General features: G+C 43.6%; 3 protein-coding genes across 3 annotated transcripts in view; 2 read left to right on the top strand and 1 right to left on the bottom strand.

Annotated features, from left to right (window-relative positions):
* Window positions 1–23,783: 23,783 nt before the first annotated feature.
* On the bottom strand, window positions 23,784–25,280 carry LOC138584983 (5-hydroxytryptamine receptor 1B-like). Its single transcript, XM_069657192.1, has one exon. It carries the CDS (start codon window positions 25,155–25,157, stop codon window positions 24,006–24,008), a length of 1,152 nt encoding a protein of 383 aa, XP_069513293.1. The 5' UTR covers window positions 25,158–25,280; the 3' UTR covers window positions 23,784–24,005.
* Window positions 25,281–36,489: 11,209 nt separating this feature from the next.
* On the top strand, window positions 36,490–101,013 carry mei4 (meiosis-specific, MEI4 homolog (S. cerevisiae)). The gene is made up of 8 exons (XM_069685349.1): window positions 36,490–36,526; window positions 36,651–36,896; window positions 41,456–41,967; window positions 60,212–60,337; window positions 77,992–78,005; window positions 95,065–95,323; window positions 100,868–100,880; window positions 100,955–101,013. The coding sequence occupies exons 1-8, from the start codon at window positions 36,490–36,492 to the stop codon at window positions 101,011–101,013; spliced, it is 1,266 nt and encodes a 421-aa protein (XP_069541450.1).
* Window positions 101,014–139,131: 38,118 nt separating this feature from the next.
* nt5e (5'-nucleotidase, ecto (CD73)) overlaps window positions 139,132–144,179 on the top strand; it is an 11,865-nt gene continuing 6,817 nt past the window's right edge. The window contains exons 1-2 of the mRNA XM_069656000.1: window positions 139,132–139,556; window positions 142,601–142,823. Of these exons, the coding sequence (XP_069512101.1) occupies window positions 139,206–139,556; window positions 142,601–142,823 (574 nt within the window). The 5' untranslated portion in view covers window positions 139,132–139,205. The remainder of the gene's footprint in view (window positions 139,557–142,600; window positions 142,824–144,179) is intronic.

A 144,179-nucleotide genomic window follows, 5' to 3' on the forward strand; every position in this document is an offset into this window, starting at 1 on the left:
AGCTTATTAACAAAATGCAAAAATTGTAAACTGGGGCTTTGACTTGTTGTCATGGTTACTTATTTAAGATTCAGGCTGGTTCAAATCCAGTGCATTAAATACGAATAATTATTAATTGACACCCTGCAGCCAATCAGGATCAAGTATTCACCCTGGTATAAATATAAATACACTCTGAGTAGCTTGGATTCTCTGACATTTAAAAGCATCAAATTGAGTTGACAAAAACACCTTTACTTTTCTGACAAGTGGAAAAAGAAATGATGGATGAATAAAATATGGACAGTGGACAACAAACATTCCTTCACACACGGACTGATTCAGTTTAATCCTGCGGTGCATGAAGACAAAGTGAAAGCCGACACCACGTCTAATAACAGCAAAGAAAAATTACATTTTGTGTCTGCGTCCCTCGGCGGCTGTCAGCTCCTCTTCAGTATTCTGTCAGTAACCGCTTCGTCTCGTCCTCTGGCTCTGGTTTCCTTCTTGTTTATGAAAAATTAAAGCATGACTACGGAAATGTGTCCACCTTAAAGCTCTCATAATATTCAGCTCTCATGATGCACAGAGAAAAAAGGTGTTTTTCAAAGTTACGCATTGATTCCAAATCCTCAATTTACTTTCTGCTCTTAGGTTTCCCATTTCCTTTCAATTACAGGAAATTGGATGTTTTCCTGTGTTGCAGCCTCTTGTGATATAAGCCAGCTTTCTGCAGGAAAGACCCGGCTCAGACAGACCTTCAGGATTTGTGCACAGGAAGTGTTAATAAGCGTTTTTATCCCTCCATCGACAAAGACATGAACCTCATGAGCTCCAGATCCCTCCTCCTGTAGAGACACATTCTTCTTCTTGGGATTAACTTTAAACCAGCTCATCTTTTGCTCTTGACGTCGTTCTTCTTCAGGTCTCATTTTGTGAAAAGCCTCCTCCTGTGCACAGGATGTCACACTTCCACACCTGGAGGAGGTCCTTCAAGCTGTCACTCACAGATTCCATCTCAAATACTCTTCCATACGGTTCATTTCCCAGGATTTTAAACAGGATGAAAGTCCAGGTTTGAGATTTAAACCCCACACTTAGACTCCTCACACACTTTGTTTCAGCTTATCAGGTTGATCCCATCCAGTCTTTGAAAAACCAGGACAAAAGGAAGATGGGTTAGCCAAGATGCTAATGGTCTGATTGGATGCTAGCTCCTCAACCAGGCTAGAAACACACAATAACTGTGAGTATGTTGTCGCTGTGTTTGGCTCTGTTAGAGAATCTCGTGTTTTCCCTGCTAGCATGTTTTCCCTCCTTCATTGCTTCTTTTCGTTATCTTTTCCCGCTCAGCCACAACTCCCAGTGAGCACCCATTTAGCACATCAAATACGGCCGCTTTCAGATAAAAGTTACTCGATCAAGGCGTGTTCTCAGACAGAGGCTCCCTGCAATATCATGACATTTACTGTCCACAATCCTGAGTGCAGCCGGACAGATAAGCCGGCAGAGACGCGTCGGCTGAGCGGCTCTTTATCCGCGGCCGAGAGCTGTGAAGGACTGAGCTGCTGCTGCATTGTGGAGCCGTGCTGAATCACCCGGGAGATATCTGAACCTCAAACAGCCGGGGAAATTGCTCTCTGAAGCTGCAAGAAAAATGCTCGATTTCAAGAGTGATGGTTGGAAAAAGCCAATATGCAATTGATTTTTTTTCCTTCCTCGATGAGATGACAGAAATGGAGTTTCAGGCTGGATGTGTGGGGCTGAGACGCTCACACACAATCAGGGAAATGTGGCACCGCTGCGGGCTCATCTGACACGTAATGTTCTGTGCTGAGTAAACACTGTCGCTGAGGATTACCGCGAGGTGCACGCAGCATGTTGGCAAAACTCCAATCAGATGTTTGGATCAGAGGTGGAGTTCTGTTTTACTCCAGGCGGTTTGAACCGACTGTGGGCCGCCGGATGAAGCTGTTTCATCACGATTTATGTGTGGGTCATTTTTACATCCAGATAGCAACAAGTGCTTCAAATCCAGACAATCACATAGTATTAGTGGGGATTATGAACAGCACATGCACAGAGACTTGCAACGTTTTTAGACAATGTTAGCTAGTTGGTATCGAATCTCTGTTTACAGAGTCTACATAAAAAAGTAGAATCTGTTGAGAATCTGAAGTGTTCTGGTTTAGTTTGTGTCTGAGTAATATTGACCAATCACGTATCAGCAGGCTGCGGCGTATGCAGGAAAAAGCAGGCAGAACGTAATCCACTGTAATGACATCCATCAGCGTGATCTTTAGCTTCTTATTAATCTCTATAAACAGACATCTGCATGCTAACAGCTAACAGCTAACAATCTGCCCTCGTCCCCAGAGTATATATCAGCGTTAGATGATTGCTGTTGGGTTCTGAGATGGGCTAGTTAGCAGCTCGCTAAAGCCAACTGAATCAGCCTCAAGGATCCAGAGATGTCCCAACGACGTTCAGAGGACCAAAGCTTACAAGTGAACAGTGAGCCAAGTGTCAGTGATGGTTTAATCTCTATGGACAGTTTTCACAAGCTGTAGAGGAAGGACAAGATTCTGCTACCGGATATATTTTATTACCTATTGAATTAAACGGTGACTTATTTTATTAACACAGCACCAAAACATAACCAAAGTTATCCCAGGACTGTTTACAACCAGAGCAGGTCCAGACCGTCCTCTCTGAGACCCAACATGAGTCCAGCTTCCTTTAACGTCCTTTAACAGGCAGACACCTCGAGCAGAACCAGATTCATGGTTACTTGCATATTCAAATCAACATCATAAACGTAGAACGATCGGCGACAAGCTTAAACAAACCGTCCACACTGCAGTGTGGACGATGATGCAGAATATATGAGCAGTGTGTTGTTTTCCTGCTCACTGCGTCTCCCTTAACTGGACAAACAAGGCTTCAAAGATCAGCCCGAACACTGTGCTGATTTATATTCTGCTGCGATAAACTCTGCAGAGGCTGACAATGAAACACGCTGTGGGACTGACCCTTTGTTTTCTCTGCGTGAGCTTAGCGCGAGCTCGCCGGACTGAAATGTCCCAAACAATTCTGTGATTCTTCTTCTTAAACATGATCGTAATTTCCCTGCTGAAGCTGCAGCGTCTCTCCGGCCCACAGCTCGCTTTGTGTCTTCAGACACAAAACAGTTTCATATTGTGGAACCTGAAACGGATTAAAGGACAGAAAGGGACGCAAATGAGAGTTTATTGTTACTAAAGTTTTGATTTGTTGAAGTTTACAGCGTGCAACGCTCTGATTCACTGAGCTGGATCTTCATGTTCAGGCCTGCAGAAGAAGTTGTTCCCAGAATGCATTGAGCTAAAGGCACGTCTGCATATCGTCCATGTAGAAAAGTACATACTGTAATATGATCAATAACCAGGACATTCAGTACACAGATGATATGAGCAGACAGGAGGTCAATAACTCGACAGAGAGAGAAGTTTTTCATCAGGTCAAAATCCTCCAAAAATCCTGAGCAGGCATGTTTCACTCCAAGAGGAAATCACATCAAGCTGTGGCTTTAATTTTGTGCCTCCAAATGTCTTTATAGAAATCTGTTGTAAACAATTGAAACGTTTTCGGTGCAGATCTGCAGCCGCTCGTGTCACCAAGCAGCTCTCTATAAAGATCTGTACGTTGGTCGGCAGAGACTTATTAATGGACCTTCATGTTTCCCTCTGGAGCAAACTCCTGGAGAAAATACCCTGGAACTTCATTCACACGTTCATGTTCCTCTCAGGATTATTTTATATAACATTTGTAAATAATAATCCCCAAATGTATCATGTATCATATGTACAATAATGCATCACTTAATATAATCTAGATAATTAGTATGATTCTAAAAAGGTCCGTTCTGTATTTGAAGTACTTTTACTTTTGGACTGATCGTCAGGTTGAATTCAGTTTAACTGTAAAACATTCTGTGATGATTCACAGTACTGCTGCTGTTACTAAACTAAAAGATCAGAGTACTTTCTCAGATGGGTCATGAATTTCAAATATCCGAATAGTCGTTAGTTTATAAAAAATATCATCTTCAAAATATATTTCTTCCATCGTTTTACCGGCGCCTGGTTGTAATGCAGTACCAGCCTAAGACAGTGGCTGTAGCGTCTCTGAAAGCTGTTTGCTAACCGCCATTTGTTAACAAGAGAAGAAGAAAGCGTGGGTTCCAGGTGGCGGTAAAGCGAGTGTGGCGCCGTGAGATTCAGAACCGGAGAAGCGCAGAGGCTTCTGCAGCTGTCAGAAAGTTCTGAGTGGAACTGTTGGTGAGAACCAGGTGAGAACTATAGCTGGTGTCGTAGGAACACTTAAACAGTTTGTTTTGCTCCCCTGTTGGCTTTGAATGCACCCTGGTAGAAGTAGGTCAACTCCTCCCCTGGTCCAGCCCCTTAATTGGCCTGAGCTTATTTAAAGCACCTGTGGCATCATGGCTGCCTCTGTCTTTCGTCTCTGCCTGGTGGTTGCCACATGGTCCCCTCTCTGACTCTGAGGTCGGTAATGCGGCCTAAAGATTGTTTGTTGGTCATTGGTCAAAGTGATTTTGCAGTTTCTTAATGACTAAGCTGAATTTGTTTGGAATAATCTCCTGTCTGCCGGTCTAGTTCTACCTGGTCGTATTGGTGTCTCTTTGGTTGAGTTCCTATGGAGTGTGTATGATCCCCTCAAGTCATCCTAGTAAATGCACCTTTATGTCCAGGTATGAGTCATTTTAGTTATTGGTAAGTAGGGCATGGTTAATGCCTGAGGTATGTAGACATTACATAGTTGTACATCTATGTTTGGAACATCTTATAACATGTGATGTATATATGTATGTATAGCATGTTCTTGTATTTCAGGCCTTCATTGGCTGCTGTTGCCACTAGTGTGTTTCCTTGTGTTGCTGCTAGTATCAGTCTGTTTTAGTGTTTGTGTTATCATTACCTGACTGATACCAAGCTGTCATTGTCGCCCTCCGGTCTTCCTCCTCCATCCACCTCACCGTACCCCCTGCCCGCCTCAGCACCATGGGGGCCAGAGCTTTCAGCCGCTCTGCTCCCCAGCTCTGGAATTCCCTGCCACCCGACCTCCGAAACTGCACCACCCTCCCGATCTTTAAATCAAATCTAAAAACCCATCTGTTCCCCCTCACCCACTCTCCCCAACTCTAAGCACTGTCCCTCACCCACTCCTAATGTATTTTATCTGGTTTGTTTTACCCTTGTTGGTGTTTTTACTCTTGTTTGTGTTTTTTTGTACAGCGACCTTGAGTGTCCTGAAAGGCGCTTGTAAATAAAATGTATTATTATTGTTAGATTGAACCGACTGGTTTCTTTGTTTTCTTGTTTGATACGTGTTATTTTCCTCTGTTAGTGAAGGTGGCGGCCGGCTTGTGGTGGAGGCCAGGCACTCGGTGGTTCCCTGCACTGGTTGTAGTTTCAAGAGCACGGGGACACGACATGTTCACCTGTCTGCTGTGGTTGTGGATTGCAGTGACTTCACCAGTGGTGGGTAAGTCGCACTCCTGGAACACACGCTTAAGTGATAGATTGCCTCCCCGTTGCTGGCCTCCACTCACTTTCCCCTTTCATAATTAATTTTGATTTAGTGCTCAATCGTAATAAACTTGATACTTTTTCATAAAATATTGGATTGAACAAACATTGTACAAACCAAACAGATTCCCTCCCCTTTGCAGACACGTCCAGTCATTATTAATTGCTAACAATGAAATCTGCTTTTTTTTAATTTGGAACCACGTCTGTCTCGCTTCAGTGTTTGAACCTGTGTTGCCTTTGATTAAGGTGTCAATATATTTCCTGGGGTGAAATCCCCCAGGTGGCGTTGTCTGGTCAGTGAGATCCTTGTTGGTTAAACACCAGCTCACCCTGCCACACTGGGTTAGGATGGTGAGTGTTGTTCAGGTGATGTAGGTAAGAACACCTGTGAAACTGTTTTGATTCTTTGGTTAGCCTCCTTTATTTCCAATGTACATGTGAAACAGTTGAGTGGGTTTATGGGATATCTCTGTGTGTCTGCAACAAACAATAAAGCAGAAATCAAACAGTCTCTGTATTAATATAACTATTACTGCTAAGCAAAAAAAGTACACTCAAGAGTAAAGTCTTAAAGCGCCACACCGTTAGCATTAGTTAGCAGTTTACAACAAGAATATAACTCAAATCACACCCACAGGAAAGCTAAAGGAACATTACACTGTCATCACAACAGATTAATGAAGGTGCATACATGACTGTTGTACATGAACATGCAGTTTCATATAATTTTGCATTTGTTAGCTAGCGGGCTAATCGCGAATGCTAACCGCTAACATGCTAACCACTAGCATGTTAATCACACTTTACAACTTCTTAGCACAACGCAACAACTCAAAGTGTTTACTTACTTAGTTTGTAAAGATGCACACGGGCCGACGCCAACACACTCCTGGTCATTCAGGGAACTTAGCAACAACTAACAGAGCATAACTTTAAAAAAATAAAAGGGTGAAGTGCAAACGTTAAAGCTAGCAGCTACAAAAGCTGTGCAGTCATTAGAGAACGGAATAAAACTGACAGAGGTGTGAAAAAGTGAACCTGTCTTTGTCCTTATTTCTGTGCGCAGAGTTCCCACTGAATATCGAATCGTGTTTTTGCTTGTAATGCCCATCACTACTTTTTCACATCTGCCTCTCTGACTCCCTTTAAACCGTTTCTACTTCACTGAGCATTTTTATTCAGTTAAATCGAACACTTGGAACGACAACATTTCACTGTCAGGGCTGTGTGTTTGCTTCTGTTTCAGCCCTGCGATCATTCGTTGCAGCTTGTTTTCCGGATTCAAGTAAAGATGCAGTTTTTCCTGCAAGAAGGAGGTTTCCTCACTTCAGTCTTCCAGACTCGGTCTCCACCCAGCTTAAAACAAGTGCTCCCAGTCCCACATCTGTCCTCAGCTTACCGTTAGCCTTTGAATTATGAATTAAAGCAACGATATTTCACAGAATATGTGAAGATATTGCTGACTTTGTCTCTTCTGTCTTTTCCTGGATACATTTGGAACCACAACTAATTCCACCCCTTCAGAGTCCTGCAGCCCGCACACTCAGGTCCACGCTCCCCTCATTCCTCACAATTACACGGCTGGTTTAAAGCATCGATGTGAGATCTGCTGCGGAGGCATCGAAGACACTTCTCCCAGTGTAAAGGCTTAATCAGGTCTGTTGTGTGTGCAGCATCGACAAACCACATCAAAGGAGGCGTCCTGGTCTGTAAGTGTTCATTTAACAGACGGACTGTTTGTTTTCACTCATTTTTACCTTATTGGTTATTTAAAGATGCAGTTTAATCATTTTGACCACCATGAATGAGGAATTTAATGCAACCTTTCAGAGACAGAAATGTCTCTTCTGCATCCATTATTTATTCACAAGTTGTTAAACATTGTAGACTCTCTTAAAAGCATCAGGACACTTTGCCCTTCTTCCTCTTCTCATTTTTCTGTTTTAACCACCAGACGATTCAAAACGAGAGGTGGAGGAACCAAATTACATTTACCCAAACTCGTTAGCTACAAACACACAGATTTAAAACTGTAAGAAATAAATGTGTGAGCTGCAAACTTTGCTGCAAGAAAATAAAAAGTGTAGTTTAAGAAGGAGGTCAGACGAGCCCGTTTGTGCTGCCAGAAGTGAACTCCTGTAACATGAAATGATCTTTTATCGTCAGCTGTGTGTGTCTGTTTTAAGGCGGGTTTTTTTGGACCGCAGCCTTGTTTTGCCCCTCGAGCTTCGATCGATACGCAGACTGAGGAGTCGCGGTGTTGAAAGCCTGCGAGGTGATGGTGTGATGAGGAAGTGAACCAGAGTAACTCCTCTGAGGTGAGCACTTTCTGCTTCAGAGGAGGTGAAATCAAAATGAAAACTAGAAATCACTCAGAGGAGAAACACCTCCACCGGGGCTGCAGAGTCAGGCGGTGTATTCTGCTGGATGTTCAGGAGTGTTTAAAGTGAATCAGCATCAAAACACTCCTAAATACTGTCTGGGAAAACCAGGGCTTTGTGGACGGGAGATACAGGTAAATAGTCTCGCAAAAATATCGGAAAGGTTCTTTGAGCGATTTGAGGAGTCAGCTGACGTCGTATAAATAACAAGAAGGTTCATATAGGGAGCAAAAGGTGCAGAAAAATGAACCCAAGTACCAAAAACTGCAGTTCCTCGAGTGTCCACTTGAGGCTGACTCCGAAAGTGAGTCAATCCTCTTAGAGGGAACCAGATGTAAAACCCCCAACCCTACAGCAGAGTTAAACACCTCTGCAGCCTCATTTCTCTCTTCATGACAACTGTACGGGGAGAATCTTTATACAACTCACCTGTTTACATTATATTAAGGCTTAAAGTGATGCATCATTAGGGGCGTGGCCTCTTTGAGTGACAGCTGGGAGCTGCTAGCTGTCTGCTAGGTGTCCCCTCAGCTAACTCAGTCACTGAACGTAACCTCTGGGCCGTGTTTGTGCTGTTGGAGCCTTTTGGAGATTTGTTCATGTGAATATCAGACAGATAATCTGTGTGTGCGCTTTATTGGACGAACAGACCGTCCAACACGTCTCACACACTGTTTTTAAGTTGTGTTATAGCGCTGAGTTCGTTCCGTTTTACAAGCTCTCTCAGCCTCTTCAGTCTAACATATAAACTGCTGTCAGTCCTGATGCATTGATTACTTTAGTTATTTTTCTAATAGAGAGCCCAGTTTGTTGAATTCTATCATGTAAATAGTTTGCATTTTAATCCAAGTCTTTGTAATGTTATCGTGCACGTCCTTCTCTTTGTCTATAGGTTTTTTTATGTGTCATCTTTTATGAGTCGACGTTTGCAAGGGACACCCTGTGAATGCTTCTTCATCCACCTCTGCAGATGTTGTTTCTGCTGGTTGGAGAACAAATGACTCAAAAACAACCATAAGAAAGCTGAGCCTTTTTACACAACGCAACACAGAGCCTGAGTCATTACACGTGCACTAATGTTAATGAAAAAGGGACTCTTTTAGGGGCGATAACCGCTGGACTCGCATCACAACAGGAGGAAGAGTTCAGGGGAACACAGCCGTGAGTAATTGGACTCTTCTCTCTCTGATGAGGACGATCTGAAGCAGCAGGGTTTCTCTTCCCCAGCTGCTCCTAAATTTGTTCTGGCAACTTCTCAGAGAGTCTCGGCCTCTCTCCCCTCAGAGCGCCGGGCTGCTGCCGAAAACAACTCGGGCTCAGTTTGCCAGGAGGACTGACATGTTTTTCCTGAGGAGAGGGTATCATTACACCCACTCTCCCAGTCGCCGCCCCGCCAAGCCAGCGGTCTGTCTCGCACATCGCCTCCTCTCACTCATCAGCGTCGCGCTCCTCTTCTCCCATCCAGCCCCGCTCTCGCTGCCACGAAGCAATGCAGCAGAGACTGTTATGCAAACAGGTTCGCTGCTTGTTTGCCTGTGAATCATCTCCGGCTGAAGGCCTGATGGGCCCTATTTTCCAAAATAAACACGACATTACACATCGCTGCTGCAACTCCGAACCAGAAAAACAACAGTGAAGTTTGGGGGGCTATATCCACAGGTAATTTTGCAATTCTCTGTGGAACAAGAGCTGTTAATTTTATGCATTTACATGTATCATGACGATTAAAAGAAGACGTCTGTTTCGTCTTTATTCTAGCACAAATAATTCATCCCTAGTTGTTCTTTTAGACGAGAACAGGAAAACTGAATATTTCATATTACATTAAATTAATAGTAACTTTGGCTGTTCGTTTGCCTTGTAAATCTGCTTTAGAGCAGCAGTCTAAGTTAAAGGAACTTATAAGTTTATAGAAGAGGCCACTGATAAACAACCTGACAATCCACTTACATTTGTTTGTTTCTTTTGAGACATTTTAAGATTTTAAACAGTTTGAGGGAAACGCATCTCTTGGCTGTTTGTATTTCATCCAATAAGAATTTGCCTGTGAGAAGTTGAGCCCCGTCTTTTAAATCCGAGCAAACAGAAAACACCACACACAACGTGAAGACTTACAGCAGGATGCACGGACAGAAGATTAAAGGTCGCCTCGTTGAACATCTTTGCAGAAAATCACCCGTTTCAGCATGCAGGTTGCGGGTTCAGAGGTCGTTTCATAAAGCGAGAAGAATTTAAAAACACAAACAGGAACATGCAGATCGCTGAGGAGAACTCGGCAGGCTTATAGGAATGGTCTTCATGAGTCTTCTGGGAGCGACGGCCAACTTCTGGTGTCGCCAGAAGTTTAGCAATCAAGGTCAAGACTTCCTTTTTCGTGCGCTGCTTTGTTTGATGTACTTGAGAAGCGAGAATGGAGTTGAGATGCGACGTCTAAGAACAGATTGTTGCTGCAGCAACATGCAGATGTCTGTTTATAGAGATCAATAAAAAGACAAATCGTCAGTGGACTGCATTCGGCTCCTTTTGCTCTCTCCAAAGCCTGCTGATACATGATTGGTCAATACTACTCAGACTATTGGGCCGCTGGTTTAGCTCAGTTGGTAGAGCAGGCGCCATGTACAGAGTCCTCTGTAGAGACATCTACAGTCCTTGATGCTCTAATCGAAGGATCAACTCTCAGTCTGCCGATCATTTGGTGAGTGTCATCCCTCACTCTCTCCTCCCCACGCTTCCTGTTTCTCAGACTACAATCGCGCTAAAAACGGAAACCAGAGAACTTCTGATACCAAAATCCCGTCCCGCGCCTACAGATTCTTTTTATGCAGAATCTGTGAATAGAAATGACTTGTCTTTATACTTAGCTAAGCTAAGCTAGGCTAAACACGTGCTGGTTGTAATTCTAAGCTTAGTTCTTGAAGACGTTTCAGCCAAGAAGAAGAACTTCAAGTCCAGCTGCCTTTTGGATTGAGAAGAACTACCACGACCTGGATGACTGAGAACCTTCACAGACGTGTTGGTTGTAGGTTCATGTTTAAAGGATCCATATGAGTGTTGTCAGCAACAGCATAATGCCTGAAAAATGTAATATTGCTTTGATGTCGCTGTAGTTCTGTGAGATACATGTTGACACACACGCTAACACGACTGGAAAAAAAGATCTGAAGTGAGGTGTTCCGGGTCAGAGAAACGATGGAAATATCACGTATGTAACGTTTGACCTGATGAGCTCCGTCCTGTTCGGTCAGCCTGCACTTCAGTCCGGTTCTGTTCCCTGTAAAGAATTTATCACTGTAATGCATTTATCATGTTCTCTCAGTGCTGTCAGGGCCGAAAGACAAAACTCACATTAAATATGTATGTACAGTAAATCTTCAGACTCAACACTGGCCTCTTTTTCTCCATCCCAAGGTTTAAGATACTTTATACACTCTTAATTTCTGAGCAGAGCAGCAGGTTACTCTTCTCCTTTGGCACAGATCTGATTATTATGTGACTTCCTGTAACGTGAAAACACACAGCAACAAGTTCATCCATCTATTTGTCTCAATAAAGTCGTAGTTTAACCTCCTTCCTGGGCCTCACGGGCAGATCAGGCTTCCTGCCTCGTCCGCAATCTGAATTATTATTTTAATCATTGTTGTGCTCGCCTTTGTAATGTGTCTGCTGTCACCTTAAGTAATGGCTTACAATGAAAGGTGCTATTAAAGCCATTTATTATGCTCCGGCTGCTTCTTTTTTTAGCCGGTAATTTTCCTCTCTTTGCACCTGTGACTTCTCTAAAACTGTGGGATAAATATTCACAGCCGGAGCAGGAGTGGCACTTCAGGGGCACTGCGACCTTGAGGTCTTAACAAAGGGGAACAGGAAGGGAAAGTTCGTCGTAGTTTTAAGCTTTTTTGAGAGGCTGTCAGGCAGTTCCAGTCTAAAGCTGGGTTTGTGAAATTAGCATTTAAGCTAACGAGGTGATAACAAACACAGACACCTGCAGTTTGGCTGCTAAAGAGAACCAGCGTGTGAGGACTGTTAGGGTCTTGTGCCGTCGGCAGTGCGCATATAAAATCATAAAGATCAAATCACAGGGAAGTTCTTCTAACAGCTCACAACTAGAGAAGGTAACATAAATATCTGACATTGTCAAAGTAGTTTATTTCTTTTGTCATTTTCAGCTGTAACATTTAAAGGCGGAGTTAATCAGCCGGGTCCGACCTGTTGGAAATGTCTGCTCTAACTTTAAACACAATCTTCAAACCTTTAGCATTACCAAACTTTAACAAGGCTAACTTACTAACCTGTTTTTTTTACTTTAAAACCACACATACTGATCATAAATATATTTAGTGTGAGTTTCAACAAGCTAACAACACTGGGTCCAGAGTATGTTTGCTGTTCACAGACTTACTGAAAACTTTCAGACTTCATCTTCTTTCTCTGCCCCCGATTTTCTCCAACAGATGACCATGTATGCAGACGATGTCGTGGTTTCCTTCCCTGTGATTGTAAACAAACATTGTGTTTCATTCTATACATGTAGTTGGTTTAGTCCAGATGTTCCCAATCTAGGGGTTGAACATCTCGAAATGTTCAATGTGAGGTAAATGTGAGGTGAAGTATTTGACCCTCGCCGTCATCCCTTCAGCCCCCATCCCGTGACACTCACCCTCATCCCTTCATCCCCCATTACTTGATCCTTACCCTCATCCCTTCAGCCCCCATTAGTCAACCCTTTATCCATTCATCCCCCATCCCTCAACCTTTACCCTCATCCCCTCATCTCTCACCCTTACCCTCATCCCCATTCCTTGATCTTTACCCTCATTCCTTGTTTCCATCATCCCTACATCCATCAACCTTTACCCTCATCCCTTCTTATCCTCATCCCTTGGCCATTACCCTCATCCATTCATCCCCTCATTCCTCGAACCTTACCCTCATCCCTTCATCCCCTCATCCTTCAACCCTTACCCTCATCCCTTCGTTTCCCCATTCCTTGACCCTTACCCTCATCCCTTCATCCCCTCATCCTTCGACCCTTACCCTCATCCCTTCGTTTCCCCATTCCTTGACCCTTACCCTCATCCCTTTATCCCTCATTCCTCGACCTTGACCTTCATCCATACATCCGCCATTGCTCGACCCTTACCCTCATTCCCACATCCCTTGACCCTTACCCTCATCCCTTCAGCCCCGATTCCTCGAGCCTTACCTTCATCCTTTCATCCCTTATTCCTCAACCCTTACCCTCATCCCTTCATCCCCTATTCCTTGACCCTAACCCTCATCTCTTTATCCCCCATTCCTTGACCCTTACCCTCATCCCTCCATCCCCCATTCCTTGACCCTATCCCTCATCCCTACAACCCCATTCCTCGACCCTTACCCTCATCCCTTCATCCCCCATTCCTCGACCTTGAACCTCATCCCTACATCCGCCATTGCGCGACCCTTACCCTCATCCCCACATCCCGTGACCCTTACCCTCATCCCTTCATCCCCCATTCCTTGACCCTTACCCTCATCCCTTCATCCCCCATTCCCTGACACTTACCCTCATCCCTTCAGCCCCAACCCTCGACCCTTACCCTCATCCCTTCATCCCCTATTCCTTGACCCTAACCCTCATCTCTTTATCCCCCATTCCTTGACCCATACCCTCATCCCTTCATCCTCCATTCCTTGACCCTTACCCTCATCCCTCCATCCCCCATTCCTTGACCCTATCCCTCATCCCTACAACCCCATTCCTCGACCCTTACCCTCATCCCTTCATCCCCCATTCCTTGACCTTGAACCTCATCCCTACATCCGCCATTGCGCGACCCTTACCCTCATCCCTTCATCCCCCATTCCTTGACACTTACCCTCATCCCTTCAGCCCCAACCCTCGACCCTTACCCTCATCCCTTCATCCCCCATTCCTTGACCCTAACCCTCATCCCTACATCCCACATTCTTCAACCCTACCCATCATCCCTTTGTTCCAGTCATCCCTTGACCTTTACTCCCATCCCTTCATCTCTGCATCTAAATTCTTAGTCTGTAAAGTAACTAAAGCTGTTGGACAGATATCTTGGAGGAGTCTACAAAGCAGTGTACATTTTTATTTCCTGTGAGATGTATTGTTATGGAAGTATAAAATAAGATGAAAGCCAAAGTCTCCAGTAGAGTACAAGAACCAGAAATGTTTGACACCATCACTAGTGTTATAATTTAATGTTTTAATGTTCGGACTTTTACTCAATTTAAAACTTTATATCCATGTTTTCATTGGAGGATATTTCTGTCTTATAAATGATTCAAAGTCTTCCTCCTGGTTCATCACTGACAGGTTTACATCTTACGCCTCTCAGCCGTGCAGAAATGATTTCACACTCGGAGCAGCTTGTCGGCTTCTTCTGTAAATAAGACGGATGTTCAGCGCACGTTCCCGTCAATTATTTATCACGATTGAGTTTTCACCACGACATCATCGAGGAGCAAAACTCAAGACGCACAACACAGACAGGAGGGCATATGTGAGTGGTGATGAGCTTACAGATGCACAAGAGAATCTGAAGTGTGTTCCTGCCTTAAACGCACACACAGACACACACACCCTCCCACTCACCGACACACACTCCTCTCTGTGTGCGAATTAATTTTCATGTTTTCATGTGGTCGTGTTTTTGTTGTTCTTCGTGCAGCGACGTCGTGTTGGACAGATTCTGCTCTGATATTGTGTGTGTGTGCGTGTGTGTGTGTGCGTGTGTGTGTGTGTGTGTGTGTTTGTTTGGGAGTGGGCTGTTTCACTCTGCTTTACTCGCCCACACACACACACACCATCACATGTTTCTTTCTCCTCTTCCTCCTGTGTGTCTGTCATTTAGCTTTTATCCGTCCAACATCCACAGCGCTCTGATCCTACCTGCTGAGAAACATCCAGAAACTGAGCATCAAAAACAAAACAAATGTTTGGTTCTCAGTGGTGGAAAGAAAATTCACTGGAGAACTTTAGAACATTTTTAATGTACTGATACTTAATTAAATATTTTGTGCTACTTTATACTTGTACTCTGCTGCTTTCCAGAAGTACATACTGCTGTCTTTACTCAGCTACATTTATCCCACAGCATTAGTTACTTTTATAAATAAGATTATCCTGCGAACATCATCAACATAATCACTAGGCCACTGAAGCTTCAGAAGCGTCCAGTGTCTGTTTTGCACACTGAGGCCTCTGTGGTTTTGTTTGTGATAATGAAAAAGAAACATCCGCTTAGACTTTCAAATTAAAGCGTTTTAAAAGTGCAACAATAATGGCCTCATGTTAACCGTTGTGTAACAGAGTTTGGTTCTGTTAAGATGACTTGGTTAGGTTGAAGAAAGAATCATGATTTGTGTTTACACAAGTACTAACTCAACATTAAGTCAACATTACTTATTTGGCGACTGGATGAAGTCTTGTGTTTGAGCTGTCCATCATCACTGGCCACTGACCCAGGAAGACTTTCTCAATGTTTAGAATAAAGTCTACTTTTAAGTAATAATCTGGAAGATGTTGATGTAAATAAATGTCAGTTAGGTCTCTATCTATCGCCGAGTGAGGTAACACAATGGTGACTGAGCCTGTGACCCACTGATGAAAGCCTTTGCATTTGCAGTATATAGTATTATTACAGACTGGCTGTCTGTGGCGGCGCCCAGTTAGTGACGCGTTTTCCATCAGCCAGCAGTGGTCGGTCTGCCAGAGAGGGTAGGCGGAGCTCATCCCGCACCCTCCGGTCTTCCTCCTCCATCCACCTCACCGTACCCCCTGCCCGCCTCAGCACCATGGGGGCTAGAGCTTTCAGCCGCTCTGCTCCCCAGCTCTGGAATTCCCTCCCACCCGACCTCCGAAACTGCACCACCCTCCCGATCTTTAAATCAAATCTCAAAACCCATCTGTTCCGCCTCACCTACTCTCCCCAACTCTAAGCACTGTCCCTCACCCACTCCTAATGTATTTTATCTGGTCTGTTTTACCCTTGTTGGTGTTTTTAGTCTTGTTTGTGTTTTTCTTTTTGTACAGCGACCTTGAGTGTCCTGAAAGGCGCTTATAAATAAAATGTATTATTATTATTATTATTATTACAAAAAACATGAAGCCAGAGGCCAGTGTCCAGAAATGAGGCAGTGATTCTCAATGTCTTTGGCTTGTGAGATCATGTGTCGGACGTCTATGAGCCGTTCAAAGGTCCAACAAAGACACATTTCACAACTAGACTTTGCATAAAAATGTATTTAACTATATAATTATTCAACATTTATCAAAGAAATAAAAGATTAGAGAAATGTATTTCATCTCACAATCTCTCAGATTCATCTGGTGACCATTGGGAGGGGCCTGACCCTCAGGTTGGGAACTCTTGGACTAAACTAGTAAACCAGTAAATCACTCTTCTTAGATGCATCAGTGTTAACGAATTCTTACTTTTGACATTCAGCTGATGAAACTTTTTCTTTTCTTATTTTGAAGGCAGTACTTTTATAAGTATTTTTACACTGTTGTAGTACTGTTACGTGCACAAAGCATCAGACTGCATCTTTCACTACTGCTGCCTTCTTCTCTCTCCTGTGTAGTAAAGACGAAAATGCCCCCAGAACATTTATTCTCCATCTTTAAACCAAAAAATGCTCCGATATGGAAAGCAAGAACAACAATAGCTCCCTGACAGACGGAGCTGCTCCATCTGCTGAAGAAAAGTGTGAGATTTGGTCAAAAGCTGCAGAAAATCTGCTTAATAGACCTTCAGCTGAGATTGTTTTGTTGAAAACATTTTTGGACTTCAATAAGAGACAAAAATTACTTGATAAGATTGAATTTTTTTGCAGCGTGTGCTTTGGAACAATAGAAGAAAAATGTGAAAGGAGCCGTTTTAACAATCGCCACATTCGGCTTCATTCAGAGCGGGACTGTGTGTTCACAGCCGCCTTCAAGGCCAACACACCAGGGAGCAAAAAAAATCAAACGTGTGATTCCATAGAGAGAGAAAAAATCTGTTGTCGCGCTGCAGACAACGAGGTGCTGAGAGAGGGAAGCTGAGGACATGTTCATGCTCCGGATCGACGTTTCTGCTGTGAAATGAACTTCATTTGCACGTGTTTGTCCTTGAAAGCAGTTTCTCATTCCTGCAGAGGAGAGCGGAAAATTAGATGCTACAATATCACAAATGTGGCTTTTAGATTTGTGTTTTCCTAGACAGCAGGAGAAACATTCGCGGATCCCTCGCAGTCACAGCCGGCCTCCATTTCCCCTAAAAATCATCTATTTTCTAATGAAAAAACAACATGCAGCTCCTTGTTTTTAATCTGAGTCCGCTGATGATTTGAGAAGCAGGTACAGCGATGTGGCATCACCTCTCGGGCTTCATCTATATTCCAGTCGATGTGTTTATTTGGCTCCTGCAGCATGACACATTTCCAGCAGAGCCTGTGTTGCCATGGTTTAGCCGAGCATCAAACCATGGAAACAGTAATCAGGGGGGCCACGGCGGTCTGATCGATTTCAAAGGGAGCCAACAATATTAATTTCTGACAAAAGGAAAGAATGACGCTGGCTCTCGGTTTGCTGTGTGTCTCTGAGAGGAAAGAAGGCGTGATGGATCTGTCTTTGAGGCCGGTCTGAGCCGAACCGTTTCATTCCAACGCTGGCAGAGTTGGTTTCCAAATTAGGAAATGCACCATTTTTTAAAAAGTGACATTTTTACTGCAGCCCAGCGGCTCAATGTTTTGGTCAATAGCATCTAATGTAGCTGAACGAGGCTTTGCAACCCTTTGAATTTGTTATTTTTAAGGACAAGTCTGCTGATAAAACCTGCAAAACGTGAAATTGTGCCTCACTGAGGGATGAAAAGTACACGCTTGCATTAAACGACAGGACCAACAGGGGGCGATAATGACAGTAGCAAAGGACAAACGCGGGATAAAGAGCATGTAGGGAGGTGGTTTACGGTTAGACTGTCACACTGGAGTTTGTTTCCAGAGTGAAACTAAGAATCAACGCTAATTGTTTTAGAAAAGTCCGAACCAAATATACGACCATATTTGTTATAAATAGGATGCGCCCACTAGTGGCTAGAGTAATTATGTCGGCAGAAAAGGCGGATGGATGGGTCAAACATTCCCAAAACTTTCCCCCTGGAGACCCAGAAGTTTAAGTCCCATCAACATCCAACGTTCAGTTCTTTTCAGTCACATACTTAATGTCACTTATCTGACTAATACGTCTTCTAACTTACATAACAGGTAATTATTTTAACTCAAACCATGATCTTTTGTCCAAATTTAAGGCAGCTGTGGTGCCTGGACCTAAACTGCATCTGTCAGTTTGAAAGCTAATCCTCAAAACGTTTGTGTAGGTAGTTGAAGAGGGTAGGAATCAGTGAAAGTTTCAGAAGGGACCTTGGAGCTACCCTTCGGTCCTGATCCAAGTCCTACCTCACAGCTAGAGAATGGGGTGTCTCAATTAGAAGTCTCCCAAAAAAAACTATTTCCAGTGGTGTCCCGCAGGGCTGTTATCGTGGACCATAACTTATTGACATTCTTACTCTTGAGCAGATAATGGTTGACAGAATTCCAATATTCTGCGCTATGCTGATGACACCCAACTCTACATACACACCCTCAGACACTCTGAGAGACTGCTTACATGGCTGTCCTTATTGCCTCCCCAGACACACTGCACAAAGTTTTCATTCTAAATTTGTCCATCTCTGCTTTTATTACATCCTCTGTTGCTGAGGAAAAACAATTTTGGTGTAATGTAACACCCCGGCCTTCATTTTGACAAATATCAGAAATAACGTCTCATTTCCCCCTAAAGGACATCCTCAGACTACACCCCCTCTTTTCCACTGAGTTTTAGAGGCCCTGTGACTCTTTTTAGTTTTTAACCAACACAGCCATCTCTCCCTCACCTTTACTAAACCGTTTAAACCCTGAACTTGACCCGGGTATCCAGAGTCAAAGTACTGCACTTTTTGCACCCATAATGAGCCACCACCACCTCTGTGTGTGTACCTTTGTGTCTGTTTTCTTTCATCAACACAAACAAAGCAAAGAGACAAACACACAGGCCTTTAAACACAAACTTCCATTTCATTTTGTAGACCGCTTATAAGTCACAGGAGCTGGAGCGTCTCCCAGCATGCACTTGGCACAAGATTGGGAACACCCTGGACAGGTGCCTGGTCTGTAGCTGGAAGACTGGAACCCATAAAGCTAGCCTAATGCTGCATCCCCAGTCTGTTATTTTAATGTGCACTGTGAATATTAGAGTATTACTTTTAATTAAACATTAATAAACATTAATATTTGGTTTCTTTCTAAACATTTACACCATCATTGATTCCTTTTTATTCGCCTGGCTGTGAGTAACCTCGTGTTCTGTAGCGTTCTCACTTTCACAGTATGAACAGCACTAAGCTTCCTTTAAAAGCTTCACATTGGGAATATAGTCAAATTTAAATGTACATAATTTTTTACTTTTAAAACAGTAGCATACGGTCCCAGTGCAAAGTGTCCGTTGCTCATTATACTGTATACTAAGCTGTGCACGTTAATTTATAACCCCCCTCATGGATGCAAAAGGAAACAGGCGTGCACTTCATCAGGCAATCACACTGACATTTTCCAAGATAGATTTTTTTTCCCCTTATGGAGAATTATGTACATCCAGCATATCCATCAGCCCACATCTGAGAAATGTTTCATCAGCAGCAGGAAAACTAAATACCACAGCAGATTCTCACAGTGATAAAAGAAATGTCAACGCTTTCTTTTTCATGTTTTTTACAGTGCTTCAGAATCACATCGAAACACATGTTCAATTAGAAAAACGAGCAGGTGGGAACAGTTATCATAACCCCATGATGCCATAGACCTTTTTATTGATATTTTTTCACAACAGCAGCAGTGCTTTTTTGTGCTCCAAGTGGGTTGGATTTCATCCTTTCAGAGCAGAGCAGTTACAGTGCATCGCCAATGTGTGCAGAAGCGTTGTACAGCAGAAGCTTACCTGGATGAAATGCAACTTCCATTGGATTGACAGAGCCACCAGATGAGATTCACACTGAGCTGATCAATACTGTACACAAAGAGGCTATTCACCACAGAGCTGCAATCAGGCAGGATGGCTACAGTACAACCAAGCTGTAATCTGGCTCACACATCCAACATGGCTGCCATGAAAAAGTCCCTCAGAAACATGACAAGTGAGGAGCCAGCGTGGACGCCATTCTCTGGCAGCCATCGTTGACGATGTGTCGTACAGCAGGACTTTCTGTCATGTACGATTCTTTTCTTTTTTTTACAGAGACTCCGTCTGCTTCTCCCGGTGCGACAAACTCCCTGCAGCTGTTTGAGGCAGGTTAGGTTTTTTTTTCTCTTTAATTTAGCAAACAAATGCATTTTTTATATTTGTGCAGGAGAGGCTTGTTAACGGAGTCTTTTCAGTAATCTGTCTCGCTTTCTTGCTGAGAATTAGATGAACAAATCCATACCACTCTCACATCCGTCCTCGTGGTTAGCTTAGCATAGCATAAAGATGCAAACAATGGGAAAAATCCACCTACCAGCTCTTCTTTAGCTTGCTTTTTAACATTAACAAATAATATCTTGTGGGAGTTAGGTGTTTAGACATGCTAAGCTAACATTAATACTGATGGTATTAGCTTCTTATAAAATGGAAACAAATGGAGCCAGACAGCCTGGCTCTGTCTAAACTTCGTTCTGTCTGTTTCACCAACACCTGGAAGCACATGCTGTTGTGTAAAATCGGTGTCCTTCCCCTAAATGTTCTGATCTTGAGCCTGAGACCTTTAGCCTAGCTTAGCATGACAAAGGAAAGCAGGGGGAAACTGCTAGCCTGGCTCTTTTCTAAGTAAAACAATACAACTGCCAACACCTCCAGTCTCTTAATAACCTCATATTTGTTTAATGCGTGCACTTACTGACATGTAAGAACAGTTTATGGTCTCACACAGAGACCTGTGGTTTCAATTATTAGCTTGTTTCCGTTAAACATAAATTGGTTCCAGCGTGTTCACATCAAACTATAATTATCCTTCTGATCATTTCTGTTTGTGGATTCAACAAATAGAGATGTTGCTACAGCCAGGCTAGCTGTTTTCCTCTGCGTCCAGTCATTATGCTAAGCTAGGATAATCATCTCCAGACTCCAGCTCTGTACTTGAAGGGGAAGTCCAACGTACATAAAACAAGTTTGGGAAACAAGTGGCGTCTCCAGAAGGAGCTTCATAATGTCTGACAAATTTCCTTACGTGATGTCACTTGAGTCAGAGTTAGCTGGCGGCTAAGGACGACAAGTTAGACCTCATTGGCCTGCAGCTCCATTCCACTGGAGTCCAGAGGCTCCAGGCCACATCACTTTTAGCATCGCACACCTGGACATGACTAAAGTGTCAAAAGTCAAGATGCATTGTTGTTAATCTGCCAGGTTTTGACTTTTTGTATGAAAGTGGGAAATATAAAAGACGATACAGCTGGTTCTGCTGTATTAACTTCTAATCTTTCCCAACAGTGATGTAGAAGAGCAATGACCGATCTGTGAAGAACTCTGAAAGCCACAGATGCAAGAGTGGTATAAACTGTTACATCTAACTCTCAGCAAGAAAGGGAATGAGTCCATTTCCCAAAACGACCTCCAAAGGACAGGGTTCCTTCACATTCACAGTCTGAGATTTCTGAAGGGGAACAAACAGAGGGGAAGTTTCCCCCATACTCACCCGAACATCTGTTTCTCTATATTCAATACATAGCTTAGCTTAGCTTAGCTTAGCTTAAATGCCCTTTTCACAAAGTTGATTCTATTACTGCAATGGATCACTGCTGAAAATCCCTTGAAGGTTAACTCTTTAAACCTGGCTCTAATTTTTTGAGGTCTAAATGAGCAAATTTAATTTTAAAACCGCAGCAGTGAAACAGGCTGTAATGTCTGCAACATAAGCCTTGATGGGTCAAAGGTCGTCTACTAAAAGTTCTGGTTGTTTCCACTGACAGGCTCAGATTGTTATTCTAAGTGTGTGACAACATGACAGAAAGGATCCCTACAGAGATAGACCTTTTTGTTACAGAGGATTTTTTAACCACAAACAGACGTTACATCGCTCTCTGCACACACACCAGACTCCATTCAGAAAAACTGTGATTTAAGCTCTCAGAATTAGGTAGATGCTTGTCAACAGCTACTGTTGTGTTTTACACAATTATTTAGTTGGATTCAAACTAACCTTGTAAAAACACCAACCAACTAACAGACGGAGGAGGACCAGTAACTCCTGTTTACTGTGAGGTAAAATACCATTTTTTGTCAGTGGAGTCTGGTGTGTGTGCAGAGAGCGATGTAACGTCTGTTTGTGGTTAAAACAATCATCTTCCTCTGTAACAAAAAGGTCTATCTCTGTAGGGATCCTTTCTGTCATGTTGTCACACACTTAGAATAACAATCTGAGCCTGTCAGTGGAAACAACAAGAACTTTTAGTGGACGACCTTTGATCAGGCGTTACATTGCAGCCATTACAGCCAGATTTGTGGTTGCAGGCTGAAGCAATCTATTGTAGAAATTCAAAAACCTTTCTGTATTTTAGACCCCAAAATATGTAAAGAAAATAATTATTTTGGTCTAAAACATAGAATTTAAGACCCTACGAAGTTGCTTCTTGACGTATTTGATTCCTATTTAAACTTCTTATGTTGCATATCCTCAAATTTCCCAAATAACGCCAAAGACATGAACTCAGCGTCCCCAATGGCAGCTGCCGCCCTGAAAATGTTGACAGCTTTTCTGGCACCTGAAACAGATTTCTTATTTCTCTGCGTTTTTTTCTGTTGAAAATGTGCTTTTAAGGGTTCAGCAGCAGCCAAAGCTTGACATTTTACATGTGATGGTTTGGTGGGAGGTAAGACGGTGATCTCGATCAGAATACCATGACATTTTGCGATGTTTTAAAAGTCCTCTCCCGCAGTGGAAGAAACAAATGCCAAATTCCAGCAGGTGACTGTAGGAACCCTGCGGTATCAGCCCTGTTCCCCGTGATCTGGAGTTGGATTTATTTAGCCTGACATGAAATGGAACATCAAAGCTAATATTCACAATAAGAATGCATCTTCAACAAGAGGTCTGGCTCTTCATTCCCTCTGAGTCAATCACTTTGCTCTATTTGTACAGTGTGATGCCCATTCCACTGAATCCAGACTCTTTTGCAAATGAAAGTAAAAATCACACTGATGCATACTACATTAACAATCATTTTGGAGCCTTATTTAAAGTGATATCAGTCACAGCAAGGAAAAGAAAACACACACTGGCCCCAAAATGAACCAAATCTGTATCTTTTTCAAACTAAAGTCATGCTTTTATCTCCGTCTGGGCCAGGCACGTCTGAGGAACTAAACTAAACTTGTTGTAGGCACCAGTATTTCCCCTTATTGAGACAGGAAAATGAAACACAAAGATTATTTTTTGCCCGCGGGGCTCATGGTAGCTTAGTCTTAAGCTGTTTGTGCTTACAAGCCAACTGACGTTGACTGTCAAACTCATATGGCAAAGTGAGTCTGCAGGCTGCAGTCCAGTGCAGCACGTACAGGCGGGGCCCCTGCATCCGGGGCTATGGGCTTTCTCCAAGTCACTATAACAACACCATCACCTGCAAGCCAGTCTCAGAGCTTCACCAGCATAACATCCACCAACACTTCTCCTCTGCACCAACCGCAGCCGCCTTTTTTCGTTAAAACAAAAACCCATCCCACTGGTGAATAAATGACAGCCATTCAGAGAGCACAAAGCAGACTGGATGGCAGGTCAATACATTTCCACAGTCCTCCGCTCCATCTATCAGGTGCATGCTCAATAATGCAGCCACATTATCATAAACAATCTGGGTGTAGCCCTCAGGGGGAACCTGGGGAGTGAAAGATTTGTGGGAGGTGGTGGGTTTGATTCGATTCTGGCATTATACAGATGATCACAGATGAGGGTGGAGCAGGGAGGAGGGGGTCATTATGGCTGGTAATCATTGTTCATGCCCTGCAGCATTTAAAGCGTATTAGTTTGTGGAAAGCCTGTTTGAAGTCCTCGTTGGACATGGTGTAAATGATGGGGTTGATTAACGAGTTGAGGTAACCGAGCCAGGTGAAAATGTCAAATAACTCCGGGTGGAAGCAGGAGTCGCAGACAGGCACTAAGAGAGTGTAAATGAAAAACGGGAGCCAGCAGATGATGTAGGCTCCCAGGATTATTCCCAAAGTTTTGGTCGCCTTCCTCTCCCGCGCGGCGGAGATGCGCTTCTTCTCCAGCAGCGCGTCGGACACAGTGACTTTGACTTGGCTCACGTTCGCGGACGAGGTAGTGTCACAGGAGGAGGTGTCGTTCGTCCCGTAGTTCAGGGAGGTGGTGGACGCCACCGAGCCGGGGGAGTTGGTGATCAGGTGCGCGGAGGTTAGTCTCTTCCCCGGCTTGTTGCTCGACTGCTTCAGGATGCGCTTCCGTGCCTCCACGTAAATCCTCCCGTACAGCGCGATGAGCAGCAGCGTGGGGATGTAGAACGCGCCGAAGGTGGAGTAGATGGTGTAGAAAATGTGGTCGGTGTTCACGTTACACGTTGTCACCTCCTCTGCCTTCACCTGGCGCCAGAAGAAAGGCGGCAGAGAGATGGAGATGGCGATCACCCAGGCGGTGGCCACCATCCCGGCTGCGCGCGCCGGGGTGCGCTTCTTGGAGTACTCCACCGCGTCCGTGATGGCCCAGTAGCGGTCGAGCGCAATTACGCACAGGTGGAGGATGGACGCGGTGCAACACGTTATATCCGAGGAGAGCCAGATGTCACACATCACCTGCCCCAGTGTCCACGTCTGGCTGACGGTGTAGAGCGCGCTGATGGGCATCACCAGGATGGACACGAGCAGGTCCGTGACAGCCAGGGAGGCGATCAGAAAGTTGGCCGGGGTGTGCAGTTTGCGGGATTGGTAAATGGTGGCGATGACGAACGCGTTGGAAAGCGTCGTGGCGAAAGTTATGAGCGCTAAGGTCAAGCCTACACCCGCCTGGAAAGCCAAGTTAGCGTCCTTCTCCTCCGCTTTCGACGTGAAATTTTCATGGGTGTAGTTGGTGGAGATGTTCAACAGCTCTCCGTAGGCGACAGGCGTTGGTTTGAGCTGGCTGGCATTCTCCATCCCTCCACCTTCCCTCGTCAGATCCCCCTGTCATTGAGCTCGAAGGAAAGCCTGGAGATCACTCTGAAATCACTCAAATATTCATCCGCCACGCGCGTGTCTCGTCTCTTGGAGAATAAGAGCGGCTCCATCTCCAGCAGCAGAAGCGCAGCAGCAGTTATCCAACAATCAGACGACAGGTGTTGCCTTACAGACACATTTCTGCCTCCTCCTCTTCATCTTCCTCACTTCACCCGCAGCATTTTACACTATTTCATCAGCTTTACTATCCAACAGATAAAGATACAGTGGCGCGCAGAGATGCCTCTCCATCATCCAAAATAAATCTTTAGCTGTGACATTTTCTTTCTTCTCCAGAATCACATCCGGTGTGACAGAGAGAAAAAGAAAACACTTTTCTGTCTTTATCTGCTGCTTTTTAATCCGCTCAGAGTCTCCTCACAAGTTCAGAGCTGCTCAAGTCTGAGTCCTGGTTTTATACTGCCAAGGCAGGGCAGCGTTACCTCTCTCTCTCTCTCTCTCTCTCTCTCTCTCTCTCCCTCTCTCTCTCCCTCTCTCTCTCTTAATGTTTAAAGGACTCCTTTTTTTTATCTCTCTTATCTTTCTCTCTTCTTTTTCCAGATATGCTCTCTGACAGATGTTTGAAGCCAATTCAGCGATAAACTGGCAAATATTTTCTTCTCATCACAACCTCAAGACATTTTATCATAGACGGTACACAGAAAGTGGATGTGGTCACCATGATGTCACCTATTGGTTTGTGAATTTAAGGCACCAAAGTACACTAGAGAGTCCCCCCACCTGTCACTCAAAGAGGCCACACCCCTAATTCTGCATACCAGATGAGTTGTATAAAGATTCTCCCCGTACAGTTGTCATGAAGAGAGAAACGAGCTATAGAGACCCAAACTGTTTTTTGTACCAGGCTGTAAACATGTTTATTTCTGCTGTAAAGTTTAACATGGGGCTCTATGGGGACTGACTCACTGCTGGAGACAGCCTCAAGTGGACACCAGAGGAACTGCAGCTTTTGGGACTTCTATGTTAGCCGCTTATATTTTACAGTTATCTCATACACTGTAAACACATAAATCTCAGAGAAAACCACCTTTTCGTTGGATCGCTGCTGGGTACTTTTTGCGGCCACCATTTACATTAATACCAACCGCTTTAGAGTTCATCAGACGACTAATCGACGACTGACTCGTCAGCTTATGCTAACCGATAAGGTAACTGTGATATTAATTGGGACGCTAATTTTGGCTAGCCAAAAACAGGCTTGAAAGAAACCGTACCAACTCCTCAGAGAGTCTTTAGCTGTGTCCCAATCCAGCGGCTGCAGCCTTTGAAGGCCGTATAAGAAAGCCGATTGCGTCACAGAAGAAGGCTCCTTCAGATGCGGCCAACAAATGCGTCCTCAGTTTCCCCGGCTGCGACGGATCCATCGGGTGCATCCCTCGCAGCCCATCGTATCCCAAGATGCATTGCACGCTAATTCAAACGAAATGGCGGACTTTTAAACGGCCGAGTAATACACTTTAACATCTAAAAGTTTTTGGTTTCAACTCAATCGAATAGTGTTACACATGTTTAAAGGCCCTTGAAACAAATTATCTTTAAAATAAGAGGTTAAGTTACATGACGTTAGTTATGCTAGCTCGTTAGCCCGCTAGCTACCTGTTGCTAGGCGACAGGAGCGGTGTTTGGTGACGCAAGGGTAGACCAGACCGTCTCATTTCAGTTCGGCTTTAACGTCTACGCAGGCTCTGAATGGAGCGCGCTCCGTGGACCGCCTCCTTCGAAGGCTGCAGTGCGTGGATTGGGACACAGTGCTTTTTAATACAACTGAATGCTGAACAAGACATTTTTTAGGTTGCTTTGGTTACGACCTGTCAATCACAGGTAGCCCCGCCCTAAACCCTCCCCTCTCTCTGGTCTGCGTGACTCTAAATGGGAGCATCAGTGACTAAATGAACATCATGCTGTGCTGAAGAAGACTTGAGATTGAGAACATAAAGTCTTTAGGAACATGTTTACTGAGGTGATAAATCAACGCATTGTTCACAGACTTCTTTTTGTAACCAGTGGAGTCGCCCCCTGCTGGCCATTAATAATAATAATGCTGCCCACTTCCTATATGCAGTCTGTGGTCTTCCCAGTTTACTAATAAATGATAACAGCCTACTTAGCGGGGTAGGGTGTGCAGTAGGGCCCTGCAGCTGTATGCCTTTGCTCCTGATGAAGACTGATAACACCTATTGAACAGACTGATAACACAAAATCAGCTGCCAATACCAACAAATCTGTGACTGGCTTTAGCAGGATTTTACAAACACTGAGGTCCAGAATCCACCGACCGACTCAAACCACATTTTATTCACTCAGTTAACTGTTAATTGATTTCCCATCAGGAGGGTCTTAATGCTCCTTCGTAGCCGTCTTCCACTCTGCCAGAAATACACTTCCTGTGGAGAAATACAGAACCTTGTTTTTGGACAAAAAAACGGCATCTTAAGGTCCGAATACCAGGGTTGTTTTTCAGGAGCAAATGCATATCTCAGCACTGTTAACAACATCTAAAACAGGAGGCGACTGTTTCCTTTTATTCGACACCTTGGACGTTTGTTTTCAGCACTGATGAAGACCAAAAGGTGCTGCTGAAAACACAAGAAAAGCTTGAGCTCACATTTTCTTTCACACAGTCCTCAAGGTCAAAAATGAACAGAGACACTCGCACTGCTTTTTGTCGAGTTTAAAGTAGTAAAATGTGGGTCTATTGAGTCTAAAAATACTGAACTCAGCACCATTTGTTCTATAGAGACTACAAACCGCCCCCAGGTCTCTTAAAACCCTGAACTCCCAGCCAATCAGAACAAAGGACACAACCTCACCTGTCCTCAGAGGTGTCTTATCTGTGATGAGATAAAATCAGCTGATCATATCGGCCCTGTGTCTGTATCAGTCCGTTTCTACTCATCCTTTGTAGCTGCGTGTCCTTCACAGGCGTCCAATAAAGAGCTCTTTAAAATCCAACCACTCTGTGTCACTTCCACATAAAAGCTTGTTCTGTCTCTCCGTCTATAATAACAACGATCAAGGCTGCAACTAAACAGTTCTTTTTTTCACGACAATAGCGGCCACAAGGTGATGTGGTGTCTGACACTCCAAAACACAACGATGTTCAGGTTGTTATAGCACAGAAGTGGGAATGTCGGAACCTGACAGCAGACGCTTCTTGGCGTCGATGACTGAAAGGTGACTGTTTATTTCTCACCAGCGATGTATTTGCAGCTGCTCCAGAAATAAGCTTGTTCAGGGTGCTTAACTAAAGACATAAAACAGGAAATATAAAGTTAACAGCATAAGTTTCAGAGTGGACAACCACTGGAGCTGGAGTGTTTTAGCAGCTTTATGTTCTTTAAATACCAACAGCCCCTTTTAGAGTGTTTAAATGTGGAGCACTGAAGGTCCCGGCCTAGAAGGTACTCCGGCTTCCTCCCTCAGTCCAAAGACATGCTCGTTAGCTTCACTGGTGACTCTAATTTTGCCCGTAGGTGTAAATGTGAGCGTGAAAGCTTGTCTGTCTCTGTGTGTCAGCCCTCGTGATTGACTGGTGACCTACCAGGTGTGACCCCGCCTCTCGCGGGTATATGTGCCTTTATTTTGTACTTAAATACAGTACTCAAGTAGATGTGCTAAGTTACCCTCCCCAACAATCCCTAAATATACACGGTAAGTAAGTAAACAGAAAAGCATCCATAGAAGTGTCTGAATGTCTAAATAACATCTCTCTGTCCTCCTACATTAAACTCTCGCTCTCTCTCTCTCTCTCTCTCTCCCCCTCTCTCTCGCTCGCTCTCTCTGAAGTGTTTTCACAGAGACTCACCGCTGGGTCATAACGCCCGAGGAGTTTCCTGCGCAGAGGCTAACAGGCTCCATTATTCTCTGACACAGAGTAATGAGTGAAGCCTGGTGAGTGGAGACGTTTCAGCACCATGGAGAGCTCCCCGACCTGAACACAGCAGAGGAGGCTCCAAACTCTCCTGACTTCTTTAAATGTCTGATAATAGTTTTACTCAAGGGTCAAAGGGCAGACACATGAACGGGGACCAGTATGGAGGAAGTTCTTACAGCTTTTTCATGATGTATAGAAGCAAGCAATGCTGGCTATTTACTCCCTGTGCCTGATTACCCTCACCTCCTCAGCGTATTTAGTCTGTAGCTGTGTCCCAGTTCAGAGGCTGCAGCCTTCGAAGGACGTATTTCAAGGCCGACTGTGTCGAAGGCTGCCCCACTTCAGATCCATCGGGTGCATCCTTCATGGCCCAGCGTATCCCGAGATTCATTGTGCACTAATAAGGTCCTCTTTCTTTTTGTTAAAACTTCAAACTTGATGGTACATTTTTATTTCATGCAACGTACTTGGACATAATTAGAAATTTCATACAAGATTGCTCCAGTTTTTTTCCTATTTACTGTATCGTTTTCCAGATTCCTCTGTGAGACCGTAAACCTGTCCCTGCATTTCTTTAGTCTCTGTTAATATTTGAAGTAAATTATCTCTCTGCCGAGTAAATATTTGTCATGCATTACGGATTCTGTGATGCATGAAGCCGCCGAGTCTCTCCATTTTCAGAGCAATCAAACCTGAAAGCTGCCGAGCACCGAGAGTGTGTTTGTGAACTCGGTGACCAGAATTCATCACGGCCATGATGCAGAACACCTGTGCTGCTTTAACTCGCCGTGTGTTTATTCAGACTAGAACGGAGACACAGAAAGTCTCCTGCAGTCACTCAGGAAGAAGCTCAACAGCCAACATCGACACTGACGTTAGTAATGATATAACAGCTTTCTTAACAAGGTTAAAAAGAGCAGAACAAATGACAACAAGCAAACGTCGCAAGAAGAAGCATACGGACGCGTAACACACCAGATAACACAGTCACCGATCAACACACAGTGATATAAGGAACATATGTGCAGTGAAAAGGAAGGTGTAAGAGGACGACCTCAGGTGGAGCTTCATAAGGAACAACATTGAGATGCTCAAAGTATCCAGGAGCCAGTCGAGGGCAGAGAGAACAGGAGTGATGTGTTCATGTTCCCAGCATCGGGACCACAGCTGCGTTTCATACCGGCTGTAAACGGTGCAGCTGTTACGGCAGACACCAGATTTTAATGTGGAAAGATGATGTGTTTCTTTGCTACTTCATTTTTATCTTCAGCCTTGGTAGCAGCAGTCCGTCGGTTGGTTGGTCGACCAAAGCGTGACAGATTTTGATTGATATGTTTCCCCAATTTTCCAGTAGGTTGCTATTAACATTGTTTTAATTTTCTGGTTCTTGTGTTTATGATTAAAAACCTTCACTGCATTCTCATCAGCTTCAGCTCTACTTTGTAGTTAGCTAACATTAGCCTGCTAAATATGGTGGCTGATAAGGGAATCGCATTGTAACGGCCCAAACGGCTACCATTGGAAAAAACAGAGTGCAAATACTGAAACAGAAAGAACCCGACAGGCCTGGAGCACTTCCGTTGTGCTGACTGGATTTGCAGTGTTTTTCTTTGTTTGCAGCCTGTTTTGCTCATTTGCAGCACGTTTCTGTTGTTGCATGTGTTTTGGACTTTTGCATGTGTTTTGCAGCCTGTTTCTCCAAATGGAAACAGTTTGGACCGCTGCAGAGCGCTTGCACTTGTCGGCCACCATATTTAGCAGGCTAATGTTAGCTAAATACGAAGTAGAGCTGAAGCTGATGAGCATGCAATGAAGGTATTTAATAATAAACACAAGAACCAGAAAATAAAAACAATGCTGACCTGCTTAGAGGTGCAAAATATAAAGTTCAGGCCCGCACTGGTTTGCAGACTGATCAAACATCATTTTTAACGCTGAGTTTACTTGCTAATGAATTTCTCAGCAGAACAAAAAGTTCAGACATCATAAACATACTTCACAACTCAATGATTGTGCATTGTGTTGGAAGGTGAGATAAGGCATGGCAAATTATACTGCAAAAATGGATAATACAATAGCTAAGTAAGGCTAGGCTATATTAGCTGTTAGCTTCTTAGCTGTTGCCTTCCAATGTCACGGTTTGTGGTAAACCAAAAAGGTGAGGACCCAGATGCAGACTTAGATATTCTATGATTTATTTAACAAAAGACAAAACAAAATCTAAAATCCAAACAAGAGAGAAAAAAAAAAAGAGGAAAATCAAAAGGCAGAGCAAGAAACAGATAATCCAAGGGAACACGAGGAGCCACGAGGAAACTAGGAGCAGGTACAAGATGAGGTAGACGTATGTTGGTTTCAGATAGACAAAGACAATGAACCAACACAGAGACTAAATAAACTTATGAGGTGAGGCTAATCAGACACAGGTGAAAACGGTCAGGGCAGGGCACATCATCAAACAAAGGCAGGAAGTGGATCAACACGAGAGACAAAATGAGAAAGTAAAACAGGAAATAATATCTGAATCCCAAAATACAAACCAAAAGCATAACTAAGCTAGAATAACTCATGACAAACAAAGTGACGATTTGGCCCCAGAGAGACGACACACAATCAGAATCAGAGATACTTTATTGATCCCCGGGGTGCTTCAGGTGCTCTGACACACGTTGGTGGCAAAACAAACGAGGTAAGTTTTGATTTAAGATGAACTTCTCAAAGGTGCAGGCAGACTTCTCCACAGCTTTTGTATCAAACCAACTAGTTATACTTCCAGCTCAGTGTGAGCTTTGCACCCTCACTTAAGACAGAACTGAGCTGGTGCTTCTGTCTGCTGGACACTACAGAGATCCACGTTACATTTTGCTGCTACAACAATTAATTCTGAAGAAGTCACGATAATCCTAGAGTCCACTGGAGGAGGTGAGATCAGGTTTGGAATGCAGGACTTGTACATGGAGAGGAGTATTTTCATGGTGTGGTAGTCCTTCCACTCATTTTCAGGGTCAATCACATCCAGTGAGATTTAATGCATAAATAATTCATCACACTTCATTTCGCCCTCATGACGTCCACTCCACGCGTCACATCCACTCATTGTGCTGCTCCAGCAGGTTCTCTATCGATCACATGCTGAGTCACAAAGGAAAGTCTCCTCATTCTCCACCCGAGCTCCTCCTGACCTTCACCTGCTCGCCTGCAGGCTCTGACTGACGGAGGGACGGTGTGGGCTGAGATGAGATTCCTGAGGAAGGTGGAGAGCTCGCTGTCAGTCAGAGGGGAGAGGGGCAAAGAGATAAAGCAGCCCTCCCCTTCTGACTCACCTTTACCTGCCTCTCTGCTTCCTGGATGGGCGGAGCTTAAGAGCTTCTGTGATAACAAGTTAGCTTGCTGGCTGCATGCTCAGTCTTCTTTTTTCTTCTTCTGTGGTGGATGTTTCTGTTCCCTTTACGATGTCTCTGAACCTTCTCGTTAACATCTCACAGCCCGCAAAGCGCCGTGTTTGTGTATGAAAAATAAAATGTGTTGAAATTACGTCTTTGTGTAGATCGGATTTCACCCACAGCTGCCGCTACCATCATCACTTTCGTCGCCCTTTTAACACTAAAATGAACAAATTAGAAAACTCATCTATTTTGTGACAGGTTGAGGATGTCACCACATTTTAGCCGGTTGAAAATCGGTCTTGGACGTTCAGACCTATCTCTCTTCTGAATCGAATGCACTAGCTAGCCAGATCAGGAGCTTTAGGACAGCAGGCCTACCACTTTTGTCCACAGTGGGCGCCAAAGTTAAAATTTTACTTTCTTACATCAACTTCCTTTTACTCATTAAATAATTAAGATACATTATTCAATTCAAGTAAAAGTCCCTCATTTAAACTCGTAATAAAATGACGTACAGACAAACTATGTGAAATAGTGAGTTAGTAATGAGTATTTTCTTTAAAAGTTGGAGAAGAAATGACTCCTTTGATGCATCCTTATATTAACACAGGCTTTCTGTTAAACGAGAGGCCATGATGACGTCACTGTGACGCCATCAGGGTTATGTCCTCATACTCGTATCTTCTCCAGCGCCACAGAGGAAATTATTATTACGGCAGTGTTACTGATGAGTGATGCCTCCTGTGACCACAGATGAGTTATGACGCTCGGAGCCCCGGGGCGCAGACACATAAAGGGAAAAGGTCTGACAGTGCAGCGAGAATATTTCATCTTTTCCACTTCATTTAAATCATATTATTTAAAAGATGTCCTGGAGATAAGTCAAGATACATACACCTTGAAACAGGAAATGTCTTGCATATTAAACTCGTAGGAAAGGACGCAAAAAAAGATTCAAACTTATGAGAATAATTTGAGTTTAAATAATGCAGCATCATTTTGAAGTGGATGTTTTGTATGTAAAAATGTAAAGAAGAAGAAAAGTAGCATGATAGAAAAACACTTGAGCACAAGTACCTCAACATTGGACTTCATAACATCACTCTATTTCCAGTAACTTTCCACCCACTGTCTAAAACATCATTTCACAGACCCTTGAATTGCCCCTACACCCACATTATGGATGTTAATTAAGAGGAATAGCATCGTAATTTGGCCTGCAGACAAAAATGATGGATGAATAAATAAAATAAATAAATAAAAACCATTGAATAGTGGGGAGTTTCCTGACATCAGATCCAAGAGAGGGCCGCCTGTTGCTGCAGATAATGAGCCAGTGATTCTGTCGGGCTCGTCGAAACAGTCAGACGTGTTTCGACAACAGCGCTCGTACAATTTCTGAGGACGCTTGAAAATGTCATTCAGGAAACTTTCAAAAGGTTAACAATCACAGTATGCAAATCCTGACAATCTGCAGTGAATTAGAGCAGCATTAGTTTAACTCAGGGAGAGGAACACTAACAGAAATGACTTTTTCAGACACTCGTGCCTGAGGAAACAACAATGAAACATCTTTATGATGCTCCAGCAGTGTATTGCCCTTTATAATGAGTTCATTGTGAACTTAGGGTACCTGATTGGGTGTTTACTCTTTATGGCAGTGGTACCCTACCGTTCGTGTCTGACCTCGAACCCTCAGATCCGACCGGATTACCTCATTTACCTTCAACACCAATAACAGAAATTCATATCAACTGATTTGGATATAGTGTAAAACTACAGTGCAAAAAAACATATATCATAACATTATTTTCATACAAATGAAATTTAATATTAAGTTAGGTTTGGTCCAGTGTGCATTACTTTTACTGCCACAGAAGTTAGGTGTATCGATGACTTATCCATTACTTTAGGCTATCTGTTTTAACCAGATGTTTATTAGTTTTAGCTCATTTTTTAAACTGTTAATCTGAAGGCTAACGCTTAGCCTAACAATCCATTACTTTAAGCTAACTAATCTATCCCTATATCCTGTATTTTAACCTAGCTATTTTAACCACATTTTTAATGGTTTTAGCTAATTCTTTCATGTTTATCCCTAACGCTTAGCCTAACATATACTTTTTAAACCATAGACTATGTCCATCATACTACTTTTTTCACTTTTAGCTACTTCACCTGTGTTTCTATTACTTTTAGTCAACCTTTTTAACCATATATTAATGTTATCTTACTGTGACTGTACAATATACATTACTTCTAGCCAGTATTTTAACCATATAACCATTTCTTTTAGCTAGCCTAACTATTTTAGCATTCATTTTCATATTCATATTTTTCCCTCTTTTTAGTAAATCCATATTGAGAAATTATCACAAAGGGTAGTACACTATTGACAGCAACAATTATTAATTGAAACTAATGCAAACCATTATTTTATAAATAATGATGTTTCCTGTTTTGAAAAAAATGAATAAAAACGTTTTTTTATAAATGTGTTTAAAACATTTCAGACTGTGATCTTTTATATTTCTGCTGAAATATAACAGAATTAATTTCGAACGAATTTAATTTTGAACAGGATCATATTCTTACAGATGTAACATCTGAACATGGCCGTCACCGATTTGACGGGTCACCATTTTCTGTGTTACACCTGTTCGACCCTGACGCTACATTAGCACTTGAGAGTTACTGTTACATTAATGAGGAAGATGTAGTGAACACGCACCGAGCAATGGAAAATCAACAAGACAATTTGAAAGGTAATGTATTAATTTGACACTGAATATTCACGATTTGAAGTGGCAATGTAAAGTTAACTCGTTAAATATACAGAACGATAAATAATTGTCGCGTAGCCAAAACGTTTTTTTGTTAGCTAACGTTAGCCGTGTACAACGGTTACTAAAGTTAGCTAACGTTATGGTTTACCTCACTTTAAAGCAAAGCTAAATGAGTTCTTATTTAGCCGCAGCACCGCAGTTAAAGACAGATTTGGATGAAGGCTTCACGATTTTATTCATCGTGCTATAAACAACTGAAATGTATTTACTCTGGTGAAGCCATCTAAGCTAGCATTGCTAGCAAGTTTGTAAGTTAGCCTAAAATTATATCGGTGTTGTAACAAAACTTAGATTTCAGTCACATATTGGGGAAAATACTTCTCTTAAAAGAGTAGCCTAACTAAAAAAGTTGGACAGTGACATATCAAGACAATAATTCATAAGACATTAAAAAGCCAGCTAGTGGAAATTTGGTTTTAGCTTAAATAAACATAACTGTCCGGATCAAAAATATGTCCTTCTAATGGACTAGCTTAGCATTTTAAATCTGCTTTGTACTGTTTGTAGTTCAGTTATTTTGGTTGCTGTTTGCTAAGCTTTAACATATGTAAGATTTGGCTTCTTAATTCTATTTCAAAGAGTATTTTGTTGGCACAACGTTATAGAAAAGTGTTCTGGTCTCAGGTGAATTCTGACTTATAACTGAAGATAAATACACCTCCCACATCCCACAGACTGCAGGAATTATCATTAATGAGCCAAAATTGAAGGAATTAAATATTTTTAAGCCCACTCTAATAGCCTGCTGCAATCAATAATGATTAATTAAATTCTGTTATGAGAATATTAGCCAGCTTGCAGCTAAATAAACACAAAGTTGGGGCTGCAACTCATTTGATCTTGAATAAATGTTGGAAAATAGCATAAATTTGAAGTTAAGTTAACTGTTGAGAAACAATTCAATTCTGGAAATCAGGATCTGTTGGCCTGGACATCTCTGCAGCACTTCAGTATAACGCTTTTTTGTTGCAGCTTCTCGTATATGAATGTTACACTCTGCCTACTTGCTATTTTATTAGATTGTTCAGTCCAAAGGGAAAACAACTGAGTAGCTGTAATTAAAGGATTTTGGCCGTGTGCATAGAAAGTTACTAAACAATTGATTAATTCTCAAAATTAGGGACAATTAAATTCTGTTTATTGACATGTTGAGTAATGCCAAGGTTTGGTTTCAGCTAGCCAGTAAGCGAAACACAATAAGAATTTTTAAGGGCTTAAAGTGGGATTTTTCAACATGTATTTTCTGGTATCACTATGTTGTTTACGACAAACTTTTTCTGATTGACTCCCTTAAAATCTGTTTTAGGAGAGCATCAGGCGGCGTGGTTTCTCCTGAGAGCCAGACTCGCCCTGGCAACAGCGATAATAAAGAACAGGCCCCCGGGTAAGAGTGGCAGAGAGCATGCTGAGGCTTTAGGCTGCGAGCTGAGGAGTCGGGATGAAAGCTGGAAGAAAAAAGCCCAGGAGCTGCAGCAGGAGATGCTGAGGCTGCGGCAGGAATCACTGATCACCAGAGTGACGTCCAACACAAAGAGCAGCACAGAGGCTGCAGGTAGGCCTCTACTTTACATGTGTGTGGGGAACGTGTGGGGGAGGAGGTTATCAGATCCTTTAGTTAAAGTTCTTATAGCACATTAAAAATAGTCTGTTATGAGTAACACATTTTTCTATAAGCTGGAGCAAAGAAATGTGTTTGCATGACTTAGATCATTATCAAAATAAAAGCTGTCTACTTTCAGCCAGTTTACTTAGTGATTAACTCTGGTGCACACGCTGTTGAGTAATCTAAGTTTGTAACCAAACTGCCGAACTCAATTTCAATCCAATCAAAATAAAAATCTCAATTTGCCCTGTTGGGGACGCTACTTTAAAAGGCTTGCTTTGTATCACTGTAACAGGAACAACTAAAGCAAAGCTAACCATAGGATAAATTGAGCGTGGTTAGCTAAAGTTATGTTAAAAAAACGAATTCAAAATTGTTCGTTAAAACTAATAAATTAAATTGACGTGGTGCATGCAGTATGAAATTACAGCCAGGATATCATATGCCAGTAATAAATTCCACTTAATAGTTGATTGCAGAAAGGACCCGCTGTTCTTTTGCTTAAATATGTCCATGCGATTCTTCCCCAGGCTGAGGTTTTGGAGGTTTATCTATGATGACAGTGTCGCTGTGTTTTGCATCATCTGCAGAACACAAAGGTCAAGTGTGGGGTGGTGGCTGCCTGATGAATGCAAACCTTCACAGAGAAAGAAAGAGAGAAAGAAAGAGCAGATGTGCTGGTCAAGGGGCTTCAATTACAGTAGAGGAGCAATGTTAAAATAAAAGATGAATAATTCTTTCCTTTTGTGGCTCAAAACAGTTTGTAGTTTCAGGAGTTAGCTGCACAAAAATTTCCAAAAATAAATATTTAAACAACTTAAATTCCTCTGCAAATATGGATGTAGTTGAACTACCAGCGAGCGACTGCAAATGTTATGTTAAAAGCTAATTTATTACATGTAGTTTACTAATCCTCAATACTGGTATGTTGTAAAGTAACTGTTTAAAAAAACTGTCAGATTAAATAGTAAATTAATTTCCCTCTGAATTGTTTTGTGGTCAACGAAGAAGTTGCATTATCAAAGAAGATCCCCAATAAGTACCTCAAGTTTGTTTACTTCGGAGCAGAACATGAGTAAATGTTCTCGGTGATATTCGACCACAAAATAAGAAGAATAATTGTGGCAGCAAGAGCACTTCTGATTGTACTCCGAGTCAGACTGGTTGGGGATAACTTTGGTATTTATCATAGAAATGTCTGTTTCACCCTTGAGAAGTCAAAGTTCTGCAGAATAATTCATGCAGTGACTTGCTCTGTGGCTCTGTGGCTGTTTGTAACAGGCAGGAAGGTGAGCTGCTGTTAAAACAGTGCAGACAGTTCATAAAGATACAGCAGCACACAGTGTGCCTTTGCTGATGCCTTTAGTGTGAGGAGAGGATATCTCAAGGACAGGAACATCCTGACACGAGTCCTCAGAGGAGCTCAGGCACCGAGCGGACCCTCCTGATGTTATCTCACGCTGCTAATGATCACGTACGTGCTGCTCGTCATGGTGAGCTGTTTTATCACCACTGAGCTTCCTCCTTTTGACCTGGACACTGTGGAGTCTGCAGTCAGGAGACTAACTGTCTCCAACAGGAGGGGTGGAAATGACATTTCATGGCTCTATTTCATCATAAAACACCCCAAAAATATATGTAAACAAACAAAGTCAATAGACTGTATTCACAATGAATTAGCTGAATTAGCTAGCTACACATGTGCACTGACACAGCTGTGTTTACCTTCTGCTGGTACGCAGCGACCTGCCAAGAAGGAGGAGAGGAACAGACACAGAGCTTCAGGGAGTTTCTGTTTCTGTGGAGACAAAAGAAGAAGAGAAATACGGTGATTTATTTTCAGGAACCGATTACTTTTTAAAAACAAGTATGTGGTACTCGCTCGCGGTATGGCTTATGTGTTACCCCAACACTGACATTCACTAAAACATTTGACAAAGCTTGTGCATTGACTCAAAATAAATGGATGGGGGCTATAAAACGTCAGTTATCCTAAAAATAACGTGCATAATAACTAGTTCCAACTGTCTATATCTCTTGTATTAAGATGTCCCTCTTTTAACGATTGTTCCTCCTTCTATTCATCAGTGAAGACCTCGCTTCTGCCTCCTTCTTGCCAAATTTTCGACTGGTTTAAATTATGTTGTCATTTATTTCCCAGAATAGCCGCCACAGTTTCCCAGTAGGGTAACGACTCTCTCCACTCTGTATAAAATCACACACGGTGATAAACAGTGAAGTCTTTATTTCAGCAAGGAAAACACTCGTCCTCCTAAATCTAAAACCTGGAGGGCCGAGGGGAGACGTTCAGGAGCACAGCCTGAGAAAATAATAACCGAGGTCCATCTGTTCGTAGAGTTATGAGCTACAGCCTCTGTTATTTTGATTTGAGGAGCCCACTGAGGGGTTTCAGGGACTTAAAATACAGCACAGGATCGTGTTTTTTTCTAAAAGGGGATAAAACCTTCTTACCATCACACATGCCTGCCCGAGAAGTATATTTACTCCCGTACTAAGACGCATATGTGTGGGAAAATACCAGAAACATGTCAGATTCACCCCTTCTGTACTCTACCTCAGTGTTTTCTGTTTAATATTCTTCCTTTTTATTCAGCTGCAAAAACAAATTATAACGAAAGTATAATTTAGCACAATTTCCCTCCACAATAAGACGTTAATGTTTTTGCTTATAATTTGTATGAAAATAAAAAATATTACTTTTGATGAGACAAGTTTGAAGGGTGATTAAAAAATTCCCCCGACTGATTACAACAAGGATCCTATTGGACATGTTTCACTGTAATTATGTGCTTCGATCAGCCATAATTATATGCTTATCATTATGAATAATCGCTCGCATGTTATTGGGTTTCTGCTCTCCTGCCGATATGCAATGTGTTTTTTCAGCTTGCCACTAATACTCTGGTGTCCTTGAGTCCCAGAGCCCCTTAATGAAGGGGGTCTTCTCTGACCTTCACTTCCACTGTGAGCTTTAATTATTCTGTCTTTTGTTCGAGCAACATGTTGAATTAATTCATAAAGAATTGTCAGGGGTCCAGGATTTGACATATCAGTGAAGAAGACCCCAAAGTCCGCTTGCATTTTACAAACCAAGTCTCAAAATGAACCTCTGTTCATGCTCAGTGTTTTTACTGGAAGCTGAATCATCTGCAGAGGCTGCTTTTTTTTATTTTTTTTATTTTTAGATTTTTTGGGCTTTTTACCTTTTTAATTGATCGGACAGCCGAAGATAGACAGGAAACATTGGGAGGACAGAGTGGGGGATAACATGCACCAAATGATCGGCAGACCGGGAGTCCAACCTGTGACTGTGGCCTCTGTATATGGGGCGCCTGCTCTACCAACTGAGCTAAACCAGCGCCCCAACAGAGTCTCCTTTTTCAAACCAAAGTAACAGAAAGGATTTTCACTTTAAGCTTATTCTTTCCCCATTCATGTCCTGACAGATGTCCTATTAACATGAATAAGGGAGGCAGAGACATTGTGCAGAAGGCGTTTGGAGGGTGGGCTCAACTGTTCGCTAAGAGACGGAGAGAGAATATACGACATGTTTGAGAAGACGAGGAAGTAAAACATTTATTGAATTAGGACCGTGCACATTAATCAACCTTTCAGTAACACATGTCAATGTTTATATGGCAGAATGAACACAGTAGCTAAAAAGTCCTACAGCAGGTACGGACCCACGCACAGCAAGCTGGTTAAAAGGCACGGCGGGCGTCAGAGGAGGACACAGATATTGTGCAGGAGTTCGTGCCTGGTTTGTTTTTAACCAATGTTTTTCTTAAAGGTTATGTATTTGTCACGCTCTCTGATATGTGCTGGTAATTTGTTCCAGGAATGTGTGCCTCGAATTGACACCATCATTTGACTTAGTTTGTTCTACGCCTACAGTCTCCTCTGCTTTATATTATTATTGTGTTTTGTCTGGATACACTCATGTAGTGGTGGGGGTGCAAACCCATTTAAAACTTTAGGAACAAGACAAATGTCCGTCAAAGTTAACTGTCAGTGTGTAAAATGTTAAACTTCCTTTCCTGTCCCAGATTTTGACTTCGTCTTGAAGAGAGACTTGATGGGTTTTAACGTGCTCACTGTGTGATGTGACCAGGCTGTAAAGCAATATGTTATGTAAGAAAATATCATCGCATGCATATAAGCTTTTGCTGACAGGGAGAAAAAGTCTCTCGGAAAATTGCCAAAACTTTGTCCTTTCTATTGCTAAAGCATTGCAGTATATAAAAGCTGTGTTCTGGGATTTAAGTGGAAGTTATCCTAAAAATCTCCAATGTTTCAGATCGCTGACCAACTGTAGAAAAATGTATATATTATGTTATATGTATATGAACCTTAGATTAATTAGATATTTTAAAATTTTCAGAATTGGGGGATATCGTGGCTTTGGACCCAAATTGATTTGTGCTTATACATTTGATCATACATCTCATAGGTATACTTTTTCTGTGTTTCTGTGTACAATCTTTCAGGTCAGGACTCCATGGACGTTTCTCAGGATCTGTTTGGTCCAGGAAGTGTAGCGTGCAGTTCCGACCTCCAACCAGGCTGTGACTCAGAAACCCCTGAACTCAACCCGAGGGACCCCCAATCTGCCCTCACGTCTCCGCAGCCTCCTGTCCCCTCCGGTCATCAGTTGAGATCTGTGCTTCCTCATGTGCACTTCCTGCAGTCTCTGTGCGCCCTGCATCGTGTAGAGGGGAACAGCAGAGGCCTGGAGTCGCTCTGGTTCTGCTCCGATGGGGATGCAGGGTCAGTGTTGGTGGACTCTGTGTGCCAGCTCCTCGACTCAGTGCTGGCGTCATGCAGGGACCCCCCTCCGCTGGGACCCGCTGACCTTGTCCTGCAGGGCTGCCAGGTTGCAGCCCGAGCGATGGACCTGCTCTGCTCCCGGAGGCTGCCGTCTGTGGAGTTCATGAGGCGTGTGGAGGAGTCACTGAGGGAGCTGACGGGGATGCTGCTGCACAGTAATCAGCTCAGCAGGGTGAGTGATGGGACCAGAGGGGAGGGGGTGTGTGCATTCACACAATAGTTCCTTATTAATTCACTACTGTGGCCTCCAACAGCAGAAATACACCCCGTCATTAGAGTGTTTAATTTGAGGGAGGAAGTGATCAGATGTATGAACATGCAAACAAACAGCTGCATCTGTCCCGACTTCCACTCATCGCTTTCTTACTCAAATGAGGGAAATCAGACGTCAATTAAAGCTGCCTGTTAATCGTGAAAAATACGCCATGATCTGAAAAACAAATCGAAAAGTTGTCTTTGTTTTTACACTGAATCAAACCACACCTGCATGTTGTTGCAATGTGGTAGCAAAGGAGGTGTTCTGTGTTGCACATTTGTGTCTAGTCTGACATACAACACGTGTCAGGCAGACACATAGCTGTCTAAACAACTATAACAGTCCTTTACCGTCCCTGTTATGTGGCCGCTGATCTCTTCCTCTGTTCAGAGCGTAAGGAGCCCCCGGAGCTAGTTGTCTTCCCAATCCATGACATCTTTAGTTGCGGTAGGTTAGCTGTCCTGCTGGCTCCCACCATTAACACAGGCATCCGCTCAGCTCTGTTACTTCCTCTGTTGCTAGCTTAAATGTGGAATAACTGCACCCCTGCACCCTAGCCTTTTATACCAGTTGACCAGATGGTAAACAAATTTAAACTTTATACTGAAGTTTATTTATGATTTTATGTTTTAAAAGCCATACTGACCTGTTTGAACGGCTACAGCTTCTGTACCTGCGTCTGTAAGCTAACGGCAGTCACTCAATTAATGTCCTGGCCTTACTTCTTTATCTATGGTTGTTCTTTTTCCTCATTGTGGTCTGTTCCTGCAGCCGAGTGCACCAGCTGGGCGTACGCCTGAGTGTAACGTTACGGCCGACCTAGAGCTGACCGTTACGACAGACTTTAAATCCCGCCCTGTGCACCAGTAAGACTTAAACCCTGTTTGTGTTGCACCCGCCCGTATCTTTGACGCCTAGGCTGTAACAGGCGTGAGTTTAGAAAGTCAGACTTAAATCCACGGTAAAGAAAACGGTAAAAGTAACGGTCACAAAACTTAAAAGAAAAACACAACAGCAGCGCGTCTTGTTTACAGGATGTTTAATGAAAGGGCATTAAAACGAGAGTCGTCCGTGATCGGACAGTGAGCTGATCGAAAGCTTTCGTTTTGACGGAGAAGTCCTTTGACTTTGAATTTATGGCTCTCCCCTCAGACGCGGCGCTGTCCCCGCCCTGCAGGTGCTGATTGCGCTCAGATTTTATGTCAGTAGGGCCTTTCAATACTCCAATCGAGACATGATAAATGTTCACTGGGCAACAGCATGCTTGATTATTGTTATTTATTGCAGCGGTGATCAATTTCCTTGTCGATAGGCCTATCTGTTGTTTGTGTTTGTGTTGTTGAAGATCTTTCCTTATTTCACTATTAGTAAAATGTATTTGTCTTTGGGTTGTGTTATCCATATCTTATGATGGGAGAAGTTAGCGAGTGGGGACGTGTGTTGCCTGGTAACAGTTACCGCTTTATGAGTGTTCACTTTGAATTCGAATCAAGAAGTCGGTCGTAGCGAAGCCCGACGTAAGAGAAAATACTAGTTTTTCTTTACTCCCAGCTGGTGCCCTCGGCCCCCGGTGTCTTCGATGTGGAACAGGAGTTAATTTATAAGACTATGATTCATCAAATTCATATGCAGGTGTATTTTCAACCTCATCAGACTGGCATCAGGATCCCAATGGGAAGTCCAACTTTCCATTTAAAGCTTGACAGGAAGAATACCTTAATAAAGACTCCAGATGTAGGCCCTAGTGGGTGGTGGTGTTGTAACAGAGATATTGAAAGGTGTTTCTGTTATTTTATATGATTTATGCTAATGGGGTGGAAAAATTATTAGGAACAGCTCTCAGTATAACTCAGCATGCAGAGACAAAGTTACAAAAACAGATGACCTCATGGCAGGGCTGTTATATTGCATCCTAAAGCTTTACAAGTCCTCCTAATGAAGTGGTTGAAACTCTAAATGACGTCCTTTTCATATCAAAGTCTTAGACAACTTCTGTAAACTTGACAAATGGCAATTACACAGATGCAACTCGCGATGCCATAAAGTGATCATTATTAGGTCTCCTCTGCTTAATCTCTGAAGTTTTATAGATTAAACACGTGAAACTCCTGAAGGATTAAGTCACCATGTTGGTCACAGTCACCTCGACTCTGTCGGGTAAAATGAGTCCTTTACAAACAGGTTTAAGGAGCTTACGTTCATTATTACCTTCGCCCAAAATATGTTTTAATACTACCTAATTTCCCATGAGCATCATTAAGGTTTCATAATGTTTTATTTTATCAAGGCACGGCAGGATTATTGGTGTTTGTGTAAAAATACGTGTTGACTCAGTTTCATGAATTCGTTTTCATTATGCTGAAATAGGCCAAATATATTTCAGCATAAATATAATATTGATTAAAAAGCAGCTGCAAATGCGATGAAAAATCTTCTCTCCAATTAATGGTTTATTCTATAAAATTAATTTGGTGAAGCTGGAATGAGAGCGTATATGAGGATGTTGCTCAGCAGGTCTGTCAGGCACAAAGAGTACCAAATAAACACATTCTGCTTTGTTCTCAAAGTTCAGTTTCTTCAGTTTGTTCACGCTTTCAAACCAAACCAAACTGGGTGCATGGTTACAGTGCTTTTAGGGCTTGTCCAATCCCTCTTCTGCTATTTAAACGGCGCGTAATCTGCGTGCAAAGATATGCCGAGGTGCAAACGGGACGTCTTATATGTCTTGATCATTGATTGGTGTGTTTTATAAGTGTGTTATCCCCCATTCCCTCTTAAAGCGTGGGGGGCCTGAGCCTGGTGCAGCTGTTTATATGACAGATTTGGAGGACCAGGCTCGGGTTGGACTGGGCGCATTTACCGTCTCCTTCCATTGTGTCCGTGCCCATGCAGAGCACACACAGGACACTCTATGATGTATCATGATGCACGTATTGCAGTTATAGCCGGTGTTGCTGAAACCTCACATGTGTCACCCCGTGATGGGATAGTTCTGTTTTCTGAAACGGGGTTGCATGTGGCACTAATTGATAGTGGTGTGTACCTACAGTAGATGGTGATCAGTGAGGATCTATTTGTGGAAACAGAAGCTAAGCCAATCAAAAAGCAGAACCGATCTGTGTGTTAGAAACTTTAAATGCCCCCTCAGAGGCAAGTTGTCTCTCAGCCTTACAGGACGAGTTCCTCAGAGGCAGACAACCAATCACAATCATGTAGAGTCATTTGAAAGAGCTTCAACACCATTACTGCTACTCAACATGGTGTCATTGTGGAGGGAAAGTGTTTCATTATTGTGTTGGAATCAGTGCTTTATCATTTTAAGTGGGTATGCAGTATTCATACATTTAAATGTGATGAATAATGTTGGACAGGAATGTTCTCTCAAAGCCAACCCTTATTTTGGCGGGGTGGGGTATTGCCTCGCTAAGAGAGAAAAGGTTGGCAGTACATTTTTATTTACATATTTATGCTATGTTCTCCACTGCTTGTGTAATAGACACCGGGCAGTCTGTATTAATATATGTGGGCACCATTGCTGGTGGGACTGGTAGCTGTGTTTGAGGCCTTTAATTTACCTCTCGGTAACGTGTGTCTTTGCATGTATTGGAGCGAGCAGGCACCAGAGAGAGAATGGTGTCAGCCTTGGGCTAAAGTTTTTGGCCCATGCAAGGTTTGAGTTGGATTTCTAACAAGTTTAATCACCTGGCCCGTTTGTTTTGGGGAGGAGGAGACCTCTGTGAATCAGGAACATCTTGAGACCTGGTTTGCAAAGTTTACCCTGCTCTGTCTTCTGCATTTCTCTGTGTACGTGGCAGCTGAAAAACAATAGGGCAGGTGTTTGACTGACTAACTCTGCAATGACTCGGGGTCTCCTCAGCAGATGGTTTGGATCATCTTGTTTCCAGGGGCAGCCCCACGAACACGGAGTGATGTGAATTTTATTTTCAAAGAAGCACCAGCTTGTCATCATTTAGCTGCGAGACATCACATTCAGCAGCATCCTTTCTACCTTCATACCACAATAAAGCAGCTCAGTCCTCTTATTTCCCTTGAAGTGACATTGAGAGTATTCCATTACAATAAAGAAAGCGTGCAGTATCCTGTGTTATTAGGTTTAGCCTTTATTCAAAGCTCACTGAGTCCTTAAAGGGTAAAATTGGCTCCCCGGAGGATCGTACGAGTCACTCCCCGCCTCACACATGAGACTGTCATGACAGGGCTCAGCAGCTGGGAAATGGAGATGAAAGTGAGCCCGAGCTGACAGCGATGGAGTCATCCCATCTGGCTCTCACTAAATGCTCAGAGAATGGCTGCGACAATGAATATGGCTGCAGGCAGTTTCCTCCTTACAGCAAACTCCCTCTCTCTGTTCTATGACTAATAGTGAAAAACTGGAGCGGCAAAGTGATGTTTAGCAGTTGTCAATGAAAACTGATGATTGTGGTGAGGCGGGTGTGAAATAATTAAGATGTAATGAGCCATTAACAGAGAACCAATCTGTCTGTGAGAAACTTTTAATGCCCCCTCAGAGGCAAGTTGTCTCACAGCCTTACAGGACGAGTTACTTAGAGGCAGACAACCAATCACCATAATGTAGAGCCATTTGAAAGAGCTAGAACGCCATTAGTACAACTCAATATGGTATCATAGTGGAGGAAAAGTGCTTAATTATTATGGTAGAATCAGCGCTTTATCATTTTAAGGGGATATGCAGTATTCAGATGTGGTGAATAAAACATTTGATCTGTTAAAGCTACGCTGGCTTCTTTTTCTCACTAACCAGCCCTTATTTTGGCGGGGTGGGACAATGTTTCAGGGCCTCTAAGACCTGTTGAATTATTCTGCAATGTTTGGGAAGAGAAGTTTACGAAACTCTTCTTCAGAATATAAAACAAAGGGACGACTTGTTTGGTCCAGCGAGGTGGAAAATTGGCTTTACCTCCCCATGTTAAGATATGGGCGCTAAAGCCACTCAGAAAAACATATCACCAATGGAAAAATGGGAACCATAAGATACAGAAATGGCTGTAGGGGAAGGACAAAACAGAAGACATTAAAACACAGGGTGGTGTTGGGAGTTTAGGATGCTGATTGTACTAAAACCTTCTTATCCTCTGGTGAGCTTCAGTGAGCAGACAAGCTTCTACAGATTAAAAGTGTGTAGTTATTTATGTGTGCTTTTGTTTCCTGATACCGAAACAGTCCAATACTCTTGTCCTCTTTCCCCAAATGTAAAATCAATATGCCTCAATGTTTGGATCTTATTGGAAACAGTTTAATGTAAGGTAACACGAGGCCAGGGATGCTAAAGAGTCTTCAGCCTGCAGTTAGACTGGGCAATAACAAACTTTATTTTCAATAACAATGTTGTCTTCCAATGATTATTATAACAAGAAAATCGATATGAGATGTTTATTCTGTTTTATTGTTGTTTTGTTTTGTGACATAGACTCAGGGCTCCCAGCAGCTCCTGCCTGTAAAAGTAAAACTTCTGCTGCATTCACGTGGATACAGGAAGAAGGCAGATGGCCAACACTTTGTGGAAGGCACTGGACAAACAAACAAACACAGAGTAGCAGGATAGGAAGATTTTTAGCTGCTTGTTGTCTAGATCTTATGTATTCTCATCGTGTGAGGGAGCTACGAGACATCCAATTGGAAATGCCATCACAGGGCGGCAAAGAGTTACAATATTTCACTTTGGATTGTCTGCTTGTCTCACCTTATTTTACCATCCTTCTGCCCTCCACAACGATGGTACCTGGTTTGCCTTCAACCGACTGCTTGAATTCATGTGAATGCAGCATCACTCACTGACAGGCTGTGGCATGCTGTGCCCAGCACAAATCAAGTTTACAGGGTACTCGAGTAGATAATCCCGAACTCTACGTTGACCAGCCAGGGCTTATTGTGGGGCTGCTGGGTTGGAAACACAGCAGTGATGGTTAGAAAGCTAACCAGTGCAACTGTTGCTCCATCCTTCGAAAGGATGTATTTGAAGGCCGATTGCGTTGGGCTGTCCCGTTTTGAAGGCTCCTTCTGATGTGGCCGATAAATGCGTCCTCCTATTCCCTGGCCACAAAGGATCCACGGGGTACATCCTTCTTAGAGACACAGCTAAGACTGTATAAAAACATGGATGACATGACAGCTCCCCAAAAGTGAAGCCCCCTGCTGACTGGCTGCAGTATAGGTCATAAAGCCCGCCTCCTCCATGTTAACAGATGGGACATGAGTCAAACTATAAAATCAAAATACACATGACGTGAAAAAAACTGATTCTTGTGACTCTAATTAGGGATGCACGATATTGGATTTTTTGCCGATATCCGATATGCTGATATTTTACAACTCATTTAGCCAATTACCGATACCTATACCGATATTTTTTTTCCCGCACACCTAATTGCAGAGATCATCAACTCTCTCCTGTATTGGAATTAGCGTGCAGTATAATGGTGATACTCTTATCACATTTGTTACAACGGTCGGGGTGACGGGTCTCGAGATTATTAATCAAGTTTGTAGTGTTGAAAGACTTTGCCTCGGCTCCTCCTCGCATCACCGAAGCTGAGCAGTCATTGCAAACAGCAGTTTTGCTGTCTATTTCGGACACTTTGAAAAACTTCCACACCACGGACATTTTGGCTTCAAACTCTCTCATGCTGCAGGTAGAAAGAAGAGACGTCATCACGCTGTGCTGTGCAGGTCTTCTTCGTGCTTGGGACACTGCGCCAAGGTCGGGCATTTAGTCAAGTAAGCAGCAGCCCATTATTTTATCGGTTAATTATATCGGCGGATATCGGCGTGTTGGCCGATATCCGATAACGTGCCGATAAAATCGTGCATCCCTAACTCAAATGAGAAAAATGAGCCTCATTCACGTAGCCGCCAACATGTGCTTGTCTGCCCCCTTGATGCTTTCCATCCAACCTGACGTGAACAAGGCGTTCCTCCAGGCTCCTGACACTGTGAGCACCTGTAGTCCTGTGTGTTTTTGAAAAGCCATTAAATGTAATCATCTGTCGTCCTATAGAAACACTGACAGACTCCCATGAGATTGTGCAGCTAATTTATGCAGCCTGTTTTGGCTTTTCATCACAGCACCTTTCTGAGTGAGCTCTGTGTTTGGAGCGAGATTACACCGTTTAAAGTGAAATCCTCTCTTTGATACCTCTGTGGTTTGATATCGTAAATCTGTGATGTTCGATGCATGTGTAATTGATGTTTTTGATGTCCTCACTTTCCCTTAAGCCTGCCTCATGCTGGCATATTTAGTTTTTATTTCAGTTTCTCCCTGGATGTATTTAGACAAGGCCTCATGGAGGAGCGTGAACCTGTTACTGAGTCAAACGTGGGCCTGCAGAGGAGTAGCTTTTAAAATGTGCTCACTCAGCTGTGGGTGATGCGGGTCACTGATCTCAGCTGTGCCTGTTGCTCAAAATGCAACACCTCGCGGCTTCATCACATCTTGGTCTATTGACATCACTGTGCCGGGAGAGATTGGGTTCTCTGCCTTTTCTATTATGGATGCAACCTTTTCTGCCGGGGGAACTACAGTTTAAGATTTAAGCTCTGAGAAGCGGGTACTAATCTCTGTACTTGAAAAATGATGCCTTTCATCTTAAAATAATATTTTTGCACCAAACTGATGAGCTCCTGTCAAATCACTTTGTCTGTTTGGCTTCTTATCCTTTGGAACATAAAATAAATGCAGTATAAGTATAAAAACCGAAGGAACTGCACTGGTCGTAGTTTTATTTTGAAAAGATTCACTTTTGGATCAAACCATGAAACGCAAATGTAATGTTTTCATTCATATGGAACAGTTAGCTAGGCTAGCTAACGCTCTGCATTTGGATTAAGTAAATTAGGTAAAGAGGCTGCAGTGAATGTATTCCCGTTATCAGCTACACCTCGCCCTGGTGCTGGTTAATGCTGTAGCCACATGAATGGACCGTCCACGGAGCGGTTGTGCCGCAGAGTGTTTACTTGTAGCGGCTGCACACACGGCGTGAGGTTGTGTGTGTCGACAGGACGTAGGAGACTTAAGCCTTTGTTTACAAACGTTACTGTCACCAGACTTCTCACTCGCTGATTAAACCTACATTTAAACGCCGTTAGAAACAGCTTCTAGAACAGAAGCTTCTAGTTTATCTGATTTTAAATACAATATTTCTACATATGATGCATTGTTATGAATGAAGTCCCCACATACCCTCACAGATGTTGTCGGTAGTTTTTCTGACACGAGGCTCTGCAGGGAGGTCGTCTTGGACATGCTGGGGATAAAGATGTAAACTGCCTCCAACATTCGAGCCCCTGAAGTCCTAAAAATATCTATTTTTTATCTTGTTGCACACGATAACAACTTGTACCAGTGATTATCTTGTGGGCATGAGATAAAAAATGCAGCATGTTTCTGGACCTTGAAGGCATCATAACTTAACTCTCTGAAAGGGGCTCTAACGGCATGGTGAATACTTAAAGTTGAGGTGCTTTTATTGTCCTTGTGCACTTTTGTTCAAGTAGAACTTTGACTGCAGGACTTTTCCTGGTCGTAATGTCGTATTTTTAAACTATATCATTGTTAATTTTACTTAAAGGAGAGCATGTGACCGTATACAGGGGTTATTGGTCAGTGAACAGTGGTTATTCACACGTCAGTGCTCTGACTTTGACCTCAGAGCTTTATGATTTCCAGCACACGAAGCATTTTCTTTGTGCAGAAGAAAACCCTTCTGCAGTTTCTCAAAATGTAATTTCTCCTTAAATCGCTCAATAAGGACGTGGCAAACCACTTTGAAGGTCCGCGTTAATGAATTCTTTATATTTCTGACGTTCAGTGAACACACCATCACTCTGCCAGTCACACTGATTGTTCAGGACAATCCAGATATGGAGGAGGGGGTGGGGGGTCGGAGATGAAGGGCAGCGGTAATTATAATATTGGAAAGACTCCCGACAAGATCAAGCAGAGCCAGCAGAGAGAGACGACCGCTGGGACACGACTCTAAAACATTCTGACACCAGACTAATCTGTCAAACACGCTGCTCAAAAACAATTTCATATTCGGATTGGGACGAGATTGTTGGGATACACTGTCTTCATGAACCACTGAACCACTCTATTTCCTCACAGCTGACAATATGGAGGCACATTTTGATCTGATTTCACTTCAGCTGTTGGTCAATACATTTGCTTTCTGGCTAAAAGGAATATCCCTGCTATAGAACTGCTCTGCCAGCGCCTACAGGGGTGTTTCTGTTCCTGGGATCTCTAAGATAAGATAAGATAATCCTTACACAATCCTTGGTACAAGACAATATCGCAAGTAAGTAAATACAGTATAAACACAAGAATAGATAACCTAGGCTACCTCTAGATTACCTCTACAACCTAGGGTCAAAGGTTATATAGGTTTAAAAACCCATAATGTTTGCTGGGGTGCTGGTTTGGCTCGGTTAGTGGAGTGGACGCCCCGTGTACAGAAGCTGCAGTCCTCTACATTGGCGGATATTTCCGTTAGGAGTTGGTGGAGACCAAAAACCGAGCTAAAAGAGAGACGATATTGGACTTGCATTTCTCAAGTGGACACAATCCATATAAAACACAAAATGTGTCTTAATGTCTAAATTACAAGGCATTTGTGAGCCAAGCAGTTTTTAATATGAACTAGCTACTGTCACATTTAAAGCTGGATTCTGCTGCCCCCAAGTGGCCCTAAAGGTCAGCTGAAACGGGATCAAACGTTTGACTTTCCAGCTCTTCAAGGCAGCGTTGGAATGAAGCCATTATTGAGCTTACTGCAGCGATCTAGGGTAGACGGTAGCTCAGTCTGTAGGGACTTGGCTTGGGAATCGGAGGGTGGCCGGTTCAAGTTCAAGTCCCGGTACAGACCGAGCATGGAATTGGGGCTGGTAGCTGGAGAGGTGCCGTGTCATGTCCTTGGCTGTCGAGGTGTCCTTGAGCAAGACACAGAATCCCCAACTGCTCGGGGCGCATGTCCATGTGCAGCCCCCTCCCTCTGACATCTCTTCGTTAGTGCATGTCCAAATGGTCCTGTGTGTGCGTGTGTGTATTTCCAACCTGTGTGTGTTTCTAATAACAGATGGAAAACATTAAATTTCCCCTCGGGGATTAATAAAGCATTTCTTCGTCTTCACCTTCTAACTCTATAAAATGAGGACAATTACACCTCTTGGACTTCTCTTATCTAAATGCTAATCCCCACATTACATAAATAACTGGTTTAAATGAAAACAAAATTTGGTGTTCAAGTTCATTCTGACTAACTCAGTGTGCTTCTTTAATCTACCAGCGATCTTTCAAGTAAATCACCAAAGAAATACTGCACCCTTTGTGATGCATGTTGTTGTTGTGATGTAAAGTGAGTGAGCTCTGATAGGATCCATATTGCCCCGTCTTTACAGCATGGGTTTGTTATTGAGAGATCATTTTCAGCCACAGCACCTGGCTCAGACCTTATCTGAAAGGACCGGCTCTCTTTGTTTGTGTTCCATCTTGTATTGAAAGTAAATTTGAAGCCACAACAGCGGTGACTTGTTGTGTTACAGCCGCCATAAGCGTGCTCATCAGAGAGGAGTGTGTCCATACAAGCACACTGTAACTCTCTTTTATGTGACACGCCATTTTTCCCTGTAAAGGAAGAAGAAAGGCCGTCAGTCTATGAAAGTCCGTTTCCATGAATCACAGAGGCGGGAAATTACTTTCCTGTGACAGCAGGGTGAGCTGCTCTTTGAGTTTAAGATATGTCTTCCACAGGCTCCGGTAGTTCTGCTTCATTGTCATGCAGGGGCCGGTGTAATACATCTCTCTGTACATACAAGCCCTGTCTGAAGTGATGTATGTTTTTAACCTTTAGCTGTAGAGGCATCCTCTACAACATGAGAAGGATTTGACCTCTCTTCAACATGAAGGAGGCCCAGGTACTCGTCCAGGTGCTTATAGTCTCATCCCAGACGACTGAAGCTCAAAATGAAAGTTTTGCTCTCTGTGTTTTTGTTCAGGCTGCAGGTAAATCATGATGGTTCCTAAAATAGGATCTTTAAACGTCCACTCTGGGACATATCTAACCAGTCTGCATGGGGTCCTGCGCCATGAGAATCCATCATCCATCATCTCTTCCTCCGAACAATCGTGCTGTCAAGTCGCTGGAGCGGACTCTCTCGTTGCACCAGACAAACTCATTAGGACTTCTCTCTCAGTAGATTCTTCTCTTACTGGATTTCACATCGTCATTGTGTGTTGAAGCAAAACACACTTTGACATCCAATTTCAGCAGCTGAAGCATCAAGACCATTGGCTGTGTATGAAGATGGACAACACATCTCCACCAAATACCCACAAGAGCTGCCATCTTGTGCTGGTGACGTCATCTGTATCCAGAGCATGTGCTTTAGAGATCGGCTGGTGGAGCGGCAGTATCGACGTCCCGCCCCTTCCTCTACCTAAAACACACCTTTACCTTGTGTGCTTGGCGTGTTGGAGCCCTCAGGTGTCCTTGGCGTGTTGGAGCCCTCAGGTGTCCTTGGCGTGTTGGAGCCCTCAGGTGGAGCCCTCAGGTGTCCTTGGCGTGTTGGAGCCCTCAGGTGGAGCCCTCAGGTGTCCTTGGCGTGTTGGAGCCCTCAGGTGGAGCCCTCAGGTGTCCTTGGCGTGTTGGAGCCCTCAGGTGGGCTCAGTCTGCAGCAGAACAGCTTCTTGTGTCGGTCTGAAGCAGATATTCACGCTGATGGAAAGTTCAATGACTGTAGTGTTAGTGTTAGTTACGTCTCCTCTCGCCGTTCCTCCTCTACTCTGCTACTCGGAAACAGAACACTGCAGGAGCCCCATTTGTCAACAGAGCTGTCAATCATGAGGCCACACCCCCTTTTTACAGCATCAAATAACTAATTAATAGTAAACTTGTGAGAAAAATGAACACTTGGACATAAATCAGCATGATAAGAACTAACTATAATGACAGAAACCATGTTTGAGAAAAATGTATTTGACGTGTATTTTGATTTTATAGTTTGACTCATGTCCCATCTGTTAACATGGAGGAGGCGGGCTTTATGAGCTATACTGCAGCCAGCCAGCAGGGGGCGACAGAGAGGGTTTGGCTTCACTTTCAGGGAGCTGTCATGTCGGCCATCTTTTTATACCTTCATTGATCAGGACTGAGACAATTCGGTTGAAATCTGATTGGAATCATGTTTTTAAAAAGAGGTAAGGTGTGCAGTAAGGACCAAATTTAACGGTCAATTTTATTGCTGATGAACGTTTTCTGAACATATCAGTTAAATGTTGAGTTTATAAAATGTCAGAACACCTGTTACAGTTCCCTGAAGCCAAAGATGACGTCTTTATTTGCCTGTCTAACAGTATAAAGACCCCAAATCCTGCATTTCTTACCAGATTATAAAAGAAAGCACATTTGCGCAGCTTACGCCGGGCTACGTTTGGAAATGTTGATGAGTTGTAAGATGAATTGATTGTCAATAGAATCGATCTGTTTCATATCCAGTTGGCTCATTGTTTAACTGCCACTGAGCAGAGTATTTAAAGCTGGAAAGCACCAGTGAGACTCTCAGCTTTAGTTTTAGATGGGGAGTTTCTCGTGCAGACATTTTGGTCCTGTGGAGAAACCTCCATTGTTTTCGTCTCTTTTCTAAAACTCGTCAAACACTGAAGGCGTCTCAGTAAGAGTCCTCGGGAAGTGTCAGCAGAGTGTTTGCAGTCTGAGTGTCTTCAATCTTGAGGAAAAATGCCGCGAGCTGCTGCAATTCACCCAGCAGCGGGTCCTGCCTTCAGAGCCGCTCACGTCCACCAGGAGAGCTCTTATTTCTGGCTCCGTTCCTCAGACACACCTGGAGGAGTCGTTACGGTCTAGGAGGAAGGAGATTGGACAAGATGAAGAGCTCAGACGATGAAATTGCAGATCCTGAATCCCAAGAGGCCCCATTCAAATGTCACTCTCTGCCTGTGTTCACTGCCGACATATTTCATGTAATAACCTTTTGGAGAGGAGAGCAGTTTAGTGTCTGGCTGGCCTCACACCTGCCTCATCTCAACGAGTCGGAAGAACTTTTATTAGCGCCTCGTTATTACATCCACACGTGTTTCCACCCCAAACAGAGCGCTCGAGAACACCTTTATCACTCTGTTATTTTCAGACAATGCTCTGGCTAACAACTCCCTGTAAACATGAGGAAGGGAGTAATATTAATATGTAGAGCTTTGCCAGAGTATTGTAACCCTTTGAGCTCTAAAATAGAAATGAGTCAGCCACTGCATACTTCAGTATTTGTGCTTATTTTGATGTCCTTTGTTGGAGTATCTTCTAATGCTTTATATCCCTATAATCTTCTTAACACTCCAGGAGTTACTTAAACTCTTATATTCTCTTTTTAATATCAACATAAATATGCATTTTGATCCATCTTACTGCGGCCTGCAGCAGGCGTTGTGACACTGGATTTGTCAAGAGAGAAAATAGTGCCCAAAGAACGGCACAGTATATGAAATCATAGTACGATGACTTTGTGTTGAAATGGATCACCATCGCCTGCGTGTTTGTAGGGTAAAACTTTTTGGTTTCATGACCCTGGCATCTCGCCGGAACTACTTATTCTACGCTCTGAACCGGCCAGAACTCCGACCACGGGACTCTGTGAGTGAGCTAATAGCTTTGCATCCACTACACTACTAGCAAGTATTTCATACAACTTGGTGTCCAAAAATGAGAACTATCCCTTTAAGGTTGACATGATACATGATCTAGCTTTTATGGATTTTATTTCAGGTGTAATTAAAGGGGATAATGCTAACAACTACTTCCTGCGGCCAGAACCTCCATTGCATGCAGCCAACGTAACGTCATCAAGGCATGTACAGCCAGCTGACACTAAAGGCAGAAGTGGCATCTGCAAAAAGAATGAAGTCTGTAGCGACTATAGTTTTTATTTTACATCGATTTAAACAGGATCATGTAAAGAGAATAAAACAGCCCCTGCCACCGCCAGCAGGAGTTCTGATTACTAAGAGTTAGCCTAAATGTTACAGAACTGACAGCCATTAGTACACACAAACCCATTTTAAAGAGCAAACACCAACAGGTAACATGCACAGAGGAATGTGAGAAATACAGGACAAAAAAAGCAGCAATAACCAGAGAAGAAAGAAAAAACAAACCTCCCACCCACCCACAGAGACATCAGATAAAAGCTTCCTCACCAGATCTTTGGCTCTTAAGTACAGTGAGGAAACCTGGATTTGACGACCTCAGAGTTCAGAGAGCGAGTCAGAAATAGAACGAGGATCTGATCCAGAGCTTAAGTGCCTTTTAGACTGTTTGTAGATTTCTTTTTGGAGACTTCGGAGCAAACGAAAGCCTTGTTGAGAGGTACGGATATTTAGTTTTTTTAACACGTTTGTTCGTCTGTGTTTTGGTGTCTAAAGAGACGGTTTGAGAGACTTCTGAAACGGCCTCGTCAGACGAAGACTCTGGTTTCTGAGTATCATGGTGGACGTCAAAATGAAGAGTTTGGGAAGTCATTATCTCATGCATGCTTCAGCTACAACAATGTGCTCACTCTACATTATCTAGCTTGTTACATGACTACTAACTAGAGAAGCCAATCATTTAGAAATGTGTGATTGTATTTATTGACAGTGAACTCTGGAGCCAGCTTAGGTTGCAGTGGTAGCACCTTGTCAATGAAAGGTAACCACATGCTTAATCAAACCCAACCTTATGGTTAATTTGGCCCCACATGGGACCATGATTTACTAAAGGATGCTGTGCTGAAGAAGACTTGAAACTAGAGATTGAGACCATAAACTCATTAGGAACATGTTAACTGAGGGAATAAATCATTTTCTCTTATATACAGTAGCACCTGTGTTTGCAACCAGTGGAGTCGCCCCCTACTCTTCCTCTAAACAGTTAATATCTATGACCTGCAGTCCTATTGTCCTTTGCATGGCACCATTGCAATGTGAGTGCAAGCAGCGTGCAACTCAGGCAAAAATTGCAGAAGCTTTTGATGTAACCTTCTGGAGCATGACAGCAATACTGCAGCATCCAGGATTTCCAACAATGATAAGGATAAGGACGGTGTTGAGTGAGCTCCAAACCACAGTGTATCTTGAGATTAGAGCGATGGTGAATGCAGCGAGGAAGCTGAATTCAGAACTGACCTCTATCACAAACTCAAAACAGTCCAAACACAGAAACTCTTCAAGTATTTGATGTATTTATTTCGGTGTTTTCGAGTGCACAAACTGCTGTGGAGCTGCAAAAGGCAAATATGGAGAGTAGGAAGGCATATCAGTCTACAGCCTGAAAAAATCTGCTGAGGAAAACTGAACAACAATCTCCTCCCTTCAGTTGTTTCAAATTATGAATTAATCTCTTGATAGGATAATCAAGCAGACAATTTCACATAATGTCCTCATATCATGCAGCACGGGGGTAATCATCTGCAGAGGCATTACAAAACAAATTGAATTTCATGTTGCGTTTCTCCTTTTCATCCCTCTTTCTGTCGCTCTCTCTCCGTCTGAAGAGAACAGCCCAACACGCCCATCTGATCAGCTTTGAAACAACGAGCTGTTTCATCTCTGCACTTTAAAGTCATGTAAGGTTACCACTTAAAATCCCCACACCAAACTAAAAAGCAACAATGGTCACAACGCCCTTGAGCCAAACAATTTTATCCACAGCTGCAGTTGGGAGCTGCCTGCTGGCACCACAACAGAGGACAGTTTGGATGTTTGGCTGCAGAAAATATGAAAAACTGTGTGAATATGAATCAGCCTGTTGTTGAGTGTGAGCATGCATGCTAACACACTCCCTCCAGGATCACAACAATTAAAACCTGCAGAGTGGCTAACTGTGTGCTGCATGTGTTTGGCTTCAGGAGATGGCAACTAAAATGTGTCTACCAATATTTTCAGACCCAAACCAGCACTGAATGTATCTACACGAGTGTTATGTGAGTATCACAGCCGGATTTATCCTCTCATTCTGTGCCATTGAGCTCTACGTTGTCCAAAAACTATTAACATAAAAATCAATTAGCCACACTGTTGCACAAACGCACACATTGTTAATTGTTCTGACTCATCCCACTTACACCATCCTGCTGCCAGAAATACCCACTGAAGCACCAAGCCATGTTGATTAATCCGCTGCTGAAAATAGTCCTTCTATGTTTTGTGTTTGTTTGGACAAAACGGGACATGTGTAGATGTCTGTCTGAGAAATCGTAACGGAAACCTTTCACCACTTTTCTGTCTCTTTTGATTCCAGAGAGGCGTTTTGCCTGACCCATCCAGGCCTTAGAAAGCGTCTACATAATAAGCTGAAAGCAAACTTATAATTACGAAATATGCAGCCTATAGGCAGATACTAGTATTTTTAGACCAGGGACTATTTCTTCATATTTTGGCTGCAAAAGCTGCAACGTAATCCTTCAGGAAAATTCACCCAGTCAAATGTAGGAGTTGCTTGTCTACTGCTGCCTTTATCATTTAGTTTAATTTATTGTCTTACTTTGGTTTTTAAATGGTCAGTTAAGATGCAACACAATGTTTGTGTAACACACAATAACACTAAAGAACCCAGCTGATCGAGGCAGAGGTAGACCGGCGACTCTGGTTTTCTGTGGCGTAAAAAATCAGTGTTTTTCTGAATGGAGTCTGGTGTGTGTGCAGAGAGCGATGTAACGTCTGTGTGTGGTTAAAACAATCATCTTCCTCTGTAACAAAAAGGTCTATCTCTGTAGGGATCCTTTCTGTCATGTTGTCACACACTTAGAATAACAATCTGAGCCTGTCAGGGGAACTATTGCTGTCAGGTGATTTAAATTACAGGCTCTGTAATTAATGAATCACAATTAATCTCATGTCAATGATTTCTGTGAGAAGCACATCACATGTAGACTTACCCTCTTTGTGGATGGTTATCTCTTACTTCCACACTTTAATTGTTCTCTCTTCTTCACCTTATTAAGTTTTAATTCACAATCTACTTTAATCTGATCTCTTTGCTTCAGTCCCCCAACACACCTGCACCTCAGCTCTCTGCACAGCTGCAGGCCCCGCCCCCTCTTTCTGTCTGTCTCTCTGTCTGCTGTGTTGACTGTCTTCATCAGCAGTCTGTTTTATTAAGTCACAAAAGTTCTATATTTTCTCTCGCAGTTCAAAACAGCACGTGAGCTGCGTGTGCACGAAGGACGTTATTAATGACGTAGCGATCAAAGCGATCAATCGATCGTTACCAAATGACATCTACACCTTTTTATAAGCTTTATAAACAGCGACAATCAATGAATATATGAATTTATTTCACTGCAGTGTTGTGGCAGCTGGCTGGAGAGACATCACCAGGGAGCTGAAAGTTTGATATCGAGCGCACAACTGCTCGTGGATGGTTTACTTTGCGTAATAGAGCCGCGTGATTGTGTGCGACAGAGAGTGTCCGATGTCAGCGATGCGGAGCGGACCCTGTTTTGCCGTTAGAAGTAAACTGGTCCCGCTGTTGTTTATTTGGTTGCCACGACTTCACTAGTGATTGATGTCCTGTGACTCCTGTCACTGTTTCAGTGCTCTTCCTAAGCGAGGAAAGCGGGCGGACGGCCGTTCATTTGGAGCAGAAATCTCTGCAGAATCGTTTAATTGAAACGTCAGGACTTCATGTTATAGAAATCTGAAGCAGCGGCGGCAATTATTCTGTGGGCCGCGCTACAAAATGTATGTAGCAGAAACACTGAGTCTGTTTCAGACTGCGGGATGAAGCAATCTACTGGATATTACTTTGTACCTGTGAATCATTTAGACACCGATATGTAAAAATAGTGTCCAGGTTCAAATATCCTGGAAGTCAGTTTAGTTTTGTACTTTTGGTTGATTTGATCTGATCGTAGTCACAGCATTAAACTGGACACATGCTGTTTTCACCTTGTAATGTGTCATACATGCAGGGTGCATTAAATCAGTTTTGTTTTCCTTTTTAGTGCCAAGTTATTTATTATTTAGTAGAATAAGAACCAACAGACTTTCAGATTTAGTATTCTTGCTGTTGAGTTGGTAAAAAGACTTTTAAAGTCTTTGTATCAGTGAAATAATGTTTCTTCCATCCCTCAGCTCCAGGCTGCAGAGAAGCTGACGGAGTACCTGATCGTGCTGGGGAGCAGCAGCATGTCAAAGTCCTTTCTCATCCGTCACATCCTCTCTGAAATCAGCGCTCTGGCTGATCAGCTCTGGCAGGCCTTCCAGGTAAATACCCCACCGCTTCACCACACGTGCTCCTGCATTCACACAGGCCTCTTCTTCCTCTGTCTCTGCTGCCTTTCTGTCTTGGCTCAGAGACGACGTTGATCCCTTTCTGTTTGTCTCTCCCTGCACTGCCTCCTGATTGTATTCTCCCTGTTCCCTTACTTTGACACAGTATTGTATAACATTCATATAAACATCAGGGTTGCCATTTAAACTCTATTTTTCTACATGTCATGTTTTCTTCACCTGTAGCTCAAATGATGCTGTGCAGTGAGAAGTGGGCATATATACTCTGGTGTGTAACTGTCCATGTCTGCTGTGTGATTGGCTATTTGATCTGTCAATATCAGGTATTCAGAGATCATTTAAGCGGCCAGTCCTGATTCAAACCACAGAGATGATGAATCTCTCTCCCATACTCTCCCTGGCTTTGTCACTGTTTTCTCTCTCCCACATGTCCTCCCTTTCTCTCTCATACCAATTTCTTTTCACCTTTTTTGCTCCCAGAGAGCCAGCCTTTGTGCAAGGCTTCAGGTGCGAACAGTTTGCCCTATTGACTCTTTTCCATGGCCACTTCTGCACCAACATAATCAATACAGCGTCCCACCTGTTTCCTGCCTGCCATGTATTCAAACGTCTCTCAGTGGCTTGGCCGCCCGCCTGAGTCACAGTCCAGGCGAGAGCTGCATTTGGCTGGCCGGCTCTTTGTGAAAGGCAGAGCTGTGTGTCAAACCACCGGGGGTTCTTGGAAATGGAAATGTGTAAAAAAGAAAAGGATACAGATGATTTCCCCCCTTCACCCCTCCTGCTGAGCCTCCCTCCCACTCAGCGGGGTCGGTCATGCTCACTTGCGCCTGTTTTCTCCTCCTCCTCAAGAGAGCCTCTCGAGGCGGCCGATGCCTGAAAGAGAATTTTATCCACACTGCATTTTTGAGGGCCAAGTTGAAGAAAGGGGAAAAAAACAGCTGAACCCACTGTTCACTGGAGATTTTGACAAAGCAAAACAGCCTTGTGCTGCGGTGGAGCCATTGTCTCCAACAATCCGGGCTGTAATGGGTTTTTGTAAGCAAGACTCTGAAGGCTGAGTTCTCCTCAGACTGTCACAGAACAGTGTCGTCGTCCTCGGTGCTTCCAGGAAACCTGTCAATCACAGTAACCAGCATGCAGGCGCAGACCTCGGTTAATGTGGTGCTTTGACATTTCACAGCATAGAGACACAAGTTAATCACTCTGTTGTTTACACTGATAATACACACTCTTCACCCGCAGCATTACTGTCACATATGATAAATATAAACCAGTGTCTTACATCTCTTGTATTAGCACATCTGGGCAGGTGTCTTTCAGCGTTACAGGCCGGGGAGCATCTGAGTTTAATTCTAAACATGGCTTTTGAAAACTGGGTCTGTAGTTGATGAGAGGAGATGAGAGATGAGAGGTTATAATTAACTGTATTTGGCATTTGTACATTGTGGCTGTTTTTGTGACCATATTTGGAAGAGAGGTCACCCTGGTGGCCACGCCCTTAAGCATCCCCTGCTTTATGGTCTACGTGACTCTGAATGGGAGCATCATTTACTAAAGGAACATCATGCAGAGTTGAAAAAGACTTGACACTAGAGACTGAGACCATGAAACACATTTCCCATAGCAGCAGCTACACACACATCTGGTTGGTCCCCCCATTGTCTGACTTGGCAGGCCTTCCTGCATGCACATTCAAAACTCTAGAGATGATCCAGAACGCAGCACCAAACCATGCAGCACATATCCCTCCACTGCTCGTATCCCTCCACTGCTCGTATCCCTCCACTGTTTGTATCCCTCCACTGTTTGTATCCCTCCACTGCTCGTATCCCTCCACTGCTCGTATCCCTCCACTGTTTGTATCCCTCCACTGCTCGTATCCCTCCACTGTTTGTATCCCTCCACTGCTCGTATCCCTCCACTGCTCGTATCCCTCCACTGTTTGTATCCCTCCACTGCTCGTATCCCTCCACTGCTCGTATCCCTCCACTGTTTGTATCCCTCCACTGCTCGTATCCCTCCACTGCTCGTATCCCTCCACTGGCTCCCAGTCGCCGCTTGCATCAAATTCAAACCCTGCTACTCGCTTACAAAAACGTCCCCTGCCTACCTGAACGCCCTCATCCAGGTCTACACTCCGTCCCGCTCTTTATGAACACCTCTGACCTTAATGATATTGATGCTTTTGATGATGATGACATCGAGGATGTTGTTGATGTCTTGTCCGATCACACCTGAAGCTGTGTGTTGGCTCTTACTGACTGTGTTCCCTCCTGTCTTGATCGTTGCTGGTGTTGTATTAACTCTCAGATGTACGTCTCTTTGGACAACAGCGTCTGCTACATGAAACTGTAACTTGAAATTGTTGTAACTTGGGTTTTTGCCATTGCAGCCATCAGTATGCCTCCTGAAGTGTGTCAGAGTCCACCCTCTTCCCAGCCTCCATCACTCATCCTTTTTCTTTCAAGGCAAAAGAAGAGACAATGACATTGCTTTTGAAGGCTGAACGTGTTTGAACAATGAGCAGCTGGACGTCTTATTTGCTTGGAGCTCCATGCCTGCAGCTCTCCGCGGTTCGTTCTCCCCGGTGGTGGTGGAGGAGGTCCCAGTGGGAGAGTGTGTGCCTCCCATTATGTAAAACTGGAGGAGACTACATCTATATTCCCATTAACATTTAACACTTGCGCGGTTATCCAGAGTGAATGACAATGAGTTCAACTTTTGAACCCTGAACCCCTTTATATCCCCACTGTCGAAAGCAAAATGCTCAAGTTGAGTCTGTCAGAGTTCGAACTGAAAGAGCAGAAAGGTTATTAGTATTTTGGGGTCTAAATGACAAAGAAGTACAACAGTTTAGAATTGTTCCTGTAGATTGCTTCAGCCTGCAGCAGCAAGACATACAGTTATGGCTGACGTACTCCTTTGGGGCAAATGCTCCAGATTCTTGTTGTTTCCACTGACAGGCTCAGCTTGTTATTCTAAGTGTGTGACAACATTACAGAAAGGATCCCTACAGAGATAGACCTTTTTGTTTAAGGGTTACATCACTCTCTTCAAAGCCGCCAAACTCCATTTACAAAAACAGTTATTTTACCGTGCAGTGCAGCAGAGTTTCCGGTCCACCGCTGCCTAGATGAGTTTGTTTTTTGTGTTATTGTGTGTTACAAATATGTTGTGTTGGATCCGAACGTACAATTTAAAACATCAAAGCAACACATTAAAAATAAACAAACTACCTAATTGAGGCAGTGGTCGACCAGCAACCCCTGTGTTCTGCTGTGTAAAATTACAGTTTTTCTGAATGGAGTCTGGTGTGTGTGCAGAGAGCGATGTAACGTCTGTTTGTGGTTAAAACAATCATCTTCCTCTGTAACAAAAAGGTCTATCTCTGTAGGGATCCTTTCTGTCATGTTGTCACACACTTAGAATAACAATCTGAGCCTGTCAGTGGAAACAGAACTTCTAGTGGACTTTAGACTTTAATTGGGCGCATTTGCCCCCAAGGATTACGTACAACTGCCGCATGACGCAATCTCATGGAGCAATTCCAAAACTTTTTGTTCCATCTCGGCATTTAAACCCTGAAATATGTAAAAAGATAAATACAAATTTTAAAATACTAGAATCACCCTTTGTGAGGTAGCTTACAGTGACATTAAACTGTGTGCCACTTTGAGAGGACCGATTGGGACGCCACAAAAACCCTCTGGGAGTTCCTCGTCCCCTCTTTGAAAACCACTGAGCTCTACAGCTTCCACTTTGACTGTGAGCTTTCATGCACTTCCCAGGCCGAGCCGCGGCCATGAACAGACCCCCGCCTCAGCTCTTTGTCAGCAGCAGTGGACTCCTGCCCCCCGCCAATAGAGCTGAGGGAAATGTATTTCCCAGCATGGAGGATCTCCTTTGTGTGAGACAGTGTCACGGCTGTGACATATGAAAACAGAGCGGCTGGTTCGTCCGCCTGCCTTTTGATCCGTCACCAGGCTTTTAAATGTTGTTATTTAAGGTCAGGAACAACATGATTATCAAAGCAAGTGCACACTCATTCAGAATAAAGCAACACGATTGTTGATATCAAGGAAACGACTTTCAAAATAAAAGATTTATTTTATTTTTCTGGTGTGAAAAGTGTGAATCAAACCAAACCAAGACTGTTTGGCTTTTTTGGTATCAGGTTCGTTACCTTAAGAGCTAAATGTCCAGTTAATCCATCAGCAGATTGTGAACAGTTCAAAAGGAGGTCTTATAATAAGCGACTTGTATGATTCATATATATGCATATCCTTTGGCAACCATGGTAACAAGTATGTGCGTCACCACATGGTTTCACCTGATCTGAACTTTGGACGTTCTCTGGGTTCATCTGAAAGACACTTGTACTGTCTCATGTTCGTCATTATTAATAACATGTGGTTGATTTGATGTCTAATAATCTTAATAATGCTCCATCACTTATTGCTTGGTGAGCTGTTTATGAAGGCAAGCGGCGTATCAGGAATAGATGCTAATGTTTGTAAGCACCAAGCCTCTAAATTTGGTGACCAAAGTACATTTTAGGTGATCCAAGTGAAGATACAGTACTTAGAATACATTGTAGAAACTGTAATTCAGTGCAGCTTCACACAGCTTTCATCACCTCCATCAGTGTGAAGACATTGAGAGAATTAAAAGATCTGCTCTACCAACAGAGCTAAAGCAGCTCACCTGCTCTAACTAACCTAATCTATCTGAACTTTCAAATGTTGAACAGCATAAGATGAGGCACCTGTCAGAACATATATTTTACTGATATGTTTAAAAGGTGTGACCTTGAATGAATGAACTCCTCTGATCAGGAGTAACAACGGTAACTTGGACTTTGGGTCTTTTGAGCATCGGCCTCTGCTGACACCAGCTCAGAACTCATCGGTTATTATCTTATACAGCACAGTCTGTCGGCCCTCCAGTGTAGCCAGCAATGAATCTAATAAGGGAGGATATATCTGGTCAGGGGCTTTATTTTCCTGTGTGCAGGTCGTTGTTTGCAGTCTGAAGTAGCAACTTGAGAAGCTAGAATGGAGTTGGAGTTGAGAGACAACATCCACAGCAGGATTATTTGCATGTGTGCTTAAAGACATGAACAAAAAGCTAGTGATAGCAGATGGGTTCCAGGATTGTATTTTACCTGTGCATGCCATGATTGGAGCAGGTTACAGGGCATCTTTTTGTGGGGACGGACCTTTGGGACACTGCTAATGTCTCACCCTAAATGTACTAGTATTCATCGGCCCCATGATGATGAAATGATGCAGGATGATGTTCAACCAATGGAGACAGCTGTCAGTCTTAAAGAGGACATGTTTACTCCTCTTTGTTTGTGTGTAAAAAGTCTAAATGAACATAAACCAAGCCGGAGCTAAAAAAAAAAATCACCATATAATTGTTTTTCGACAGTCCAGACTGAGAGAGCGGACCTACAGGTGTTTACGTTTTTCCGGATTGGCAGAGGCAGGTGCAGCCTTTAAACAATTTAGCTAACCAGCGTGTGCAGACCTGCCTGCAGCAGCCCTGCAGCACAACATCTGAGAGCGCAGGATGAAATACCCGAGCTGCTGAGAAGACTCCATTCTGAGAAATAACAGCCACTGTTTTTTTAATTCAGTATATGTTATTCGTGTGCGTCATCGGGTATCCATCTAACGCAGGGTTGCTATGAATTCCCGTCTATTCCTGGTGAGCAGCATTGATTACTGGCATAGACAAAGGGCATTACTCATACTAACTGCAAATTGAAAAAGTCCATGCATTCTTCAGGAGGTGGAGTGATGAGGAGCCTCAGTAAACTACGTCTGGGCTGATTGTCATGAATACAAGCTCTCACTCAGGGCCATTCTTTGTGTCTCTCATCTACTTTTGCTTTATGTCCCTGATTGATAATGACATAGTGTGTCTGAACGAGGCTTTGTTATTGAAAGCCTTACACAGGTGATCTCAGACAGACGGACTCCGCCACTAACAATAAAAACTAATATGTGGAGAGCTGCTTCTGTTTGGAAAATGCCAGCCTTAATGAGCTTCAGAAACTGGGTTTGATTGTATGAAACTCTCCTCTCAGCTTCACAGCCACCTACCTGCTACTGTAAGAAAGTTAAGTCTCACTACAAACTGACCCAGAGTTGACCTCTGCACTGTGCATATTCACAGGTCATGTGTTTTATAAAACCTTAAAGGAATTCAAGGACTCTCGAGTTTCTGCTCTTCTAATGACTTTAACTTTGTGGAGAACATTTTGAGCCGTGAACCTTGTATTTCATATCTTTCTGAACCATAAGCTTTGTATAGTTAGTAGTATTTATATTATCATTACTGTAATATTCATAGTCCATAGCGTAGCACCTGCCACAGCGCTCCCCTCACCCCCCTCCAGCTGGTGGTTAAGAGAGCAGATCGCCTCCATCTGTCCGGACTCTGAGCTGACTCAGGCCTTCACGTCCCAGAGGTGGAGAGGACAGGCGGCGATGGTTGAAGGGCTTTGTGTCATGTTCACACATCATCACACTTATCTCCTTGTTATCGTTGGTATCATAGTGGAGGAGACCTTTACGGCCCCTCTGGGTGTTTGTCTGCAGACACTCATGCAAGGCGACAGGATAACGAGGACGTAAGGAAGGCCTTTCGCTCATCTCGTACGAGGGCTTTGCCTAAAAGATATACGTTACACGTACTGTCGCTCTGCAGATAAACATGGTCTATTTTTGAGTGGCTGGAGTTAGTAATATGTGTGTATCTTACATTCATTACTTTTATCTTTATTACTGGACACACTTTATTCCTATTTTGGCCATTAAACATGCACACATTTATTATCTTAAGTTCTATTCAATATATCCTTATTGTTAATACAGATATCAATATTTAAGAGTTTTAAATCGTGTTTGTTTTCTTAACACTGTTGATGGGACTGTAATGGTAAATAAAAACATATGGAGTTAGCATTTCATAGCTACTTGTTGTGCTTTTTATTGCCAGACATAAAACGATCTGTGATTATTATTTTGGCTTAAAATCCATTAAACCCACCCGTGATCTTAACCCTCTTCAACTGTGAAAAACTGCAAAAAAGTTTTAAAATGTGATGATGAAGTGAAATACATTTATTTATCTTAAGCAGTAAAAAAATATAAGAGTCAAGATATGAATTGAAAGCAGTTTTTAAGATTAAACCAAGAGGAAAGCTGCAACAGTTAAACTTTGGCATACATTTTTTATGTTTGCAAAGTTGTGTTCAGACGCCAACATTTAATAAAAACTTGTGATGCAATCTAACGGGAACTAAACAAGTTAAGAGATTATTATTGAGCTAAATGTTGACATTTTTCATCATTGAAGATGTTAACCAGGGCTGCAAGTTACGTTGTTTTATCCATCAATCAGTCTCAAAGTTTACATTTTCAGTGTCTTATTTAATTAAAAGTCCAAAACCTAAAGATACACCGATCCGCCGTAACATTCTGACCACTCGCAGGTAAAGTGAATAACATTGATTATCTCGTTATGATGCAAGTGTCCTTGAAGTCGTTGTGTTGGAAGCAGGAAAAATGGGCAAGTGTGAGGATGTGAGCGACTTTGACAAGGACCAAACTGTGATGGCTCGACTGCTGGGTCAGAGCATCTCCGACCTGCAGCTCTTGTGGGGTGTTCCCGGTCTGCAGAGGTCAGGACCTCCCAAAGTGGTCCAAGGAAGGAAAACCAGTGAACCAGCGACAGGGTCATGGGCGGCCAAGGCTCACTGATGCACGTGCGGAGCGAAGGCTGGCCCGTGTGGTCCGATCCAATGGTATGGTGAATCCAGTGGTATTCCCTAATGGCAGTGGCCCCTCTCAGCAGGATGATGCGCCCTGCCACACTGCAGACATGGTTCAGGAATGGTTTGAGGATCAACGAGGTCAAGGTGTTGACTTGGCCTCCAGATTCCCCAGATCTCAATCCAATGGAGCGCCTGTGGGATGTGCTGGACAAACAAGTCCGATCCATGGAGGCCCCACCTCGCAGCTTACAGGACTGAAAGGATCTGCTGCTCACGTCTTGGTGCCAGATACCTCAGCACACCTTCAGAGGTCTGGTGGAGCCCAGGCCTCGACGGCTCAGGACTGTTTTGGTGGCAAAAGGGGACCTACACAATATTAGGCAGGTGGTCATAATGTAATGGCTGACCGATGAATATATGCTAATAGAAGAGGGGATTAAAAACCTACACCAACCTTGGCGACCTGCCAAGGGTCAGGTTTAACACTGTGTTCACATAAAATGAGTGAATTAATAAATGATATACGTGAACAACTGTGATGAGACACTGAAGTTATTTTGTTCATTCTGACATTTCATACAACATTTCATAGATCGAAAAACTGGCTCAACACATGTTTTTAAATCACTCCTGGGGATGAAGTTACACTTTAATTATTGGGTTGATTGATTAATCCAATTACAGTGCAAACCTATGATTTCAGCATCACAGTGAACGTACACTGTATATATTTTTACCTTGGTTACATGATGCAACATGATAAACCATAGATCACTGTAAACCCGTGTGAGGTGTTTGTTTTGGAGGCATTATTTCAGGGCCTCGGGTATCAGTGAGCGGAGGTGTTACAGTGTTCAGTCAGGAGCAGGTTTCTGGGTTCCTGTCCGACATCCCTCCTCAGAGACGCTGTAGCCCGCTGCCACTGTCCTTGGAGCAGCGCAGCATACAGATAAGCTGAGCCATCTGGGCCCTGCGTTGTTCTGTCAGAGGGCGTGACAGTCAGCGACACACACCAAACATCCTCAGCCCCTCAGGACAGGCCGCCACAAAACCCAGCTATAACACTAAACCAGTGGGCAGTGGAAACGTCGCTCTGATGCCATTACTATGCACCCTCAGCTGTCACTGTCCCCGTGTCTGCTTTTTATGCAAACTGTGGGTGGTCAACGGCTCGCTGTCTTATCTGCACCCTGTGTCTCTGAGCTGATGTCCTGGAGAGGTTGGTGTGTGTGTGTGTGTGTGTGTGTGTGTGTGTGTGTGTGTGTGTGTGTGTGTGTGTGTGTGTGTGTGTGTGTGTGTGTGTGTGTGTGTGTGTGTCTGTGAGTGTGTGGAGAGAAAGACACAAAATCTCAGCTGGATTCTGTTTAACAAGAAGAAAACAACAAGAGGAAAGATTAAACCTTTACATGATTTACAACACAATTAGTTTAACTATCGCTAAAACAACTATAATGAACTCTTTTACTGCTGATGATGGTTCCCTTTATCTTTGGCCAAACATTTAGTCAATACAAAGTCAGAAAATGTCACATTCATTAAATCTAAATCATTTGATGATAAACTTTTGATTTAAAGTAAAAAAGAAACAAAGTCTGAGGATCCTTTTTAACAAGGAGGAAACAACAATTTACATAATCATTTGGTGTAGACCGGTCAGTGGTTCAGACAATTATTGATTGCTGTACTTTATTTCATATTCATTTGTCAATTGTTTAGTCTATGAAATTTATAAAAAGTGTTAAAGATGGTCAACATATTTTCTCACTTTGTCCAGCTAACACGCCAAAGCAGAGAGAAGCACCAAATCCTCATGTTTGAGAAGCTGGAAGCAGAAAGAGTTTGACGTGATGATAATTCACCAGATAGAGTTTACTGTTCTCCAGAGGAAAACGATGTGATGGAGAGAATATAAGTTGTGTTTATGTTCGACAGGGACGTTAGGATTGGGTTGAAAGTGATCAATGGTTTGATAGCAGGCACAGAAAGAATGAAACACTTTTCAATACTTGAAGGTAACTTTTGGAAGAATGTAAAAATGGATTCGTTTGGACACTGTCATGTGACTGAATCGAGTCCCGGTTCAGACGTAGATGGCCTTTCTGTGTGGAGTCGCATGTTCTCCCCGTGCATGCGTGGGTTCCCTCCGGGTACTCCTCCCACAGTCCAAACACATGCTGGTTAGGTTCACTGGTGACCCTAAATTCCCCGTAGGTGTGAGTGTGGGTGGTTGTCTATGTGTCTGGTGACCTATCCTGGTGTAACCCCGCCTCTCGCCCAATGACAGCTGGGATAGGCTCCACCCTGATCAGGATTAGGGGTGGAGCTAATGGATGGAAATAAGACGATTCCTTCAAAAAGGAGCGTTCTGAGTTGATTTAGTTCTCTAGTTTATGTCAGTGACCCCGGACAGATCTGTGGGAGGTGTTGTGCCGTCTGCCTCTGTGTTTGTTTGGATGTGAGCCATTAAGGAGTGTCAATATAACACGACCGCGGCTTTAAGTGATCAACAGATCCCTTTAAAGCAACGCAAAGTTTTTTCACCATTTGAGGGAACAAAAGTCGTAATCATTAACAACGTCCCGCCGTTCAACAAAACCTAAAGATTTGAGCCCCCTTTAATCTTTGTGGTCTCTTCTACACGCACACCAATTTACAGTTGGATTATAAATGTCCTATAAGCTTTAGATGTGTGAACCTCGTAAGTGACAAAACTTAAAGACAAATTCAAATGGCTAACTTCCTGTTGGTTTAGGTCTTACGTGAAGGTGAAACACAATGTGGGGCTACTTCTTCAGTGAGATTTAGTTGACTAAACCAACGCACAAGACCCATAAAATATTTACTGACTTTATGAGACGTGTTATAGTTTGAGTTGTGAGTTTCTTTTAGCACCTATGACTCTTCAAAAAGGGAATCATTGGAGCAAGGAAGAAACAGAGAAAGATCCACAAGAAACTGGAAGTTTAGTTGATTATCATTGATTGGACAATGGATTGCTCTAAAATGAAACAACATGATTTTAGTTGCAGCTCCTGTTGGATTTCCTTTGATTTATTATAAGTCTCACGTGTGCAGAGATTCGGGAGTAGTCCACCTTCCTGTTTAACCTTCCATTATGACTCCTTTTGGCGTGAGAGCCCCTGAAACTTCTCCGAGTCCTCGTCTCATTAGGAGCTTCAGAGGGAGCCAGTGCCCGGCCTGATTGCCTTTAATGATATTAAGTTTGGCTCGGGGATATTAAACTTGGCTTTGGGGTGAGTTTTTAGAACATGCAGGGTTTAGCGGTGGCAGCAGAGCCAGAGGAAATGAGCATCACAGATGATGCCTGTAAAGGCTGGTGCCAGTTCAATTTGCACCCTTTGGCTCCGACGCCCTCAGTCGATGCTCGGGGAATATTTTTTGCTCCAGTACATCACATTTCATCTCCAAATATCAGGAGGTAGCCCATTCCGGAGGTTCAAATACATTTTTCCTGAGAGCCGGGTCGTCTGATGCTTGATCCGAGGAGCTGAATTCACTCTGAAAAATGTTGAGTTTAATGGAGCCGCTCCGTCCGTGTGAGTGGCGGTGATATTTAGAGGGAGAAAGTCCTCAGGAGGTGTGAGATGAGCTACCGAGCAGATGGATGACATTACCAAGAAAGTGAATTCATGTGCCTTAAAGCTCACTAGTTCTGGTTCTCACGTGTGTCGACATGAATTCAGAAAGTTGAGCCGCTGCAGGTCTGGAGGCGGTGTTTCCAGGACACAGAGTGACGGTGAAACCCTTCAGTCACGGTAATTTGAGCCTTTGTGAATCTGCTTTCAGAGAGCGGTATGTCAAACAGCAGAGGGAATATGCTGTGTTGGATTGCTCCATGAAGTATTAGGGTTTCAACAAAATGTCAGTTCTTGCACTTTATAGTGCAGAGCATGCTGAAGTTTGGGGTGTTCACGCTGACAGTACGGAGAACAGGGGAACGGAAGTTGATTTGTGACAAGAAAAGAAGTAAATCCAGTCCTTACTTTTTCCCACCTTGGCGAAGGTGTTCAAAAGGATTCTGTTTGGTTATCCATTACATTCGATCACATCTTGGGAGAGGGTTGTTCAAAAGAAACCGGATTAGGTCAGGTCATCCAGTTTTGTTTTGATCTGGATCAAACCTCCAGGTTGTGCTCAAACTTCTGAGCAGGATTGGGACAACTTTGATCCAAACATCAGGATGATCCTGATCCCAGCAGAGGGAGGATTCAGGCCGGACTTCAGCAGCTAAACGTGATCAAACTTTTAAACTGGTCTAACAAAACATCTGTTACAGTGTAGTTTATATCGAAGACGTATTTAATACCACTCTTGGATTGCTGTGTCTGTACAGTGACAAAGTATAAAGGAGACATTAGGGTTGTAAAATAAGAAAGGATTTCGTCAGCTGTGAGGAACTTTCATGTTGTGGATTTTGGCGCCCCCTGTGGTCAAAGTGTGTAGTGTGTAGTCCCATTTAGAGCGCTGCTGATCTGGATTTGGTAATCTTGAAAAGTCTGTTGAAACATCCAGTTTTACTTTGAAAAACCAGGACAGAAGGAAGCTGGATTATCTGATCCTGAGCAGAAACAATCGGATTTTAAAATAAGCTTCTTCTACAGCTGGGCCCAGAGGAGGTGTTGAGCTGGATCCTGTCCAATAAAACTGGTTAATCTTGACATATTCCAGATAGAAAGTACTGGTTTATATGCTTTCTGATATTTTTTTTGAGTAACTTTTTTACAGAACAGATAATGAAGAAAACAAAGCTGGAGGTGATTTAGGAACACTGTCACCACACAGTTATTTGATTAAGAAAGTAGAGCACCTTTGAAATGTGCAAAATCAGTCCACATAGTCCACATATTAAAGGTCTGTTCTCTTTGCAGCTCAAATATTACAAATATCAGCCTGAAAAACGTTTTTCTTAAATCAGTATCTCAGGTCTCTGAATCTTCATGTCGGCCCCGCTGTAGTTGTTGGTGAATTGATCTCATTAATACTTTGGAGCTTGTAAATATTGGAGAGCAGATTTCTTGTTCAAATATGCATAAACACTCGCACGTGTTCTCAAGTTAGACTGATCTTTTTAACCAATGAGGAGCCTGATTAGATCTTTATGTCATTTTTGCTTCTATATGATTAATTACTTTGATTTCTCGCCTTTTTACATTTGCTCAAAAAGCGAGAACAGACATTCCTTCCTTAATAAATGATCCATAAACATTCTCTCCTTTAATTTCCCAGGAAATGTATCTAATCATCGTTATGGCAACATCAAATAAAATGGCCTATTATCCAAAGTGATCTCATTCCCACACACACTGACTCAGTGATGGCACTGAGCTACCTAGCATGGCAATGGCCCGAGCATCGGGAGCCATTTGTGGTTCCAAGTTGTGCTCAAGGACACTTTGACACCTGGACAGGTGGAGCGGGGGATCGACCACCAACCCTGCAATTAGAGGACAATCGCTGCTCTACCTGCTGAGCCACAGCGGGAGGAGCCGTCCTCCATCTGTCCACTTTTTTTAGAAACAACAAAGGTGGAATAAACACACACAGTCCATATGAATCCATTTGAATGTTATTCTCTGTATGTTAGTTTGTCTTGTTGTCCTGTTATGTTTCTGTACTTCCTGTGTTGGTCTTTGTTTCTGTGCTTCATGTCTCTGTGAGACTACCTTTAACGGGGATGTAAAATCCCACACAGGATGAAAGGTGTTATTTCTGCGTGTTTGTGTAACTGTCTCACTCGAGTGAAACGCTAACAGGTGTCTCTTCAGATTGATTGTTTTGATGCTAAACGGCAGGTGTTCTGTGGATAGTTAACGTCTCTGTGTGAGACGGAAAAATCACATTTCAGACTCTTCCATCCTGTAGTGGGGAAACTGTGGCAGAGTGTGTTAGAACAATAACAATCAAATGCATTTATTGTCTAAATGTCAGGAATAAAGTCACTTACAAAAATGGAGCCAAGCAAAGGAAAGAATAAATCTCTCTCTATATATTTATGCGTTTTAAAAATGAGTCAGAATAGTGACAGTGAAGTTGAACTGTTGGGAACAAAGTCTAAATATGATTTGATGGCCGTTGGTTTACCTCAGCGGTTAAATCAGCGGCTCATGGACAGAGGCTACAACAGGGCGGCCCCGGGCTCGACTCCCAGCCTCGGCCCCGTGTCGCGTGTTATCCCCCAATCTCTCTAACCCTGTTTCCATCACTATCCACCGCCCTCTCTCTCAGTAAAGGCATTAAAGGCCAAAAAAAATCTTATAAATCTAAATAATCTAAATAAATAAATTAGAACTATAAAGTTGCAATTCTCAAAATGAAAAAATAAAATAAATGCTTACATAAATTTTTTATTCATGTTATTCCTGGACCAGTACATATTTAACTGTCCTCTATACTGAAAATTGCTACTTCGTTCAGGACATCTGGACTTTATTCCAAAAATGGAAGTGTTTAAAATCTTCCTCCTTTTCCTTTCTTCTCTTACACGTGGCCGTAACACTCCTGTGCAGGAAACTGCTCCGGTTGAAGCTGAATTGAATTAAAATAGTTAAGAACATGAAGTGTTTATCTCCCTCCTTCATGGTTTGGTTTTGATCGTTGGCTGAGCGTCTCATGTTCTGCATCTTATACTCAACATGTTTGCTTTGAGGGTACATCTTGCTAATCTGGATGTTTAAAGTCTTCTCAGCATCAGAGTGCTTTGATTGTCTTTTGATAGCAGGAAATCAAACTCATCACATCAAAGGGGCCGACGTTTCAGGAGCTTTAACAGAGTCGGACGTCACATCTGTTGACAGGTGAATATCTGCTGTGTCCAGCAGCTGGAGTAATGTGAGGATAGATAGATATTAAATGAAGTAAAACTTCTTTTCACCGCTAACATGATCAGTGAGAGCTGTCAGGTCCCAGCTCAGTCAGAGGAGCGCCCTTATGTTCACACCGAGGATTACAAACAGCCCTCCTCTCAGCTCCAGTTGCTACAAAGAGCTTCGTCAGTGCATCTCTGCTTCTTTTTATCCTTACTCACCAGCTCTGCCCCGGCCCTCAGGGGAGACAGAAATCCAATAACACACCTTCGCAGGGAAAAAACCAATGATGACGACACTGCTTTAGTTTTCCTCCTGCTCTACAGCTCTGTGTGAGTGAGGGCAGGCGGCAGGGGAGGAGGCTGCCGTGGTGAGTGTAGTCAGCAGTAAAATGAGATGGTTCTGATACAGAGACAGAAGCAAGAGGGGAACCATTGTGTGTCAATCAGTTCATCATCAGGAGGCTGATAAAGCTGCAGACACACAGATGCAAGTCTCAGAGGACATTATCTGATGGCGTGTACTTCAGCTGGAGTGGCTGCAGACTCACCATGCCTAACATTTCACTACCAGTAAGGTGTTTAGAATTACACAAAGTCAATCAAAGATGTGCATGGGTTTGAGATGAATTGTTGAACTCGAGGGAAGCTTGTGTGCTTGTGTTTGTAAGAGCCAATCAGATCAGCCTTCAGCCAAATCCCTTGGAGCTGGCTCGTCTCCCTTTGGACGCACCGTCTCTGGACTCTCCCGTGAGGAACTCCCCAAAACCACGCGTACAGGACCATCCTCACTGCCGATACCGGAGTTAACTCCTGCTGCGCTGGAGGAGGGTTTGTTTAATCAAAGAGTTTCAAAGGGTGAGAGGGCTCACTCTGGGTGGAATTGACTGAACCTTTGCCAAAGAGTTGGGAGCTAGGAAGAGGGCTCACTCTCTGTGGAAATAGTTTGCTTTTGCTTCTGTTTCTTTATATTGCCTTTACTAAACGTTGCTTGAATTTCCTCTTTGTTTCTTGTGGATTGTTTAATGTGCATATTCTCTTCAGCATAGCTGGGTACTACTTTGTCTGTGAGAAGAACTGAGGGATCCTTGTGCTGGTTATGGTCGGTTGAAATACCTGCCAGCAGCCCTAAAACTTGGTCAAACTGCTACAATGTGATGTAGTTTAAAAAGTGAGAGTCTGCATAGCACTCACATTTCTAACTGAAAATACAAACTTTTTGTCGACTTCATCAAGTAGATATGGAGCTGAAACCAAACCCCAAACTCAGTGTTAGCCACATGTGTCAGTGTTTGTCCTGATTTCACTCCTCAATGGTCAGAAATGTGATTTCAGGATTCATTTCAGGAAGAGAACATGCTAATGTGAGGTCTGATCCTGCCCTTTGTGCCCACATCAGTTAGCCGGCCCTTTAGTTGTGTTTTTTTCAAGTAATTGAGGACACCAATAATAATAGTTCTGTCATGCATTCATTTTCTGCTAACTGCCGTGAGACACCATGGGCAACTTTTACTTGATTTACTGCTGAATAATGTTAAAACAAGGGTTATTTTTAGCCTTAGTCGAGGCTTTCTAATCGAGATGTCCCGTTAAACTTATAATAACTGTTGTCACACAAGCAGCAGGCGCAGTGATGTAGTTAGGTGTAAAATCTGAAGAAAAACTCCTCTCTTGTCACTTTAGTATTTTCTTGCATCTTCTGGGGACTCTTCTGTTCCTCTAACATCTTCAGTGAGACAGCTCCGGTGGCGTCTGTGGTGACGGTTTAATTAATTAGCATTCTTTGGCTCCACTGTTGCCCGTTGTCTCCGTCTTTATCTGTCATCTTCCTCCCACCGCGCTCGCCTGTCTCCGCTCTCTGTAAAACAATCGACTGCTCTACCACTGTACTTGTCATGTGCATCCTGTGCATTTGGATGGACAGAAAACACATTGCATTATAATGGTTTTATGATTATGGCCTTCTAATCACATTACGGTTCATTTCTGCAGACAAGACCTCAGGCAGTAAAGATATACTGCTTCTTTCTCTCTCGCTGACTCTTGTAATGCACGGGAACATTAGTTAAAGTCAGACGAGCCCCACATAAATGCAAGCTAAAGCATTCTGAGGCGTCTTGAATAATAGCTAACAGCACTTCACATTTAGAGTCATAATGTCGTTGGCATTTTAGCTTGAGCTACAATCTGTCTGGCCTACAAATCTGCTAACAGCTAACTTATATCATCCAAAATGCTGTGTAGTACAGACATGCACACACTGTAGTTTAGCAGCTATATTAATTCTGCAAAGCAGCTAAACTTTGGCCGTCATTGCTGGAGAAAATGTGAAATTAATTGAGCCAATATTTGGACCATTCTGCATCGTTTCCAAGTACATTTAAAGAGCAGGAATTTGGCCCAGAACGAAATTAATGTTGGCAGAATTTCCAGAAGCACTAGAATCCAAACTGTGACTGTGCAGAGACAGAGGCTGTTTACCACTTTATTTATTCACAAAATCCACTTAAGTATTTAACTTTCACAACTTAAACAGGCTCCACAGCAGCAAAGGAGAATGACAATCACCAATGTGTTCGAGTGTGGCTTCTGTGATACTTCAGAAAATCAATTTAAATAAAGACAAGACGGAAAGAGCGCCAAAATTCAACAACATTTTGAAGTGTTTTGTAGCTAAAAACAAAGGTATCAAGGAGAGGAAGCAGCTGTAACGACCTTACAGTCATCCACTAAAGCAGCATCAGTAAGTTTACAGTTAAGTTATGTTCAAACTTTCAGTTTCACAAAAGGCATTTTCCTAAAAAATACCTCTTTACCGACTATAAGGAGTTTTTAACTGGTTACGAAGCAGTCTGAATTCTGTAGTCATGTCTCTGTTTTGCCTACAAAAGCAGCTCCGGTAGTTGGTGTCCATCAGAGAAGTCCTGGTACTGATCCGAGCTAACAGCTCATGAAACCGGGCACTGGTCAGCCTCAAGGAGCTGGAAGCAGCAGGAGAGTTCATCAGACACAGCTCAGGAGGAGGAGGGGAGGTTAACCGAGCTGCTCAGACACTGCGGCGCTCCGTGTTTGACGCATCTAAAATATTGGAATGTTCAGGCTGTCAAACAAAGTATTTTAAGGAGAACTTGCTTCTCTTTTGGTCTGAACACAGTCCACTGCTTTTAGCTCTGTTTTTAGTCTCCACCAACACAATATGTTGCTCGTTAGCTGCTGAATGTGCTGAATTCTAGGGTCTGTGCAGTTGACAATTAGGGTGCAACGATTAGTCGGCATTGTCTGCAAAAAATTGATGACAAATAAGTTGCCAACGAATTTAATCTTTGTTGGTTACATCATCGTGTGGTGTTCATGCTCTGCGCGGACATAACATGTTTCCCAGAGCTGAGTTTGCTGAGGGGTGAGCCATCTCACATCCTTACTATCTCTGCTGAGAGTTCATGCAAAACAGCTGAGAGCCAAATAAGAGCCATTAAGTCGTTGTGCAGTTCATTATCTGATTAGTCGATTAATCAGTAATCTAAAAAGTTGTTAGTCGCTGCCTTATTGACCGTGCCGCTGTCCGTTACCGATGGCTGAATCTCATAAAGCAAGCAGCCCTCTACCATGGTCACGTCGTGATTACAAAGCCCCCACCTCCAGCCGAGGAGTCGGGCACAGCGGACGGCAGCAGGGCAGGTTTTAAGCCAACATTACATCCGTCTGGTTTTAAAGTGCTTTAGCTGACCTCACTGTCAGCCATGACTGGATCAGAGAGCACAGAGTGGCTGACAATATTATGTTAATCAACAAATTAATGACTAAACGAGTCATTTCAGCGCACGGCTGAGTCATACAGCAGATATGACTCAAAATAAACTATGGATGGACACAGAGAAAAATCTGTTTCATCCACGTAAATTAAGAAAGTGTTAATAAGTTAAAAAGCTGCACAAGCAGGCTCTCAGTTTGTATTTATATGGTTGAAGAACCACTCTTCATGTCGTAGACGTGTATTCGCTGCCAGTTTTCCTCTGTAAGAAATAACTAGGCGTCAGACACGCAGCACTTTCTGTGATATGACCTCTCGGCGTGGTGAGCCCAGCTTTGTCCCCGTCCACCGTCAGATTTAAGGGAAATACAGAAAAAAACTTGATGGACAATTAGCTGAGGATCAAAGCTGTCCTCTATCCTCACAGCGCTCGGCTCTCATTAGAGTCTGACCAAGAAGGAAAATGAGGCTGGTTGATCAAAGTCGCTTTTTCAAACCAAACCTGGGAGTCTCTGTCAAACTGTGACGCTCCGAGTCCTGCACGGAAACTCAGCACAGACGTACAGAACAGGTTTATAACATCGTCTGCAGTCAGTCACCCTCTGAGTCTTTCATTTACTGTCTCTAAAATCGACTTCTGTTTGTTGCATTAAAGACGATCATCTTACAGTGAAAGTGCTCATGTAGAAGTGTTGTTGGGACTCTTTGATCCCCCTCCTCTCTGGGCCTCTCCCTGTAATTTCATCTGATTTCTTTTACCTTGAAAGCAAAATGATGTCACGTCATCTGCTCTTTGAATTCAAAAGAAAACACAAAGTAAAGCTTCATAGATCAATGTAATATAAAGCAAACACAACAGAGAAGAAGAGGTTGGAGTAGGAAAGGTTGAACAAAGCAGGATTTTTAGTTATTTTACAAATAATAACAGTAAACCTGAAATGTGGAGCACCTGACGCCTGCTGATCAGTGTGTCCAAGGTAACAATCAGCAGGTGGGCTTCATCCACCTGTTTTATGGGTCATTTCAATATGTGTATTAAAAGCACTGTTACAAGTCTGCCGACAGGTGGGAGGCTGACCACCTGGTGACAGTGGAGATGGTTGTGGATTTTAGGAGGAACGCAGCCCCCCCGCCCCCATCACCATCAGTCACTCCACTGTTTCCACTGTGGAGTCTGTCTGCTTCCTGGGGACCATCATCAGCCAGGAAGTTCGTGGACGACACCCCCCTCATTGGACTCATCTCTGGTGGGGACGAGTCTGCCTACAGGTGGGAGGCTGACCACCTGGTGACCTGGTGTGATGATAGCAACCTGGAGCTTAATGCTCTGAAGACAGTGGAGATGGTTGTGGACTTTAGGAGGAACGCAGCCCCCCACCCCCATCACCATCAGTCACTTCACTGTGTCCATTGTGGAGTCTTTCTGCTTCCTGGGGACCTCCCTCATCACAAAGGGACAGCAGAGGATGTACTTCCTGCGACAGCTGAAGAAGTTCAACCTGCCAAAGACGATGATGGTGCACTTCTACACCGCCATCATTGAGTCCATCCTCAGCTGCTCCATCAATGTTACAACAATGTTACAATTTCATTCAGCAGACGCTTTTGTCCAAAGCATCTGAGAGTTATTCCAACACAAGCAACGATCAAGACAGGAGGGAACAAAGTGCCAACCAACAGCTTCAAGTGCGATCGGACACAGGTGCAGACAGCCAGTGCACAAGGTGTGCAAGGGCCGAATGGAATTTGGTAACTCATTCCACCACCGGGGGACTGCAGAGGAGAAGAGTCTAGTTAGAGACTTAGGGCCCTGTTGTGATCGCCTTTATCACCGTCACCGTCTGGTACGCTGCTACCAATGCCAAGGACAAGGACAAGATTGGCTGCAATCTGCCATCTCTCCAGGACCTGTACACCTCCAGGTGTACCCCTCTCACCCCGGACACAGTCTCTTTGAGACCCTCCCCTCAGGCAAGAGGCTGCGGTCCATCAGGACAGTTTCTTTCCTTCTGCTGCCAGCTCCACCTGAGGTTTGACACTTGGTCTGTCTAATTCAAACACAGGGGTAGTTTGGCCGTTTCCTCTAATACCTAAAAGCTTCCTTAATATCACCCCAACTGAACTCATAACAAGTTGGCATGGAAGATGATGTTTACATTGTGGACCAGTCACAGTTAAGTTGGGTTTATGCCCAAAATGACGTAGTTAAATTTACCCTAACCCCCAAAATATCGTCCAGCTAATCAATTTGACTCAGTTGCTGAGTCAGCCATGTTTTTTTTTAGTCACCAGAGTTTATGGCTAATTAGATAAAGAATAACGTTTAGATGATCATGGCTTGTGCTGAACCGAGAGTGATGCTGCATTCACAGTTATACAAACAGAAGATGGCAAACCAGTGAGTCTGGTTCTGCTCGAGGTTTCTGCCTGTTACAGGAAGTGTTTCTGTCTCACGGTGGATTCATGTTGGCTCTCTGTAAGTAATATAACAAAGAGAACGTCTGGAGTCTGAGTTTAATCTTGGCTGTTGATAGAGTGTCTTTACTGAGGCCAACACACCTTCAGTGAAGATGGAAGGACTGGTGGGAAGGCAGAGCAGACTTAGTTAGAGGAAAGAGGAAGAGGACTTTGAGTTCTCAGGGCAAAGGTGGACTTCTTCTGTCAGCTCTCTGCTCTATCACACCGTCTAAGTTGGTGAACGCTGTAAGAATGGAGCTGTCAGATCAGATGTGACAGACGCGACCTCCTCTCTGCGACTGTCAGCGCTTCATCAGACCATTTAACAAAAAAGAAAATAATCACCCGACCCAGTGGACCTTTCCTGGGTTCCTGATACTGAGATAAACCTCCAGAAAACAACCAGATGCCGTCCTTCTTTCTGTGTGTGTGTGTGTGCGCGTGTGTGTGTGTGCGCATGTGTGTGTGTGAAACAGACAAACCTGTGTTCCTCCACCTCCTCCAGGCAGTCAAGATGTCAAGATATGAGCCGAGAGAACGCCGACTTAGATGAGATTGGATCGATTTTCTGTCGGTTGAATCAGTGGATTGTCAGAACGCCTTGAAAGAGATGGTCAGGGGAAAAAATAAAAGCCTGTGAGAGGACGTTTCTACAAGACAGAGGCAAGAAAAATCAATTCCTGGGAGTTGTTGTCTGCTGTGGGCAAGCGGGCGGGGAGGGCGGTGTGTGTGGTCGTGTTGTATGTAAGCCTGAAGCACAGTGCTGTCACGGTGTCTTCAGTGGAGGAGCAACAGGAATTGTTTTTACGCTGCACTTCAAAAGGAGTGTTTGAGAAGGAGTTTCATACGACTGATGTGTAACCAGCCTGTCTGAGGGAGGACACACGGCCTTAAACTGTCTTTCATCTGAAGAAGTTTTACCCAAAAGGCTCACTTTCATATTTGACCCCATTTCTGTGTGCTAGAAAAGCAACATTTTTGCTGCCCAAAATGTTTGACGAGAAATGAAGATTACTTTCTGCTTGATTAGTTTTTTTTGTAGCTTGTAGTGAACAGTTACTCCTTTTGTAACAGCCCTTTACCACACGTTTTACTAACTGCTTTTAACATGTTTCTCAACAGAAAACCAAAACAACCCATACGACCACAACAAGAGTGTTTACTTGTCACGGTTTGACCATGTGCCAGGTGTCAGGTTCACAGCCCAACAATACTGGAGTCAGGGTTTGTGAGTCAATATCTTTTTTTTATAAGTCAACTGCACAAAGGTCCCGAGAAACTTAACTACAACCCAAAGCAACTCAACCGAAGAGCAACCGAGACACTCAACAGTAAATTCAACTTCCATGGGATATTTCAAAAGAGAGTTCCGGTCTGGGATTTCTTTCAACCCGTCCAAAAACAAAAATCTTTCCAATTGCAATTTCAATGCAACAGCTCCGGTAAGACAGACGTACCTCTGACTTGATGTAAGCCAACATCTTTGCTCCCAGCATTTCCAATTGAAGGACCAACCCACGACAAACTCACAGTAACCTGCAGCCTCCGTTTGGTTACTTTCAGGCATCAGAACTACTCACGGAGGTTTAGAAAAAAGAGAACGTTTGTAATTAAATATTCCTGCTAGTTAGACTTAGACTTAGACTTAGACTCAACTTTATTGATCCCTTTGGGATGACTCCCTCTGGGAAATTCAGTCTCCAGCAGCTTATACAGTACAATACAATAGGAAAGAATCAGCACACAGAGGGTAAAAAATAAAGATCAAAATATATATATATATATATATATATATATAAAAAAAAAAAAAACAAACAAACAAAAAAAAAAAACATTATTACATTATAGTTTGTCTCCTGGGCTTCCTCCTGGATTTCCTCTGTGTGATTTCCTCTGTGTGTTTGACCCATCCACCTCCCCAAACCCACTTTATCGGTCTTTATACTCCACCAAAAGTCACCTGACTTTTCTCAGATTATGTTAACTATGGCCACCAGAGGTCTCCACCCAACTATAGAAGTAAATATGGGTCTTTTTAAGCTGTCGCACAGACAAACTGTTCTTTTAGGTGTGGATTTGTGGACTTTTTGGTGCAGATATTTTAAGAGATTTACTTCCTCCAACATGACGCAGCGGCATTGCGAGTTCGTAAAAAACGAGACGTCCATTATGACATCGTTGGTATTTAAATGTAGTGCTTCCCAGTGTGTGATTTGTAAAGACAAACCTCGTTAAACATGAGCGAGCTGAGGCCTTCTCCCCCTAAATTCTTCCATCGCTGAATTTGTGATGTGTGTGACAGTCTGACTTTTTTTCTGAATCATTGCTTCTGATACATTTTCACATCGATCCACACATTCTCAGTCCAAAGGAAGCTGTCATATCAGATCAGCCATCTGTGATGAACACCCACCACGTCTTATCGACAACTGCAGCTGTCAGACGCTCAAACCGGCCAGTTAGCCGCTCAGGTTTGAGCCTCTCTGCGGCGGCTACTGAAAGCTGTTTATAACACAAAGCAGAGGAGGATTTCTTCAGGCTGATCATTTTATTGTTAACAGCCTCCATCAGAGCTTGAATGTAACTGAATTCTCAGAGACGTCGAATCCCTGCATGTCTGCTTTAACTTTAAACTGGACCTGCCGGTTCTGTGAGGTCCGGGTCGGTACGGGCCGAGCTTCTATACATTTAGATGGAGTCAGTGTGCGGGCTAACTGACAGTGTTTCTGAGGAGAAGTGGGCTGAAGCTTCTCACTCACACTGTGGGCTTTCTCTTCCTCGCTGGTGACAAATCAATCTCTGTTCTGATCAGTAAATTACTGCCCTTCACACTCCCCGCCGAGCATGGCTTCATTATGGACTCTTTGTCAGCTTCTCCCTCCCTCCCTCCCTCTCTCGCTCTCTCTCTCTCTCTCTCTCTCTCTCTCTCTCTCTCTCTCCCTCTCTCTCTCTCTCTCTCTCTCTCTCTCTCTCTCTCTCTCTCTCTCTCTCCCTCCCTCTCTCTCTCTCTCTCTCTCTCTCTCTCTACTTTCACTGCCTCGCTCTTGGTTCCTTTCTCTTCCTCTGTCGCCTGGTCTTTTCCTCTTGTTATCTACCTTTACCTCTCAGATTTCTTCCTTCCTTCAGGTTTTATGGCCCTATTTCTTTCTTCCTCCTTCCATTTACCTCGACATTTTACCTTTTTCTTTGTGTGTCTTACTCCTTTACCATTTTCTGTCTGTCTTTTTAAAGCTCGATGAAGTCAGAACATGTAGACAAAATAAAGCAACAGTCCTCAACTCTGAAGTAACTTCATCAGAGTTACAAACAGCTGTAAATTGGTGAGTCAGAGGGGGCTGAAAGCTAATTAGCAGCATTTATCAGCTGTAAAAAGGTTCGGGTAATTAGCACTCTGATATGTGAGGTTTATTCTAAGCAGCACAAAGTGAATCACAAAGCTGAAGAGGTCAAATCATCTGTACCCAGAGTGCCTTTACCGTTCTACAGAGAATCAATCAATCAATCAATCAATCAATCAGCTACACATGAAAGTGTCAGAGTGTGTTTCTGAGAAAGGTGATCTTATTGATTTATTTGCATTGATCTGCAGCATATGAGTAAATGTGTGATGCCATTCTGTGTGTGGAGCTGATGAACACAACCATCTGATCATCCAGTCATCATTTATTCATCGAGGAAAAAAGGCAAACATTCAGCGGATCAAGCTGCTTAAATGTGACGACTTTTTGTGACATTATGAATCTCATGCATGATTGATGATTTATTAAATCACAACTTTATTTTTAATCTGTTTTATTTTGTTGTTCCTGCCCTGTATACAGATTTGAAGTGTGTGTGTGAGAAGTGTTACGGTGGAGAATTACTGAGACTGTTACTTAATTTAGTTGTGTTACTAATATTCTACTTACAGTCAGAACTGAACGGAAACAATGAGGTACTGTTACGTGTTTATCCATCCATCCATTATCTACACCGCTTTTCCCGTTCAGGGTCGCGGGGGGCTGGAGCCTATCCCAGCTGCCATTGGGTGAAGGGCGGGGTACACCCTGTTTAGATTCTTCAAAATAAGTGACAAAATATATATATATATATATATCGTGTGAATTACTCATGATTAATCTTACAGTGCTCATTCCTGAATTAGACGGAAGCTTTTATTCTTGTTAATTAATTTACCGGCTACTTCTTAACCATATTATGTAGGCTACTTTTAGCCTAGCATCTTTCCAGCTTCTGTCACGTGTGACAACCAGCCCCCAGGGCAGTGACACAACCGTCCTCACTTGACCTCTTGACCTTGTGCGAGCTACCACGTGGTTTTAGAAACGAGGCTCAAATGAAAGCTGTTACCTTCGACTTTATAACAAATGTTTGATTGTAAAATCAAAATCACTTCAGTATTTTGTGTGTGCTCCACAAAATGACGAGATGGAAATGATCGTGTTTGATATGAACGTGATGAAGCGCCCTTTGGTTGGGCAGTAATGTGCACTGTGAGAACCAATCATGAGACCACCAGCCCCGGTCTCCCCTACTGCTACACCACCCTTCAGTAATACGTGATGTAATATTTGTGAATGTTCTGATCTTTTTAAAGGATGCACTGAACGATTGTTTTATTGATTCATCTGTTGGTCATTTTTATGATGAATACATTTTTTTCTGCTCTAAAATGTTACAAAGTTGTGAACAAGCTCATCACAATTTGCCCCAAATCACAAGTGGTATCTTCGACTTACTTCGTGTCAAACCGACAGTTTAAAACCCAACAACTTTTTATTACAATATGTCAAAAGGCAGAATTAGTCAAAATAAGTTACTTTTAATGAGGTGTTTTCAGTTCTTTGTATCCGTCCTCTGATCTCCTCTTTCTTGTATTTTCTTCCACTTGAGAAACTTTCCACCCGTCCGTGTGACTCTACCTCCGTCAGTTTCCTGTGACCGAGTCAGAACAGTAACGAGCTCCAGGTCCAATCAAATGGGCGATTAAATCCCATTCAGAGCGAAGCTTTATAATCTCAGTGCAGCTGATGTTATCTGTGTCAGGGAGCTTCAGGCTCCCTCGCTGCATACAGATCCAGAGTTTTCTCCCTTACGACCGTCCGAGTCCCGATTCTCTGCAGAACAAAAGGCCTGAAACATTTCCAAATCCCAGCAGAGGTAATTAACAGAGCTCCTTAAAGGTGCGCTGTTGACGAGACTTCCCTAACAGGAGTCCAGGACTTTGAAAAGTTGATGTGCTTTTTATTTCCACACTGTCTTAATACTGAGGCACCTTCTTCTTTTATTCCTGCCTTACATTTCAGTCGTCAGAGTCTAAGTAATGACCGTAAACTTTGAGCGACTATGTAGAGATGACAGTTGCACCATGACCTCTTTGACCCTGTGAAGTGTTTGACACTGCTTTTAGTCAGATGCTCGAACACTTCACTCTGAGGTCCTTTTCTTCTGTCAATTTAATTCATGTTAATGACGTATCTTTAAAAACTCACAAGCCAGCAACAACAGAGATGAAATGGTGATATGATGCGTTTGGGTCCATTTGCTGACATTTCTTGTCGAATGGTTTTGATCAGTAAAGTTCTTTTGCGTTGCTTCATCAGTAATCCCTTTAGAGAATCGGAGGTTTACACATACAAGGAATTATACACATTCTGCATACAAATGCAGATTTATGAGTCCCTTAAACAGATATCTGATGCAAGTGCAGCTTACTGCAGCTGACTTTAATGTCAATCCGTTTAATAAGAGAAATGTGTGTTTGAACCAAAGTGGAGAACCTACTGACAGACTCAGAACCTACTGACAGACTCAGAACCTACTGACAGACACAGAACCTACTGACAGACTCAGAACCTACTGACAGACACAGATCCATTCAATAACTTGGCTAAAGATGAAGAAAAATGTTCTTATAAATAGTTAAACAACGTCGTCATTGTGGATGAAACCAGCTCATATCCAGTAAAACAAGTAAAGCTGTACTTCGTGACTTTTGGTCACTAGGGGGCAGAAAGTGCGGCCAGAACAAACTCACAGAAACACAACCGTAACTCCTCAACCCAAAGAGATCTGACCATCACTCTGGAGCGATGTTTGTGTTCACTACTGAACTGTTAGCTCTGCTTTGGTCCCCACCAACTCTACAGCTGCTACATGCCTTTGTTTTTATGACAGTGATAGTTTGAATAGTTGTAATGATGAATCACATTTGTACCACAGACTGCTGCTGTTGGTATTGAAGAATCTGCTGCGTGTTTCATATGCAGAAGATAATAAAAAAGTGGCTCTGAAATCTAATTGAAACGCTCCGAACAGCAGCTGCGATCATGCTGCACCATGCACACAGATGAGCGTGTTCACTTGTGATGAACCCGTTCTCTGGGTAGCTAATTATCACCTTCTGAGGACACAGTTGTAGGGCATGAGCCTCTGTGTTACAGGTGCAACCTCCTGCAGATATTCACAGACTCAACAGCTTCCTGTTGCCAAGCATCAAAGCCAGAACTCCTGAGCACGCTCACTTTGAAACCCGTTTAAAAATAACCTTCCGCTCAACCTCGGCCGCACCTTTAGCCGAGGTCTGTCACTGGGGAAACTGATGTCCAGGGTGAAGTTGGTTTTGACTTTGCGGCTTGGCCTGGAAGTGAAAAGCTGTCCTGTCACTGGCACGGAGGGAGCTGGTAGTTTATCAGCATTATTAAAAGGCAGCAGTGAACGCTGTCACTGTCAGCCTTCGGCCTGCCGGATCCCCGAGGAGCGCTAACAAGTCAACAGACAGCTCAATCAGTCCGTCCTGCTGTTTCATCCTCTCAGTTAGAAAAGGACACATGCAGATGGGCCTGACATCACTTCATCTAATGTTGTTAACTCTGAATCAGTGTGTCCTTTCTATTGACTTCTGTTTGTCTTCTTTTCTTCTGCTTCCACTCTGTTGTTCTTTGGCTCCCACCACCAAAGGATGACAAACACTCTGCAGCCACTGGAAACGAACCCTTCCAACATGCAGCCTGCTTACTGCAGACAGGTCTTTAGTGGAAGTGATTCACTACCACTAATTTATATCTTAATAGTCAATACTTGAAAGGTGAGAAGCTTATAGACAACAGTCCAAATGTTATCTCTATATTCTGGAATTTTGAACCACTGTCGTATGACGAGTAGTCTGACCGGGACAGATTGGTCACTACTTTGTATTATTTATATAAGACGTACATGCTTAAATGCTTATATAATTGATGGGGTGATTAATAATGAACTGGATACAACAGCAGAGTGTAACCATGGCAAGATTTCCACCCGATGGGATTCAGATCAGGCCGATCACAAACGTTTACCTGTCCGATGGGCCGCCACTGAGGCGTTTCCATAAGCGACCAAGATGGCTGCCATTGATCTGGAACATTCTGGAACATTCTGAATCGGCTGTCATTTCCATCAGTATCAAACAACTAGACTAGACGATAGCTCCGGTTACATACAAATGGTAACTGTTGGCTGCTAAGTCATTTGAATGCAACATCCCTATATCATGTTGAATTAGAAGCCGTGTGTTTTTGACACTGGAGCTAGCTACCTAGCCTAACAGCTTGACGCTACGACAGAAGTCTCATTGCTGTGTTGGTGATAGCGTTAAGAGGCATTTTGGTCTTTGATTTATCACAACGTTAGAGTTTGAATGGCTGACTCTTTGGCAAATAGAATTATTCTAACGTTGGAATCATTTTTTTATCAACGTGCTGAACATTTATTGACAATAACTTACCTCTTAACCCGTTTGGTACAGAACAATCTAACAATCCAAACAATTAGCATGCAAGAAACACGTGCAACCAGGGAATGAAAAAAGCAACCTGCTAAACACAATGCAAATGTTTGCTGTAACATGCAAACGTTCCGCCCTCGTGCCCTCATGGCAGATACCTTTTGTTATTGGATTAAGGTTAAATGATACAGTCAGTTTTCTCCTGTCTGGTACCACTGACTCAGTGTTTACAGTTCTGTTTACAGAGAATCTGCAAACAACCGCCGTGTCACGTTTAATGTTACCTTTCAGGTGATGCTGTGTCAGAGAGGTGTTGAATCATCATCATCTGAGCTCTCAGACTGTAAACTGAAGATGGAAGACTTCATGTTTTGTTGCACAGATGACGAGAAGGCCAGCAGGTCCCGTGTGGTGTCAGAGTGTTCCTCTCAGGTGACCCTCTCCGTCTCCTCGCTTGTGGACCAGTAGTTGTACTGTTTGTGTATTTTCTCCTCAGACGCTCCATCACAGCTCCCACTAGGTTTTTGTTCCAGTTATTGATTTTTGCTGTCCATTGAAGCCGCCTCATGGCTTCATAAATTCTTTGGGCTTGTGGCTGCCTGACAGGCTGCAGATTAAAGTAAGAATATCCCGGTCTCCTTCTCACCAACAGGACTGACATAAACCACCTCCACCTCCTGGATGCTGTAATAAGTTGTTGTCAAAGAAAACTGATGGTCTGGTTGTTTAGAGAGGTGATGATCTGTAGAACTCGCATATTAAAGTAAATAATCTTCTCACACGGCTCAGCGTCAACTGTGGATGGAGGTGTTTCGGCAAAACGAATGAGCATAATTAAAAGATATAATGCCAGAGTTATCGTGTTGTTTGATGTGTCAGCATGAGTCGGACCATGCAGAGTTTTTGTGGAGACGATATATTGAGTTCTTCTTTTCTTATACTTTGGTAAAAATGTAAGAAAACATTTGTCGAGCCTTATTTTCCATCGTCGTGCTGACTTTTGAAGCACGATGTCTGTCTGCAGTTTGTTCTCCGTGGTAGACGCCGTGCCTCCTCGTACATCTTCAGATGCCCTCTTGTTGCGCTCAGTGTTTGTTCAGGTTTGTAGAGAGGTTAAAAATGATGTTCAGCTTTGAGCAGCAATCTCTTCTCCCGATGGAGCAGTTTATTGTTCAAAGTTTGCATGGTTTTAAAAATGAAAGGACACTTTGCTGTGTAAGTTCTTCATTGCTGTCTTTTCTGTATCTCTATGTTCCTGTGTGTCACGTTGCACTACACTACAGCCTGATCAATGTATTGCTCTGGTTAATACTAACAGTACAATGTCAGGCGATAGTAAAGAGGAACCTTTTTATCTCACACATTCAAGGGATCCAAAAATGTCCCGCTGTTATTTCTTTCTTTGGTCTCCAACTATAATTGTTGTCATGATTAATCAATCAGAGATAAATATCTTGTCAGTTACTTGTTAAGTCTCTAAAACACCAGAAAGAACAGAACAAGTTCCCAAACATCACAGTCACATCTTCAGATCACGATCGCTCTGTGCTCAACACTTCCAAACCAAAAGATCATTCATTTAGAGTAATCTGGGACAGTCCATCCGTCCATCCATCTGTTCCTCCGTCCATCCATCCATCCATCCATCCATCCATCTGTTCCTCCATCCATCCATCCATCCATCTGTTCCTCCGTCCATCCATCCATCCATCCATCTGTCCCTCCGTCCATCCATCCATCCATCCATCCATCTGTTCCTCCATCCATCCATCCATCCATCCATCCATCCATCTGTCCCTCCATCCATCCATCCATCCATCCATCCATCCATCTGTCCCTCCGTCCATCCATCCATCCATCCATCTGTCCCTCCGTCCATCCATCCATCCATCCATCCATCCATCCATCCATCCATCCATCCATCCATCTGTCCCTCCGTCCATCCATCCATCCATCCATCTGTCCCTCCATCCATCCATCCATCCATCCATCCATCCATCCATCCATCTGTCCCTCCGTCCATCCATCCATCCATCCATCCATCCATCCATCCATCCTGTTCAGGGTTGCTGGGGGCTGGAGCCTGGAGCCTCTCCCTGCTGTCATTGAGCGAGAGGCGGGGTTACACCTGGACAGGTCACTTGTCAATCACAGGACAGATCCATACTAATGTTTTAGGATTAATATTAAAAATGAATATTAAAAAGAAGAATCTGTTAGTCTCCAAAGTTTAGACTGTCTACTTTCTACATTATGAAGCTGCTGATGATCCACAAACAACCTGCTAACAAATCAAACACGAGATTCTTTAGTCGTTGGGATTTACTGCTGTGTTGTTGGAGAATCCTTCCCTTTAATGGATACAATGATCAATATTATAACTTGTTTTTCACGCACTAAGAAGTGGCACTAAAGAACAAAAGCTTTGTGAAAGAAGAAACAATTTTGATATTCAACAAATTCAGTTTGTTTTTGACATCTGAAGTCAGTTTTTGGGTTGTGGTGTGTGATGGGCAGTTCTCATTATTTTCTGACATTAATTGACCAAACAATGACTCAGTTGATCAAAAGAACTACTTAAAGATCAGTTAATGATCAATACAGTCATTTATAGGAGCCCATATATTTTATATATATATTATGTCTGAAATCCGAACGCTGCTGAGACCTTAAAACTGAAAACCTCCCGTGTGTTCGGAGCTTTAGCTGCTTTCCTGGTGTCAAACAAGAAAATCTGCATATTAATCAATTGCAAAGCCAGCAAATAGGATGTGCACTGTTTAAATCACTTTCTCAATATAGTAAATCCTACAGGAAATAAACCTTAATTCCCACAGCAGCAGCTTCATTTAGTTTTACATTTCTCCAGTTTTGGGTTTTAAAAGGATCAGCCGAGCAGGCTGGGAGGTAAGACGTGATTTAAATGTGCTGGAGGGGGACACGACGTCCGGACATCCAGAGTGTGTGCGTGGATGGAGCTCAGATAATCACTTGTTTAATGGTGATTTACAGATTCACGTCACACTGCAGTCTAACGCCTCGTGCTCACTCACATGAAATCTGTCCTCTCCGTCTTGTTGACAGTCGCTGCAGCAGTGTGTGACCATCAGACGTGTCTGAATCCTGTATTACTTTTAATGTCCAGCAGAGATGGTCTCAATCTCACAACACAGCATGATGTTCATTTCGTCACTGATGCTCCCATGTAGAGTCACACAGACCAGAAAGAGGGGAGGGTTTAGGGCGGGGCTACCTGTGATTGACAAGCAAACATTTGAACCCCAAAAAATATGCTGTTCAGCGTTCTGTTACACTGAAAGGGTTCATAGGTCAGGCTAACAACTCACCCCTGATTACACATCTGTTAGCATACTCATGACCGACAGGCTTCTGTTTCTAGCTCCGTCCACCAGTCAGAACTGAAGACGCCTTTCTGATGAGAGGTGAACATCTTCCAGCTGCCTTTCAGACTGAGCTTAGAACACAGAGTTATGGATACATCTTGTTAGCCAAGCTAGGGCTAGCTTTTGCTAACCTCTACCCCCAACCTCTTTTCCAAATATGGTCACTTCTGGTTCCAAAAAAACCCAGAAGAAAACTTCTTATAAACAGTCTAACATGTAAGATAAAATACTGTCAGACTTTATTGATCCTGAAGGAAACTCTAAAATTGCCGTTCAAAATAAGAATAATACAAAATGAAATAAAAATAAAGTGTTGATGTGTTACATGCAAAGAGAATATAATAATAATAATATAATAATAAATAATAGAATAACAATAGTACTAAGTAGAAAAGTAATAATGGCAGTTACACTGACAGTTGAATTGGAAGTAATAATTAGAAGTAATATCATCTTAATGATAAATCTTATTTTGCACCTGATAATAAATCTAAAGATAGGACATGACATTAAACGTTATTAGATATGATAATAATGAAAAGAAATATTGCACAAGATAGTGAATGCTTATAAGTAATGTATGTAAAGTATATGTTGTTTGAAACACTGCAGAAAAATGGGCGGAGCTTGGAAGTCGTTGGGAGAACCCATCACCTCACGTCTAACATCAGTTTAGCTTTTCCTCAAACAACAGATTTCTTTATATACACGGAGATAAAAATCCCGTCTTGGATGTCGTTGGCCGACTCCTCCCCCAATCTGTGCGGAGCACATGGATGGCTGAACCCCAAGTAGCTCCTGGTGGCAGAGCCGTTGGTGTGTAAATGTGATGACTGATTGACAGTTGGGCACTGTACTTAGCAGCCTGTGCCATCAGTGTATTTGAGCGTGAAAGGGTGAATGTGACATGTAAAGGTGCTTTGAGTGGTCACAAGACTAGAAGCACTATGCAGTCCGTTGTCACCGCATGGGAAAGGAGATCTAAACAACAGCCAGAGGGTTTGCAGATAGGCTAACATGGTTTACATGTAATAGCAGCTCCTTCACGTCTCTATTTAAGTTTCCTTTAGTGTCCAAAGCTCCCTGACGTTTTGAACGCAGCGCTGAGGTTCAGTGTAGGATTTGAAGAAGCTAAACGTGGTGCTTATAGAAAAGCTGGTGGTAAAATAAAAAGGGAAATAGAAGCTTTATAAGCATTCAGAAGCTTAAAATCTCAGCAGCCTTTAAGTTAACACAGGCTGACATTGTGTGCAGAGAGCCTGAAAATGTTATCGATCACAGTTTTGAATCATTAATCATCATCGTGTCGCAGGAGGAGTCTGTCTTTAATAATCTGAGAGCTGCTGAAGAAACCGTTTCACACTGGCCAAATTGAAAAAGTGAATTGTGAGCTATAAAGAAAACGTTGATGTAGTTCTCCAGAACAAAGAGCCAGGTGACCCACACCTGACGGGGTCTAAGTGGTGTGTGTTTGCGTGGGTGTTTGTTCGGGGTTAAGGGGTGTTGTTGTCACATTCTGTCAGCTCTCTGAAAGCTTAAGCCTGGAGGAATACCTGACAGCCATCTGGCGGTTGTTTTTCTCTGTGACATCTAACACACACACACACACACACACACACAAACTTTCACATGCAACTAAATCAAGCGCACACACATTTACAAAGACACTGAGACAAAGCCTGGAAGGAATCCAGCAGCTTCTGTTTATTTGAATCATTAACATTGGGGTTGTAGTGTTTTGCGTATCGAAGCTTTGAACTCGACTTGTGTGCGCTCTGAAAACAATCACACCTTGTACCTCGTATTTCTCTGCCGTCATCTTTTGTTAAATAGCTTCTGCGCGTATTTGCAGCATGTTACATCATCTATCAATCTATCATCCCTGAAGGATTACCTCAGTGTTTATTTGAGTAATAGTTCATGCTTTCTGCCGGGCTCTCACTTCTGTCTCCTGCTCGGATTGAACCGCCTCTTGGATCAGGAATAGCCAGGCGCTCATGTAGTTAAAAGGACTTCTTTAATTTCTCCAGCTTGGCTGCTGCATTTCCCAGTGGAGACGTCATTTGTGCTGGTTGACCTCCAGGATGTTGTAGGAAGCTCTGACATGTCCACCATGTGAGAATTCAGAGCTGCCATGTGGAGGCTGCTGCTCAGAGGTGGAGCCAGGATGGCAGAGAGCCACGATGCAGTTAGTCAACACCAAAGATGAGAAGGAAGCCGTTACGTTGCAGGAAGGAGACCTTTAGGGTTTGGTTGAATCAGCAGATCGAGGTTGTAAAGGAAAGTAGACGAGCCGCCATGTCTGTGAAGGACTTTGAATTTAAGCTCCTATTCTAAAAAAACTGCTTATAAGGTGAAATATATGGTAAATCAATTATCCATTATCTATACTGCTTATCCTGTTCGGGGTCGCGGGGGTCGCAGCTGTCATTGGGCAAGAGGCGGGACAGGTCACCTGTCAATCACAGGGTTGACGCACAGAGACAGACAACCTTTCACGGCCACATTCACACCTACGGTCAGAGTCACCTGTGAAGCTAACGAGCATGTGTTTGGACTGTGGGAGGAAGCCCGAGTACCCGGAGGGAACCCACGCGTGCACGGGGAGAACATGCAGACTCCATCTTCACTTTAGAGTTCAACTTTGTTATCGGTCAGCCGTGATCATGAAGCTGCAGCCTAAATGTTGATGTCTCATTTCAGGGCCTGGAGAGCTCAGGGCTCGAGCAGTTTCCAGTGGACGAGTATCAGAACTCGTGCTTCCTGTTCTGGATCCTGGAGGAGCTCCTGCAGAAGTCAAAGGTACCGTGTCGGGTGGAGGTGGGGTCGGATCAGTCGGGCTTCCTGAGCCACTTGGAACAGCGCGTCTTTCTGTTGTCCAATGAGTTTCCACTGTTTTGCATCTACATGTGGAGGATAGGAGGTCTGCTCACCTCCTCAGACAGAGAAGATCCTCCAGCATGCAGGCCGCAGGTTTGCTTTCCAGTCCTCCACACACAGACAAACAACACAGACCAACATCTGTAGAGAACAACAATAAATCCATCGTTTTCCAGCCAAAGCCTTTTTTATCTTCTTCCAGTGTGCAGTGAGCTCCATTATTGTCCTAAAACATTACAAACACATCCATTGTGTGACGTTTGAAAGCCAGAGATTGTTTTAAGAATGAAACCACACATTTGTGAGCTTTTACATTGTAATGTGTCAGAGACGCAGGACGCGTGCCGAGCGACATCACAGGACTCATACTGACATTTGAAGAGAGTCTAAAGCTGAACCTCCCGCCTTCTGTCTCTGTTAAAGAATGATCATTGTAAAGTTACATGTCGGCACAAAGATAGTCTGTAAATAATAACAGAACAAACAGTACTTAATCTTTCTTTCCGGCTTACTGGAAGCTGCTGTTAGCAGGAAAATATGATCAGCAATACAAACGGGAAATGTTTCTACTTTAGGGCCGTTCAGTGTTAATTTGTTCTTCCTGCAAAGTGCTGTTAAAATGTATAACTGCAAGACTAACAGGAAAAAGTAGCCCCAGAATCTAATGGCTGTGCGGTCCAACATAAATCTGTATCTGTATTAGTTAATGCTTTTTATTGCCAGGAAAAGAAGTAATTATACCAACACCATCACTGAAAGGCAAATGACTGATCATCCTCGGTTCTCTTTCTGTAACGGATCAATAAGCAGAGCTCTGTGAGTATAACTGAGGCTGTTCACCGTATTTTTCATTGTGAATATCAGAGGCTGTGAATGGGAGGTGTGTGCTTTGTAATTCCTGCTCAGTGTTAAAGCTGTTAGAATCACGGGATGGATGTGCATCATTTCAGCTCGTTAGCAGTCTGAGGAAAGTGTTTTCACAGTTACAGTTTCATTTAGAGATATGGGTGTGTACACAGAACGTTATTTACGGGATGCAGTAACAGTAATCTTCATCTTGATACTGAGATAGATATTTGTTTTGATCTTTAATTACACCAAAAGTTAGAAAACAATGATAAATAAAAGGACAAACACAGCAGCAGCAAACACAGAACACAAAAGACCTTTAAAAGACAACAACGTCTGAACCTCAGGCTCGTTACGTCCACACTTTGTTATAAACTACATGTTTGTCTTCAGGAGAAACACAAATGAATCATGTTTGACCACACGTGCCAACATACATGCTCATTAGTTTAGTTCTAAACATTTATTTCACTTGCAAAGTTTACATTTTATCACCTTCACTCTCAGAAATGACCCCGTTTCCTGCTTTAGTCCCACACGCATTTTCCTCTCATGTTTCTACAATTGGAAGTAATATTTGCATTCTTAAAGCTGCTCTGCCGCTGCACAGAGACAAACATGCCGGTCAAACAGCTGCAGACAGAGACGTTCTGTTTTAGAAGTCGACGTGGAAACCTGCAAAACTAAACGGAAACAAGTCCGGGAGCGTTACGTCCGAGCACGGAGGAACATGTCGGAGAGACGGAGCAGGGTCGGTGCTGACGGTGTGTTCTGTCCCACCTCCAGAGTGACTCCATGTTTACATCCCGCACATACAATTATCAGTAATTTGCCTTTACTTGATAGCGTCGGTGTAATTACTCCAGCCTGAGCTCTCTGGTGCGCCCTCTAGAGGTATCCTCCAGTAACCCGCGTAGTGCATAGCAAAGTATGTGAACAGTTACAGTCATGACGCAGACGGTCGGGAACGCGAGTTTAAAAAGCAAGTCTTTCTCCGGCCTTTGTTTTACAGGCAAAGATTTGACCAGTGGAACTTTTGGGGACACATGAAGTGTTACTGACAAAGTAGAAAAATTACAGCTTAGCTTTTTCTGCAATGACTTTATCTAGCAACTAAAACGTTAGTAGGAAACTGCTTGTTCCTTTAATGTTGTAATCGAAACCTTACAAATGCCATGTTTTATTATTTATAGACTGTTTTATTATTTCTACACTAACCCTGCGTTAAAGTGACAATCTCAAAGATTTCCGTTTTGTTCTCGTGGGCGCCACCCAATGGCGTCCACGGCTGTAACTCTTGATTTTCCTGGCTGACGGTCGCTTTCCTTTTCAGACTGTTTGCTTCATCTGAGCGTCGAGTTTGTTTCTTCTTCTTTGGATTTTCACTTCTTGTTGAAGTTGTATCTGTAGTCATCCATCTTTTCTTTGTTTGTTCAGCCATAGTAGATTACTGTTTACTCACAACACTTGCAGAGAGCGGAGAAGCAGCCGCTTAGCTCCGCCTACCCTCTCTGGCAGACCAACCACTGCTGGCTGATGGGAAACGCGTCACTAACTGGGCGCTGCTTGTGATTTTTTCTGCGAAAGTCACCACAGACACCCACATCCATATATGTAAATATATTTATATATATACTGTAAATGCAAAGGCTTTCATCTGTGGGCCATTGGCTCAGTCACCACTGTGTTACCTCATGCAGAGAGAGATGGAGACTTAACAGACGTTAATTTACATGAACATCTTCCAGATTATCACTTTAAATGGCGTATGAATGCTGAATACTCCATAGATCTGATTGGAGATTGGCACTTAAGCCTTTAACATCAGTGTGTGAATGTGTGTGTGTGAATGGGTGAATGTGACATGCAGTGTAAACGCAGCTTTGAGTGGTCAGAAGACTAGAAAAAGTGTTATATTAGAGCAGTACAGTCCATTACCATTCCATTGTCATTGCCCTGATCCATATTTTTTCGAGTCAAGTCAATATGTTTTCTCGAGCACAGTTAAACCATTGTGAGCAGAGCATAGTGCTTCACAGGCACCAGGGACAATGTCAACAGAGGATACTAATAACGCTGATATGAGGCAAAAATCCAGATAGAAACATCTCGGTGAGAGGAAACATGGTTTAAGAAATATAGATATATAGATTGTATGTTTTTAACCCCAGCGTGTGCAGTATTTTTGTCTCCAGGCCTGAGTGCTGTAGTGTGACTGACTCCACCAATCAGAGCGTGTAGATTTACTGATATAACCCGCTGCTGCTCGTTAATGTGACATCAGGTTTGTGACAGACGTTAAATCAGACGAGCACCATCAACGTGTTCTTCTTTCCTCTGAGGATCTTTGGGGCTTGACTCTCAGAGGACACTTCACAGGGGACTAAAATATATCTTAAAAGAGATGTGGGGACGTAAACGACATCCTGTGTTGAACAAGTATGAGATGTTGAAATGGAAACTACACTTTCCCTCTACTTACTGCATCTGTTTCCTAATGCTGAGAGCTTGTTAGCCTTTCATCATCCCCTGCTCTGTTTCCCCGCCTCTCCTTCAAGAAAGCGAGTGCACCCATCTGCACTGATGTTCTCCTCCCTGCTGCTTATTTGCTGTCTGCAATAATGGCCCAGGCATGAGCGCGGCTAAATAAGTTTCCTGGTACGTCATGAATTACCAACGGCTCACGGGCCCCGGCTGCGCTGATAGCCATCGCTCCTATTGTGTCTGCTCTGGGTCTCAGCCCGTCTCCGTCTGTGATCTCCTCATCTTTCATATCCTGTTGAGAGCCGAGCCGGGAGAGGCCGCGCTTTAAAAAATAAAAATGGAGCGCTCAGACGTGCACTGGTGGTTAATGTGCCTCTGTGGGGAAGTGGATCTGTCTCATCGTGCGGGAGGGGGCTGGAGGGAGCAGACAGGGAGGGTTGCGTCATCAGCAGAGAAACCACAGAGTGTCAGCACATGTGTAAAATCTGTTTCATCAGTGAGGAGATTAACAGAAACTGCACGCTTACAAAGACCTGAGTATTACTGCATTCATTACAAGAGAAGACCTTCAGACTGAATCTGTTTGGAGTAAAACAAACTACAGCGAGTGTGTAAGGCCTGCACGATGTGAGGAAGGCGTGCGGCAACATCGTTTAATATTGCGATGACCATCTGACGCCCGCTAGATAAACAAATATGTAAGTGTTCATTAGCTCTAACTTACAGTTTCAATCCATTTCTGCTAAGTTTCAAACAACACCTGAAACCAAAAGAGCAGAAGTGCTGCTCCGTTTCCTCACTCCTCTGTTCTTCTTCAGCCATCGTGCTAGCTAACCGTGCAGTCGCCACCAAACTGACACCATTAAGAGGACCCAGAAGCAGGCTTGATAAATGTAATAAACAAGAAGGCTGATTTGAGAATCCATGATGAGCAAGTAAGACATAAACCCCCAAAACAAGGAGGACAAGCAGGTGAAAGCACTGGTGCAGCTACGAAGGGAAACACAAACCAACAAACTGGCACAGAAACAGGGAAGACTACGTACACAGGAAGGAGAGGGTAATCAGGCACAGGTAAATACAAGAAGGGCTGGGCACACAGTCCAAGCGGGAAAACACATGAAGACAGGAAGTACAACAACAAGGAAGAAAGCCAATGATGTCTAGATGTCGCTTGTGCCCAGAAACACTGGGGGACTCTAGTTGAAAGAACTCAGTGGTCTCCTCCTCCCAGTCGTCCACGTTGCTGTGCAGCTCATCAGCGTCCCTCCTCTGAGCTCGGGGCAGATGCTCTTCTGCCCCTGACAGGTCTGCCTCCCTCTAGCAGTGGTAGTCCTCCTTAATGGAGCTGAGCTCGTCCACCAGCTCCTCGGAGGCCTTGGATTGGCTGTGGTCTGTGGTCCTGAGAACACTGAAGCCTTGTGAAGGTAATGCTGCGACCACTTGGTCACATACCGTATTAAAGCTGAACGGTCCGCCTGAGTTAGAGTCGACACGCCCGAGTTTGACAGTCTGCTCTGAGTTTCGTGAGTTTCATGAGTCTGGTGCGCTGCCGTACACTTACTGGCGTAAAGTGGAGGTTGAGTCGTGTTCATGCAAATTCAGCAGTCTGCGAACTCGTCGCCGCTCTTCCATTATGCAGCGGGCCGCCGGATCTCCTGCTTTCCCTAGAAAAGGAATCGATCGACTTGATGCACGCCATCACATCCCGTCTGACTCAGCTGGCCTGACCTCCACAGGTCAGGGAGGGGCATCTCCAGGAGTTAGGTCTCTTCTTTAAACACACTTTAATCTCAGAGTCATTCTTTTACTCAACCTAAGTTCAGTTGTATTTTCTCTCTCTCTTTTCCTTGTGAAGCACTTTGGATTTTGAAAATTGCACTTTGAATAAAGTTTATTAGTATGAATATTAACTCGACTGCTGCTCGCCACTTATTAATGCAGTGTAATTATAAAACAGGAAGCAGAACTCTGCAGGAAGGAACTGAGTAGCGTTTGTTCAACATTGATAAATACATTTGTTCTTCCTCACATCGTTAGTGAGCGTATTTTATTTAATTACAGCTCCGGAAAAAACTGAGACCACTGCAAAAGTGTGTTTGTGTAAAATGAACTTTTGTTTTATTGTAAACATTTGTGCTGCTTCCAAATCAAATCTCCTCATTCGGGTCTTTTATTTGCAGAACATGTCGACGGGTTAACAAACCAAATGATACAAAAACGATTCTTTTCAGAGCTGAATAATGCAAAGAAAACAAGTTCATGTTCCTGTTTAAACAGCAGAACACTCTTGTTTTCACTCAGGAAGAGTTCAGAGGTCAGTGTTTGGTGGAATAACCTGGTTACACAGCGTTCATGCCTCTCTGCATGCTCTCCACATGTCTGTCACAGAGCTGCTGGTGACGTTCGGCCGCTCTCAGAGCAGCTCGGCGTTGTTCGATGGCTGGTGACCGTCCGTCTTCCTCTTGATCACTTTCAGGAGGTTTTAATGGCTCACATGTGGATTGGGGCTGGCCATGACATGTACAGAGAGAGATGCTGATTTAAGGAACTTTTGGAGTGGGGATTTTTTCCAGAGATAAAGCTTGACGGATGATGGTAGTGCTTCCTGTGATGTGATGGATCTCAATGCAGTAATTGTGGACAAACCATGTGGAGACATGAATCATGATTGTGATCTAAATCTTAATGCGCTGCTTAAAACAGTCCGCAACAAAGGAACCATTTCCTCGTATGTTGGGTGAAAGCTACAGCGACCAGATGAAAGTATAAACTTTTATAAACTGTGCATCTTAAGTAGGAACCAATGCGCTGCATCAGAGAGACAGGAAGTCAGAAAGTTTGAGAGAACGGACAAACACAAGCCTCATCAGTTAAAACTCTGAGTAAATCACAAAACCTGATTCGGTGCTTAAATTTAATTTGCTGTGAGTATTTTTGGAGAGCTGGAATGAGAGTCCAGCGGTGCATTGAGCCGCTCGACCATGAAAAACTGTAGCCATTATGAAAAGCATTAAAAAACCTGGAATAAGGTGAGAGCACATAAATCAGTGAGGCTGAGGTGGCTTAGTGTGCAAAGGCTGCAGAAAGCGTGAGCAGCTTGTGTAAATAATGCTTCACTAAGGCGTATCCTCACTCCCACATCAGAGCGGCTGATTCATGAGCTCTCTGACTCCTTTCATCTGCTCCACCTTGATTGATAAGAAAATGAGTTTTCCATATGTTCAGTTTCTGCGGTGATAGATCAGAGGGTTTCTGATGGCTGGGCCGGTGGTGCTGGGGTCAACTGTTCATCATTTTTAGGTGATATTGGATTTTTAAATGGACTCGATGCATAAATTCTGCATCCTGTGTTTCATTAATGAGAAAACACAGATTCTTTACTTGAGTAAATTCTGCTTGATGGATCATTCCTCTGCTTTAACAAAAGAGACTAAAAGTGAGACGGGAACATGGACTGCACTGAGTCTGACATGATGTATTCACGGTTACAGGAAGAGATTTGTATTCTCAACTTGTGGGAGGAATTGATTTAAAGAAACATTCGTCACAATCCTTTGAGCAAGAGGAGAGGATTAAACGGCTCCGTGTCCGTGTCCTCTGCATTCAGAAGAGGTTTAAAGAGAGGTGAAAAGTGGATCTGAAGAGCTTCTTTTATCCACGGGGCCGGATGGTGTTTGAGCTGCTCATGCACATAAAGACGACTGTATGACCTTGATTGATACACCAACTAATTAAACCTTGATGGCCTTCCAGATGCTGAGTGTCTGACGGTCATCACTCATCTGTAACTGCAGCTAATTATTTTATTACCAAAGAGTAATTAACACACCAAATCATCGCCTCCAACACATCCATCACTGGGCTGGCAGCACGCTCTGTAACGAGAGGACGGAAGTTGAACTTATTGACTCTCAGAAATGACTCTGTGGTTGGATAAAAGCAAATGAATATATGATGTGGAATAGAAACAGAATGCTTGTTTTTACTCTGACTGTCGTGTATAATAGATGTCAAAGAATGCAGACAACATTTTCACCTAAAGTAGGACAAACACTGAAGCTCTAAAAGCACAAAAGCAGTAAACTGCAAATGGAAAGTTACAACGTTTGAGGTCAATAATGGTTTCACACCGACAGACGTTCTCTGTAGTGTTGAGCCCTACATTTGGTAGACTACTTGAGACAACAGTAACAGGATGCGTCACTGTTTTGGCCCCAAATAGACAAGTGGACGTTTCTATTACCATCCTCCATTCTGGCCTCCATTGGGCCATACATTCCTGATAATGGACACCTCGTTGGGCATTTCCCCTTACGTATCTTCTTCCGCTCAGATGGTGGGCTGAGGTTGTAAACAAAAGTTTAGCTGCCCTTCTAAAGTGTTTGTGATTCCAGAGCCAACACAAAGCTGACCCGGGTCTTTGAGGTGTTGTTACAGGTGACGGATTCTGTGGTGGATTTAAAGTAATAAAAGTACTGGCTCTGTTAGCTGTAATGTGAAGTGGTATCTGAAGTTTATCCATATAAAAACGTGCAGGCTCTGTGGCCTGAATGGAACACATTGGTAGTTTTGCACGTCCATAAAATCCAGAAACTCATGAAAACTCATTTTTAAAAGAACAAACATTTGAATAGGATGCAGAGCAGTGAGAGAGTATTGACAGGTTCTGCATGCAAATCATGTAAACTGGTGCCACTAAGAATAAAAATAAAACTTGAATAGAGATAAGAATAGAGCTGTCCATGACCCCCGACCCTGGAAGCATCTGTTGTTTGAAGAGTCTTTATTCAACATTTAGAGGATGTTAAAAAAGATTTTTTTTAGCTGTAAATCTGTTTCCAGGAGGTCTTATAGAACTTGTAATTAAAACCACATCATGTTCTGTCACTTCCCTGTTGTTTGTCCACACACCCTGAATAACCTGCTGTCTCATAGTTTGAGGACAGACAGACAGTCACTTCCTGTCTCCTCCGCTCGGCCGCTCTGTGAGCACGCAGTCAGGCTGACGGATGTAATCTGGTTTAGCAAGCTGTAAGTCGAGGACGACTTCTGCTCATTCATCTTAATTTGACAAGTTTTTGCATCACTGGCAGATGACAGCATTATTTTCACTTCAGCCACGTTCAGTTGACGCATCACTTCTCAGTGTATCAGTGGAAATACACATAGGAGGAGGAGACATCGCCTATCAATCTCAGTAAGCAAAATGAGAGCTGTTTCAATACACAATCTACTGAGCAGGATCAGGCTGGTGTTCCTCTGGTCTCTGCTTGTGTGACCAACTGATGATGATCAATGGAAAACTGAATTTTCATTTTCTCGTCTCTTTTTGTGCGCTTAAACAACTAAACTGACCTCTAACTGTGAGATCAAAGTTTTTATCTGGTATCCGTCTTTACTGTGTCCCAGCTCTCTGGGATTAGTAGGACCTACGTTTGAACAGTGGGTAGTTTGGTAAAGAATGCTGTCCCCGTTTCAAATATAAAACTCAGTGCCTGAAAGTGTCGACAAACAAAAAAAGTTATTGGGATGTTTTAAGTTTTCCTACACAAATATATCCTGTAAATGTATCATATTACAATAAATAATGAAAATGAATACAGACCATCAAATCCAATAATTATGTATTCTCTTGTTGGTTTCTTCCCAAAGTTTCCCAGTTTCCCTGCTTTCACTTTGCATGAACATATTAAAGTCCCAGTGTTCCCTGAAACGAGTCGCTGCTTACATAAAAACAGCGTTACAGCTTGTTGATCAGTTTGTATGCCAAACCAAATCAATAAATGATATGATGCTTCTCTACCATCATCTTAGATGAGGTTTTGTACTTTCTCCACTTAGTTGATTTCAGCTGTAGAATACTTGACAGATGTGGCTGCCATCTTGTTTTCACACTGATAACATCATTGTGCTTCTTTAAAACCCAAGTTGGCAGCAATAAGTGTCCATAACGAAGCACAATGGATCTTAGATGATCAGAAGTACAACGTCTGGCATACTAAAAGTGCCCCCACACGAGGACACAAGATGGTGGAGGTATGCATGCAACAAAAATAGCAGTTTTTTCTTTATTAACAATGGAGTCAACATAGGGGACTGAGCAACAGTTACTAAAGCTTGGAGCGAACGAGTCACATCTACATATTTAAATTAAACATGAAACGGTGCCTTCGCTGGACTCTGTAAACACGCAGGATGGATTCAGACTCATTTGACAGCCAGCGTCTGTCCTCCAGGGCGTCCCGCTGGCTGCCCTCCGCTTCTGCTTTCCAGAGGCTGATTGTGACCATCAATACAAGGTGCTGCTCATTAATGACTTTCATTTGTCAAGAACACAATCAGTAATGGATGCACACTGTCGATTCCACAGCCGGCAGGGAATTAATGTTGCTGAGGTTCATGTATGTTTAAAAGCTTCTCTCACCCACTGAATTCATTGCAAATGGCCACTTTCAATTGAGAACTGGAAGAAAATAATTGACCTGAAAAACCAGCTGACTATTTCTATCAACGTCTTGATTCCACTGTGCACCTGAACCTAATTTATACTCCAATAAACAGTCCTGAGCCTCACTTTTCTGCTCGATTCAATTTATTTCAGAATAAGTGGAGGAATTGGATGATATATCCCGGGCTACAACTGCTCGATGCTACACAAGAGATAAATACGTTTTAACCTATTGAGCAGTTTGCTCGTGTTTAAGAAGTCAGAAACCTAAATGTATCACAATCCAAAATGCTATGTTCAATTCCCTTTATAGTTTGATCCTGAGTCAAGTAAGCAGGAACAGCTGCAAACCTTTACATTTGGAAAGCTGCATCCAGAAAATGTTAGTCCAAGTCGACCAACCAATTCTTGGCTGAATTGGACCAAAGCTGTGCGCCCAACTTTACCTCATATATAAAGGAGGCATCTGGGAAAGACATGGGAATGGGAGGAGACATGTGTTTGTCCAAACATGCCCCAGAGATCAGGCTAAGATGATTTGGGGCGTTCCTCAGGGGTCAGTCCTTGGTCCTTTAAAGCTGATGTTAAAAAGGAACCAAGCTTGACCATCATTTTCTTCTCTATTGCTTGAAGCTATAGACTGTTTTTAGACCTTTAGTTTGTAAAGCCAGTGATAGAGAGCCTTAAACCTGCATTCTCTCTAATGGCCAGCAGGGGGCTGATTCCACTTGTCGCCTAAAGAAGTCCAATTTTCCTATTTGTGGTTTTTTTTTAATTTAGCTTAATTATTTCTCCCCTCCCTGTAAATCTGCATGCATTCTGTTGCATTTAGTTGTTAAATTTTAACACAAAGATAATATAACTGTTATAATCCAATACCTGCACATTGTACTCAAGTAATTGTTGGTTGTATAGTCACTCCAAATGAGCTTTAAGATGCACATACCGATCCCGTTCTTCTACTGAATATTGATGTGAAATGACGCTGTGGATCCATCAAAAAATAAGCTCAACCCAGAATAATCCTGATTAGTGTTTTTCTCTCAGTTAAGCCAAGCATGTCAGGTAATTGTTAAGTTCAGTTTCAATTTATCTGGGCCAATTTTGGCCTCGGCTTTGAGCGTGGACCCTCTGGGAATTCCTTAATCAGCTGTGGGAGCAAAGAGAACGGTGAGGACTCTCATTTTCTTGTGTTACTGGTTGGTTTGATCTAACTTCTGTCAGACTCCTCTTAATGCACTTGAGAGTGAAATGATCATTTCTTCTATCTTGCCATGCAGCCCTCTGAAATATTAAACAAATAGTACTCTAAACTCTGGCAGATAGAAGCTGTGGTCTCTTCTTCTCTGATTAACTCAATCTGGAATGCAGCTGAGCATGCACGCCTCCATCCGATCACTGCTGACCCCCTGATTTGACCCTCGTTATATCTTTTGTCATTCTTTATCGATCACTTTTCACCTCACAGGAAGGGCAGCGAAACAGAGCAGCACCTCAGCGACGATGTGAAGTCAGAAACTGCAGCCTAATGGATTTTTGTGGTTGTAGAAATGAGAACAAATCTTGATATTCACAGCAAGCAGTATGTCTATCAATACCTGTCAATGCCTGTTGCTACATCGGCCTACTAGTGCATTGATCCAGCAAGTAAAGGTTACAGCCTTTTTTAATTATGTTCGTTCCTTTGTATTTCTAATGCAGCGCGACAAATTGCTAATTATCTGTTAAGAACCGTCATCACCACCTCGCGTTGTGCAGAGGGCTGATGCAGGACGGCGAGATATTTTGTGTTTGAATATCTTAATCCAACCAAACAAAGTCGTCTGGCCTCAGCCTGTCATCTGACCACTCGTGGAGTATAAATAGAGAATGCAGGAGAGCAGAATTTAAATATAGTTCAGGAGTCTTTGTGACATTTTGAAAGATCATAAGTCAAACTGTCAGAGAGCCTTAAAGGATGCCAGAGGGACTTTTATTTCTGTCAAATGCCACTCAAGCGATCTCATTTATCTCAAGCTATTGACCCAGTCATTAGACCTTTTTATGTTGTGTTATTGAGCTGCTGCAGAGATCTTATTCAGCCTCTACAAGCTTTATCAAACGTTCATCAGGCAGTGTTTGTCGGGTCGATTTCTGGGCCACTGACTAAGTGGACTAAATGGCTCAAAGCAACAGCCCTGGTTCCTCATACTCCCACAAGTAACCCCCAGAACACGGTTGTAAGCCTTCTCCAAATCCACAAAACAAATGTACTGGATGTACAAACTCTCCCAGCAGAAAATCATAGTTGCCCCTCCTGGATCAACATATCTAGACCTCCTGTAGAGTACCACGTTTTACTAGTTTCTTCTCTGCTCTATGCAGATGATGTGTTTCTGTTTGCTTCATCAGACCTCCAGCACGCGCTGGGGTGATTTATCTTAAGCCAAAGTTAAAGTCTGAAAAATGGTGCTCTTTTTAAATTAGGAGTCAGCTCCTGCCAGTTAAGGAGTTCAAATATCTTGGGAGGCTCGTTCATGAATGGGGTAAAATTGAGAGGCGGTTTGGTGCAAAGTATAAGACTGTTGTGCTTAAGATTTACAAGTTGATCTACGTTGTAACCCTCACTTATGATAAGGTATCCTCATGCAACAGTTTGTATGATTAGTTTTACTTTTTAATCTCCAGGCCCCCTCACAGGTCAATTGCCAATCGGAGGTGGTTTCAGAAAGAGGGCGTTCCTGTAGGCCGCGTTCTACAAATGCCAATGTCCATGTCCCTTCAGGTGCTGAAAGTGAACGCCTGATTTAGTGGTGGCACAAAGACTACTTGATTAACTTGCAGAGATCTTATTGAAATTCCTGGGTTGCAGACCCATCCATCACTCCGTACCGCCACGCCAAGTGAACTCACCATGTCACGTATCCGTCCACACACTGGAGTTGCTCTGAATGACTCATGTTGCTGTGGGTGGGACAAATTGTCTCAACACTATGTGGGTTAAATAACAATTATGGTGCTTAACTTTTTGTAGATAAAAGTACAAACGGTGAATTAAACAACCTGCTGATGATCACCGGCTTTGGTGCTTTGGGCATCTGACAAGGATCCATCTGGGAACCATCTTTAGGAGGATTTCTTGGCACTTCCAACTAGTTGGAGGCCCAGAATTCACGGGAGAGTTTATAAATCTGTTTTGGGAACACCTGAGGATCTTCCAGAAGGACTCGAATACATTCCTGGCTTGCTTAGCACGCAGCCACCGCAGCCTGGTTCTGACAAAGCTCCAGAACAAAGGTTCGATAGACCTCGCGACCCCTATGGTCTGCTGAAACCAAATGTCAAAAAGTATATAAAACATTTTCTGTTTATGATCTAAGTTTATACATTTAATGTCGACCTTTGGGGGAAAAAAACACCCCAAAAAAAGTGATCTCCTGATGCCGTGAAGATAACTAAACTCTCTGCTGTCGGTCACTGATCCATGGAAACCAAATCACAACCCATTATTTTACCTTCATTAACGTCCAAGTGGCAAAATCAGTCTGTTATTACTAAGTGATCATTTCAGAGATGTGAGGGTCTCATCTGACAGCTGCTTTATATTTATACCAAATGACATGATTATTATTCCAGGCATAGCGCAGCCTGCTGATAAATAATGAGCCTCTGAATGTTGAATGTTGATATCTTTCAAATTCGTATGCTTCTCTTTGATTGGTTCATTGTTAAATCTTCATCCTGTAGAACTCAATCTTCTGCTCTTTTGCACATAAAGATCTTTTTACATCCTCACTTAACTGAAACAATATGGATGCAGAGCAGGGACCGTCTGTTAGGTTCAGTTAATCACTCTGTTTGATAGACTGATGAATTAGGGAATCCCTGGCAGACTGAATCTGTCTCGCAGCTTCACAGCAAAGTGACTCTGATGCAACAGAAGCAGCTTGTCACATTCTGCTTGTACATAATGTTCGTATTGAGCTTGTCTGAGTTTCCCGCTCAGTGAGCAGTGAGAGCAGATTAATGTGAGTCATGACGACCAGCTCATACCTGCCTCATGAAGAATGCAGCGATGGTGTCGACAGCAGCATTTTTAGCATTCTGCAGTTTTATGTCTTTTATGGCTTCAGTCGCTGCTTAGTAGAAGCTCTTTGGGAATGAAAATGCATAAATGAGCAAGGCTGCAACAAATAGCAAAGTTTTATTATCGCTTTATGTGCAAATGAATTTTGATCAATTGCTTTGTCTATAAGATCTTTCAAAGTTGTAAAAATGCCCTCTGCAGTTATCGCAGCCCGAGGTGAAGTCTGTCAAAGACTTGATATAAAGTTCTCAGTGATATAAAAAGAAGCAAATCCTCACACTGTTAAAGGGCTATGTTGACTTACTTACATTTTCTGATGGTTAAATGGACGTGTAATGTTTGTTCAGAACTAATCTGTATTTACAGACTGAATGAAAATGTAGAATCTGAATGAGTCGGACCACAATTTAGTACAGGAAGGGTGTGTGGTCCGAGTAGTGCTGACCAATCACATATCAGCAGGCTGAGGTGTATACAGGGAACAGTCCTCTGTTGTCGACTGGTCATCTGTAAATTTCAACAGTCTTCTTCACGCCGTGTTGTGAAAGCCGTTCAGCGTTTACATTTCCAGACTTCCTTGAATGCATCATAAACGATGGCTCCGCCCTCCGTCTCATGTAGTGTTCTTCTCCTTGTGAGGACAGACCTGACAAAGCTTCATGTTGTTCCTAATCTGCATCATGATGTTCTTTCAGCAAACTGAAGAGCCGTTAATTAAAGTCGATCACAAGAGAATCTGTTTCTGTTTGGGCTTCATCCCGCTGCAGTAAGCCAGAGTGCAGCCTCTGTGTAACTTCCTGTTTACAGTGAGACTGAGACTCAGCACAGACAGATGAACGGGCGCTCCTCCGGGGGATGGGACGAACCGAGAGATGACAGCGTTTATTTAGCAGACACATCTGTGGGAGGATTTACCTTTGATCTGAACACAGGGTCGCTGCTCGAGCTGCTGACTGGACTGTAAACAAAGCAGCGCACGGAGAAGGACGTCTGGGCTGGAAGTCGTTTATCGCTGAAAGCTGGCTAAACTGGAATGCCTGAAAAGTTTGCCATCACTCCGAGTGGATATATCGTTGGAAAATCGCCGATGGGTTCTGAGACCGGTTCAGACCCACAGCGATATAAATCCAAGTACTGATCAGAGCTAACAGCTCATCGAACAAGGTAAAGTCAGCACCCATATAACAGGCTCATACTGTCAGCTGTAAGAAGATATCTACTCACTGATGAATAAAAAAGCAAAGAGATTAACTCCTGCCAGACGTGATGACACCTGGACTACATGCTGCTGGTTAGCATTGACTGTCTTCAGGTGCAGTGGCCTTTCCCCCTGCAGCCACCAAGGTCAGCAGTAACACAGAGCGTCTGAGTCAGCACGGGATGAATGCTTCGTCTCCGGCTGCTCGTTTAACCTTTATTTTCACACTGAACTTTTGCTGAGGCAGCGTGTTATTACTGAGAGCCTGCACACAGTCCCAGCCCTGCTCCCAGCTGTAATTCAGAGCCTCCTTTAAGTGTGCCCTGACACTTGGACTACAATAACCACAAGGTTGATGTTAATCCTCTAATCAATCAGGTTTATTTGCCCCATGCAGTCATGAGATACAATCACAGGGACATGCTATTAAGGGACACCAGAGCGCCTGCAGAGAAGGATTCATGAGTCCTGCGTTGTGCGTGTTTAATAAGTTTCTGCATGAGGACTCACATGCACATAGTTTCTGTCTGTATCTTCTGTTCTTTATTTTAAAACATCGTGACCTTTTCATACGTCCCTTTGACCTTTGAACCTTTGTTTTATAAATGATCCTGTTTAAAATGTTCTAAAATAACAAGTTTAATAGCCGGAGAGTTGAAGAACCAGACTTCCCTCCTGCATGTCATCACGCTGTATATTTGTCAATGACATCATGTCAGTGATGTAACTTGAGGTACAAATGCATTGGCAGCCCAACTATGGCCCAAGAGGTGGTGTTTCAATCGGCCTCCATAGCTCGAGCCTTTGTTCTCTTTGCATCTCATTACACTGTGCATGCGCTGATGATGTCACTCAGTTACCTGAGGTGTAAGACATGGTGGGAGTGCGTGGGGATCCAGGGCGGCCATGATGTTGCAGCAGGAGATTGTTTGCATTGTCTCGTTGAAGTTGATGAAAGAAACCCCCAAAGATATCTGGAGTCTAACTTCTGACTTACATCATACGGTTGTTACAGATCTGAATGATATGAAAGATATGAACTTTCCATTTAATTACATTAAAATACGCACAAGTACCAATGTAGGCACTGGCAGACGCAGTTCCTTTGCAGGAATGGAGCTGAGAGTTTCTTGACCGTAACATTTTCTGGTTATTCTTCTGTTTTTGATGTTTTTAGAAAGAAAGAAAAATATCACAGCAGCTCCATTTGCAACATACAGGTTAAGGACAGGACAACATAAGTACATGTGATGTAACGTTTCATAACAGGAGGTGGAGGTCAGGGCCCCTCAGCATACTTCTGATCTGGGTTAGCTTCATATTTAACTTCAGGATGGACTGATGAACAATGAGTGCTTCAGTCTCATTAAAACCTGCTGCCCTGTATCCCCGCTTTGATGTTAATAGTTCATGTTGACAGTTCACAACGTGGTTTGGGTCAACAATGTTGTTATGATTCATAAGTTCATTCATTCATAAAGTCTGTCCAGTGATTGGTCCACAAACTTAGAGCAGATTTTCATTTGGTGGAGCAGTTTGGACTTCAACACAGTGGACAGACGCTTTGATTTGCTGTTACAGTACACTTTCTCTCTCTGGGTTAACTTCTTCGTTTCCTGTACGTGTCACGGATATTGAGTATTTTATGGCTCTGCTGTTATGACCAGAAATGTCCCCGTCGCTTGTCCTCTCCTGACATTTATGGATGGATGGATGGATGGATGGACGGATGGATGGATGGATGGATGGATGGATGGACACAGTAACTTTTCAACTTTAAGTCACACTCATGATAAAACCCAAACTTCCACCCCTAACAGCTCAAAGAAAGTGTCTTTGAAGCTTTTATTTGACCTCATTGTCAGTCGGCTCTGAAATCACAATCGCTTGCTGCCTTTAAAATCAACACTTTTAGAGGTCATCTCATGTGAATGTCAACCACCAGAAGAAGCCGTATGAAACCATGAAAGATCCGAGCAGAAGGAACAGAAGCAGGAAACTTGTCTCAGCCTGTTTTCAGCTGCTGTTTGGCGCTGAACACAAAGTCTTAGAGTTCCTGTTGGGATTCAGAGTGAGCATTCGTCTCCGCCTGACCGCCGCTCCTCTGAACCTCTCTGCTGCTCCTCAGCTAAAGGACGACATGGACTTTGCAATCAAACTATAGCTTGGGGGAAAGACGGGCGATGTTTAATTAAAAGGATTAGCATGTTGTTAGTATTCCTGACGTTGTCTGCACTGACCCCCGAGGCTGACACAACAACAATGTTCCAAGATACATAAATTAGAGTTTGGAAAACAAAACCAGCTGCTTAGAGAGCACAACACGAGTGTGTGTGAAGAACTGCGAAACCATGGGGGACTTCTTCCTCCTCGGGGGGGTCGGAGGTCATGAAATCACTTAGACGAGGTTGGCAATGGCAACAAAGCTCATTTGTTGTGTCTGTAAATACAAAAGAAAAGAGAACCACACATTGTTAGTGACAGTTAGCTAGTACCACTAATAATAATAATAACGGCTCTTGCAGTCAGTGTGTCCAAGACGGTTGACGCCTGGGGTTTGAAGCAGGGTCTGAGTTCATTCCTCTTTTCTCACCACTCGAACATTTCACCCGTTTGTAAAATCCCTGTTTTTAACATTAAAAAGTGTTTTTGAAAAATAAAATGTTCTAATATAAAAACACCAAACTGCCACGTCGACAGGTGGCTTCATTTGTTCTGGTTTTGGTAGGTACTTGGTGCTCACGGCAGGTGCTAATTGAATTCCTTGTTAAAGTTAAAGGCACTGAAGTCCTCCTCACATGTTTGCCATATTTATATTATTTATATTTCACTCATTATCTAATCAGGAGGTGAAGGTGTGATGTTCAGCTCTTTAGTTTTACCTGAGGAAGAAAAGCGGGACAGAGTGTATTTTAGGAGTATTACCTCCATAGATACTTTCTCACTCACGTAGTTACATAATGACTGAGTAATATCAGGAGTATTTTTATTGGAGTATGTCCTTGATCAGGACACCTCCTCCCCTCCTGCTCCAGCAGCAGCAGCAGTAAATCCTCTCACTGCCTGTCCCGGGTGTGAACATGATGAAGGTAATAAAATCAGCATCACAGCGTCAGTTAAAGTCATCACCGCGTTAAAGACATCAGAGGTGAACACATGAGTGTCAGATACAGCCGGGCGGCGATCAGTCCTCTGACATGAAGCATGAAAGTCGTCACACGGAGTCACTCGCTCATCATCTCGCTCATCATCTCGCTCATCATCTCGCTCATCATCTCGCTCATCATCTCGCTGACATTTGTGGGTGATGAACATCGGGAGCTTCATCAGATCACTGACTCGCAGATCTTTCAGTCCTTTACTATCAGATCACGTGAGCTTATGTCACCTTTCTGAAGGGCTTACTACAGTATTGTTTCTGTGTGCGGCAGTGTGCTTGTGACCTTTTTTAACTGTTACCATGGTTACTGTAATTTATGTGATGTCATCAGCATTTCCTGACCCCTCCCTTCTTACCAGGTTCACCCTCTCGTCCAAATATGGTCACTTCTGGTTTCAAGAAACAAACACGGCTAAGACCAAAATCCCAAACTCAAGGCTTCAGAATAGTTCCCTGTAAACCAGTGGGTTACGTCCACTTTCTTTGTGCAGTAGTGGTGGGACAGAAATATTGATCCGGCAATATATCATCGTCCTGACTCGTGCGGTGCAATTATCGATAGGTTGCCGCCAAATATTAATATTTTAATTTACAAATATACTTTCTCTGCTCTAAACAGATTTCCCGGCAATTTTGACTCATCGCGTCACAAATGAGCTGTCTGAAGAAGAAGCTGACAGCAGGATAAAAGAAGAAGACAGCGGGATGATGTCGGACAGCGGTGAAGTTTAGAGATGCGACAGCCACTTTCAAATCCAAAGTGATTTGTTTTCACGGTTATTCGGAATTTATTACGGAAACACGGTTTATTACGGAATTTAAGACACATATAAGACGGCTAGAAAAAAAGTAAATAATGAATAATTGGAGTCTAAATCAATACCAGCAACTTGTTTGCCAATGGAGGCAAATCTGTCGAGTTCCACTGGAAGAAGAAGAAATAGACGATAATAAAACAGGTTTATTTCTCTGTAAAAGTCTTGTTTATTTTGCTGTTTAAGAGCGAAGATCTTTGGTGTGAAATCAAAGTGACAGAGTGGAAGTGTTCACTGATAAGCGGAGGAAAGATGCAGCTTCTGTTGTTGGGTTTTAACTGCATCCTGAGGCGGTGTCGTCTTTCTGCTCCGTCAGTTTGGGTCCTTGAACAGCCTGCAGTCGGCTCCACCCATCAGAAGAAACACGAGCAGAGTCAGACAGAAATAAAAGTCCCTAAACAACCTCCCAGCTCGTCTCCTGACAGAACCTCTCTTTCTACCCAAACATTTAGAAACTCACCTGGTGGATGATGATGGATGTGAGCTCTCACTGCAGGTGTTTGGGCTCTTACAGGCTCATTACAGATCCATCATCCTCCGACGTTTCTCTGCGAACAAGCTGTCGGCTAATTGAGACGTTTGTTCGACAAAGCTTCTCTGAGAGTCGGTCGAAACCTCCCGTGGTGAAGCTCCAAATGTCTGTCAGTGTTTGTCTGAGCCAAACAAGTTGATTTTTCAACCTCATTTCTTTTTTGCTCATGCACGTAAACATGAATTACTGACTAAGACCTTCTGTAATGATGGATAGTAAACATCTCTTCTGTTAGAGAGGCAGAGGGAGCACTCCACTCCTCTTCAGTGTTTGTTTTTTAAACTTTTTTATCTTCACAGGACGAGGAGCTCGGTCAGGGAGGGACGTGTTTCCAGCTGCTTCAGTTTTATCTGAAACAGGAAGTGTAAATACCTGCCGAGCCCCTTCAAAGTTTCCCCTGTGGACACAGACTCTGTTTGTAGTGAGCTCCATGTGAGAGTCTGCATTAGTTCCAATAGATGTTTGTAACAGAGCCCGACAGGCTCTGGATTATTTTATAACAAGGTGTTTATTTTGCTGTTCCTGTACACACCTACCAGCCGTTACAGATATGACCCCTGACAGGTGAAGTGAATAACCCTGATTATCTCGTTACAGTGGCACCTGTCAGTGGGTGGGACATATTCGACAGTAAGTTAACATTGTGTCCTTGAAGTTGATGTGTTGGAAGCAGGGAAAATAGGCAAGTGTGAGGATTTGAGTCACTTTGACAAGGACCAAACTGTGATGGCTCGACGACTGGGTCAGAGCATCTCCAAACCTGCAGCTCTCGGGTGTTCCCGGTCTGCAGGGGTCAGGACCGATCAAAAGTGGTCCAAGGAAGGAAAACCGGCAGGGTCGGGTCAGAGTCATGGGCGCCAAGGCTCACTGATGCGTGTGGGGAGCGAAGGCTGACCCGTGTGGTCCGATCCAACAGAAGAGCTGCTGAAGCTCAAACAGCTGAAAGAGTTCAGCTGGTTCTGATAGAAAGGTGTCAGAACACACAGAGCATCACAGTTTATTGTTTGCTGCAGACCGGTCAGGGTGCTGGACCACTGGACCACGGAGCGATGGAAGAAGGCGGCCTGGTCTGATGAATCACGATCTCTCTTACATCACGTGGATGGCTGGGTGCGCGTGCGTCTCTTACCTGGAGAAGACATGGTACCAGGATGCACTATGGGAAGAAGGCGAGCCGGCGGAGGCAGGATGATGCGCCCTGTCTCACTGCAGACATGGTTCAGGAATGGTTTGAGGAACGACGAGTTCAAGGTGTTGACTCGGCCTCCAGATTCCCCAGATCTCAGTCCAGTGGAGCGTCTGTGGGATGTGCTGGACAAACAAGTCCGATCCATGGAGGCCCCACCTCGCAGCTTACAGAACTTACAGGATCTGCTGCTCACGTCTTGGTGCCAGATACCTCAGCACACCTTCACAGGTCTGGTGGAGTCCATGCCTCCACGGGTCGACAAAAGGGGGACCTACACAATGTTAGGCAGGTGGTCATAATGTTATGGCTGATGGATGAATGAATGAATGAATCCTGTCCAAAACAATTCAGCCTCTGCGTGCTCAGGTGTCGCAGGTATCTCCTCCGGTGGGATCGGAGCACATACACTAATTACAGTTTAGATATTTAAAGTCTGACAGTTTCTATGTTTGGATGTATTGATTTAAACATCAGTCACTCTCAGGAGCTCTCGCCCACCGCCTCCAGACTTCACCTCAAAGTGCTGCACAGAAAGTTCTCCTCCTTCTGAAGGTTTCTGCTGCCCTCACCTGAAGGAGCGTTTACACTCTCATGTCTGACATCTTTCAAAACTTCTTAAATAACTAAAAGAGAAATGAATCTTTGGTACATCCACAAAGTGTGTGAGTTTCTCTAATTCTCGTGTGGACACTACTCCTCTGATTCTCTTTCTTAAAGGCCACAATCTCAAAAATGATTGAACCGTGAAATCCAACAAATCTACAGGCGAGTTTCTCAGGGTCGTATAAATCTAACTTATTGCTATTTTAACTTCCTGTTTCTCACAGAGAGCAGAATAAAGTACCTTTAAACTCGTCTCACTCTGTGAGAATTTGAGCTACAAACTATCAGCTGCAGATTTCCTCTGACAGCTCAAACCTCCTGAGCTCCAGAACGACAGATCGCTGCAGTCGTTCTGCTTCCTGCCGGGATCTCCTCCTCTCTCTGCAGCCGTTAAATGCTAACGTGCGCTCTCTTGGCTGCGAGCTGGTGGTCTTACGCATGCAGAGCCTCATTACAGAGGAGCGGTTTCATGTGTAGAACATGAGTAATGAGGGCGAGGAAAGTCCTGCATATCTCTGCCTCCAAAGGAAGGAAAAACACTGCGAGAAAGAGGAGCTGAGAGCCAGGAGGCGAAGCAGAGAGTCTCACACGGAGCAGAGGTGCACGGCTACAACACGTCCATCCATCAGCACAGGATGAAGCTCATTCCCTCCCTCACATGGATGTGGAGTTATAATTGTGCTAATTTAGCATCAAGGACCCAGCGGACAGGAGATTCAATCCACAGGTGGACGACTGCTTTAATTTAGAATGCACCTTCGTCGTTACTCTTCATAGCAACTTACAATCGTCCTTCTGTTTGTATTAAAAGCTTGATCCAGCATGAAGGTCCTGTGACACAGTGTAGAGCAGGTGAGGCCTCGTAGGTAAAATTCTGTCCACAGTAAGACTGAGTATAGTCAGGCTGCTTCATGAGAGTCTTTGTACTTCTGTCTTTAGCTGCATCTTTGTGTCACAGGCAGTAAACTGAACTGGGTCTCAGAATGAGCCACGTTCATGTTTTTAACGGGAGCTGAATTATCCGAAAGGTTTCCTCCGCTCCACAACAAACAGACCAGGTGATTAATACCCGTAAAACACTAGAAAAGCAGTTTCATGTTAGAAATTGGTGATTCTCAGACACGCTTTGGCAGGACTTCAGAGGCTTGAGCCGTCCTGCTGCTAACTTTAGCTGATGACTTCCAGAAATCCCATGACTGAAATCCTTCGTCAGGTTAAAAGATAAAGCCTTATTAAACAGACTTGTTTTTTAATCATCATTATGCACGCCGTGGGATGGGATGTTTTGCGACTTTAACACTCATATCCCACAGGATCCGTCTCCGCCGCCTTCCGTGTGCGCCACGAACTCCGGAGTGAATTACGCCCATTCAAGTGAATGCTCATGATTCCATGGCCACACGCCGCGGTCCGTCTCCGGCGCGTCCCAGAAGAGTGTCTCCGCTCTGCTCCGCTAAAGATACGTGCCGGGTCTATTTTTGATGGAGGCCGCTTCAAACACGCGTCAAGCTGAACAGAGCAGATTGTTCCAAACAGGAAGTCACACACGAAAACAGCATACAGCAGCCGGTCATTTCAAAATAAAACACCATGCGCAGACCGGGACAGACTCCAGTTTTTTCTGTTTTATAACAACAACACACTGAGATCTTGAACAAAGAACACTTTTAATGAAGTCGTGTCCTCAGCCGTGGTAGAAGCACAAACATCACAGAATGATCTCCAGATGAGCCGATGATCAACCTCGAGGTGCAAACTGAACTGTTGTTCAATTCTCGCGTGATAACGTAGTTCTCCTGTGATCTTGCGAACCCAGCTGCTTGGGCCAGCGCTCCGCTGCGCTGCGGATCAGACACGCTTCCTGTGGATGAGGGCTTGCGCTGTCTGACGGACCAGAACCGCGCCTAGACGGAACGAGCCGGACACGGCTCCTGTGGGATCCAGGCGTAAGAGATTTCCTCTTGTCCGGTCGCTCTCTGTTCTGACCCTTGTTTAGCTTCTTCTGTCACATGTAAGATCGCTTTATTTTGAAATAAGAGAACATTAAGCATTAAGTTGTAATCTAAAGCCTTATTTATACAGCACATTTCAAAGTAAAAGTGCAGTAACACTTTATAATACAGAGCCAACAATTACTGTGTTATTGTTTGAAATGAAGGAGCAGTTAATACTTCCTGCTGCCTCAGTGACCGTACAGAGCAGGACAACAAGGGACAAATATGTTCTTCTCTACTGTTTTACTTTTGTAGCCACTGCTACCTTTTAGCTCACTTCTGTTTGGTCACATGTTCAGACTGTGTATCGTCACTGAACAGGCTCCTCAGTATTGTAACCTGTTTGTTTAAAATGCTGTCCCCTTTTAAGAACCCAGTATTTCTAAAAGAACTTAAGGCATATGAAGTGTTCCTCTCACGTTGTTCCTCGTGCTCTTGTGTTTAAGCTCCAAAGTGGTTCGTTTACAGATGAAGCGAAGCACTGAGATGAAATCCGACTTTATATTGCAGCCAGTTTTTCACAGCGTGCTTCACAATTTGTACAATTAAACATAAAACAGACTATCAGAGAGACTCAGAGTTATGATGTGTACTCAGGAGCTGTTTCATGTGCTGCTTATTAAGTCATCGCCAGGCCTTTGATGCTGAATTCTTCTTTAAAGCACCAAAATCTTCTGGTTTCCGAAGATGCAGAGGGGAAAGTGCTGCTGATAAAGAACATGTCAATGCCTAATAATACCAATTAACTTCTAAAGTGCATCCGTGTCAGCCAAAATCTACTACTTTATCCCAGAGCATGACTTTGGTAACACCTCCAACATGTGTTAATCAGGCTGCAGCAGAGTCCACTCGTTTCCTCTCTCAGTTTCATCACCCCGGATCACATGTTGCGTGTCCTTTCAGCCCAAACTGCTGAGCGAAGATGCACAGAAAAATCTCTTCATCTCCAAGGCAACTAGCAGTTTGTGTGCTTTGTCTGTGTGTGTGTGTGTGTGTGTGTGTGTGTGTGTGTGTGTGTACAGTATATGTATGTGCGTGTGTGTATGAGTGTAACATCCACACAAAAACAAGCTGCTGTAGTATGTCCCTTTGGAAAATCGTTGCTTTTCAATTAGAGGTTTGGTTGAGAAGCTCCCTGCTGCTTCATCATGAGTTTTTTTTAATCAGGCTCATTGATTCTTTGATAATTGGTACAAATGATCCAAATTGAGATTTAACCTGTTTAGAAAGCAGCGGAGGGAAAAGCCGATTGCAAGAAAATGAGCACAAAATTAGTGGAGCAACGTCATCCTGTGTTTCTTTTGCAGAGTCCCAGCTGGGACTTCTGTGTCTCACTCATCTGCTCGTCTGCAGGAAAGCAGCTGTTTGAATGAAGACTTAAATTAAGGAGTCACTCTTCTTCTTTTTGCAGCTCTAAGTTTTGTTCTTCCTGATTGTCTGTTCATTTTTAAAGCATCTTTATGTGACTGAAAGACATTTCCTCTTTTTTTAGCTTTTTAGTAGGGATGAAACAGTCTGTATAAAAAGATGGCCGACATGACAGCTCCCTGAAAGTGAAGCCAAACCCTCCCTATCGCCCCTGCTGACTGGCTGCAGTATAGCTCATAAAGCCCGCCTCCTCCATGTTAACAGATGGGACATGAGTCAAACTATAAAATCAAAATACACATCAAATACATTTTTCTGTCATTATAGTTAGTTCTTATCATCAAGTGTTCATTTTTCTCACAAGTTTACTTTTAATTAGTTATTTGATGCTATAAAAAGGGGGTGTGGCCTCATGACTGACAGCTCTGTTGACAAATGTGGCTCCTGCAGCGTTCTGTTCCCGAGTAGCAGAGTAGAGGAGGAACGGTGAGAGGAGACGTAACTAACACTAACACTACAGTCATTGAACTTTCCATCAGCGTGAATATCTGCTTCAGACCGACACAAGAAGCTGTTCTGCTGCAGACTGAGCCCACCTGAGGGCTCCAACACGCCAAGGACACCTGAGGGCTCCGTCACGCCAAGGACACCTGAGGGCTCCGACACGCCAAGGACACCTGAGGGCTCCAACACGCCAAGGACACAAGGTAAAGATGTGCGTCAGGTAGAGGGAGGGGCGGGACGTCTGGATACAAATTTAGTGAGACCTTCTAATGCCCCGTACCATCAAAGTGCTGAAGATCAACTCAAGATCAAGCCCGTGATGTCACTATTCATCCTCTTGTTTTATGGATGTTATTGACAGCGTCTTGTTTACCTGTAATGCATCCTCCTGGACCGCAGAGCCGTCAGAGTCTACTAGTCTGGACAGCCAGTCATCATTGTCAGGGCCCGGAGATCTCAAAGGGGGCTGATTGACACAAATACCCAGTGATCTGCTGCAGAGAGGCCCTCTGTTCAATCAGCAGACAGGAACCAGCAGTCAATCAGAGCGTGGTGTCGGTGCTGATCCTAATGAGTGTTGGACTGTCACGTCTGAGCCCAGTCCCCGGCTGCTCCTGGTGGACCTCTCTGCTGTCAGCACCCAGCAAAGCAGACAGGAAGTTAGTCTCAGAGGTGGAGAGTGAGGAGGATCGGAAAGGAAACTGTTGGACTGTGATTAGTTTTGATTTGCCCTCAAATTATTGGGCCCGTGTCTCACTGACTCCTCCTCCTGAGCTGTGTCTGCATGAACTCTCCTGCTGCTTCCAGCTCCTTCAGGCTGACCAGTGTGATGAGCTGTTAGCTCGGATCACTACCAGGATTTCTCTGATGGACACCAACAACCAGCGTGAAGATGAACAGGTTGAAAGGATGCTGAAATAACTACATCATGATGCAGGTTTGTAAAAAGTCTGAGGTCATGCTCTGTCAGGTCTGTCTGCAACACCACAAGAAAACAGCCTTTAAAATGCTCGTTTTTTGAATGGAGTTTGGTTTGACTGTTTCTGAGAATCATCATGAGAATCTTAAGGCTTTCACAACGCAGCTTCATGCACATTTCTCACTCAAGTAGAATAAATTCAACTCACACGAATAGTATTTATACGCAAATTCAACATCTGCAGGATTCACAGGATCCCAGGAAGTCATTTCCTGTGGCTTCGTCTTTTTGGGGAGTTTGCTTTGATAACCGGCCAAACAAAGAGGTAACATGGAGAACAAGTTTGAGAATCACCTTCGCCAAACTAAAACAAAATCAGCAACATGAATGGATTCTGTCCAATAACCCAGCTCGAGCTTCTTCTAATCATTCATTCAGAAAGATCATCAGACATTTGATTAAAAAAGCTGCACGTAAATCATCATCGTGATGGGCATTAAAGCCTGAGATGTTTAATTCAGTCTTTAGATTTCCAGCATATGCTTCCAGTGATGTGTAAAACATGCTCCCAGCCACTTTCAGCCTCTCGACTCGGGGAAGAAGCCTCTCAGTATTCTGACGGCGTCCCGGCTGAGGAGGTAGCGTCTGCAGCCGGGCGGCAGGGCAGCGTCGCCTCTTTTGATGAGCGTCTGAGCTATGAAATCTGGGCTAAATCTGTGCCCTCCCGCACAGGTCAAACCCCGGCCTGCAGCAGAGAGAACCGCAGCTGTGAGAGGGAAAAGCAAAGAGACTTTTGAAGTTCACGTCAGGCTTTGAAATGTGGAGGAAATCATTAGGAAGTGGATTTCACTGGCTGTGAGGGGCAGCGGGATAAAAGCAGCGGTGGCTTTGTGTCCACCTTAAACTTCATTCCCACCTCTGACCTGAGAGTCGGAGGGACTTCTGGGACCTTCTGGGACCTCACAGTAAACTTATTTAACTTCAGAATCACTCGGGGCACAGAGTTCACTCAGACCGGATTTATGTTCATATTCTCACTGAAGAAAAACATTTAGAGGATTTATGTAACGTTTGTTTAAACACAAAGATCTGCTTTTTCCAACATAACTTGGAATCTAAACTGCATAAACTTTTTTTCAGCAAAAGTCTGAACTACGTTTTTTACATTTGATGCAAACTTTCTACCTTTTTAACAATTCCCAGTCCCTGCAATATCTTTCCATGCAGCTACAGTGTGAATACAGTTAGTTAATGATCATGTTTGAGGTTAATTTGAAGACAAACACTGGAAACAAAATCCAGTCTGCTGCATGAAACTCTGGAGACTAATACTGGATTGTTGATACAGTCTGGCATTAGTCAGTAATCATATCAACACATGCTGAAGACTGTTTTTGCCTCATTTCACATCACTGTGATTTGAAGTGTGATTATCAGGCAGAACAGGGGCTTCAGCTCGAGCCTAAACAACATGTTTGACAGCCTGTATTAACCACCAGGACTAAATAATCAAAGAATTATTATGTCTGACGTATTTGTCGGCCCGATTAATAACAAGAAACATCAGAACAGGACTGCAGAAAAATACTGCATTTCCTGAATATCAACCACAAGTCGAATAAAATCTGCTCCCAAATAATAACAGGAAGTAACAAGGGGTTAAAAAACTCCTGTTGGCAAACTGTGAGCAAGCTAACGAAGCATGTTGTGCACGTCCACCACTTTATGACATTTAACAGTGTAATCATTTCACTTTCAGCACTTTGCTGTTACTTTTCTAAACTGTTATCAGATTTCAGTCTCTTCAGGTGTCCGTGTATTAAAATCTCAGACTAACTGTATTTTGTAGTAACATACAGGTGCCACAAGAGGGCGGCAGCTACATTTTAACTGTTTATTGGAAATGTTTCACAATAAAAGCAAGAAATGAAGGGATGCTGTCCACTGAAACGCTTGATGGCTTTTAATTTGAAACAGATAAGGGAAGTGCTTAACAGTGTTATTGATGCTATTTGAGGATATTTAGAAACAGTGTCAACAATACAAAGTTTGTCCACCAGGGGGCACTGATAAGAATATGTTTATTTTCACACAGATTTTTAAGACATTTTTCACCCAAATCTTAAACAACTAAATTAAAGTTATCCTACAATATGATGAAACAAGTATTTGCTGAAATATTGAACCTCTAATTAAGATGCCAGAACCAGAAAATGTTGCTCTTTATGGATGATAAAAGTTGCTGGTGATTGTTTTGTTGATCAAACATTGGATGATGAACTAGTCCACTCTCAGCTCGTCATGAATCTGTGTTTGAGTATCTGTGTGTGTGTGTGTGTGTGTGTGTGTGTGTGACTGTGCAGCGGCGTGTGTCTAATAGCCTGGGTTTGCGTGTGTGTGTCTCCTGCATGTTAATGTGCACATGAATATGTATGACGGTGACATTTATCACAGTGACTGTACGTCTGTTTGGACTCGTCTCTGTTGTTAAGTCTTTTTCCAGCTGTTTCCTCTTCGTGATCTTTAACACACAAACAAACCGAGGAGTCCGTCTCATAACTGAACGAATGTTAGGTTTATTTATTTTATGGCTGTTAGTCGACGTTCTTTAAGTCTGAATTGTGTCCACGGCAGATAAATCAAACTACACTTCCCATGAGCTCGAGGTGCGATTTGGATGCAGAAAACAGCCGTCAGAGCTGTAGTGATTTGTCGTTGAATCTGAAAACAAACATTTTTCTGCCCTAACTGGACGTCATTTTGAGCTCTGATGTTTGAATGACCGCTGCGTTAACATGTCCCTGTGAAGTCTTCCTGTGAACGCACTAAATGCATGTTGTCATTCAGTTTCTCACTGAAACACACGTTTGTCCCTGCGAGGATGTGAGTGCATCAGAATGTCGGCTCCTCTTCAGGCCGCTCGGGCGCTCAGCTCAGATAACTGACCAGGGACACGTTCAAGCAGCATCTGTGTTAACTTCAGTGTGAGACGTTCCGGTGATCACATGTTGGGTCTGTTTCTTCCACCTGCAGAGCCACTGAAATAACACCGCTCCAGTTTTCACAAGTCAGAGGTGTTCAGAGCAGCCTGACACTGAACTGAACTCAGAGATGTTTTTGGTGCCTCCTCCACACAGATGTTGCTAGGCAACCAGATAAACACACGGTCTGTTAGGAGATATGCTCACATCTCAGCAGCTTCAAACTGAATCTCCCCGTCTGTCCGTGCGGACGAGGAGGACAGAGATGCTTCCAGTTCTGTTTTTATCTGATCTCAGAATAAACGCCACGTGGCTGAAAACACGTCAGCTTTTTACATCAGCGTCAAGACGAACAAAGTGTGTTTCATTCAGACTCACTGGACACATATTCCAGTAATCTGCAGGTGTGACTGGCTGCGGATAGAACAGCTGGTTGATGTTTGGCCCCAAAATGTAATCAAAGCTCTCATTAATGCTCACACCTGCAGCTCCTGATATTCATGATGCAGTGTCAACAGTGAAAAGAAGCGGTGAAAATACAACACAAAGTCATTGGGCTGCTGATCACAAACTGTACATAAGCACTGGACTGTACCCCCGTCACGTCACCCGTTGGTCTGTAGATGATGTTTTTAAAGCCTCAAGTTGGGTATTTTGGCCGGTCGCCATGTTGCTTTCCTGGAGCCACAAGTGACCATATTTGGATGTTGGATGACCACAGTTGGATCCTTATGGGAGTCGTAAAAATACGTTATTTCATACATTTGGTGAGCTCCACGTTAGCCTCTTTGCTATCACCTCTAAGGCTGTTCTCTTTCACTCAGCAGTGTGTCTAACTCGTCCAAACCATCATCTTTCTTAAACCTGACCGAGTAGCTTTGGTGACTTAACTTTGCCACACACTTCTCTAAATGAAACAAGCTCTCACAGCTTACTGTGGTTCAGGAAAGGATCATGTTATGGGCTGAAGACAGACCCAAAATCAGAGTCTATTTCTCTTATTGGACATAAAATATTCCACCTAAATGTTGATATATTTCAGTTCTATGTAGTCGTCCATATTTTCCAGTGTAACCGTCAGATGGTCAGAGACAGAAATAATCAACTGTCAGGTAACTGTAGTTTGGAAATCAGCAGGAAGTTCGGTCGTGGTTGCAGCCGTGCAGCAGCAAAGTTACAAACACAGAACGATCTCTGTGAGACGTTACAGTCAGGCTGAGCTCTGCTGGAGCTTTAATCTGCAGGTAAACACAAAGAGCAGCTTCAGGAAACTCGGTTTAGCTCATAGTTTGCTAGCTTACCCAAAAAGTGACGCGTCGGCCCAGTGTGAGCGGATCAGGTTCGGAGCGCTCCCATTCAGAGCAGAGTGCATTTCTTTCCTCTTTCAGTTCCCTCACGGTGATCAGAGACGACGCTGAACCCATTTTCTCATCCAGCTCGTTGCTCTGAGTCGTACATGGGCGTCGCTTCCTGCCAGAGTTCAAACACTTCTTTCTCCTGAGACTTTTCCATCGGAGCGGTTTCCCCTGACGTCTCCTTCTTGGTTTGAAGTGTTGCAGGGTATCAACACAGCAAAGCTCTCCTGCTGAAGCAGATTAGCTTCTTAGTAAATAATACCTCGGGATGTTTAGTCGTTCATTTTTAAGGTTAGACAGAAAAACATGTTTCAAGTGGCTTTAAAATAAAAGGGTCAGAGGGAAGCTGTGATGAGCAACAATGGAGAACCAATTCTTTATCGTGGAGAGAGCGAGGACGGAAACATATCACAGTATTTATACAACACTGGATCAGGAGAGACACCTGAGTACTGTTGGAGGTGATGTGGAGCCAATCAAAGCGATGTAGAAACAGATGCAGGTCTGAACACCTGTTCTGTTTGTGTTGTTAAAATCTGTCACGTTATTCTGCTTTACTTTTCCTCTTATTAGAAAAGAGCAGAACATAGAAGAGAGGACGAGATGATGGATGTGAGATCTTCTGCCTCAATAACAGAAATCATTTCTTTTATTAAAGAACACTTGAACTTGTTGTTTTTCACCCTCCAATGTGAATATTCCATTACACGTCCATCCACTGCTGTCAGCTCTCTGTTGCATTCAATAGTTTCATTTTGTACAAATATTGAATCAATATTCGTCTCTGGGGCTGTGATTTGTCTTAACTTTAACTCTGCTGCAGCTGCCTGCGCCTTGAATATGAAAATATTATGTCTTCATGTTGTGAGTTTAATTTCTCACACAGGTCTCTGAAGCGCTGCTTGGCTCATGAACGTAGTGCTGCTGATGGTGTGGACGTTCAGATTCATATCAATCATTGCTCTCACTGCTCTTTGGCTCTTTGTGAGTTTATGATTTCATTTCCCGACTTTCATGACCTTTTGAAGCCTGATTTCAGCATTTCAGCCGTCGCCATCTTGTTTTTTTGGAGCCAGAAGTGACCATGTTTTGACGGCCGGGTGGAGCTGGAGAGGAGGTTTGGAAAAGTCAAGTTTTTAAAGCTCAACAGTTTATGCCTGAGGCTAATTCATTAGCTAGTGAATGAGCTAGTTACCAGAATGATATTGTATTTACTGGGATAGCTGACTGCAGCTGCTTATTTATTAGACTTGAGACATAGCCAACTTGCTGCTTGCACGCCCTAACCTTTGGTGTAAGAGCGAGCAGACTAAATGTCCAACCTGGTAACTTAAATAAACACCCTCCACATCACAACTCTCCTCTGTTTTCTCTGTGTGTGAGACGTGTTGGACGGTCTGTTCGTCCAATAAAGCGCACACAGATTATCTGTCTGATATTTACATGAACAAATCTCCAAAAGGCTCCAACAGCACAAACACGGCCCAGAGGTTACGTTCAGTGACTGAGTTAGCTGAGGGGACACCTAGCAGACAGCTAGCAGCTCCCAGCTGTCACTCAAAGAGGCCACGCCCCTTTAATTTAAACAGGTGAGTTGTATAAAGATTCTCCCCGTACAGTTGTCATGAAGAGAGAAATGAGCTATAGAGACCCAAACTGTTTTTTGTACCAGGCTGTAAACATGTTTATTTCTGCTGTAAAGTTTAACATGGGGCTCTATGGGGACTGACTCACTGCTGGAGACAGCCTCAAGTGGACACCAGAGGAACTGCAGGTGTTGGCACTTCATCGTAGGCGTCTTTTTTTCAGCCCTGGAGGTTTCCTCTGTGTGGACTCTTTCAGCTCACTCTGGGTACCTGCAGTCCTCCCCGTGAGCTCGTGCTCCCCGGTGAGTCGTGCGGGTGTCAGAGCTCCCAGCAGCACTTTGCCGTTATTGTCTCTGCACTTATCCCACCAACACAAACCCTCCACACTCTTTGTACTCTGTAATTAAACTGATTCTGATGCAGGAACGGCACTTCCCCCATCCATCTCCTATAATTATTTTTGAAGCCTATTTTAAGTGCAGGGTTATTAATCATGTCATGGTTGAAGTGCCCCTGGGCCTCTAAGCATGCTGGGAGATATTTCCTTTCATAAGCAGCAGGCTTGCGCTCATATCGAGTCATCTCAGAAGCACTTCACGCAAAGTTAACCATCTGGCTTTTGTTGTGCCGACTGACGGGAGATCGCATCGTCACAACAAACTGTTGTCATTTCTGCTGAGGAGGAAATCAATTCGGAGGGACGTGTCGGGGAATGTTTTTACCTCTCGGTGCTTTTTATTTGTGTCGTCTTTGAAAACATTTTACAAATACAAAACGTAATAAAAAAAGTTTTAAGAAGTACAAAAGTCTTTGTGCATTCTTCATGAATCTGTCTTTTCTAATGCTCGGGGGAAACGGTGGCCCTGAAGGTCAAAACACAAAACAGCATTTCAACAACAGAAAGACATTTTATTTCACAAAGTAAAATATGTTCAGAAAACATTCAGAAAAAAACCTTTCTTACCTGTGAGCGTGAAAATGGAATGTGACCTTTGTGATAATGAGATGAATCGTGTCAAACAGGTGTTTTACTGTCTGATTAATTTTCTACATTCTTTCAAATTAAGATAAAAGTTAAATTTCTTTCTTTCATACAAAAGCACTTTACCAGAATCTATTCACGATGGGTCGATGCCAAAACAGAAACCTTTAGATACACAACATCATCCTGTCGTCTCTGAAGCCGCTCTCTGTCGCTTCTTCTCCCGGGAGAGAAACGATCCTCTCCTCTCGGTAACAGTCCGGCCGGGAGGTTAGAAAAGTGGGCGTGTGAGCAGAAAATCACCGCTTCAAACTTTCAGACCATCTGGGAGAAATATGGGAGGGGAGAAGAGCGAGTATATGTTCTCTCCTCCTCCTCGGCAGAATGTTCATCCAAAACATGTTGTTGGTGTCTGCATCACGTCGTCGTTTCTGCTGTGATCAGCTTCTCGTCGCAGCAACGCCACAAACGGTCAGCTGAGGACGTCTGTGTTAGGAGATTAAAGATTCTTCTTCATGTGTTTCATCTTTTATCAAAGAGGAAAAGTCATATTATTTTTAAAACATTGGTACTATTAAATGACTAATAGACCTGTCAGACTTCTCAGGAACATTTAAGCTTTTGTTTTGAAATAAATGTTTCACTTGTTTTCTGATTGTTCTACCTTTTCTTAAATCTAGAGAGAGCAACATAAACATCTATCCTTCCATCCATCATCCTGTTCAGGGTCGGGGCGGGCAGGAGGCTGTCCCAGCTGTCTTTGAGCAAACGGCGGGGTACACCCTGCACTGGTCGCCAGTCAATCACAGGGCTGACACAGAGACAGACGACCTTTCACACTCACACCTACACCCACGGGCATTTAAGAGTCACCAATGAACCTTACAAGCTGTGGGAGGAAGCCGGAGACCCCGGAGAGAACCCACGTGTGCCCAGGGAGAACATGCAAACTGCTCACAGAAAGGGTAACTTTGCCCAAACCGGGGTTTGAACCAGTGACCTTTTAGCTGTGAGGCAACAGCACTAACCATGAAATATGAAATAAAAGCGTGAAATATGAAATATATAAATTGTACTCCATGTTCTGTTAGAAAGGTCTTAAATTCAACCTGCAGAAAAATCTCCAAAGTTAGAAAGAAACGTTTCTAACCTGTACGACTTCACTGATTTCATCCTCGCACGTGAAGCCGGAGATCTTTCAAGAGAGAGTAACTTTAGACTTTTGGTCTGTCGTCGACGTGAGTGTTCTCTCTCTGCAGCAACATAAAAAAGTCTTTAAGCTTAAAATCAGAAGAATTTAAAGCAGTCCGATCAGGCTGAGAGGAAAGAGAACAAACAGGACGAGGTTTGTTCTGTCATCGGTTTGATCTCCGCCTGTTTTCATGCTATTTTTGCTGTTGTACTTTGTGTCCCCTCTGAGCTCCCATTAAATCCGTCTGATTTATGCATCAAAAGCCTCCATTATTTGCACAAAGTCTTCCTCCTCTTCTGCTGTGATCTGTGAAATAAAAATACAATCCTCCTTTTCTGCAGGAACACTGAGCCTCTTTGTCTCTGTGAAACATATTGATTCTGAGGCGCTGCAGCTGTGGCTGAAGAATTACACCAACTTACGAGGAGAACTGCACACGCTCCATCGCGAAAGACATCTTGTTTAGGAGTCAAACCTCCTCGTGCTGTTTCCTCGAGTCCTTTCCTGCGACGAGGCCTCTCTGAGATGAGGATGAGGATTTAATTGAAGCTGAGGGTTTGACACTCTTGACAGGCCACGCTGCCCTTCAGACGGATCTCGCCTCTTCGTCAGACCTCGTCCTCTTCGTGTTCTCTGTGGGAGTTTCGTCTCTGGCAGCTGACGAGCTCTGACGGCCAGAGAGCGGATCAGTGACGCACATAACGATGCGTGGGCGGCCGTGAGGTGACCTGAAAGGGCCCCGGGTTCACGAGAGGAAAGACTTCAGGGACGAGGTCTTACTGGTTGGTCTGGTGAACGTGTGTACTGTGAGCTTTTCTCTTTCCTGTTGATGGTCACGATGCTACAAATCCACTGTCTGATGCGATTTTAGATTTTGTTTTAAACTTGTTACTCTCAGCACTGGCGGCCATGCCAGGGAACATTTGTACAAATATCTATCCATCCATTTTCTTCAGCTTATCCGGGGTCAAGTCACAGTGGAGGCAGACTAAGCTAGTTAGCCGAGACGTCCCTCTCCATAGCAACATTTTCCAGCTCTTCCTGGGGGATCCCGAGGCGTTCCCAGGCCAGATGGGATATATAATCCCTCCAGGAAGCTCTGGGTCTTCCACGGCGTCCAATTGGATGTCCCCGGAAAACCTCCACAGGAAGGTGCCCAGGAGGATGCCACATCAACTGGCTCCTTTAGATGCGAACTCCGAGCTCCCTCCGGATGTCTGAGCTCCTTACCCTATCGCTAAGGCTGAGCCCAGACACCCTGCAGAGGAAACTCATTTCAGCCGCTTGTATCTCATTCTTCTGGTCACTACCAAAGCTCATGACCACAGGTGAGGAATGTAGATCGACTGGTAAATCGAAAGCTTTGTCTTCAGGCTCAGCTCCCTCTTCACCACGACGGTCCAGTTACAACCAAACCCCCGACAACCTCATGATCCATTTTACCCTCACTGTGAACAAGACCCTGAGATACTTGAACCCCTTCGCTTGAGGCAGTTCTTCTCTCCCCACCTGAAGCTAGCAATCCACCGTTGTAGAAAAATGTGTGTGATATTTTGGGTATGATAATATTCTGAATTTTGAGCAGGTGATGTCAGCAGCAGAGGCCTTACACTGTGTCCTGAATGAGCACGATGTGAGCCTGCACACTTTAGTTTTCCCGTGAGCGACACAGAGCATCATTCTGATCTCAGCTGATGTCGGTTGCTTTGAATGGGCTGATACCTGAAGAAGAAATCAGGAGGAGGATCTTTTTTTAGATGATTTATTTGGTAATTTTGTTTTAAACGACGGTGAAAGCAGCAGAGTGACAGGAAGTGACACGCCGCGAATGGTGAGTGCTGGATCGAACCTGCAGTGAGGAGTCGGGTCTGGACAGGGGACTAAACTTTGATCTATTTAAAGCCCAATTAAACCAGAGTAAAGCTCCTATCCAACAGATGGAACGACTGGGCTTCATCACAGTTTGTGCAGCTGGCGTATCCATCAGTGCATATCATGCATGACGGATGAACCATGACGAAATGACGGATCCTGCTTTCAATGTCGATGATCAAAATCTAAAGCTCTTTCCAATCCAGTCTTTAAAGGCTCTGTGCAAACAAACTGTTTACCCTTCAGAAAACCAACAGTTAGAAAATAAACAGGAAGTGAAACGTTTCCAGAAGATGGACACGATCAAGCTCACTCCCAGAAAGTCACATGAAAGTCACAGAGACATCAGAGCCACCGTGGGGATCAGCTCCCGTCTCCACCCTCCTGACGAGTCCTTGAGGAAGACGCTGACTCCTCCAGCAGCTCCTGGGAACGCCGCTGTGTGGGCGACTGTGACCTCTGATCTCCTCCTGCAACAGGACGAGCGTCCTACTTTGATGTGAGGAGCCGTGCGGACGTGAATCGAGCGGACGCTGAGCCCGTTATCAGTGTAAGCGGTCGTGTCGCCGCCCCGCTCGCCTACTGATCGTCTCATTATCATCGGGATTGTTGGAAGGTCGACGCACTGAAGAGGAGTTTTTATTGATTGAAGAAGATGTCGGCCTGAAGCTCGGACACGCCGGCCTGTCATCGGACGGTTCAAAGACGACAGATTAAAATCACAAAGTCAGGCCTCCTCTTCATCACCAGCTGCTGACAGGAGGCTCAGGAGCACCGCAGTGACCTTCAGAGGGGCCGCAGCGGTTTGAAGTACGGCTGGAGCTGAAACAATCATTTCATTCATTTAGACATTTAACAACAAAAAGTTTTTTAAGTTTTTTATCTGATTCGTCATCATAAGACCCTCAGACAGGATTTACATTATGAGGGGAGATGGGGAATAAATCAGGATGTGGTCTGTTATATTCGGGTGAGAGGCTGCCTTCATCAAAGTCCTCCGTGTGTTGTAGGTATTATAAGCAGTGAAAGCAGCTCCTAAAAATTCACATAAATCTGAACTGATTCCAAGAAGAGGGCGCTGCATCCTTGAACAAAAACTCATCTAACAGAAAAATGAAGCCAGAGATGTGACAAAGGCCTTTAAGGTGCTGAAAAACCTCCCACAGGTGTTCAGGTGGGTTCAAACCTGCTCACATCATCTCCATCAAACCCCTCAGAGAGCTCTCGAGTCTGTATGGAAGCATTTAACTCATTTCTTCAGATGTGCACCCTCTAATTTGTCACCTGCTCTTTATCTCCTTATAAAAAAAAAGGTGGGCTAAGTTGACACCAGGTGCTCCGTCACCTTCACAGAGCGGAGGTGAGGGATGAATCCATCAGCGAGCTCCGTCACTGTGAGGAGTATTAGTGCAGGACGGACCGGACGGATGCATGAAGGAGGAGGTTTTATTGCTCCCTGTGCTTCCTTCCACAGATAGACTGTGTGGAGATCTGCTGTGCTCCATCAGCTGAGAAACGGCTGCGTCACTCTGCTGCTCCTCGTCTGCTCTCTGTTGTTCCCACACAGCGTCTGTCAGGATAAAGAAGCTCGCAGGAAAACTTCAGCTTTTTCATCTCAAACACAGGAAGTAACCGTGCAGAGACTCCTCATGGTTTTATTCTGCCTGATGTTTGTTGTGCAGAGATGCTGACACACAGAGCAGGGAGCGTGACCACTCATGTCTTGCACTTTACTGCCCTCTGCTGGCAGGGAGTCATGTTTTCAACAGGATCAGAAGACAACAGGAAAATGATGCTAAACGTCACCGAGGCTAAAGAACTGTTTGTCCCGCAGCCGGTGAGGTGAGACGTGTAGCAGCCAGTGTTTCAATGATTCTGATGTTTCTGTGTTTGTTCATTTATGAATGAGACTGTGGACGTTCACTTTTCTTTGGTGCTATGACCTGGGTGTCAAGTCTCCATTTCCAGGAAAGACCCAGCAGTGTCCATCATCCAGCAGTGGTTGGTCCACCAGAGAGAAGTGGGAGCGGTGAACAGTTACTTTGGCCGACAAACAAAGAAAGCGTTGATGACTACAGCCGTCCAACATTTAACAAACAAGCGAAAAGAGACTTTCATCGGAGACAAACTGTCATAATTGATGCATTAAGGACGCTGTGTGGATCTCTGGAAGAGTTGAGCTAAATTTAAAGCCAATCACATTCCTTAAAAGTTTGACCACGGGAGGTTTGTGTTTTGTTGGGATACTTAAATTATCCCGGGAATATTCATCCTGACAACAACTTTGTTGAGAGGATTTCAGATAGACCAGCGGTTTTCAAAGTGTGAGGCGCACCTTCCCTGCGGAGCGCCAGAGGATTTCAGGCGACGCACAGCGTGAGAAAAAATAACTGTAAACATCTGGAGCCCTGTCGTTCACCTGGTGCAAAGCAGTCATTGCTTTTCAACACAGTAACGGAAACACACGACAAATAAAAAACAAAGGTGCAGCAAAACCCAGAAACCAACGTATTAACATGAGGCGCGCTGCACATACAGAAACAACGTAGCGTGTTTCCGATGTAGCATGCGACTTTTGCTCGATTGCCTTCGTCGGTCGCCGTACGTTCCCACCAAGAAGCCACGACAATCTCAGCGCTGATGTGCTTTTGAGACACGGCGTCATGTTGTCGATTTTCAGGGTCAAATTTTATCGGCCAAGTAGAGAAACTGAATTAAAAGCAGCAGTAAAATAAGGACAGCCTGGGGAATGTTGGGAAGTTGGGCTGTCTGGTTGGTAGTTGTGGCGTTGGACAGCTGAGACAGCAAACAGCGCGAGGGGTAACAAGGGGGCAGAGCCTCCTCCTTGGTGCTTTGCATGGATAACATCATGATAGTTGCTCTGTGAAGATTTATAGGTCTGGCTAAGAACTCCAGACGAAGGCTTCAAACTGATTTGACTTTTGACTCAACAGCAAAACATGTTGTTTGGCTCCAAAATGCTTCAATGTCTCCTGACAGGTTTTCTGAGAGTCCGGATAAAACCCTCCTCATGATTTCAGCTCATTTCCTGCACTCTGCTGCCCTCTAGTGAGGCAAGACTCTCTGTAACACTTTCTCATTTGATTCATATTTTGATAAGAAGTTGCAGGGAGGGAAATTACCTCCAACCAGCGGCCGACTCTCCCCTGAAGCTGCTGGATGTGTCGGGTCTGCAGGCGCTGTGCTGGGAGGAGGTAAAGACAGGAGGAGGGCGGCTGTGTGTGAGGGGAGTTTGATGTTATGTCTAAATTTGTTGCTTCTTTAAACTCTTTCTGTCCGAACTTTGGAGCTCAATAATCTCTTTTATATTCTGTCAGAATAAGAGTTTTGTTATTCATGCAAAACTACATAAATACAGTTTGTGTGTCAAATTCAGAGGAAGCCAGCCCCGCCAAATTAAAACCATCTCAGTCACTTTCATTTGTTTTAAATAACAGCTGGTTTAGTGAATCTGTCTGCAAACCTTAATTTGATGTTTTAACAACACAATAATAGTTTCTGTTTAAACTGAACATGTGTCCAAAAGTTGTTTCATGTGATTGTTCTGTGCTCACCAGTGTAACACGGCCTCCACCAGCTCCGCGGCACTCAGCCAATGAAGTGATCGTTGCTGATGGATGGCGTCCTCCAGCTTTCATCCTTTCATCTGAAGTCTTAAAAGAGGGGAACTAATCCGTATCCGTCGTGTTGCGTCAGCCGGGACGTGTTCCAACAGAAGCAGAGCGCTCCCTCTGCAGCCGGGAGGAGCGAGATCAAAGCTGCTGCTGGTGTCAGGAAGACAGTGCCACATCTGTATTCTCCCAGTAACACGGACACGTCTTCGCTTCCACAGAACACGCGTATGTAGCAGACAACACACTTCAGCTACACACAGTCTTTTTCTTCCTTTTAACATTCATCCAGTCGACTTTTAGGCGAGCACTTGGTGGGTGTGTTGCCACGGACCAGAGAGTGTTTTGACAAATCAAGTCAGACCACTAAAATTCTTTTTAAAGCTGATTTCTTTCAGACCGAGTGAGGAATTCATACTGTTCATAAAGAGCGATGTTACATCTGTTTCTGATTAAAAATCATCTTCCTCCTTAGCTAAAAGGTCTATCTCTGTAGGGATCCTTCTGGCTCTTCAAAGCCACCAGACCCCATTCAGAAAAACAGTAATTTTACCGCGCAGATCATAGGAGTTGCTTGTCTACCGCTGCCTGATAGTTGTTCTGTGTAAGTTAAAGTATGATACACAAGTATTATTTTGGCTCCACACTAACAAATTAAAACACCAAAGTTGCAAAATAACACGAACAAAACAAAGACATCGAGGCCGAAGCAGAACAGCAGCTGCTGTGTTCTGAGAGGTTAAATCCCTGTTTTTCTGAATGGAGTCTGGTGTGTGTGCAGAGAGCGATGTAACGTCTGTCTGTGGTTAAAACAATCATCTTCCTCTGTAACAAAAAGGTCTATCTCTGTAGGGATCCTTTCTGTCATGTTGTCACACACTTAGAATAACAATCTGAGCCTGTCAGTGGAAACAACAAGAACTTCATTTAGATGCCAAAATAAATGAAGAATGGGGCCCTGGTTCTAATCTACAAGAATTCCCCTTTAAATCTCAGTTTGCAACATCCTAACTTCATTTGAGCTCAGCTTGTGGAAACGAGCTGTCTCAGGGGAGGAGAGGTTACGGGACCTAAACGTTGCAGAAAAGAAACAAACTGAGACTCCTTCAGGAAACGAGAGATGATAGACAAACTTACAGTAGAGCGAACAATGAAGAGAAACCTGTGAGTGTGCAGTGCCAGGAATAATTAACAGCTTCTTGTTCCTGTGTTGTAACATAATTAGAGCCTGAGGGTGAGTGAGGCTGCGAGGACGTGACTTTATTTGACAATCCGGTAAGTGCACACACAGAGCAGCCTCGGGTGATACACACACTTTAAGAAATGAGGCGATAAATCCAGCAGAGCGAAAAGTTCTGCAACGAAGAGGCGCAGGTGAGACTTCTGCAGAGTCTCCTGGTGCAGAGAGACGGAGGATAGCCAGCGTGTCTTTCCTCTGGTGTATTTTCGGCTGCATAAACAAACTCCAGCTTACTGTACCAGACTGCACAAACCACAGGACGGTCTGCAGTCTGTTTCCGTGATGACGTTCAGGCGGGTTTGGCTGTGTGTGGTTTGAACCTCAGAGCTGTGTAGGAGTGTGTGACACTCTGAACGAGCACTCTGCAGCAGCGAGAGGCTCTTAAATGTCAGCTAAAACCCTCACACACACTCACACATATCCCTCACACCTCCTGGTGGTTTATGCTGAAGATGTTTCTAAAAATAAATATTAAATGCTGATAAAAAGTTTTGAATCGAGGCTTTGATTATGATCACGTGCAGCATTTTCTCAGTCCATGAAGAGGTTAAGTCTTAGTAACACAAACACAGGAGGTCGGGGTGGAAGGAGTCAGTGCCTGTTGAATAAAATCTCGGAGCCAAAGTTTGTCCTTAACTTTTCCTCTCAGGATGCCCGAGCAAGAAGATAAAAATAAAGAGGTTTTTGCCTTGATTGACGGACAGCTGAGGGCCAAGGGCGGGAGTCGAGCCTGTGGCGGCTGCGTCGAGGACTGTAGGCTCTGAATAAGGGGGGCCTGCTCTACCCACTGAGCCAAACCAGGTTTTGATTTAATCCAGGAAGTGTTCGCCCTTTTATAATTTTGCTAGATGGCAGCGTGCATGAGTGCAGCGGCTCTTGGTGCCTTTTGAATCCACATCTGAGACTCTGCTGGTCCACTCAGAGAGAGAGAGACACAGCAGCGCCTGCACACACTGAGAGTCCTCAGGAGAAACAGCCTCCGTCACAAGCGGCTGGCGACCTTCTGCCGCTCCGCTATCCAGAGGATCATCACCCTCCTCCCTCGCTCCAGGACGTTACAGACACCTGCTTCCTCTGCAGAGCCACAAACACTGTTCAGTCCGCTCTCACCTGTTTGAGCCTCTGCCCTCGCTCAGGTGCTCCAGGTCGCTAAAACCCGGACTACTACTGTAGATACATGAACATGTTTCCCCTAACAACAACAACAACAACAACACCGTCACTAAATCTTACATAACTACCAGATAACTAACCGGAGCTGTGCAGCCTAATGACTTCAGCACCTGTTATCTACCTCAGCTGTTTATTATGACTTCAGCACTTTGTTTATTCATATATCAGGTGTGATGGTTGTTTTTGAAGCACAAACCAACGAGCCGCTCTTATCTCGTTGTATCCTCTTATCCAATCACAATAAAGGCTTTCTGTTCTCTTCTATTAGCTACTTAAACCTGCACTCCTTCTAATGTCCAGCAGGGGGCGACTCAGTAAACATGTTCCTAATGACTTTATGGTCTCAGTCTCTAGTTTCAAGTCTTCTTCAACACAGCGTGATGTTCATTTAGTCAGTGCAGGGGAGGGTTTAGGGCGGGGCTACCTATGATTGACAGGTTGCTGACTCACCACCTCGTCATGCAGGATCGTGACGTAACTTGAGGCTTCACAGGAAGTCCACTTACCAGTGGTTGACCTCACAGAGGCTATTTTAACTCCCTACCTACATTCATGTTTCAGCATCTGTGGATTAAATCCTCCTTCCACTTCACTGCCTCTCTTTATTATCAGGTGTCCAAAGTGTTTCATGATTCACGCGTGCTTTAAATAAACCAGTGTGATATGAAACGACGTGTCAGACAGCAGAGCTGAGGGAGGACGGCAGACTGAAGCTGTGTCTTCTGACTGCTTCACTGTAATGAGGCGCGGCTCCACCCCACATGGTTTCATTCATTCCAGCAGCAGCTTCCTCTTTATTTCTCATTCATGTTCAGACGTGTCACAGTTACACCCCCCCCCCCCCACACACACACAGGGAACACAAACGCTGCTTATGTCATCTTCAGATTCAATCAAAATACATGTCAGACTGTTCAAACAGCGTTCAACATACTGATACGTTTCTTTACTCAGTGGCAGGTTTGTGTGTCTGTTACTGTGTGCATGTGTACTTGTCTTTAACTGGAGCCTGCTGTTGTACAAGGTCAGTATTACACTCTTATACTGTAGTGCTTTCACTATGATTGAACTGTTAGTGAGGGTAACGTCGTGTCGGACCTGAGCCGTCTGCTGCCAGCAGGCCAAACTGTGAACACTAACATGCCGATTTTACAGTGCCGGTTTACCGTCTTAATTAAGCGCAGTTCCTCCAGTGGCCACTAGAGGCTGGCTCCAGAAGTGAGTCAGTGCCCATCGAGTGGCCTGATTACAGTCGCAGTAAAAACAAACTTGCTGTACTTTAGCTTTAGAGACAAACTGAAGGTGAAAAGTTCGAACATGTGATCTTCTGGAGGTCTTGATTGACAGAGCTACGATTCAGGCCAAGCAATCAAACCCAGAGTTTTTCTTTATGAGGTCAGATCAACATCACATTTAGAGATTATCTTTAATCCTTCATATTTCTTATGCTGTGTTGCCTTTTATATTTTACCAATGCCTTCTTATAAATCATGTAATTCAGGGACATCCCCTTAATGTGCGCACAGCCTCCATCCATCACATGTAGAGAACAGAAGTTCATCACTGTGTGAGAAAGTCAAAGGTGGTGGTGGGGGACTTAAGAGAAGAAAAGACGGATCATAGCCTCCCTGGTGTTCTCCTCCTCCTCCTCCTCCTCGCGCCTCTCTCTGTCAGTCTGCTCAGCATGTAGTTTCAGCGGGGTCTTGTTTAATTCATAGATAAGAGAGAGCAGCAGTAGCAGAGAGAAGGAGGAGGAGGCTGATCCTGGTGGGTCATGTAAGAACAAACACCTCTCGTCTCCACTTTCGGTTCTTTAACGCGCGCGGAGAGATGGACTCGGTGCGCCCGCAGCGGAGCGCTCTGCCGCGGCTCTTCCTCTCACTCCTGCTCGGCTTCTCCGTGTCCACCTCGGCGGACTGGGACTTGGTTCTCCTCCACACCAACGACGTGCACGCCCGGGTGGAGGAGACCAGCAAGCACTCGGGGAAATGCGGCGGCAGCAGCAGCGAGTGTTTCGCCGGAGTGGCGCGGAGAGCCACGATGGTCAATAAGATCCGCAGCTCCGAGAGCAACGTGCTGCTGCTGGACGCCGGAGACCAGTTCCAGGGGACGGTGTGGTTTAACTACTACAAGGGAGCCGAGGCTGCGCACTTCATGAACAAGCTGCAGTATGATGCCATGGTGAGAAACACACACGCGAGTTACATTATTATTATTATTATTATTATTATTATATTATTACTGCTATTTAAACTTTCTGTCTGCTCATCTGAACTTAGGCTCAGAGAAGAATACAGGTGTGAGGGTTCAAAAAGATAGAACTGGTGTATGTCCAGTTTGAGCCAACTTTAACAACTTCATAAACTGTCTGGTAGTTTACTCCATTTAAAATCATGTTGGATATGATCTTATTTATGTTTTACACATAACATCTTCATGTGCAGAGTAACGTTAAAGCTGTCAGATGATTGTTTACAGCAGAAATTGAAGGCTGTGAAACTTGTACTCATGTGGTTCTTAAACATTTAAAGCAACAGATTTGATTTAAATGCTTTTTATTACTGAAACTGTGTGGCCAGAATGATACAGTGCAATGGTTCCCACACTTGTTCTGCAGCCCCCCCACACACACACGGACACATGAACATCCATCAACACACACTGAAACACACTATCAGACACGTCCTTTGCTAACATACATTTCTGTATCTTTAGAATTCATTTTGAACTTTGTCTGCAAAAAATAAAAACCTTTCACAGAGGAAGCAGTTAGAGGTGAAGCCGGACATGCAAATGTTTCACGCGTTGCAGTGTCGAACAACTTGATGAAAATCCTCTTTGACAGATTGACACGTCTCGTCCTGCAGTCATTGCAGTGACCGGCGTGGGCGTGCAGCTGAGAGACTGTCGCTCTCAGTCAGCGTCCAGCTTTGATCTGTCGTCAGTCCTTAGGTCGGATGTATCAGAAGGATGGAGTGTGGTCAGAGGGTACTCCTTTTCCGCTCCCATCCGAGATGCAGCCTCATTGTGGACGTGGACATCGATGAACTTTCGTAGTCGAGACGTGACTCATCACGTGATCTTGTCTTTGTTTTAGTAGTTAAGACATTCGCTGTAGATCCATCAAAGACAGGAAACAGGCGCTGTAAGAACAGGAAGGCACACCGCTGTAAGGTCATTGAAATCATCAGACAGAGGACAGACAATGAAAGAGTAAATTAAAACAGGTGTGTAAGAACAACATGGTGACTCTGAGGCGACTCTAAAGTGTAAAGGTCGGAGCAGCAGATGAACTCCGCTCAGTGAACGGCTCAAGCTGATGTATTGATTCACTCAGTGGGTTTTAATCAGCTTAATAGCTTTTTATTGGCTCGCTCGCCCTGGGTCTTTTAATCTTTGAGCAGAATCACATTCATTAGTTTAGACTCATTTAAAATGCTGATGGAGAGTAAATCAAGTTCTGCCACCTCCTAAATGAGATGTTTGACTCATGTACGGTGGCCAAGAGTGTTCAAACCTTCAGGGAAGCAAATGTTTTCACCACTTTGAAGACAACTGAGCACCTCCATCTCCTTTCATTGTACAAACATGAAGCTAGAACATCTCCACAGCGGGTGCCTCCATCCTGCTCATGTGTATCCAGAGTGTGTGCAGTAGAGATCGGCTGGTGGAGCCGCAGCATTGACGGCCTCGTCCCTTCCTCTGCCCAAAACACACCTGCACCTTGTGTGCTCGATAGAACAAATACAGAGTGTACAACCCTGGATATTTGTTAGTCAAACACAGTTTAGATTACAGCAGGGTTCAGGCTCCTTCAGCAGCCTCTCCAGGTTTATTAGTGACATAAAGCGGTGTATCATCAGCGTACAGATGAACATATCTAAAAGAAACATGTCAATCATTGTAGACATGAAGCAAAGCTTGTTACCCAGCAGGCTTTGTTTGGTTTGGCTCTATAAACAACCTGTTAATCACTAAACCGTTACTTCTGAGACAGCTGCATTTCACTTTCTGATGACGTCTTCTGTGATGGATTAAAGAATCTGTTTCCTCAGAAAACAGAAGTGTTACAGTCAGATCGACTAACTGAAGAGCAGCAGTGTTTACCTGCCTTCAAACAGATAAGGAACAAGGCCTTTCTCTGTTCTGCTCTTTGACTTCTGGTTAATTTTCACACAGTCAGTAGAACGCAGGCATTACTCTCTCTGGTTTAAATCTGTCCTGCTTCACTTTCCGTGCCAGAAGCGGCTGCTGGCTATCAGATATCACCGGTTATCTTCTTGTCCGTAAACACTCTCAGTTCTGTTTCCTGTAACGGCTTCGTTTACATTCTTACTCTTTAACGAGCCGAGGCAAAGTCTAGTGGACGAGGAGGTCCGTGTGTATTTAGAGTCAAGACACTCGAGAGTTAACGAAAACCATGACACACTCAGAGCTGTTGACACACTCAGCTGTCTTATAGTAATCTATCTTTAGTCTTATTTTCTGGATAGAAATTGTTAATAGGCCTGTACTTCGATGTAAAGAGGGTTTAAATCTGCAAGTTTAAGACACGATTAAAGGCCTCTACTCACACTGTCGTAGCAGTCATCTTGGGGGGTCGACTTCATGTCACGCTGAGCGAGACTGGTGTGATTGAATCTGTGTCACATGGCACCATATCAGCAGTGAGGCTGTCAGTTTATGTGATGAGGTCTGCTGAGTTGTAGGCCTATGATTTAAACAGAGAAGCATCGTCTGCATATCGATTTACAGTTTATACTCACCAGTGTGGAATCTTAATGTAGCTGTTTGTCAGTTACTCATTTTATAGCTCAGTTTCCAACGCAAGAACTTTCCCCAGGGACATTTGGAGGCACTCAGTGCTCTTCCACTGCAGGGATCACGGTCTGAATAAAGTCCCACAGACCCGAAAGGGCCCTTCTCCAGGGGTAGCACTTTACTTTATGTTGGGACCTGCAGCGTTGAACATTTCTTGGAGTACTTGCAGCTTTCAGAAGAAGTTCTCGGTTCCCAAATCTCGATGAGGAGCATTCAGGTAAAATTAGTTGTTTACCATGTTGATGTGTTGGAGGGAGAGCTGCTTGATTAAGTCATACATCACCTTTATTTTTAGATGCTCAGAACATTATTTAACGTGGCGTGGACGATGTGTTGGGTATAAATGAAAGTTAACTCAACGTGTGTCTGAGGGTCGATATTTAACGTCTCTTTGTGTCTTTCAGGCTTTTGGAAACCACGAGTTCGACAACGGCGTGGAAGGACTCATGAAGCCGTTCATGGAGGAGATCAAATGTCCCGTTCTCAGCGCCAACTTAAAAACAGACCAAACTCTGGCAGCAACGTTTGGAAACTCCTACTTACCTTATAAGATCCTCGACGTGAGCAGGGAGCGGGTGGGCGTGGTGGGATACACGTCACAGGAGACTTCGGCTCTGTCCAAACCTGGTGAGTGGAAGCAGATGGTTTATGAGTGTGTGTCTGTGAGGGCCTGCACACTGTCAGCATGATGGTGATGATACACACTTCCTCTAAACGTTATTTTCATGGCCGACATCTGTTAGTGTTAGGGGTGATTAGGTTTGTTTAAAGGCCTGACACCTTAAAAGCTTTTCTGTGGCGGCTACATCAACGTGAAACAAATAGATCGCTGAGGAAACTAAACGCTTCAAATAACAAATCTTTACGACGGGCTGAGAAGTTTCACTCTCAGGCTCAGGTTGTGTTTCGCCTCAGAAACAAAACAGTTCTTTCCAAGTGGAAAATTGATTAAAAAGAAGTTTAATGTTTCTACAAAAGTCCGACACAACATGACGTAAAAGACAAACGAAGCAGGGCTGCTGGGGTGTTTGTCAAGCAGGGACAGGTGGCAACCAAATTGTATGAAAATACCTCATGTAATTATGTCATCCAGGAGTACAGGTGGCAAACAAATCAGATGGAAATCACCTGTTCCTAACACGAAGGGTTTTAAAAATACATCAACAGTGATCATTGATTTCACAGTTTTTGACACGTCAGATGAAAATGGTTTTTCAAACATTCCTTAAACCCTGCAAAGGTCGGGATTACTCTAACGTGACAATGATTTTAGTGCCGGATGAAGCATGCACAACTCGATGTGTTGCTGCAGTAAAAACCTCACGTCTTGTAAAAAGTAAAACTGCAGACAGGTGTGACATATTTAAACTATTTAAACACTTCCCAGATATCCACACAGTGCTGCATGTGTGACGTCCACGGTTGGCTCCGGTTGTAACTCCTGATTTTCCTGGCTGACGGTCGCTTTCCTTTTCAGACTGTTTGCTTCATCTGAGCGTCGAGTTTGTTTCTTCTTCTTTGGATTTTCACTTCTTGTTGAAGTTGTATCTGTAGTCATCCATCTTTTCTTTGTTTGTTCAGCCATAGTAGATTACTGTTTACTCGCAACACTTGCAGAGAGCGGAGAAGCAGCCGCTTAGCTCCGCCTACCCTCTCTGGCAGACCAACCACTGCTGGCTGATGGAAAACGCCTCACTAACTGGGCGTCGCCACAGACACCCAGCCCATAATAATACTATATACTGCAGATACAAAGGCTTTCATCAGCGGGCCATATGCTCAGTCAGCATTGTGTTACCTCATTCAGAGATACATAGTGACCTTTAACCTTTAGATCCACACTGGTTTTATACAGCTGTGATTTTGATTTGGGAGGCTGTGGCTCAGGAGGTAGAGAGGGTCGTCCGTTTAGGTTTGATCCACCTGTAAACATGCTGAACTATCCTCGGACCACACACTGAACCTAAGACATTATTTTGTACA

The sequence above is a fragment of the Semicossyphus pulcher genome, unplaced genomic scaffold (assembly GCF_022749685.1).
Source record: "Semicossyphus pulcher isolate SPU_LCO1_2020_fin unplaced genomic scaffold, fSemPul1.0.p SCAF_11, whole genome shotgun sequence".
In the NCBI taxonomy this organism is placed as follows: Eukaryota; Metazoa; Chordata; class Actinopteri; order Labriformes; family Labridae; genus Semicossyphus; species Semicossyphus pulcher.

Coding starts and splice junctions, on each gene's coding strand:
- mei4 (XM_069685349.1), top strand. CDS start 36,490: ATGTTGAGTAATGCCAAGGTTTGGTTTCAGCTAGCCA. Junction 36,527..36,650: donor GGTTTGGTTTCAGCTAGCCA/GTAAGCGAAACA, acceptor AATCTGTTTTAG/GAGAGCATCAGGCGGCGTGG. Junction 41,968..60,211: donor ACAGTAATCAGCTCAGCAGG/GTGAGTGATGGG, acceptor CCTCAGCTCCAG/GCTGCAGAGAAGCTGACGGA.
- LOC138584983 (XM_069657192.1), bottom strand. CDS start 25,157: ATGGAGAATGCCAGCCAGCTCAAACCAACGCCTGTCGCCTACGGAGAG.